Genomic DNA, 114,469 nt, shown 5'->3' with positions numbered 1-114,469 from the left:
TAAATGTTTGCTGAGCGAAATAAGAGACGCTTGCAGCATGAGGCTCAAGCTGGAGCCCCGGAGAGGGCCTGGGGTACCATTCTCTGCCTTGCAAAAGGGCAGCTTCCTTCTTCTTTCCCTTTCTATTCCACCCAGGCTACACGCCTATTGGTTGGTGCCGCCCTCATGGAGGGTGAGTCTTCCTCCTCACTTTGTGGCCTGTATGTCAATGGTCCACACATACCCAGAACTGTGCCCCACTAATCCCCTAGGAGTTTCATAATCCACTCAAGTTTGATATCACAATTAACTGTCACAGACAGGATCACAAAGCTGAGCCCAGCGTGGGCAACTTAGCAACTTAGTGAGAACCTATCTCGAAATGAAAAAATGTATGCAGGGCTGAGGATGTAGCTCAGTTGGAAGGCCCTGGGTTCAATCCCCGTACTGCCAAAAAATTTTTAATACTCGGTATCTCAGGTGATTATTTCTAATTAGTTCTTCCCAGCCCACATTTTCCACAACCTTCTTGTCTCTAAGGATAAGCACTGTGATTAGAGCGCCTGTTCAGACTTCCGCTTTGCTCTGTTCCTCTGACAGAGGTGTCCCTCGGTGGCCTTTCAGCACAATGCTCCTGTTTCTCTGGCATCTGTTTCTCCCTGCAAGCGCATTGCTTATTGTTCTTGGGGCTCCTTGGCCACCTCAGCTAGATACGTCTTCTTGGGGACAGGGTACGAGCCTGTTTTCCAGCCCACGGTGCTCTGGGTGAGCTGGGCGGGCACACCAGTCTCTGCAGCTCCGGGTCCAATCACTCCCTGCCCCCTCACATCCACATGCTTTCCTCCCGCAGTCCTCAAGTCCCAGATGCACTTTTTCCCGGTGAGCCGCGATGTCCTCTTCGGTAGCACATCCCTCCCCAGCTGGAGTTCCAGTGTCACCTCTGGCTTGTTCTGTTTTCAGCCCTTTAACAAGGACGAGGTGAGCAGTGATCCACTCAGGCTGCAGGGGAAAAGAGGACACCCAGGAAGTCTTCTCGAAGCCCATGGCAGCACCAGTGCAGCCTGGGATCCCCACACACTGCGCTCCACCCTCCTTGAGTCTCACCGGGGCTGCACCCGTTTGGCCCTAGCTGTAGGGTGCAGTTGTGAGATCTGTCAACCTTCCTGCCTCTATTGAGTCAGCACTGGGGCAGGCTTGGATTCTGAGGAAAACCGAAGCAGGCCATGACACCACCATCTTGAAGCCCCTCCATGTTACTGATCTTTCCCCATCCCTTGAGCAGCTTATGCAGGGGAGGAGGTGGGTTTATTTGTTTTATTTTTAAATACTGACAGGATGTTATGGGTTTATACCTATATGTCCCTCCAAGAGCCTCGTGCACTTCTAGGCAAGGCTTCTGGAAGGAGAGGGGATTACGGGGGCTTAGGGCTGACTTGCTATTAGAAGGTAGGGTTTGGTTGGAGAAGACAAGTCCCTGGGGGTGTGGTGTGGAAGGGTTTATCGCTCTCCCGAGGGCCTCCCTTCTCTCTCTTTTTCTGTCCATCTTGCCCCTCTGCCATACTCTTCTTTGGACTCCACCAGTCCCGGACTGAAACATGAGCCAAAACAAACCTCTCTGCCTTTAAGCTGTGGGTGTCGGGTATTTTATCCCATCAAGAGGGAAGTAACTAAGACACAAGATTTGATCATGTTTATAAAGCAAGGAGGTGGAGAGGGAAGGTTGAAGATGGAGGAATGTGAAAAACTAATAGAACAAATCTCCAGGGTGGTAGCATTTCAGGACACGGCTCTCTGTTTCCAGGACCAGTGGCTCCTGTCACCATGCAGGGTCATTCACGGCCCATTCATTTTTTTCATTCTTTTGAAAAGATGTCTTTGCTGAGCCTGGTGCCAGCTAGGCTGGAGCACTGGAGGATGAGGTGGTAAAGAAAACACTCCAGAGACTGAGGCAAGAGCAGCTTGAGTTTGAGGTCAGTCTGATCTACATAATGAGACCCTGTCTCAAAAAGAAAAAAGTGAAGAAAACAGTTTGAGGCCCTATTGTCACTTACAAACAAAGGCATACATGCAACTTGTGGTCAAGGAAGGCCTCTCTTTCAGTGTCACCTGAGGCTTTACCTAGACAAGCCAGGAGTTGGGGGAGACATCCCCAGCAGGGGGAGCACAGGTACAAAGGCCCTGAGATGACTCAGAGGGATAGGCAGGAAGCCTCAGTGCTGCAGGGGAAAGGGGGAGAGGGGAGGGGCAGAGAGGGGCCTGGGCTCCCAGGGCCTTGTGGACTAAGTGTCAGAGCTTTCAGTGAATCTTAATTGACCGAAGAGGAGCCTTCAAAAGTCCTACTTTGGGTTCCTTGGGAGAATGATTTGAGTGGAAATGGTTTATTGGAAAAGGGATCCAGGGAAACAACACTCGGAAGGGAAGAGGAAGTGTCATAGTGCCTTTGGGAGTGTTACAACAGAAAGCCATAGACTCGGTAATTTCCAAGTAAGAGAAATGTATTTCGCCGGGGATTTAGCTCAGTGGTTTCGACGCTTGCTGCGCAAGCGCAAGGACCTGAGTTTGATCCCCGGTACCAAAAAAAAAAAAAAAAAGAGTCTGGTTTAAGAGAAATGCATTTCATCTGTAATCCCAGCACTTGGAAGGCTGAGGCAGGAGGATCACCGAGAGTTCAAGGTCAGCTGGGGCTACATAGTGAACTCAAGGCCACCCTGAACTATACCTCAAGGCTTTGTCTCTAAATAAATAGATAAATAAATAAATTAAGAAAAGGCCTGAGGATGTAGCTCCGTGTGAAGGCCCTGGGTGCAATCACCAGTACCAGAAAAAGAAAAAGAAAAAAAAAGAGGAAAGGAGGGAGGGAAGAAAGAAGAAAGATGGAAGGAAGACAAGGAAGGAATTTCCCCTTAGCTTTGGGAGCCAGGAAGGCCAAGGCCAAGGCAGGCGCCTTACTGTGCGGTCACCCGCAGGCCAGGCGCTGGAAGGCAGAAGGAAGCGAGTGCGAGTGAGCGGAGGTGCAGAGTGGTCCTCCTGACACTGGGTCACTCACGAAGCCAGAGCCCTCAGCGCTGGTCGCCTGCTAAACCCCCGCCTCCCAGAACCGTGCCCTTGGAGTTGTCTGTTTCTACCACCTGGAGTCAGGGGGCACGTGGTGCTGGAAGTGGGGAGCAAAGGACGCCACTGACAAGTGAGTCATCAGTCCAGTCACCACTGTCCGCCAGTCTACCTCAGTGCCACCGGGGACCCCAAAGAGCAGCGTGATGTACACAGCTGAAGACCCCCCGCCCCCCCCATGGGTGTTTCTTAAAAAGTAGTCTACTCCGGCCATGGTGACATCTGTAATCCCTGCACCATGGGAGGCTCAGGGCCCTAAAACCCAGGTCCTGACCCGAGTTTCTCTCTCTTCCCTGTGCCTAGAGCACAAAACACACCCAGCATGAAGCTCGGGTGCTGGGGCCAGGCCAGTGCCAGCCTCCTCCTCCCGAAGGCCTTGCCGGCTGCAGGAAAAGCAAATGTTCTTTCCATACAGCAGGGCTGTTCCTGGAGCGAGTAGACCTCTTGTGGCCGGCACACAGTGCTCCTTGGGGCTCCGGGAACAGGCTGGACTGGCCGCACCCTGGGGGACAGCGGGGCCTTCAGAAGGGGCTGGGGCTGGATGTGGGGATGTTCAGCAGCTCAGGGGAGGTGGAGCAAGAGGGTGCTGAGGAGGTGGGGGGGGCTGGAGGAGGAGGGAGGAAAAGACAAGGGGCTGGAGGGGGGCAGATGCGCGGGCTTTCCAGCCGCCTTACTCCCCCCTGGCGTCAGAAGTGACTCAGGTGCTCAGCCAGGCAGGGTCACCCCCCCATTCCCCTTGATGCTTCGTGGTGAGGTGGTGGGGTGGTAACTTTTGCTCCTGTTGCCTTAGTTTACCCTGCAGACCTAAATGTCTACAGTGTCTTAGGTCTTTCCACCAAGCTGGGCCCAAAGGAGGACACTGCTCTTTTTGTTTCTTTTTTTGGTACTGGGGATCGAACTCAGGACCTTGCACTTGGGAGGCAGCCACAATGCCATTGAGCTACATCCCTGGCCTGACCCTGGGCCAGTTGACACTGTCAACTGGGTCCATCCCCCACCAGTCTTGTCCCCATCTGTCGAGACCCCACTGAGAGTGATGTTGGGGGAAGTGGGGCGGACCAGGACAGGGAGCTGGGACAAGGGAAGCTGGGAGGACCCCCCAGGAGAGAAAGCCCTGAAGAACTGGGACACTGAACCAGAGGGCTGGGACAGAAAGCCACCTGAAAGGTACACGACAGGTCAGAGTGGGGTGGCTTTGTCCTGGCAGGGAGCTCCAGGGTTCCTGTGGATAAATCAGGAACCTGCCCTCCAAGCTCACTTTTAGAGGTTCTTTTCTATCACTGGGCACAGCTGGCCAGGGGTGGGTGGCCACAGGTGAAGGTGTCCGGTGCCTGGTGGACACAGCCCCAACAATGTGCCCACTGCCCACATTTCTGCATGGCCATCGTTCACCAGGACTGAGTGACAACTGCCCATTCCCACTCCACCTCGCAGGTACCTGGGTCTCCAGGCCTGGTTACTCCTGTGCCCTCAAAGCAGAGGCGCTGACCACGCACCCGTGTCTCCCTCCTGGGTACCCTAGGCCCTCCTGATATAGGAGTATGGGCGTGGCAAAGCTGGCTGGCAAGAGTGGGACCTGCCAATCACAAGATCCCAGGGCAACACGAGGCCCCGGTAGGTAGCTTCTCTCGAGCTCCCGGGTGATGTGGACGGCATAAAAAGGATCACTATCATGTTAAGCTTGCATGGCGTCTGCACTGCTTTTCTCAGATGCACATTTTTGCTTTACCCTCTTTTTCTCTTCGTTTGGCGCAAGTTTGCTCTGCCGAGCTGGTTTCTCCCATACCCATTTACCCCGCACTTTTCAGATAAACTTTTGGCACCATTTTTGACTTGTCTCAACTAATTCTTTGTTTAAGGCAAGAAGGACCTGGAATACTTTTGATTGGCGACCCATTTCTGAAGAAACCACCCTCTAACACTCCCAGGACAGCAGGAGGGGGGACAGGCTTCCTATGGGCTCAGTTGAGACCAGATGCATGAGCTGTCTGGCCCCGACTGGTCCCAGAGACAGCTTCTGGACTAGGACCCTGCCACTGCCCCTGCCACCACCATGCTGGTGTGCTGTGGCCTCCAGGAACAGCTCTAACCACCAAGGGCAGCAGAGTCAACCTCCCAGCAGAAACGGCCCCCAGAGCCCTGGGGTGGGGCCCAGAGCGGGAACACTGGGGCCTGAGGGAAGAGACTGGGCACCCAGCAAGAGAGCTCAGTTCCCTTCTCGGTCAGGTGTGACACTCGCTGGCATCACTCGAGCTGGTGACAAAGCTCGTGCTCTTCCTGGAGCCCTCAACGTAAAACTGGCTGCCCAGGAGGTGGCCCAGGAGTGGGCCCCGAGCAGCTGCCTCTGAGCCAGCCAGGGTCCTGGCTCTATCGGGGTGTTGGCCTGGGAGGTGGAGGGGTCCCCAGGTTTTCTCTCCCCTTCCCCTGGGGCATCCAAGCATCAGCTCCTGAAGCAGGAAGTGGCACTGGTGGCTTCTTTTGGGAATGCCGGGCTTTGGGAACTCAGGAAACTGAGGCCATGGGGTCACCTCCCAGGACCCCCACATCACCGCAGGACCTGGGGCACAGCCCAGCCCCTCTCTGAGCCTCATGTCTGTGGCTGGTTCCTCAATCCTCTCCTCCTTATACTGACGATTGAACCTCAGACTGAGCTGTGAGCTACATCCCCTGTCTTTTTTATATTTTTATTTTGAGACAAGGTTTCACTAAATCACTAAGTTGCCCAGGGGAGGCTCGAACTTTCAATCTTCTTACCTCACTCTCCCAGAGTCTGCAATGCAGGCCTGCAGCACCACTTCCAGCTCCCCCTGACCTTTTTAAATTTAGGGCAGTTCACACTTCATCCCAGTGAACTCACGCGGGTTCTGCCTGTGAAGCCGCCTGGAGGATTGATGGCGCGAGGGCGCCACCTGGTGGCCAGTTACAGCCAGACACAGCCAACGCACTCGGAAGGTTTGAAGGTTCATTAAAAATCACAGAAAAGCAGAGCGCTGGTCTTGACGGTGGGCCTGAGGGAGGAGGGCAGGGCAGAAAGCGTCCTGAGACAGCAAGCTGCGGCTCCCCAGTGGTGGGAGGGAGCCTCCAGATCTCCCGAGGCCGATGGGAGGACCTGCCATTGCAAAGTCTGAGAAAAGAACTCGGGCTGAGGTCCTTCACCTCACGCCAAGCACTTCCTCGGTGCAGTGGCTGCTCTAGGACCGTCTTGCAGGGCAGCGAGCCTCCCTCTGCAGGATCAGGCAGGAAGGGCAGAGACAGGTGACCAGGATGCTGCGCGTTGTAGACTGAACTTCTCCAGGCCAGCATCACCATCAGTGGGGAGCATGTTGGACAGGTACATTTCAGGGTGATGGCTGAATCTGAAGCTCCAGGGCTGAGGCCAGCACCCTCAGGGGACGATGACCACGCTCACCCGTGGGCACCGTGATCAGGTCCCAGGATTGCTTGGAAAGCAAATCAGGTTCAAATGGTCTGGGATCAGGATCGCTGTGGAGGTTAAAAAACTAAGATCCAGGGTGGGACCAGGCACAGATTAAAATGACAACAATTCCAATCAGGCGTGGAGACACACACCTGTGATTCCAGCAACTATGGGAGCTGAGGCAGGAGGTTGGCAAGTTCAAGCTGAGCCAGAACAACTTAGTGACTTAGCAAGACCTGGCTCAAATTTAAAAATAAAAAAGGGCTGGGGATGTAGCTCAGGGTGAAGGCCCTGAGTTCAATCCCCAGTAGCAAGCCCTGCCCCCCCAAAAATCTGCAGTTGATTCTAAGGAGGCCAAACCTCATCTTCCAGCTGGGCCCTCAGGGTGGAGTGCAGCCACCACCACCCCCTGCCCCAGCCCCATGACCCCCAGATCTGCAAGTGGTCAGGGAATAACAATAGTTACTGACTTTGGTGGATGCTTCAGCCAGCACAGGAAAGGTGTTAGAGGTTTTACCCTCAACACCTCCTAGGGACCCAGTGAGTTGCTATTTCCTGTTTTATAGACAGAGAAACTGAGGCACAGGTTAGGGTTAAGACAGAGAAGTAAACAACTTGGGCTGGGTTACGCAGCTACTAAATAGCAAAGCCAGGATTCTGACCCAGTCTTCCCTGACTCAGAGTTCACTACCTTTGTCTCCTCAATTCACAGTTAGTGTGTAGCTTTGCTTCAAAGCTGACAAGTTCCACAGCACTGGCCTCATAATGAGAGAGAGGGACCCCAGAGACGCATGCCTTCCAGGAAATAATGCCTCCCTTGGACATAAATGCTATAGGAAAAGTGGGGCAGAGGGAGCCCTGAAGCCACTTGTCACCTGGGTTCCTAGGTAGCTCCGAGGGGTCCCCAGAGTCAAGGTGTTCAGGAAGTGGCCCTCACCCACCAGGAGGATATGGGCGCTACTCCCTCCCAGTGCACAGCACATAGCCTGGGTCCTGCGCATGGCTAACCTGGCTTGAAGGGGAGAAGGGAAGACAAAGAGAGGGTCCATTGGAGTAGACAAAATAGAGAACCACTTTTACTAGTAAAAATGCATCTTCCAAAGACTCTTAAGAAAGCTGCTGCCATTGCAGAGGGAGCCTGTGGTCCCGGAGCAGAGTGGGCTGGACGGGCTCAGTCTGACCCTGCCAGGCAAGGCAGCCCCTGGCGGGCTCGGATCCGCTGAGAGAGCCGGTAAAGCTCCATGGTCGCCTTCGCATCTTCCACAGAGCTGTGTCCCAACAGGTTGTTCTGCAGACAGACAGACAGACAGACAGACAGACACAGGGTGGGGCTGGAAGCCGGCTGAATCCAGAGGCTCAGGGTTTGCTCACCCCCCAGTTTCCCAGTCGAAAAGTGGGTTAGTGGGCTGGAGCCTCCCCAGGCCCCTGACTCCATGGGTATGGAAGGGTGTGGCCAGGCACGAAATCCCCCATCCTAAGAATGAGGCTGGGCCCCCAGCAAAGGCCCTGTGGAGGACAGGGGTGCAGCCATGCACACATCCAGGCACAGAGCAGCTGCTCTAAGGTGGAGCTTGGGGCACCAGGATGGAGCAAGGGTCTCCAGCTGGGGGCATGCGAAGGGCCGCTCAGGAAGGAAGGGGCATCAGCAAGTGGAGACCGGACCAGGTGGTACCTGCTGCGGAGGATGGAATGAGACACCCCAAGTACCTGGTACCCTGAGGGGCGCAAGCACTGGAGAGGCACGAAGAGAGCGTGCCACTAAAATCAGAGCTCTGGGTAGACAGTGGGGAGGTGATCTGGGGGCCCTTAGTAAAGGCCTTGAATGCCACTCGGGGGAGTCTGCACTTTATGGGGTGGAGGTGCTGGTGGAAGTCAAAGGCCACTCCAACTGTTGGTGGGAGAAGTGACTGCCATTCGCCACCTCTCTCCGCACCAGCATCAGGCCCATGTAATCTCTTCAGCTTTGGCTGCATCGGAGGGTCTCCCATTTCATGGGTGGTGAAACCGAGGCTCATGCCCAAGGTAAAGGCTGTGGAGCTGGGATTGCTGCTGCACAGAATGGCCTGTGTCCCCTGGGGTCACCCTCACTCTGTCCACACTGCCTGCCTGGTCCTGGCATCCTGGCGAGGACCCAGTGGTGGGGTCTGTGGGGCTGGTGCAGCTGGCTGAGCTCTCCTGGCCTCCCTCAGTAGAGAGTGGCCTCCTTGCCCTGCCCCCACCCCGGGCCACTGCCTCCCTCATGCCTGGCCCTCCTGCCAGCCTGTGTGGCCATCTGCTCCCGGCCTCCTCCCTTCTCCAGGCTGGGCAGGTCCCCAATGCCTGGCATGGAGTCGGTGCTCACCGACCGGAGGCCCTCCCCCTGGGTGACCCTGAGCCACATCTGGCCAGATGTCCAGAGGAATCCAGAGTCCACCAGGGAGAGCAGTGGGGCTGTAATATCCAACTCCCTGGCGCCAGTACTGGGGATTGAACTGCATCCTCAGCCTTATAAAATTTTTTCTTCTGAGACAAGATCTCACTAAGTCACTAAGTTACTCAGGCTGAGCTAGAACTTGCAATCCTCCTGCCTCAGCCTCCCGGGGCCCTAGATTATATGCATGAGCCACTGTGTCCTATGGTTCTGCAGTAGCAACAGCTTCATACCCACAGGGTAACTGGCTTGATTTAATCACCAACAGCAAACATGTACTGGGTGCTGGCCCCCTGCTCTGTACCAGCAGGTCCCGGGGTCACCTTGCAAAGCCCATCCTCCTCTCTGGGAGGCCCAAGCTAAGACACCCCATGGCCCCACAGCCACATGGCCTCTCAGGGGGTGAAAGGAGCAGTCTGCCCCTGAGCCATGGGACAAGTTCAGAGTCCTGGAGGGAGAGGCAGGTCCAGGCAGGACCTAGGAACAGCCCCAGGCAGGCCCACTGACCTGTCCGGGTGGCCTGCATGGTGGGGAGGGAAGGAGCAAAGGGAGAGAGGAAGTGGGGGGGTGGGGGGTGGAGGAGGAAGCAGCCCTCACCTGAATGCGCTTGTGCAGGAGCCGCTCACACAGCACCCGCAGGGACACACGATTACAGTGCTCCAGGTTGGCCTCACGCCATAGCACCCAGTCGGTGGACGTGTCATAGATAGTGTACCCATTCATGTCTTCCTTCAGTGCCTTGAAGTCATGCTTCAGGTCGTGACCCACCACCAGCCTGCCTTTCAGGAGCTGCAGGATCTGCCGGGAAGATGTGCACCATGCACACGTCCACCCAGTGTTCCACAGTGGCCTCCGGGTGGGGCAGGGGCTGGCAGAAGTGCCCCTCCTCAGCTCTCCATGAGACCAGGGTGAACTGTGCCCAGAGCCCCCGGACCTCTCTGTGGCCTACTGACCACTTCCTGTGCCGGCCCGCGAGGGGACACGGAATCCTGCAAGCCTCTCCACAGTGCTGTGGCAGCAGCAGGATGATGACCTCCTGAAGCCACACACACCCTGACTCAGAGCCTGCAGCCCTGCTCCATGACAAAGGGGTGCTTGGATTGCCAACCAGGTGGCCGTACGTAGGGAATGGTCCTGGATTATCTGGGTGGTCTCCAAGGTCAGAGCAGGTCCATGTGAGAAGAACTCATGAGCTGTGTCTGGCTTTGAAGTTGGATGAAGGGGCCAAGGTCGAGGCACCCAGGAAGCTTCTAGAAGCTGAAGGTCAAGGAGATGGCTTCTCCCCTGGACCTCCAGGGGAACCAGCCCTGCTACACCTCGATGTTGGCCCAGCCAGACCATGTTGGACTTTGGAACTACAAAACTCTAAGGTCATAAATGTGTGTCATTTGAGAGCCGCAGATTTAGCTCAGGGTTTTACCACCTGCTGCGCAAGTACAAGGACTGGAGTTCAATCCCCGGTACCAAAAAAACCAAACAAACAAACATAAATGGGTGTCATTTGAAACCATTAAGTGGATGGCTTTGTTTAGCAGCCATAGCAAACTAGTTCAGTGAGGAGGGCCTGCTGCCTTGAACCAAACTTTACAAAAGAAAAATGGATGCACAGTGATTTGCCTAAAGTTCCTCAGATGGTTTTTAAAATAAGTTTCATAGGTAAAAAAGATGAAATCTAATCCCTCCCCAAGCATCTGGGATGGCTTGTGTGACTCCTAACTTCTCTCAAGGGCTGGAATCCTAGGAGCCTTGAACTGATATGGGAGAGGCCCGGTCAGCCCCAAGCCACCAGCTGTAGAGATGATGGGAAGAGGTCACCCAGAGACAGAGACAAACCCAAGGAAGCCAGGACCTGGCACCAGACGGGGGCAGAGGGGACTTTCTTATGACTCTGGCCCAGCTTCCAAGATCCCTCATTTCACGCTCTGTCCTCACCACCCAGCCCTGCAGGCACATGAGTGAATCAATATTGACACTGTGGAACCATGAACTTTGGGTGATTTGCTAAGCACCGTTACAGAGCTAGATAGTCACGCAGCTGGCTGGTGGCAGAGCCAGGTTTCCAGGCACCTGCTTGTTACTGTCACACAGGCCCAGGTGTGGGGGACAGACCCAGAGCACCCCTTATCACCATCCTGCAAGTGTGCCCAAGCTCCCTCTGGCTGCCTTGCCCATGTGGACCACCTCCCGCCCAAGAGCCACAGCCCAATCAGCATTAACTTGGCTGCCACTGGAGAGGATGCCAGGGGGGGACTGGGGGACAGAGCGGGGTGGTGGTGGGCTGCAGGGCCACTCGTGGCTCTTCTACTTTGGACAGCTCTCTCTCTTTTTCTTTCTTCTCCTTCTTCTGTTTCTTGGCACTGGGGATTGAACCCAGGAGCTTGCATGTGCTAGGCAGGCACTCTGTCACTAACCTGTATCCTCAATAGCCTCACCCCCTTTCAGCTTTTATTTTGAGACAGGGTCTTGCCAAATTTCCCAGGCTGGTCTTGAACTTTTGATCCTTCTGCCTCAGCCTCCTAAAATGCTGGGGTTTCAGGCATGGGCTACCATGCCTGGCTCAGGGCTCTGTGTTCCTAATAGGCAACACGATCCTGATGGCCTGGGGGCTCAGAAGGACCTCAGTGTGGAGGTGGAGGCCATGGCCATGTGCCTGCTCTTGCTAATATCCTTTATGTTTCTGAACAATGTGATCTGCTTTTCTTGTCTAGGAGCTTGGCTCGGGCCCAGTTCACACACAGTCCTGAAGAACTCACCCGCCCTTCCAGAGACAGGCATTGCTGGTCCCAGACATAGAGGGCCGAGTCATCGTGCTGTGGATTCCTGGGAAATTCATCACTTCCTGAACCCCAGACTCGGGGTGGGGGTGGGGGGTGGCCCTGCTTTGGGCATCATGGAACTCATCATGAGACAAAACAAGAGGCAGAAGAAGGAAGAGGAAGAAAGGAAAGAAGGGAATATCTGCGGCAGAGAGATGCCAATGACTCTGTAGGTCTGGACAGGAAAGACCACTGGACTTGCTGTGTGGCCTCAGGGTGTCAAGGACCCTCTCTGGGCCTCTGTGTTCACATTTATAAGGTGCAGGCTTGGACTGGTGGGACCTGAAAGGCCCATCAGCAGCCAGGGCTCTGCTACCTTTCAGAGGCAGGGCTGGGGAGGTGCCAGCAGCAGGTGGGGCCTCAGGACCTTCACGCAGCAGGCATGCCAGAATTCACCAACACCGGGAGTGGAGATTCTCAAATTCCTGGAAAGAACCTCGGTGGGCATTCACCACTCCCCCTTATCAGCCGGGCACCGGGCCAGGTGCTGGCCTCACCTGGCCAGGAGGCTTCTGCTCCAGACTATTTTTAGTTTCATTTTAAAGGAGGAGCAAGATCAGAGAGGTTAGGGCCGGGGGTTTGTCCAGGTCACCTGGCTGGCGAGGTGCAAGCTCCACGCCCAGATCCACTGGACCCCATCACTGTGAAGTCAGTGTTAGCAGCACCTCTGAGCACTCAGTGGCAGGGCACCCTTCTGGGGCTATGATGTGCACAAAGACGAGGGGCTCATGATCTGACCAACTGCAGAAGGGCTGCAGAGGACCCAGTCCCTGCTGCCATCTTCAGGAGTGGCACCGGTCACCCTCTGTCCTCGGTCCCCTGCCGTGCACTCTGGCTGCCCCTGCTCCCATTTGTGCCATCTACCCTGGCTTTATCTAGATCGTGAATTCCTCTTCCCTCTGGCCCAGCCCCAGCGGGACCTGCCAGGTGGCGGAGCCCCAGCGGGACACTCTGACCCATGCGAAAGCCACTCCCCAGTCACAAGCTCCTGAGGCCTCTCTGCACGTACTCCTCCGAAACCACAGGCTTTGTGGGGTAGGCTGACATGAGTTTTAACTCACAAATGTGGGTTACAAGCTGTCAAAAATTACCACCAGGGGGGAGCCCTAAATCTGAGCCCTGACTTGTATGACAGCTTCCTGAGGATCCTTAGGGAAGTCACTGTCCCTCTCTGGACATCGTTGGAGGTTCTTGAGCAAGCGCACGGCAGGATAAAAACACCTGTGATACTGTGTCATCCTCATGTCACAGAGGGCTGTACTGAGGGGGCATAGAGAGGGGCAGCAATGGGCCAGAGGACCCAGAGCCCTCTGGGCAGAGTTGGAGGGGGACATGAGTCCAGTCAGTGTGCCCGCTCCATGCCTCAGGGCTCATGCGCCTGGGGCAGCTGGACAAAGGGTGACAGCAAAAGCCAGCAGGACAGCAGAGGTGGTTTTGCTGCACTCAGCTGCCCAAACCCTCCTGTACTTATGAGAATGGCTCAACTCCCCTCCCACGGGCACACTCCCGCCCCTCCGAGTGCCTCACCCAGCACTCAGCCTGGGGGCAGAAAACGGAAGGAGCCGGAGATAGGGAAAGAGACAGATGTGGGCGCGGACAGGCAAGCTACAAAGTGCGTGGGCAGGAGGAAGGGGTGAGAGAGCCAGCGCACTGTGGGGGCCGGGAGGGACAAGGACAGGGACAGGGAGGGGACAGCACCCACCAGGCTCCTTTCACACGGGGCTGGTAGGGGCAGGGCTGGAGGATGCACAGAGCAGCGAGGCTGGAGCCAGGGATGGGTGGTAGGGAGCTCAGCAGAGGCAGGAATAGCGGGCGGGCGGGGGTAGAGCCCTGGGCCAGGGTACCTGAGGCAGCAGGGGACAGTGGGAAGTCCAAGGGGTGATCAAGTATATGGCGAGCATTTAAATTTAAAAATGTCATGTTAAACACACATCGCCATGAGTTCCCTCACTTCAAGCACTCTTAGCCCATCGTTCTTGCCACTTCCTGAAGCAGATCTGGAAGTCCTCTTCCCTGAGTGTCTTTACGAGGTGTGATTAAAATACAGTGAATGCTGCTGCTGAAGGCCATCCAATAGAAAGGCAGCCTCCTAAAAACACGACCGTGTGTCCTCATCCACCTTACTCATTGGACCTGGCACTGTGCGACTTCTCTCTCTTCCCCAAAGTCAAAACGGCCACGAAAGGTAAATATTTCCACTTGGTTCGGGACATCAAGGCAGCCACAAGAGCACAACTAAAGACACTCACGGAAGAGGACTTCCAGCACTGCTTCAAAAAGGGCAAGAATGACAGGATACGTGTGCTCAAAGTGAGGGGCATATTCTGAGGGGGGTTAATGGCAATGTGTCTTTTACTATAACGATTTTTTAAAAAATTTGAATACTCACCATATTTATTGATCATGCCACACACATGTGACTGACAGCAGCCAGGGTCTGAGCTGGCCTGGTGACATTGCTCAGGCAGTAGAGTGGGCAGCTGGCAGCAAGCAGCACAGGGCAGCAGGCAGGAGCCCGAGCAGCCGGGCCGCCCTCTCAAGGGCAGAAGGAGAGGGCTGACTGCCTTTGGTCTGTGTACCTCATCTGCCTGCCTGAGGCCACAAAGGAGGCAGAAGTTCCAGAACTCGCCCCATGTGCCCCAGAGCAGGTGGTGAAGAGCAGGCCCTGCGCAGCCAGGGTGTGATTCTGGAGAGCTGCTGGCGGCCACCCTGGCAGGACTCGGTGTCCCGCGCACCTGCGGCCTGAGGCTCAGCACGGTTCCTAACGGGGAAGGAGACTGAGCAAGGTGTCCCAGGCCAGTGCTCAGCATGTCAGGGATTTGCGGTTTCTGGCCCTCTGGGTCCGGCCCAGGGAATGCAAGAGCCTTTCTCTATACCCCCTAGGCTCTTCTGCCAACCTGCGTCACTTTGATGAGAGGGAAGCTGGGAACGAGGACAGATTGTCCACCTGGGCTGCTCAATGGGAATCTTAGGCTAGGGGATGCCTTGCAGTGTCCTGAACAGAGCCCTCTTCTCTGCGTTGCCCTGCCCTTCCTGGTGCCTCTCCTCTGGTCTCCTTCAACCCTTCCCTCACTCCCATGTATCCCTTCCAACAACTCCTGGTTTTCTTGAAACTGGTTTTTATCCTGCCATGCCCTTGCTCAAGAATCTTCAATGGCTCGCTATGGCTCACTAAATTACATGCACATCCTTTCCCCCACTCATTTCACATGCCACTGGCCACATGTATCTTTCACACTGATTTGCTGTGCTCTTGCCCCGGGCTCCACTGCTATCCTTTTAATCCTATTTCTGGAACAGTGTCATCCAACAAAATATAATGTGCCACAGATGTGATTCTAAATCACTTAATAGCCATATTTAGCAAGGTAAAAAGAAGCTGAACATGGTGCACATATCTTTACCTAGCACTTGGGAGGCTGAGCCAGGACGACATAAGTTCAAGGCCAACCTGGGCTACGTAGCAAAACCTCATCTCAAAACAAAAAACCCTAAATAGATACATTTTTAAAAGTTAAAAGGGACATGTAAAGTTAATTTTAGTGTTTCCTTTAACCAACATATCAAAAATATGATCATTTCAATATATAGTCAATATGAAAAAAGTAGTAAAGTGCTGTGTGGTTCCTTTTTTAATAACAGTATGGGAATCCAGTGTGGCTATTACAGCACATCTCAGCTCCAACCAACCAGCAGGATTGGAGCCAGATTTGGATCCTGACTCACTCTTCTATGCTGTAGCTCCCTGACCTGACCTCTGACCTCAGGGGAGTCCCTCAGTGCCATGGGCGAGTCCCCCTCCCCAACGTGCATATTGAAATCCTAACTCTAGTACCTCCAACCATGGCTGTTTATAATTACTAAGTTACAACATCATTTTTATTTAAAGCTTATTAAATTAACTCCCTAAAAAAAAAGCCCCTAACTGCGGTCTTCCCTACAGGCTGAACCTTCCCAGAGGACTAACCCCGGGGAAACCACTAGGTGGTTTGAGTTTTGCTTTCCCCTTCTGTTTCAGAGAAACAGAAACTTATACTTGGAGCTGGCATCACCAAAGCTAAAAAGCAAAGGGGCGGGGAATTCTGGAGCCCCAAGCTTGGGCTTCAAACTGAGCGGGTGGCTGTCCTGGGCCAGCGGGTGGGACCTCCCTCGGTCCCACAGTCCGGGGAGCTCTGGTCCACCCAGGAGCTGTGTTACCCCGGGCTCCCCAGCGAAGGCCCAGCCTGGGGGAAGAGCCTCTAGACATTGTGTGGGGGAGGGTCAGGCGGGACTCAGTTTCCCCACTAGGCCAGGAACCAGATGTGAATCTTGGTTTCTCTGGTGATGGGAAACCTCAGGTTCTCCCTGCAGCAGGGTGGGGCGCAGACCCCAGAGAAGAAGCTGGGGACGTGGGAGGGGGTCGTCTGCTCCCCCTGGGCTCGCTGCCCTCTGGCCCCTGACTCACCTCTCGTCGGGCCTCTGCGAAGGGTGTGGCCGCCTCCATGTGCAGACGTGTGACCCCGCTGACCCGGGTTCTGTAATCGGTGATCACCCCCTCGGGCCGGATGAACTTGTCGTACAGCACAGAACCGGAGAGGCTCACGAGGCTGCAGCGGGCCAGGCCGCTCTCCCGGAGTGGCCCCAGACCCACCATCTCGCAGTCCATGGCCACCACCTCCAGGCTGCCAGCCATGCTCCGTGGGGACCCTTGATGTGCCCGGGGTGGGACCTCAGATGTGCCGAGGAGGGTCACTCCAGCTTCCCTCGGGGTGTCCTGGGCCACCACCCAGCCGGCCTGCACCCTCCCCGCCCTGCCCTTTGCCTCCAATATCACCTGGTAACAGGGGAAGCTGGCCTCTTGCCACCCCACCCAGCTTCCCTGCTATGGGTCCCAAGGCCGCTGCTCCTGCCTGGCAGCCTGAATCCCAGGAGGTCCCCTCCCTGCCTCCACTCTCACCTGCCTGCCTCTCCGCCTTTGGCTTGCGTCTGCCTCTCTGCTGCCACTTCTCAGCCACTACAGGGTTCTGAGCAGTGACTCATCTCTCACTAGAAGCCGGGCATCCTGACCCGGTTTCGGTTTCCAATTTATTATCAAGGGAAATCAGGGGCGGGAGGCCGGCAGTGGGCTGGGCTACTCCATCTCCCTGCCTGCAGCAGGTAGAGAGCTGGTAGGCTGAGTCAAGGCGGCCACGTCCAGGTGTCCCTCCTCTATCCCCTGCCCTCCCCTTTCTGATGAGCATCAGATGTCGTTGGAGCAGATTTCGATATCTTTATGCTTTCTCACCCTCCACCCAGAAAACAAACATTCCTGGGATTGGAGACTGGGGAATGTCCCCTGCTTCTGGGGTTTCCAGTCTGATATTGTGAGGTCTTTTACAGGGCAGGGCACGCTCTTGGGACACTGAGGCTATTAATTGGGAAGGGGAGTAGGTTGGGGTAGGAGGGGGCAGCCCCCACCCCAATCCAGGGCAGACAAGGAGGCACTGAGGCTGCACCTTCCTCCAGGTCCCCATTGCTCAGGGGCACCTTGAAACAGACCTCTGTCTGACCTCAGTGGGCTCTGACACGAGAGAGACAAGGAGAAGCAGGCCTTGGGGAACCCCCAACAGCCCTGCCAAGGAGGGTCACCCCGTCCCTGGCTGGAACTCAGTTCTTTAGAGGAGCAACTGGCACAGTAAGGGCATGCAGTACTTAGTGGATGAACGAATGAGTGAGTTACACTGGGTCAGAAATGGAATTGCTTTTGGTGGAGAATAACCCGTTGCTCTGTGTGCTGTGATGGGGCGGGACCCAGTAAGCTTCCCCTGCTCCCCGCTCTCTACCTGGGCCTACAGGAAATGGGCACTGATTTGGCTGTGCTGGTTGCTTCTCCTTGTCACCAAGATTTATGACTGGGAAGGGAACTTCCCCTAGATCCGTGGTGTTTTCACCAAGAGAGACCTCTGACTTTAACAGACTCCCAAAGTAGAATCAAATGTTGGACTATGTCTCTGTGATACAGCTTCATTCCTCTTTGCTGTGTGGCTGGTTCACATCTCAGGTATGAAAGAACTTTTGTTCCCCATCCTGAAAGAGTGACTTTTGCCTGCATCAGACTGGGGACTTTCTGTTTTTCAAATGCATGACTGTTTACAATTGAAGGAATCCAACTGCCCCTGCCATCCTGATCAGAGAACCCTCTAAATTGCCCCTCCCAGCACAGCTGCACCTGGAGACTCCTGACATGATTAGCAGCCCTGCTATGGATAGAAGCTGCTACTCCCTGCACTTTCCCAGGCCTCAACCTTGGGCAACAATTACTGCTTGTGCTCTCCCAAGCCTGGTTCTTGGCAGGGAGCCACAGGCCCCTTTTACTGAACTCTCTCCTCCCTGTGACCCTACAAAAGACCCCATAGCCTGAACGGGTCTCTAGTGCCAGCATGGTCCCTCTCAGGTTTGTTCTGCAATAAACCTGTCCTGTTGAGCTCACACCTCTGCTTCTTCTTTTCCTTTTTCCTAACAACAGTGATTTAGGGGGATCACTTCTTGGACTTTTGGCTAAGGTCAAGTGTAGTACAATGATTTAGAGGGAGAAGCAGCAGCATAAACAGGTGATAAAATCATGTTACTTTAAATGCATTTAAAAAGTAACCTCCTAAAGATCTGATTGGAGGTTTGTATCTGCATTTCTCATAGGACCCAAGCACTCAGTGGCAATCCTAGGTCTCCTAGAAACAGCAGAGTTCTTTGCTCCATGGCCTGTGTCTGGCCCTTGTGGTCGACTCCCCAAACTGCACCTTGGAGCCCTCCCTCTATGTCCTGCCTTTGCACCTTCTCGGGCCTATCTTAGTCTGGTCCCTCCTTACCTGCTCTGGCCCATGCACTCACGATTGGGTTTCTCTGCCTCTGTCTTTAAGACTTGATTTAAATTGTCCAAGTTCTACCAGATTTAGCTTCCTGTACTGTTTGTCACAGTTCCTGTACTGTTTGTCACAGCTTAAGAACTCAGTGATTTCCTGGAGGGAGGGAGAGAGAAAGAGAGAGGCTGAAACAGAGAGAAAGAAGAAGGAGAAGAGAAAGAAAGAATTCAAAATTAGTACAGTTAGAAACAGTGGAGCTGAGGAAGTCACCTCCTTCCATCCATCTAAATTTAAAACAGCACTGTCTTACTTTACTCATTGCTAAGACAAGATACCCAGTACCCAATGTTGAAGGAGGAAAGGTTTATTTCAGCTCAGTTTGTAGAGGTTTCAGTCCATAGTTGGTTGGTTCCAAAACATGGTGGCGTGGGAGGAGGGCATAGCAGAGGAGAAACATTCTAAGATGTGGCAGGCAGGAAGGCAACAAGCAGCCAAAGCAGCAAGCAGCTGCAGGCCTGCCTTCTTTCTGTCTCTTTATTTTCCGTCCAGGCTACAAACCTATTGATTGGTGCCACCCACACCCAGGGTGGGGCTTCCATTATCCACCCTCTTAATTCCAGTATCACACCTTTAATCCACATTCACACACCCTAACCCAGCCACCTTCCAAACTCCCCACCTATGAGCATAACGGGCTTTGGGGAGACATCTAGATACAAATGTAACAAGCACTGAAAGGTCATTCTATCTTCTATTGTCCTAAGGGAGGTAGCAAATAAAATAACAAAAGCTCAGATCCCTAATGCTCTAGGCAAAAGCACATGAGCATTAGATCTCCTACCAGTGGTGACGAACCTATGGCCCTCATGTTATTTGTTTGTTTTTTTTTAGACAAAAGATGTTCATGTATGAGTTGTTTTTTCTAAACTAAAACCTCAGTATTCAGGTTTAATTTCAGAGTTGGTGTTGGCTTAAATAAGTGGGTTTGGGGTTGCAGTTGGGGCACTCATCTCTAAAGGGTTCACCATCACTGTCAGGACATAGCCTGACCTTCAGTCACCTTCACCCTACTCCAATCTCATTAAGGGTTCATAAATATGCACTGCATACCATGCAATAATTAAGATCAGAGTGAATTCTGGGATGAGCATGCGTGTTGAGAGCCCTTGAGATAACAGCATCAGTCTATCACTCCCATCAATCACACCCAGAGGTTCAGGGGAGGCACCTAAGCAGAGGTGCCTGTCCTTTTAAATTCTGAAACCCTGGTTTGATCTATGCGCCACTGCCATGTGCTGTGCCTTTTCTGCTGCCCCGACCCCTTGTTCTGTCTGCACTGAATCTTCTGTTGGTGCAGACTTGTGCTGAACACCACTTCCCGTGATCTTCAGTCAATGTAACCTTTTTCACTTGCCCCTTAGATTGTATGCCTGCAATTCTTTGCTCATCCTACAGAAGAGCCTGGAGCTTATCAGCCTGCTCCATGATTACAAAACCTCACCTCTTAACTCCTGGGAAGTTTCTGGCTCAGCTGTATGTCCATGTTTCTATTTATGGCCCCTCTTTTAGGTTTAAAACTGCACATAGGACCTCAGGTTGTGCACTTGGTGATTCCTCCCAAGCCCTCAGCAGGTCCTGCCTGCCTCCTTCGGATCCCAGTCATCACTCCAGCATTGGGCCCAAAGGCCAGAGGGACCAGTGAGGCAGGTCAGCTCCAGGGAAGGTCACCAGTCCTAAGGGGGCACATGCTTGTCTCCGGTCTGGGCATCTGCTCAGCTGGTTCTGGAATGTTCCTCTCTAGATCACCTTGCCTCGCTCTCTCACCCATAGGCCCACCCTGGAGCTCTCTATGTACAAGTGCACCTCTTATCCTCTTCCCGGCCTGTTTCTAGTGCGGTGGGTGTTGTAGGAAATACTGGGCAGCCTACTGGTTCAACCCCTTCCCGCCCCAGGACAGCTGCCTGGGCCAGGCTAGCTTTTGTTCAAATGTACTGTGTGCTCCAACGTTGGCCCCAGGTGCTGGTGACCAGCAGCACCGAAGGAGGAAGCCGGCCCTCAGCCAGGGGGTTTCCTGATATTCTCAGCTTCATGGGGCAGGGAAGTGAGCCCATCCTCAGGCCACGCCCACAAACCTTGGATCAGGTGAGGCTGGAGAGTGAGTTCCTCTGGGTAGGTTATTACACAGTCTGATTTGCATCTCTCTAATGATCAGTGTTGTCAGCATCTTCATATGGTTATTTGTACACCATTCATGTTTAACTCAATTCTTGTGTGATGATGGAGGAGCTGCCTGTCCTGACTGCAGCAGGAAGACGGCCCATGTGGCCCTCTGAAATCCCCACCAGGAGGATCTCCTGGTACCTGCCAAGCAGACAACTGATGCTGCAGTGTGGAGATGGCTTGAGTGTGACCCCAAAGGGTCACATGCTGGCAGCCTGGTCCCCGGTGTGGAGGTAAGGTGGCCTGGTGGGAGGTAATGAGTCGGGGCCACCACCCTCGTGAGCAGGCTAAAGCTGCCTCCTGAGAGCTCTGGGCCTTTTGGGACTCCACAGTATTGTAAGAATGGATTGTCCTAAAGCAAGTTGGACTCTCAGCTCACTCGCCTGTTCCTGTCTTCTTCCACATACTCCCACCATTGTGACCCCCATCTCCCACGAGGCACGAGGCCCCTCACAGAGCAAGCAGAGGCCAATGCCATACTTTTGAATCTCCACAACTGTCAGCTAAATAAGAACCTCTCCTTTCTAAAGGACCCCGCTTTGGGCATTTTGTCACAGTAACACAAAATGGAGCAAGACAGCACATAACAGAGGGTCAGAGGCCCCCCACTTCCTTGGAGGCAATCTGCCCCTCCCAGCTCAGCTGTCCCCAACCATGGCTGGACCTGTCCCCCTGAAATGTGCACCTGTGCCGCTAAACTGCATACAACAGAATGGAAAGCAGGATCTCAAAGGGGGATCTGCCCACCCATGTTCACAGTTGCATTATTCATAACATCCAAGAGGGGAAAGCAACCCCAGTGCTGCCTGGTGACACCAACCTGGGAGGAAAGTGACATGTGCTACAACATGCGTGGGCCTTGGGGACACTATGCTAAATGAAATAAGTCAGTCACGAAAATAGTTTGAGTGTGCCGGGCATGGTGGGGCATACCTGTAGTCTCAGCACTTGGGAGGCTGAAGCAGGAAGACTACAAGTTCTAGCCCAGGCAGGGCAATTTAGATCCTAACAAAAAAAAAAAAAAAAGAAAAAGAAGTATATCTACTCAAATGCATTGAATCACAAAAAGTAAAATGGTGGATGGGGAGATAAGAATTACTGCTTAACAAGTAGTATGCTATAGGGCTGTAATTCATGTCTTGCTGCCAGACAGCTGATTTGAATTTGAATTTGACCATTCCTGTCAGCTTGAAGTAGGACAGAAGAAATAAAATTAGGTAGAAAGGAGACCAAGAAATCAAGAATTTAAAATTGTACTTCAAATTGTCATTATTTGCAGATGACATGATACTCTATATAGAAGACCCCAAGAACTCCACCAAAAGTCTTCTAGACTTAATAACCAAATTCAGTAGAGTAGCTGGATACAAGGTCAACACACAAAAATCAATAGCTTTCCTCTACACGAACAACAGACTCACTGAGAGAGAAATAGGGCAAACAATTTCTTTCACAATAGCATCCAAAAAACTGAAATACCTAGGAATCAACCTAACGAAAGAAATCAAAGACTTCTTTTCTGAAAACTATAGCACTCTGAAAAGAGAGACATGATATCAGAAAATGGAAAGACATCCCCTGCTCCTGGGTAGGAAGGATCAACATAGTGAAAATGGTCGTACTTCCCAAACTGCTATATAGATTCAATGCAATCCCAATTGAAATCCCAGCAGTATACTTCACAGACCTTCAGAAAACAATCCAAAAATTCATTTGGAACAATTCTAGGCAACAGGGACATGGCAGGGGGTATCACAACCCCCAACTTGAAACTATACTACAAAGCTACTATGATAAAAAACAGCATGGTACTGGCAAAGAAACAGACCTGAGGACCAGTGGAACAGATTAGAAGATGCAGAAACAACTCCAGACACACTCAGCCATCTCATCTTGGATAAAGGAGCCAAACACCCTCACTAGAGGAAAGATAGCCTCTTTAATAAATGGTGCTGGAAAAATTGGGTTTCAACTTGTCAAAGATTAAAACTAGACCTACATCTCTCACCATGCACTAAATTAAAATCGGAATAGATTAAAGATCTAAATATTAAAATAGAAATGCTGAACCAGCTGGAACAGAGGTTAGGTAGAACTCTTGAAGACATCGGTGTAGGAAAAGATTTTATGAACAAAATCTCAGTTGCCCATGAACTAGCACAAACAATCAACAAGCGGGATCTCTTCTTATTAAAAAGGTTTTGGACAGAAAGAGAAACCAACAGCAGTGTGAAGAGACAACCCACAATGTGGGAAAAATTTTTCACCAGCTGTCCCTCAGACAAAGGTCTACTATCTCGAGTCTATAAAGAACTTAAAAGGATCAGACCTCCCAAATTTAAAGACCCTATCCAAAAATGGGCATCTGAAATGAACAGACATTTCTCACACAAAGAAGTAGAAATAGCAAATAAACATATGAAAAAATATTCAACATAAATGGTCATTCGAAAGATGCAAATGAAAACTACACTGAGATTCCACTTCACTCCAGAAAGAATGGCTGCTATCATGAAATCAACCAATAACAAATGCTGGCGGGGCTGTGGGGAAAGAGGAACCCTGCTCCACTGCTGGTGGGAGTGTAGACTGGTGCAACCACTGTGGAAATCACTGTGGAGATACCTCAAAGAACTAGGACTGGAAGTCCCATTTGACCCAGCTATTCCCCTGCTGGGTATCTTCCCCAAAGAATCATACCACAGTGATATATGTGCACCCATGTTCATAGCAGCACAATTTGTAATAGCTAAAACTTGGAAGCAGCCCAAATGCCCATCAACTGGAGACTGGATAAAGAAAATACGGTTTTTTATAAAATGAAGTACTACTCTCAGCCATAAAAAATGAGAAATTAGAGACATTTATAGCTAAATGTATGCACATTGAGGCGATACTCTTAAGTGAAATAAATAGGACACACGTGTAAATACCAAATAGTTTCTCTGGTGTCAGAAACTGAAAGTGTAAATAAGGACTAAAAGGTATACTAGATAGTGCGGAATAGGAAGAAAAGGGGCAAAGGGGGAGGGGAAGTGGGAGGGGTAGGGGAAAAGAAAGAAGGGAGTGGAATTAATATGAGAAAATGAAAAAAAGGAAACAAATTCTTTGTAAATAGGGAGGGATGGAGGGGTTGAAGGGAGGGCAGGGGAAGGGGGAAAAATAAGAATCAAGAGATTATGTAAAGGTGCAAATTTCCAATGATGAATGTCATTATACTGTATACCTAAAATGTACCAATAAAATAAAATTTAAAAAAAAAAAAAAGAAAAACTGCAGCTTCAGAACATAAGTCTGGGTTTACTCACTCCCCAAAGAGCAAATGAGAGCAAGTCCCTTTTGGCTGCCAGTCACCTTTTCCTTCAGCTTCCTCCAGCCCAGAAAGGAGTGGCGACGCCTGTTACCGACCTCCACTCATGGACGGCTTGCACTGGGAGCCGGTGGACAGCGAGAGCACACATTTTCTTGAGCTTTCGCATTCTGCTCTCATGTGTCCTATATTTACTTCCAATAAATTTTTCTTGTGCCTTTTCTACTGACGCATCCCGAAAATTCTTTTTCTACGATGGGAGTCAGAGAACTTGTGTTTTTAGTTAAAGGGGTAAGGGCCGGGGATTTAGCTCAGTGGTTCCAGCGCCTGCCTTGCAAGTGCAAGGTCCCAAGTTTGATCCCCAGTACCAAAAAAATAAAAAATAAAAAATAAAGGGGTGGATTAACTCCCTATTTCAGCCTCATGGACCGTCAAACAGTGACAGAACCACCTGTGGTGCAGGCATGACTGTCCCATTGGGCGGCTTGTACCGTTTCTCAGGGGGTCTTTGATTACAATAATGCAAAGACATTGATTTAGCACACTAGATGTCATATTATAGTTCCTTAAAGAAAACATTAAAATGGTATAAAAAACTGTAATATGGCTAATTTGATAGCTGTAAATGCATATTATATACAACACCAATGGGGAGCTTGTAAGATTTCCATGTTAAAATTTAAAGAATTAATTAAATGAAACTATTCATAAATATAAATTTCTTTTAATGAAATAAATTTGATTGTTATAATGATTTTAATTGGTATGAATAGTATTAACTTTTACATTTGGACAGAAATCACTCAAATTCAAGCAACTAACTAGATCTGGTCCATTTAGACTATTAATTTTATTAGTAAAAAAACCAATAGAAGTGATTAGACCCATTTGTACCATGAGTGGTACAAGCCACGCAATGGGACAGTCATGTTGCAGTGAGACGGGCCAATAATAGCCTACTCTTGTGTACGATAAGGAAAGAACTGCCAAGTGTATACCCAGTAGTAAGCAGCAAGCAGCTACATTTATTGAAAATCACAGGAAGCTCTGTTCAGGGAGTCTGTACCACCAGACAGAAAAAGATGCCAAGGTGATAGAAAAGCACTGCACACAGGTCAAAGCACACAAACGCATCAAGAGTAACAAAAAGCTCAGGTTTTCATAATTTAAAGGATGTGCACCTCAGCTTAGGTGCCTCCCCCTGAATTTACAGGTCCTGATCAACAGGGTGCTGAGTCATCTGAGGGGCTCTGAACATGCATGCTGTCCCAGAATTCACTCTGATCTTAATTATACTTAAGGTCTGCCTAGGAGATCCGATATGCTTGTGTTCTTGCCTAGAGCATCAGAGATCTGGAATTTGTTATTTTCTACCCCTCTTAGGACAATGGAAGCAGGATTAATCATAGGGTGCTGTTTACAATTAAATGGAGGCGAGTGACCCCCTCAGCTCTGTTGTCTCTAACTGTACTAGTCATGCAGATACCACAGTGATTCAAGCCGGTCGGACCACGTTTGGGTTTTGCAAAATGAAAGCGTTCTGGAAATCTGTTGTATAAAAAAGTGAATGAACTTAACAGAAAATGAACTCAACACTTAAAAGTGGTTGGGTTGGTAAATTTTATATTATGTATATTTTACCACAATTAAATTTTAAAGTGAGTACAATTTTGGGGAGAAATTAAATTTGTGCTTTATAATAGGGCAAATGTAAAATTAAAAATTATATAATTCTGTATCTGTTACTTTTTTCCCATTTCCCCATCATCTGAAAAGATGCTCTAAGCCCAAAGCACTCAGGAAACCCCAGTGCTCCAACAAGCCAGACAGATGATTCATGCAAAGGTCCACTTTGCCTACTCTCCCAGTTGAGCTTTATTCCAGAACAAATTGTTTTACAACAAAGCGATTTTCAACAGCACTTTCCCACTGATGACAGAAACAGCACCATCTCCCTTAACCCACAAACCAAGCAAGCTACTGCTTGGCTGAGTCTGGCATCAGCCACCCGGAAGTATGGAGCCAGGCAGGCAGTGGGCATGACTCAGCCAAGCCTCCTGCTCTGACAGGGAGGAGCCAGTGACCCCACAGCCCGTGAGGGACGCAGGGTGGGAGCCTCAGCTGACAGCTGTTAGTGTGGGTGTGGTCGTGTCCCTCCCTCCCTGACACTGTGCTGTCATCTTCCGGCACACAGTGGCAGGACACTGATGAGAAGTGGCACCGCAGAGCCAGAGTCCACACCTGCAGGTAACCCTGAACTTCTGTGCTGCATCCCACACTGGCCGGGGGCCCCTCTGTGCTATCCCCCACCACAAGGTCAGCGTGCAGGCGTTATCCCCAAGGGCCAGCAGCCCATTCATAAAGTACAGGCCGGGCACTGTTCAGGCAAATGGCCTTTAGTCTCCTCCCCACCCTATGGTGGGAGGCTGTGCCACTTAACACAGAGGCAAACGGCTGGGGGAAGTCACAGGCTGGCCCCAAGTCTCAGTGCCAAGTGTCAGAAAAGATGGGACTCAGAGGCTTGTGTGATCAGAGCTCTTGGTCATTTTGGCATCCCGAAACTGCTCCTTAGGAAATGATTTCAGAAATTTTCAGAAATGAATCTAAAACCCAGTGGTCACAGTAACCATCAATCAGAGGTAAGGCAGCACCACAAGAGGTGTAGGGACATGAGCTGCACACCTGCTGCGGCAACAGACACTCGGATTCCGGACACCGGTGGCCCTGCTCTTAAGAGGCCGGGTACAGCTCTGCTGGGTCCACAACTTAACTCAGACTACTGTGCGGTTTCCCAGGCTTTGGCACAGGGGAACCAATGCTGCATGGGGATGGGAATCCCTGATTTGGGTCACAATAACTATGTCAGTTCCCATTCAGAGCTTCTCTGCCTGCCCTGCTCTCCGCACTGTACCCAAGGACTTCTGATGGCAAGTTTGGGAAGGCGCCGGCTCCCCTGGGAGGTATGGGCTCTGCTAGTCTGTCCAGCCTAGCAGGGAGGGGACAGGCCTCGCAGGGGACCAGGTTCCTATAGTAGCTGTGGCCAGTTTCAGCATAAAGAAAGGGGACAAACAAGGGCTTCTCTTCCACTTTAGGAAGACCCTGGAGGAAGAGGTAAGTGACAAGACCAGAATTCCACCCTGTGGCCCATCTGACATAAGGGAGCTCCAGGACACTGACCACCCCGGATGCCGTGTGGAGAGCCTACTGTTGCTTCCCTGACTACTGCCACCTGACAGGTCCAGTCTATAAAATGTCATTAGTAAAACCACAGGAGTCAGAAGAACGAACTTCCAACAACCCTCGGAGAGGGCTGCACTAAGGGCACAGAGGACAGATGGTGCCAGGAGCTCTGGCTGTGGGCACCGGGCAACATCCTGCCTGCCCTGTCCCACCCAGATGTACTGTCCAGTGTCCCCCGGCCCGAGCTTCCTCCTCAAGCCTCCTCACTCTCACTTCCTTCCATCCTGCACCTCCCCTGTTCCTGCCCCGGTGCTGGAGGCCAGATCTTCAGGCCAGTACTGGTCCTCCATGTAGTGTTCCACGTCAGTGCTGCTGTCAGGCTCCCTGTTCTCGGGGTGCGACCACAGGCTGCTGGCTGCCTCCTGCTCCCACCTGTCTTCCACCAGCCGATACAGCTCCATGGCAGTGGCAGCATCTTCCACGGACGAGTGCCCATGTTGGCCCACCTGCAGACAAGAGCAAATGTCACTGCCTGGTGGGACACGCCACAGGCCACCTAGCTTCAGATCCTACTTCTCCTAATCTTAAGCCATGGTAAAAGCCTGCTTCAGAGGTTGAAGATCAGACAACAGTGAACACAAAGCAGGGCAGGAGCAGGGTCCCCAGCCCCGACCAAGGGCTTTGTGTCTGCTTCTAGGAGACACCAGAACAAACTCCAGGGGTGCAGAACAGAGTGGTCAGGCTGGGGACACACCCAGGAGATCGGCCTGGAAGGTGACCTGGAAGGGAAGGGACAGCCCACAGCCTTGGGGCCACACGGCTTTGCTCCTGTGCCACTCACCTGGATCCTCTTGTGCAGCAGCTGCAGGGCCAGGTCCTTCAGGGAGACTCGGGCTCGGGTGTGGAGGTCAGGCTGGCCGAGCAGGCTCGGGACGCATGTGGTGTCTCGGGTCTGGCTCCGGGGATGGATGTACTTGAGGGCCTGGAAGTCATTGTGCAGCGCGTGCCCCACCACAACCTTGCCCTTCAGGAGCTTAAGGATCTGTGGGTGGAGAGGAACAGGGAGAAAGAGCCCAGTGAGACCTGCAGCAACACAGACGAGCCCTCTCCCTGGCAGTGCCTGGACCCCCCAGGGGAGCAGCACAGGCAGATCGTGGTCAAGCATGCTACCCTGAGTTTGAATTCAGGCCCTTCTTTTTTGTTGCTTATTTTTTTCCATGCTAGGGATTCAACCTAGGGCCTCATGCATGCTAGGCAAGGGCTCTACCACTGAGCTACATCTGCAGACCATCTTGTAATTTTGAGACAGGGTCTCTCTAAGTTCCCCAGGCTGTGCTTGGACTTGTGATCCTCCTGCTTGTACCTGAGTAGCTGGGATCACAGGTGTGAATCACCCCACCTGGCTGAATCCAGGCCCTTCTCCCGATTGTACCTGAGGACACACTTATACTCTGGACCTGTAGGACACCCTGCCCACCACATTCCACAGGTGGCTGTGAGGGTCAGGGATGGCCAGGCTTCTCTCATTAGGGATGTGCAGCCCTTTGCTGCTGGCACAAGCTCTGCTCCCAGCTCCGCCTGGGCTGTGGGTCTCAGTTCACTGGTTCTCCTCAGGAGACCGTCTCATGAACCTTGGCTGTCCAGGACTCTGTTCTCCCCTTCAGGGGACTCATCCTGTGTTCTAGGGACACATTCAGCTCTTGAGATGGTGCAGTCATGCCTCCGCCACCAGTACCCGAGAGCACAGGGACCCTGTGTGACTTGGCCAGTGATGCTCCAATGTATTGATTACTCGTTATTGATCAGTAAAGACCTACCAGGTAAAGTCAACAGAACCATGCCTGGTGCCAGTAAACACATCAAAGGTACAAGCTCTTATTAGTATTAAGAGACACGGTCCCTGGCTTCAGGATTCTGGCCCCCGCACTCCTGGGTACTGACTCCTCCTCCTTGCTCTCCAACCCGGTCTGTGCGCACAACATGTCCTCCTCCTAGCACCCAGGGAGGCTGCATCCAGGCTCTGGGTCTGCAACCCCACTCCTGCCTGCTTGCCCAGGCCTGTGTCATCACCAGCTGCTGGTCAGGCACAGCCCACCTTTGCGGGCAGAGATGAGATGTATTCAGACTTCACGTTAGGGACGCATCACCAGAGTCTCACGCCTCATCTCCCACTCCACCCCTCACCACAGAAAGGGAAGAGACCAAGCTCACCCCACACTGGTGCAGTCTGGACAGACAGAAAGCAGGGCTACTGTGGGACCACCCCCAGCCAGGCGGAGGGGAGGAACTGAGGAGCTGGGGGCTCACACATGGCTCCTTCCTATTGCTCCTGTTCCTGATCCCCTGCTTGATAAATAATCTTCAGTATTTCCCAATTTGCCTAATCCCAACAGCCCAGAAGTGTTACAAAGTAGTTCTGTTCTACTGGTTGTTTTGAAAATGCAACTTGTTCCAATACAATTACTGGATTAGGATACAATTTAAAAATGTTCATTTCTCCTTCCCTCACACCTACTTTTAACCCTGAGAAACACTAACTGAAGATAGGACATGGGGGCCAGCTGGACTGAGCCAAGTGAGAACACACAACTTACACACACCCTTGTGCACCAGGGCCCGGGCTTACGCAGGTGAACACATTCATCAACACATACATGGGCCACTTTCTTTTTTTTCAGTACCAGGGATTAAACTTAGGTTAAAAGCCCGGGGTGCTCTACCACTGAGCTATATCCTCAGCCCTTTTCATCTTGAGACAGGCAGGGTCTTGCTAAATTGAATTGCCTAGGCTTGTCTTATATTTGCAATCCTCCTGAGTAGCTAGGATTATATGCATGCACCACTGCACCCAGTTTAGCGATACCACTTTCAGAATCAACTCTTCTGCCCACACTTGACTGTAGCCCAAGCAGCAGCCCTCCTGGCACCAGCTTCCACCAGCACGCTTTCAAGGTAAAGTGCCTTGCTCATTGGTATACTGCACATTTCCGAATCATTTCACACATGCAAAACTGCACTATCATTTCTTGTTTCTGTGATGTCACTGACCAAGTCTTTCGACTGTTGCACCTAACACCCATTTCCTTGTGAAAATCCAGTGCTGTTTATGCTTAGCATAATTGTTAGGGCCCTCCCCAAGCTAGGTATCTACAGGACCAGAATCTTCATGGAGGAATGAACCTGTTCCTAGCTTGTTAATCAGGGTTTAGATGTTTGCTATGGTCAAGAGCACCTGAGAATTCCTGCTACATTAGTGGGGTCCCAAACACTGAGCAATTTTTTTCAAAGCACTTAAAAAAGCTCAACACCTGAAGGGTTGAGGGCTATGGGCCCTGCACATTTCATACAGATACCTAACACTATAGCAGAAGGCAAACCCCAAAAGGTAAGCTGTTTAATCTTTTATCAATGGCACAGCCTTCTACAGACATCACCCCGTGCCTCACCCCAGCAACCCTTCACAGAGGTGGGCCAGGAATTTTACTCATCCTATTCTAAGAGGCGTGATCACAAAATACGGTAAACGTTTAAATCTAAAAAACAACTTGTTACAGTGAAAGACACTTTGCTGTTAATCCCCCTCACTTTGAACACATCCATCTCATTACTCTTGCTACTTTCTGAGGCAGTTTTGAAGTCCTCTTTCGGGAGTGTCTTTAGTTGTGCTGTTGTGGCTGTCTCAGTCTCCTGAGTGGATTCAAAATGTTTACCTTTCATGGTCATTTTGACTTTGGGGAAGAGTCAGAAGTCACAGTGTCAGATCCAGTGGATAAGGTGGATGAGAACACACTGTAATGTTTTTATATAACAGAAATGACCGTAAACATTTTGAATTGATTCAGAACATTGAGGGAGCTACAAAAAGACATGACAGAGGACTTCCAGAACTGTTTTGGAAAGTGGGAAGAACAATGGATAAGTGTGTTCCAAGAGAGGAAGAATACTTTGAGAAGAATTAATAAAAATCTTTTTTAATGGACTAAGTTTAAAAGTTAAAAATAACATCCATCATATTCTTAGATCACACACATTGAGTATGGAGAAGGACCCTGTTGTTTGGAAGAGGTAGGTGACTTTCTGAAGTTCTGTCATGCCCAGTGGGATCTGAGTTTTATTCAGACTCAAGGCTCCACTACCCAGCCCATCACACAGACCTGGATGAGGACCCGACCCTGCTCTCACCTCTTTCTGGGCCACCTGGAAGGGGATGGCTTTGTGCATGTGCTGCCGCGTGATGCCACTCCAGCGAGTGCGGTAGTCAACGATGGGCATCTCAGGCCGGATGTACTTGTCATAGAGGATGTCACCATGATAACTCACCACGGAGCAGCGGGCCAGCTCACTCACACACCCTCGGGGTCCTGTGCCCACCATCTCACAGTCAATAGCCACGAACTTGCTGGACAAGGGCCCTGAAGCTTTCCTGGGGGCTGGCCTTCTGCTGCCCTGGCCACCGCCACCAGATCCAGCCCTGGGATGCTGCCTCCCGCCACTGGCAGCTTCAGAGCCTGGCGGTGCCTCTGATGGCAAGGAGCCTGACTCCAGCAGCATGTTCAGCAGCCCCTGCTCCTGTAGCAAGGCCTTTCGGGCCATGAAGCGCTGGTACTGTCGGGTCCTCCTCTTGTGCCTTCTCCGGAGCACATCCTTGGCGTTTGGGCTGGTGTTGGACAGGCACTGAGGAGACCCAGGGCCTCCCCCCAGTACCATGCCAGTTAGTTCACAGCCTGCAGCAAGGGACGCCAGGGAGGTGGTCTTTCCTTGGGGCAGCACCCTACAGGGAGAACACAGGAGCAAAGGGGTTTTGTGAGGAGGCCGACGGCCCACCCCTCAGTAATGGAGCTCACAGCACCAACTGGATTGCAGACCTGCCTTACCAGGACCCGCACTCACACCTCTAAGACCGCCTGCTGAACACTGCTGTAACTACGAGGAGGAAGTGCACCATCACCATCACCCCAGCTCCCCAATTACCCTCATACCCCAGGAAAGAAACTGAGGCATACACATACAGATTAAGGACTTTGCCCAATTAGTAAGAGAAAAAGATTGATAAGAACCCAGAATCTGTTGGGTGTGGTGCTACTCACCTATAATCCCAGCGCTCTGGGAGGCTGAGGTAGGGGGACTGCAAGTTTGAGCTCAGCCTGGGCAATTTAGCAAAGCAATTTAGTGAGACCCTGTCTCAAAATAAAATTTAAAAAGGGCTTGGGGGGGTGGGGGGGTGGATTTAGCTCAGTGGTGCCACCTCTGCTCTAGCAAGCTCAAGGTCCTGAGTTTGATCCCTGGTACCAAAAAAAAAAAGGAGGGGTGGGGGTAGGGATGTAGCTCAGCAGAGCTACTAGGGAGGTCACTAAAATGTTGATTAGTATCAGATCCAGAGTGTTACCTGTCCCCTGATGGCACAATCAGAGAATCCTCACACCCTTCAGAGTCCACAGTTACAGTTTACCTCAGCCTGTGAAGGCAGGGATGGAGTCCCACGTGTCTCTGTCCCTTCCCATCAGTCAGCCTCACCCTGGCCCACGGCAGGCCCTCTGGAAAAGTGTGGAGGGACCAAGCTGGGCCCGCTACTAGCTAGACTGTGAGGACCACAGGGCTGGAGTTCACTGTGGCCTCGGGAACTCTAGACTGAGTGGGGAGAGGGAAGAGGTGGAAAAGGTGCGGGTGTGTGGTCCGGACTACAGCAAGGAACTAAGGGGAGGAGCACAGGACAGACAGAAACACTGGGCAAGGGAGGCCTAGAGGAGAGGGGGACACTTGGCAAGGGTCCGGCTAGGTTGGTCCACCAGGCAGCCCAGGAAGGAAAGTTTTGAGAAAAGAGAAGTCATAGTCCCAAAGCACGGGAGCCAAAGCACAGTTCAAAAGGGACAGAGTTAGGGAGCAAGGAGCATGGCAGAGGCTGTGGAGTGACAACTGCTCCTGGGCTTAATCAGAGATGAATGGGGAGCCAGCAAAGGATTTTAGGGGGAAGGTGAACTGATCACAACTGCCCAGCAAGTACAGGTGTGGACTGGATAAGAATCTGGGCAGTAGCAGTAGGGATGGGAAGGGCCAGGAAGTGACACAGAGTGCAGGTTTGCTGATGCCAGCACCCACATGAGGCCTCCTGGCACCGAGGGCCATGGTGAGGCTGGTGACCCATCCTGACTCATCCACCCTGGGCTTGCTCATCCCTTTAAAGAAGACGCTTCACCGTAGTTGACAACTATCTGTTAGAAGTGACAAATTCAGAACCTGGATTTGCCTTAGCTGGGCAATGGCAGAAAATCCAAGCTAAGAAGCCAAAGACCTCCCTGCTAATAACTGGCCCGAGGTGCAGTCTTTTCTCTGAGAAGGGCTGTGGGTCACAGGGTGGATGGCTTTCCTGCCCAATACAAGGTCCCGAGAAAGCCAAAATTAGATTCCCCCGAGAAAAGGTCTCAGTGGCCTTGTGTTTGAAGAGACAAGTGTCTTCCACCTGCCTGGCCTCACTGATTTGTCAGAACCAACACTGACCAGAGTGCCTCACCCTCCAACCCCAGATGGAGCTGGCTCAAGGCGCACACCCCTTTCAGCAAAGGCAGAGACAGACCTCTTACCAGACCACCAGTGCTCTGGGGATCCGCGCTGAAAAGCTTTAAGTATCCCTGGCCCAAGGAAAGGGCCTTGGTGTCAGTGGCAAAGTCCACGAAGCCATGACCGGGAGGAACCAGAGTCCGAGTCACCAGGATTCTGGTGTGGGATTAGACAAGCGTGGCTTTGATTAGATTTAGGGTATAGGGCAAGTAACTTCCAGAAACACTACATTTGTTAAAAGGCAGATTCGCCACACTGTCTGAACTTCCTTAGGGAGAGGATCTTAGAAGTTTTTCCCCTCGCCACACCGGAGAGTAAACTCAGGGCCTTCACACTGACCTATACACATCCCCAACCCTTTAAAAAAATAAAAAAAATTTGAGTCAGGATCTCTCCAAATCGCTGAGTTGCCCAGGCTGGGTTCGGATTTGCGATACTTCTGCCTCAGCCTCCAAGGGTGCTGGGATTATAGGCACCCCCTCGTTTATGAAAATCATGGTCGCTACGGCGACCTCACCCACAGGCCGATTCTCAAAACTGTCCAGAATTTGAGAAATCGGTTCAATAAAATCTCCTGTGTTACTAAAAAGTTCACAGGAGAAAAAAGCAAAACCAGCGCTGGGAAAGCACGGCCGGCGTCCCCGGAAGGCCTCGGGCGGTGTCACTGTCGCGGCGGCCAGGCCGAGGCCCCCGTCAGGCGCCGAACCCAGGCCCGGACTCCCGAGCCAGGCGGGGATCTGTCCCCCAGTCCGCATCCCCCCCACCCCCCAAGGGCCGGGACATGCAGCGCCCGCCCGTGCGACCTGCCGCCCGGAGCAGGGTCCCCGGCTCACCTGAAGCCCCGCGCGTCTCTTCCGGCCCGCACGTGTTGCAGGCCGCCAGCGGTTCCCACATGCCCCGGCAAGCCCGGCTCCGGCTGCCCGCCTATTGGCTCACTGGATGGCAGCACCCGCCTAAGCCCACTTCTGATTGGTCGAGCCTGCAGCGCAGAGGGTAGGCGTGTCGGAGCAAAGGGGGCGGGATTCTTTGAGTGGGGTGGCCTATGCCTAGTGAGCCGAGCAGGCGGGAAATTCTAAAGAGACCAGACCAGAGACGGCTCTGCTCCAGTCCACTGGGTCGTTTCCACGCGGCTGCCTGTGTCGAGTTGCCGTCTCCTACGAGCTTGGTGCAACCAAAGGTCGGATGACTAGAGTGCACCCACATCTGCGGAAAAGAGCAGTAGCTACTACCTCCTCCAGAGTTCTGGGGATTCGGTGAAATAATACAGTATATAGCGGGGACTATTCTTTAAAGTCACAGGTTTGAGCCAGGCGTGGTGATGCACACCTGTAATCCCAGCACTGAAGCAGGAGGATCCCAAATTCGAGCCCATCCTGGACAATTTAGCGATTTAGTGAGAACTTGGCTTTTTTTAAAGCCTTTTGGGGTGGGGGGGACTGGGGATGTCGCTCAGGGCGAAGGCCCTGGGTTCAATTCCCAGTACAAGAAAACAGCAGTTTCTGCTTTATTTTAAAAAATTCTTTTACTCATGTAGGGAAGCTTGGATTTGCTGTTTTCCCTCTGAAGGCTCAATAATTTTATTTGATCCGTTCTATGCAATAAATAAGAGGAACAAGAACATACACGTTGTATCACCTGTCTAAGGGACAGGAATCCAACCCCAAGAGGGGTAAAATGTCTGAGCTCTACTCGGAGCTCTAAGGGGACTGGCTGCGGCACCACAAGCCAGGATTGCCTTATTATGCAGATGAAGTCTTTCGGGCCACAGCCACCTGTGTAAATGAGTCCTTGCAGGTTTTAGATCCTGCAAGGATCTTCCTGTAGAAAGATTTCCCCTGAGCCGAAAGGGGGGATTTAAAATACAAACGCTTCTGTCTGCTTCCGCTGCTTCTTCATGTAGATAGACGTACATTTCTTTTATAAGTGGCAGCGTTTCGGAGGCATTCCTGTGACAAAGAATTTGAGGTTGTTGCGGAAATCTGAAAGATTCTTATGAATGCTGTGTATTTATTTTAATGAAAATTCTGTGTATTTATTTTAAGTGAGGTACTGATATTGCATAACAAATGAACACTTACAGCTTTATGATCACAGAAAAATTTTCAGAATTAGCGAGTTCAAATTTATCAACATATTCTTGGGACAGGAAAGCACAAGGGTGTTCTATACAATAAGCTTGCATAAAACGCTGTAGCAGGAGCCAAATGTAAAGAATGCTGCATAGAATGTAAAAAAATAGTCCGGATTGAGTAAAGGGAGACTTTATTTAAAAGGGTTATTTTGAGGGTGTGATGCAGGATGCTAAGAGTACACAATAGGAAGAACAATCCATAAAATCTACAATATCTCAAGGGTTACACAAAGAGCTGATTTGAGGGGAGAGAAAATGGGGTTGAACCCATTAAATGCCCAGCAGGGTCTCACTAAGTCACTAAGTTGTCCAGGCTTGTCACTGGGCTGGGTCTGAGAGCCTGAAACTGAAATAAGGAACTTGACCCAATCTTTTGTAGAAGAAGTGCAGGTTCGATGACTCGCATTGTGAAAAAAGAATTTTCAAGACTCTTCTGTAAGAGGCAAGTTAAGAGTTTATTAGGCAGAGATTTTAGGACACACAAAAATGGAGTGCAGGACCAGGGATTTAGCTCAGTGGCACAGTGCCTGCCTGGCAAATGGGAGCCTGGCAAGCACGAGGTCCTAAGTTTGATCCCCGGCACACACACACACACACACACACACACACACAAAGAAAGAAAGAATGAAGTGCAGGTGCTCAGAGAAATGAGGTGTGTTATTTCCTGGAACAGGGAACATTTATGCTTCTCTTGCAGGGATGGAAACCCTGGGAAACGGTGCCCCCCAAAAGTACTAGCCCATTCTATAGGCATGTGCAGGTGTTTTTTTTTAATAGAAAATTTAAACACTTTTGAATTTTCTCCACCGGCTCCTTTATTTTGGGGTCAAGTTTCTGCTCTTTATTTTCTCAATTAATCCAATTTATAGACTTTCAGTATTCCTGAGGAATTTGGGGTGTGCTAGATCTGCCAGGACCAGAGCCTAAATTTAACCAAGGAAATACTGATATGGATCACCCTGGGTAATATGGGCTGGGTCCTAGAAGCTGGAATCTTCTTAAAAGTACAATGTTTAGTTATGATTTCCTCTTTCTCTTTTATTTCTTTTATTCCACCTCAGGCTGACCTCAAACTTGTGTGGTACTCCAGCCTCCTCCTCTCAGAATGCTAGTATTACAGATGTGTACCCCTGCCGGGGCACACATCTGCTTTTTTAGGGGATGAGTCTGGTAAAAAGTGGGTGTGGGAAGTGGAAGGAACAGAAGAGATGGGTAGTAGATGAGAGCGAGCATTTTCTTCTGCTTGATCAGTGGGCCAAGCAGTTTAGTGGGTCCCATGGAGCAAAGATGGAAACGGGAAGTGGCTGTGTCTGGCTTTGACTAGATGTCACACGGGGAGTCCCAGAGGGGAATCCAGGAGTTTTATCTCAGCTGGGTGGGGGAGGGTGCTTCTTGGTAGTAAGTTGTTTCTAGAACACAAAAGCATTGGGAGGGAAGGGTTTCCAAACCCATTGCTGTTTTGTTAGAGCACAGTTTGAGGGTAAAACTCAACACTGTCAATAAGGAGAATTTTTTTTTCCATGTACCTTAAAAATGGATATGACTGGGGCCGTGGATTTAGCTCAGTGGTTCCACTGCCTGCCTCACAAGCGCAAGGTCCCAAGTTTGATCCCGGTACCAAAAAAAAAAAAAAAGATATGATTAATATCAAATCACTCTGCTATTCAGATTTCATTGCAGTTATTTGGCATATTTTATAAAGATATCAATACAACCTTTGTAACTACTTAGATTCTTTTTTTTTTAGTATGGGGGATCGAATTGGGGACCTTGTGCTTGTGAGGCAGGCAAGGCACCATTGAGCTAAATCCCTGCCCCACTACTTAGATTCTTGGTAAGAACATTATTAAGCAAAACAGTTTGAGACCCCAGTGATGATGGCCTCCATACTGCATGTCACTGGGGACAGCAGTACCCCTAATCCTGCTTCTTTAGGAAGCTACTCAGCCTACCTACCAACTCTTTATTTCTGCGGTATTGGGGAATGCATGCAGAGCCTTTGTTCTGAGCAATGTCCCCAACCCATTTCTATTTTTTTACTTTTTATTTTTTTGGTACTGGGATTGAATTTGGGACCTTGCGCTTGCGAGGCGGGTGGTGGCACCACTGAGCTAAATTCTTGGCCCCCCAACCCATTTTTAAAACTTTAAATTTTGAGACAAAGTCTCTCTAACTCACTAAGTTACCCAGAGTGGAATAGAACTTTTGATTTTCCTACCTCAGCCTTCAGATTGCGGCGATTATGATATGTGCCACCATGCCCAGCTACTTACCAGCTCTTAGAGTGAAAATAGCTCCTCTTTCAAAGGCCAGGGCTTCTCTGTAATAGAACCCTTTGGGGTGGAACCTGGTGAGGAAAGCATATGGTCAAACCCTTCCCCCAGGGACCCCACAGTTTCAATCCCGGAGCACATGAGACATCTGGAGACACGATCTGCTTTTCGAGCACGAATCCTTATGGACCATCCAGGCACTATTATGCCTGCTGTGGGCACCACTTTGAGGGCTTCGGGTGGGCTGTGGGGATCCTCATGGATCTGAGCCAGTCGTAGACCTGAAAGGGTGTATTGATCTGACCAATTTTCAGAGCAGTGGTTCTCTCAGTGTGGACCCAGAGCAGCAGCCTAGAGCTTGGCTGGGAATTTGTTGGACCTGGAGTGAGATAGCCAGGTGGGGGCCCAGTGATCTGTATTCTACCGAGCTGACTGGTTAGCAGCTGATCCTGGTGCAGGGCTGAGTTTAAGACCCCTTGAGTTAGAGGGAACGAAGCTGACAAAACTCTGGGGGCTAACTGTAAGTCAAGCAGCTTCCCTTGTGTGTGGGGTGGGGGGCGGGTACTGGGAATTGAACCCAGGTCTTTCAAACTGAGGTATTTAAACAAAATTTTTTTTTAATGTTGAGACAAGGTCTCATTAAATCGCTAAACTGCCCAGGCTGAGCTCAGACTTGCAACCCTTTTGCCTCAGCTTCCCGGAGTGCTGGGATTACAGGCCCATGCCACCACAGCTGGCTCTACTGGCACTCATGACCCCACTGTGGCTGGACTTTGGACCTACCAGGACATGGCCTGTCACCAAGACGATTGTGGCACTTGTATAGTGCCCCTAGCTTCTAAGAATTTCCAGGACTCATAGATCCAGGTTAATTTCGCACAGTATTTTAATGAAAGACCGGAAGGATTTGATCCAGGGAAATTTTACTCTCCACCCTTGCTCGCCTAACGAGCAGTTGCATCGAAGGCCCAGCAGAGGGCGCCGCATCCCCGCACATCCAGGGAAACTTGCAGTTGCGATGTGAGCGCTGGACCAGGACCGCGAAAGTCGGGTGATGGGTGAGGGTGAGGAACCCGAGGCCCTTTTTGGGCTACCTAGAAGATCACCTCACGAAGCACTAAATTGTGAATCTTGCTGAGTGACTTAGAGGCAAGCCACAAATTCTAGTCCTTGATTTCTGTGGTTTTGCGGTGGGGAGGGGGTTGGGGTGCGTTCATTCTTCCGCGAATTGCAGGGCATAGTGACCTGGGGAGGGGAAGGGTCACCCCTTAGGCGTGGCTACAACTCCACCGTGGTTCGAGGTTCCCGGGCGCCCTGACTTCCGGGAAGGGGACAGTGGGGGAGGGGGAGTCTGTGCCTGTGCAGCTCTGCATCCACGACCGACTTGTCCCAACAACCTGCCACGGTGGAGGTGACTAATTCCATCCTGCAGTTCAAGGATCCAAGGCTCAAAGACGTTAAGTGACTGGCTTAAAGTCACACACCTGTGCAGGGGTGCAGCCAAGATGGACACGTGCGTGTTTGACTTCAGAGCCAGGACTCCCTCCTCTGCGCACCAACAGGGGCCCCTGCATCCACCTCTCCAACCAGGAGCGGACCCCACTCCCCAGATGCTTGTTTCCGGAAGTAGGCTTTCTGCCCGTTTACCTGGCTCCAGCCCCAGATGCTGCCAGGAGAGACTGACTCTTGAGTCCGCTGTCCCCCTGCTCTGCTCATCCTGACATCCGGCCGTGAGGAGCAGACACCTGCTGAGCGATGCCAATTTGCAGACTTCTCAAGTGTGAATGAGATTTCTAATAGAACTGGCTGCCCACTGGCTTTGCTATGGTTAGAAGTAAAGGGAGATGTAGATCTGAAATGGGGATGGAGAGAATTTAGAGGAGGGGACGGAAAGGCAGAGGGAGCAACAGCAGGAGCCTCTGGGTAAAATGAAGGGCTTCCTAGGTTCAGAGAGGTTAAGTGCCTTTCTAAAGGTAACACAGCTGGCAAGCAGTAAGGCCAGGTGAGCTCGGCTAATGGTTGCATTTTTAGCATTCCCCAAAAGTGTACAACTCCCAGCCCAATTTAAGCTTGTGAGACGCTGTAGTGTTCTCAGCTGTGTGGGCAGAGGGAAGGTTGGGGATAGACTTGGAGAGGAATATTGAGGGCGTTTGAGTTTGCTGCTTGACAAATTGCCCTCCACCAAGGGTCTCAAGATCCGGACTTGGTGTCTACCTTAGGACAAGGTGCCCCCAGGCAGAAGCATCACCAAGAAAGGCTGGCAAATGGATTTTGGTCACTCCTGCTACCAGAGGGGGTGGCACCCAAGGCTGGTCAGAGGACAGGGCTTGCCCACCCCGCTTTCTCTCTGGGTGAGGCAGATTCCAGGGTCAAGAAGTTCCTCTCCCAGTCGCCCACTCCCTCTGGCTCAGGGGAGCATGGGGAAAGCTGCTGTCCACCTTCCTGCTGGGTCGCGTGTCCTGAGCTCATATCCCCTGGTGCCACCCACACTGTGTCTCTCTGGAGCCACCGTGCACCTGGCTGGGGAGCCCCAAGTTTGGCTGCATGGAGCCTCCCAAGGTGGGGGCCCAGCATGGCATTGGGTGGATGAGTGAGTCCCTCAGGGGGACTCTCTCCTGCCCTGAGTTGGGGTGCAGCAGGAGCCCCAGGCTCCCGGGAACAGGGGCCCCACCTCTTCCTGTCACCCTGGAGTGTGTCCTGGTGCTTGTCCTCGTCCTTGGTTCTGAGAAGTGGGTCTGAGTGCTCCCTAGGGACTACAGAAGGCACAGGGGAGAAGCCCAGAGAGGCCCTGCCCATCCTACACCGCTGAGAGGCGCTAGCACCATGCGGTAGACTGGGACTTGTTGTTGGGCACAGCGAGACAACAACAAAATCACTAGTCTTCCAGATGGGGCTGGCTGCTCGGCCTCGGTCACACCTGCTGCCCGACCGCAAGCCCCCACTTTCTCTCCCATTACCCAGCTGCACCACTGCCACCTCAGAGCTCCCAGCTCTGCTCAAGATGGGGGAGCAATGATTTTCTTACTTTCCTCTTTTTTTTCTGAAGCATTCTATTTTTTTATAATGAAAATAATGGAGAAAGCTCATGTTTGCAGGGCAGTGAATGGGAAGCTCACCTTTCTACCTTTTCTTCATGAATCACAAAGAACTGTACATTGAAGGAGGGTGGGAAACAGGAAGAGCTGGAGGTGGTCGTGTAGGGGTGGTGCCCACCTGTAATGTCGTCACTCTCGAAGGCTAAGCCTGGGCAACTTAGTGACTTAGCAAGACCTTGTTTCAAAATAAAAAGAGGGCTAGGGATGCAGCTGAGTACAAGGGTCACACATTTGATCCTCAGTTCTGCAAAAAAAAAAAAAAAAAAGCTGTAGGTAGTGGTGATCCTCCCTGCCCAGGCCCACAGTGAAAGTCCTCAGAGCCAGTGCACCACAGTTCAGAACGAAGCCCGCTGGTGGGGTCGGACCAGCAGAACAGAAAGGACAGGAAGAGGGGGGAACCCTCGCTTAGGTGTCCCCTCCCAGCAGGCAGGCACAAGGCTGGGCTCCCTGGTTAATATCCCTTACAGGCAGCACTGAGAGGAGGTGAGGCGAGGGCCCCGCTGCCTGGGCCAGCCTCTAATTGCACTGGCAGGGCACATCCGCTCCTTAATTAGCAAAAGCCGCAATATCCTGGCAGCTTGAGAGCATGGCCCTAATTGTATTTCAGCAGCAGCTGAAGGATAATTACCCTTCCCTATAGGTACTTTTAATTCTTTTGCTTTTTAATTCTGAGCTCTTCCTCTTTAGCTGACCCTCCATTCTCCCCATGCAGAGTGACAGAGAGACTCAGGGGCCATGGGGGACGATGTGCAGAAGGTTGGCAATGTCCAGCAGTCAGCCAGAGCCAGGGGACGGTCCTGTGTGGGCCTGAGGAAGCTCAAGTTGCCCTGTGCAGGATGCAAGGGTGAGGGTTCCTCCCTCCCCTGGAGGCTGAGACTCTCTGATCTGCACCTCATAGGGTGGGGGCTGGCTATGAGCTCCAAGCTGCAATGACCTGAGGTCCCCCCCTCCCTTTGGCCTATCAAGCAACACGGAGGAGTTCATTATCCTTGATTTCTTTTAAAACAAAACATAGCCCCTTGTGTCTGTCACTGGTGAGAGTGGGCTAGGGCACTGCCAGCCCTAGCTGTTGCTTCAGGGAGAAAGACCAGAGAACACAGCTCACTAAGTCAGGCGTGAGGGTTTCACAGGACAGGTTAGGACCCCAGTTGTCCTAGAGCAAGCAGGCCTTTCTAGGGTACCTTGCAGATGAATGTCAGATGGGAATGACAAGCTACAGACGTCACAGGCAGAGTTTGGAGAGAATTGCAGCAGCTCTCTGGACACCATGCTGCGGGCCTGTCCACGTGAGCAGCAGCGGCTCTAAAGCCACCAACCAAGTCACTATCCTGCTCTACGCTGTGCTCATTATTTCCTCCCAGTGCCCCACACACCTCCTGGCTTAGATTACACGCAGAGCTGGGCGAAGAGGCAGTGAAAGTGGATTGACCCGTTCACACCACATAACCCTCCTTTCTGAACCCTGCCTCTGTTTGGGGACCAATCCAACAGTGATGGACTTGAGCTGATGATGACCGTGGTTTTCTAAAATTTCTAAAATTCTTTAATTCTGGGCTCTGCCTGGGAAGATACAAATAGAAAAAATAAAGGCTGCTATAGTCCCAGAGAAACGTACCTTGAAAAAGTGACCTGCTCTCGAGCCCACAAAGTCCACTCCCCACTTCTAATTTCTTTCCTCTGAATTTACAGCTGTCCCCTTAGCAACGCTTGTTTCCATGGTTTCCTCCATGACAACGATTCCTTAACCCCTCTTCTCTTACTTCATGACAGTAATGGGTGTAGGGATCCTCAGTGTGGCTACTCCACGTAACCATGGTAACGCTTAATTGAGCCTTCGTTTATCTTTTGTGAGGAGAGCTAGGGAATATGAAGCTTTTGATTTAGAGGGGAGGCCAAGGTAGGGATGGGTCCAGGGCTAGAGCTGCCGTTCTCATGAAGGAGAGGTTAAGGGACTTGTAATGCTAGCTGGTAGCATTTAGTTCAGACCTGTGTTCAGCCTCTACTTTAAACATGACTAAGCTTTAGGGAATCAAAAGTGACAAGATGTAGTCCCTAATATTGAAGGTTTTATCATCTAGCACTGAAGCGGATGGTCCCACTGACACTGGACGTGATCCATGAAGGAAGTGTTCCTGGTAGCAACATCGTAGTCAGGTATATGTCCATCCCCTGCATCCCCTCCAGCAAACACCAAGAAAAGATTGACCAAGGGAGTCTGTACTCACGTGAAGGCATCCTGCAGGCTGCCAGGCTTATAGGAGAGTTTGTCCTAGAACAAGGGAGAATCTTTGACTCCTCTCTTAGAAATGTGGAAACCAATGCCACCATTCCTAAATTGTACTATTGATTGCAGGCAGAGAGGAAAAAAAATCCCGGACCTGCCCAACACCAACGCCATGAGGGGCTGAGATAACTTTCAACTCCAGGGGCCGCATCATCAACCTGCCACAAGCCTTCTTTGGTAGCAATAGGTCTGCCCTCACTCTGACTTAGAGGGTCACCATCTCCATCCATTCAGCTTTTCTACTTCTCACTGAAAATTCAGGCCAGAAGGAAAGCTAGGAAGAATGAAGTTGGAAAACAAACAAATCAAATAATCATAGGATAGCAAAGCTAACAGAGTGAATCCAAAATCAGCAATAACTATTCATCTCTTCTAGCTTTCCATCCTTACCCTGTAAAGTTTTCACCATATCCCTAATGGTGAGAACCAATTCTGTACTTCTAGGGGAAATCATAAAAAAACCCTGGGTCCTCAATGTGCTGATACCAATAGCCTACACTGACTTGGGGTGATCATGACATAACATAAAATGAAAAAAAATCCATAGAACAATGTATTATGCAAATTTGTTCAAGTAAACTACAAGTAGCAAGGTAGAAAAGTTCATCCTTGCCAGTCAAATGCATTCTGGATTAGCCAAAGTAAGTCTCAGATCCTGGGCCCCAGAACTCTGAGTTCTACCTTTTGCTACTGGGTAGCACTGAGGGAGATTTAATCATCCTGGCTACCCGGCTCACTCAGCTAGTCAAAAAAGGATAAATGGCATCCTCTTACTGGGTTACAAGGCATTATACACCAACCAATGAGAGAATGGTTCTTTCCTGGCCAGTAAGATCTTGCTTATATTCTCAAAAGGAAAGTAAATCCTTTGTCCATAAAGAAATGAGCAGAAAGATAATTTTTTTGTAACAAAATAACTACTATTGCTATAGGACATTATTGATGTGATCAGTGATCACTGCTCAGGAGAATTAATAAAATAAAGCATTTCTTTGAGGAAAAAAGTACAAAAACCAGAACAGCTGTCTGGTCTGGTCTGTCAGAAATTTCTATAGAAACACTTGAGAGGCATTTTAGCATAAATGCTCACCAACTATATCTAGCTGGTCCACCAAGGTCATTTTTGGCCATAAGCATACATTGAAATTATAGTGATTTAAAAAAAATATTTTATCAACAAAGGAAGGAAAAATAATATAAGGAAAGATGTTTGTGTTTGTTGGTGCAGGCACTGCAGGTGAGATATGATGGTTACTGCCTAAAATACAGACATTTTCTCCCTGTGCTCCCAAGTGATACCTCAGTTTTAAAAAAAGGGTTTTCTTTGGAAATAGAAAATTCTTGGCTCTTAATGAGAAGTATTCTGGATAAACTAATCTACAGGACATAGGTTGTTCTAGTAACTCGCTGGTGGTTTCCCCTTAAATCACTCTGAGAACGGTTCAGTTGCCTTTAAAAAACTGCGGGTAAAGTGCTTCTCTAGCCAGACGATACGAATGAACGCACGGGAGCAGGGCTGACGGGTGGAAAGTGGAGTCAATATTTGTCAATCAGGGCAAAGAGAAAACAGAGGACCAGAAGCTGGCTGCACTGTGCTTGCTGGTTGTGAAGGGGATGCTGGGAGGAAGGAGAGAGAAGAGAATCTTGAGCCAGCGGCCACTTCTTGAGGGAGATGTGTTTCTCCCTTCCTTGAGGTCTGTGGGGTGATTCAACCCAGAATTCACCTCCTCCCCCTGCGAGGGGTCCTTGGGGCCTGTGATTGCTAAGACTCTCTTCAGAGTAGATAGATACCCTTGGATGAGAGTCCTGCCTCCCTCTCGTTCTCCCACGAGGAGCAAACATATTTTTCTCATTTAAAAGAGGGGGAAAGGGAAGAGAGAAAATGGGGAGAGATCAGCGCCTCCAGTATAAAGGAATAAGTGTGTGCGCGTTGAGGGGGGCAAAAACTGTAAATCTTGAAGAAATGGCAGGGTAGGTTACTATTACTTCTAAAGCAAGTGTTGGGGGGTGGGGGGTGGGAAGGATTGAGGGGAAATTGCCCCGTGCCTTGATTTAAAAGGAAAAATTCCTCTTCCAGGATTTCCCCAGGTAGTGGGGGAGGATTCCTTGGGAGGGTGGTGATTTCCACCCAGCCTGGGGAAGGCAAGGGCTCCCAAGGCACATTTTAAAGAGTCATGGTGCTCATGGGTAATCAGTAGCCAAAGCCCCTCCATTCACTGTAACCAAGGCAACAGGAGGCTGGGGCTGCGGCTGGTTGCCCAGCAACCACGCATTGCTGAGTTTTGTCCGCTCCTCTCCTCTTCCCCTCCTCTGTTAGCCCTTTTGTGGTAGATTCTCCCCCTTCGGGGCTTTTTGCCCCCCTTCCTGGCAAAACAATCTCCTCCGCTGCTCGTACAAAGGGCACTTTGGGTGTCTGGATAAAAAAACGTGTAACTTGATGTTCATTGGACAGATTTTTTTTCTTACCCCTAAGGGTGAGGACCTAGAAAAAATGTGCTTCTCCCCTCGGCTTCACTATCTTCTCTCTCCACCCCAACGCTTTTTCCTTCATTCACTTTTAGTAGGGCTACGGAGATTGTGGAGCGGGAAGGGGCGGGCGAGAGAGAGGCTGTGGCGATTTTCCAAAGATCTCCAAGGCCAGGGACACAATAGACGCTGCGCGTTCCTGGCCCCTACGAGCCCCGCTGAGCGTGCGCGTCTTGTCCGGGCGCCGGCCGGCACTGAGCACTAAGTTTTCCCGCTGGACGTACTAAGAGGAGACAGAACGCCCGCCAAGAAACCGACACCCAGACCCCTGGAGAAGGTGGGTCCCTCCTTCTGCAAACCCGTCTCACCTCAGGCACTCCTCTGCGCGGCGTCCCAGGGATCGTCCCGCGCTCAGCGGGCAGGGCGCTGTCCAGCTTCTGGTGCTGAAGCTAGAAGCTCGGATTTGCCGGGGAGGGGCTCCAGAGACCTGACCGCGGGATTCTGACCGCTAGGCAAGGACCCGGCGGATGGAAAGGCGAGACTAGCACGCACCTGCGCTAGATGTTCGTTTTCAGTAGACAGGGCTTCCGCCTCTCCATTGCCCTCCCGGGTTAGTGAGTTATTTGCCGCTATCTCAGTGGGTAGGAAGAGGGGCCCTGAACACTGAGATGATTACTCAATTGCGTCTGGGAGCTTCCCACATTTCCCCGTCGGTGCTGGGCTCTCGGGATATTGGCAAGCAGAGTCTCGGGGCTCTTGGCGCGCCGATCGGTTTGGGGCTCTTCTCTGGGTGCAACAGGTCTGTTGAACCTGGAACCGAGAGGGGAGCAGCCGAGGTGACGTGGAGGGGCGGAGGGGCTGGGGGAGGCTGGTTTCCAAGAGCCGCACTCCCGAGGTTGGGGAGCGCGTGCCCGTCTCCCCGCAGAGCGAGACGCCCGCGGCTGGATGCAAACCAGAGGTCCCTACAACTCCGGCTGGCGAACCGCAGGTGGGAGCTCTCGGCTGCCAGGCTCCGGACAGGCCCCCCAGCTCACCCCACTTCAGCTTCGTGGCCGCAAGAGGTAACCTTTCGCAAAGCCAAGCCCGGGGGCCCCTTGACTAACCTGGAAAGGGCCCGGGCAGGGACTTGGTCACCATGGCCGGAGAGGAAAATTGATTGCTTGCTGTCCACTTCTTTCTGGAAAAAAGTCCCCTCCTACCCTGCCGCTCAAGCTGCAGAGCAAGGGCGCGGGGAGGAGGATGAGGAGGGAGGAAGCCTTTTGGGGAATACTTGCCTCTCCCTGGCTGTCTGTCCGGTCCGCAGCCGCCAGAGTGGGAGACAGGTCTGTAGTTCCGACAAGGTCCGCTCCAGTGTCGACGCGGTGGACACGGCTGCGGGGGCCAGGGGACAACAGCTGCTTTAAAGCCGGGAGCAACCCACAGGTGGCCTGTCAGGGAAACGGACGTCCGTGACGTCATCCTGAAGGCAAGCAAGGGGGGGGGGGTCGCCGCGCTTCACATCAAAAGTCCCCTGTGACCATGGCAACAGGTTCTGGGGGTCCAAGCTTCAGCAGACTGCAGCCTACTTCTCCCTCCCCTTGTGATTCTGCGCTCCGCTGGGCTGGGGTCAGGCCGTCAGGCTGAATCGAGCTGCGTCCGCTCCAGAGGAAGTACCATAGCTACCCCTAGGGCCACCTTTAGGTCCCCGTGCGTGTTCCACCACCCAGGCTGGTTGGTGAGAGCCAGAGAGGGGCTGCCAGGTCCAAAGGAAGCGGCTGGAAGAGACTTTAGACTCCCACAGGGCGATGGTGCAGAATCTTTGACTTCCACAGGGACCTTTCCTGTTCTTCCACCAGCCACCTTCACAGGCCAGACGTGGCTCACTTCCGGAGAGCGTACCCCACTCCTGCACCACTGCGGTGCCACAACTTGCACTCCAAGAGCCACCTGGCCCGATCCTCACCTGTCAGGGTGGACAGACCGAGTCTCTAAAGCTCCCCCATAGCTTCAGAAAACTCACAACCTGGCCAGAAAATAACAAACCCGCCGCCACTGACCGAGCACACATTTCGGGGATTGCCAACGGCTAGCCAGCAAAACAAATGAGACACAAGGGTGTTTTCTTGACCTCCCAGTGTTTTAAATTTTGAAATGCTTGTTGACAAGATGGAGATTTTAAAAGGAAATCTGAGTTTTGCGTGTCCCTTGAGCAGGGGGCAGGTGTGCTGCATGCCTTAGAGAAGCCCTGAAACCTACAGAAAGGGCTGGGGTCCAGGCCTGCTTTTCTTTTTTTACCCATGTCACCAGCTATTTGTTATTATCCTTTTTCTTTTTTCCTTTTATTCTTTCGATGAAAAAGAATGAAAGTGAAAAAATAGTTTTTTGTCTTTATCTCACCTGTAAGCGTCCCAGTTTTTGCCCCCCTGATTTCCCACATTGGTCAGCAAAAGCTGCCATGGTTTTTCTTAGAAGCGGTTCTTAACACACTGCTGGCTGTTGTCACACAGGTCCAACTGGCCTGACAGACTTCCATGTTGCCCACATCCTGACAACAGAGGCAGCAGGACACTTCCTCCTACGAGGCAGGATTTTGATTTGTTTTGTTTCTATTTGGGGGTTTTAAAGTATGCAGGTATTTGGAAACACTTAAAAACCAAGTTTTTCATTTATTACGTAGATATTTGGTCACACAGAACTTTTTTTGTTTTTAATTCTGGAGATGGAATCCAAGACCTCTTTAAATTTAAGGAATAATATCTCATTTATAAGTATATGGAAAAGTAGGGCTGTAGCTCAGTGGTAGCATGCATGAGGCCCTGGTTTCAAATCCAACACACACATACACACACACACTAAAATAAATGGAGAAATGGGAAGAAGAAAGAAAATTTGAAGCACTCTCAGACTCACCTTTTGTCATGCAAACCTAGCAGTGTTTTATAAATTCTGATTAGTAGAGTAAATACAGCCATGAAAAATTTGAACACAATGAAACAATATTCAAATAAAAACCACCTTCAAAACCAGGGACACATAGTTGCATCTCACACATTCTCTCTCACTCTGTCACAATTATAAGGACAGTCATTAAATGGGTATTTGGATATGTGCAACATATATGCTTCCCTTAGCAGAAGAGCTCCCAACACCCTGCAAGCAGAAACAGGCTTTTATTTTCATTTACATACTTGCTGTCCTAGCCCAGTGTCTGGGAATTTTGATTGCAAGCAAAGGCAACTTTGTAGCTCAGTAGTAAGTAGTTCAGTCAATTTGGATCTATTCTAAATCTTGTCCAATGTGGACTGTTTCTGGCCTATTCAGGAAAATTAGAGCAGGGAGAAAAATTCTACCACATCACACTTTTTGTGAGAAACTGTTAGGCAGTGCTGGCGAACCTACGGCATGCACGCTGCACCTGGCACACAGAGTCCTCTTTGTCAGCATGCAATCCAAGTCGCCCCAGCAGCAGAGCATCAGATAACACTTGTCTTTTCTAAACTGAAAACCTCAGTATTCGGGTTTAACTGCAGTGTTGGTACTTTGTGATAAAGAAGCAGGTTTGGGGATGTAGTTTGGGGACATGGTCTCTGCCATCTCTGCTGTTAGGTTTCTGGGTGGAGTTCTCCAATTCTTCGTCTTGCTGATTTGATCCTTAACACAGTGTACCTCTGCTGGAGCCATTTCGTTTGTAAGTTTAAGAGCTCTAGGCTGTAGATGAAATGAGAGAACAATAGTAATCATCTATCCATTATCTTAAAAAGACACTTGATACTTCACCAAGCATTTCACATGGTATAGCTGCCTTGATAGCAGAGCTGCCTGTTCAATAGAAGAAGAAGCAGAACTCTCACTGTTTAATTCACTTGAGTTACCAGGGCTTTTTATGCTAAAAAGACCCATTGTCTCTCTTGCATGAATTATCAAAATTACATAGTCAATAGTTAAGAAAGTTAAACCGACAATTTACAAAAATGGGAAAACAACTGGTATATATTTGGAAATGTTTTGTCCTTTATTTAAAATAGAAATGTGAATTATTCAGAATAGGGTACCAATTTCTCCATACTGAATTTAAAAATAAATCCATTTCCCAATTCTGGAGAGGGTGTGGTGAAATACCTTGTGGCAGTTAAAAATTTGTTGAATCTATTGGAATGCAATTTTGTAAGGTATATAAAGAATCATAAACATGTTCATGCCGTTTGAGCCAATTCTTCTTTCTGAATATTCTAATAAAATAATCCTAAATACAGGAAATACTACAAATGTGAAGGTGTACATTGTAGTATTGCTTAAAAAATTTTAAAGGGAAAACAATGTAAATATTCATGTATGAGGGGCTGGAACATCAACCACTGAATGGATGGAATGTTCTATCAACTTTAATGCCTATATATATGCTGAAACATGAGCAGAGAAAATACTCGTGATATACTATCAAGGAAGGAAATAAGCAGAATGTAAATTTGCCTCTACAGTTATGGTTAAAGTAATGGCTTAAAAAGCATGCATAGCTCTAGGGATACAGCTCAGTGGTAGAACATGTGCTTAACATAAGCAAGGCCCTGGGTTCCATACTAGCACGGTAAAAGGGGGGGGCATGCATATAAAAAGTAGAACAGAGGTATATCAAAGTGTGATGAAGTTTTTATAGGTGAATTTCAATTTTTTTATCATGTACCTCAAATTTTCTGAAATATAATATAGTTTTTGTAATTAAAATGGAGTATGATAGAAATATAAGAGTGGGTGGTATTTATTAGGCATCTATTATTTATCTAGCACTGTTCAGATGGGCAAAATTAGGACAAGTGTGGAGACTGGCCCTCAGACCCACACAGGCTGTTTCAGATCTTGCCTAGGGTATTTGGTGACCGTGAGATGGTTTGGCTGTATCAATAAAGAGCTGATGAGAAACATTTGGTTGTTGGTCAACTCAGATATATCATCAGCGCAGCTGGCCTCGTACTTCTCTCCAATGAGCTTGTTCTGTTCCTGGCATCTACTTCCTGACCATATTTCCTTCCAAACCTGAAATAATATGATGATAATCTTAATAATAATATTTCCCTTATATTTTTAATAGTAATACTTCACATTTTTGATGCTCCCCAGTTTGTTCCAATTTCTATTTTTTATTGGTACATTTGTAGTAGATAATGATTACATTCCTTGAGGAACTTGTTACATGTACATGACACACCTGGATTCTTTTTCACCCCTTCAACCTTCTCTCCCTCCCCATCCCTCCATGTCTTGGTCCCTTTCCTATTTGCAAAAGATCTATTTCCCTACAATGCTTTATATACCTTTACATCAATTTTAAAAAGTCCAACTTAACTGTTGCATCATTTAATTATCACAAAAACCTTGGGAGGGCAGCTATTACTTGCTCCAGTTGTATTTAACCTCTGGTTAAGTAACTCCTAGAAACCTACAGCTGATAAGTTTTAGATCCATCTGTGATTTGACTTCTAGACATTCTCTCTTCACCGGAAAGTGGCAGTTTAACTATGGGTAATCATTCTTCTTTGGATTAGAATTTAAATTGGAGGCTGTTAGTTGGCTTTGTGTTACTATAACAAATACCTGAGCTAATTGACTTAAAAGAGAAAAAGTTTATTTTGCCTCACAGTTCCAGAGAATCCAGTCCACCATTGGTTGGTCCCTTGCTTTTGGGTTGTGGTGAGGCAGCACATCATGGCAGGAGTGTATGAGGGAGCAATGCTGTTCAAAGCTGTGGTTGGGAAACAAAGCCAGAGGAAGAGTGGCTGGGATATCAACATCTCCTTCAAGGTGTACCCCCAATAACCCAAGACCTCCCACTTGGCCCCACCTCTTAAAGCTTCTCACCACCTCCCAATGGTGCCAAGCTGGGGACCAAGCCTTTTACAAATGAGCCTTTAGGGGACATTCCAGTTCCAAACTATAGCAGAGACCAGATTGGCAGCTCAGCTGACTTTACTGCTATCACCATTGGCCACATGATGATAATTCTGGGCACAGCCAGTTTCTCCAGTATTTTCATCATTAATTCCTTGTAATGTACAAACCTGGACCAGATGTCAAGATTCTGTGAGGGGGGATAGGGATGCAGCTCAGTAGAGCACTTGTGTAACATGCATAATACCCTGGGTTCCATCCTCAACATTGAAAAAAATTTTTTTTTAAAGATTCGGTGAGGATCAGATATTCTGCCTGTGTTCCTGAGCTTCTAGATGGGTTAACATTTCCAAATGTATATTTTCTGAAAAGGAAATTGGTCCACAGCTGTTGAGAGACTTCATTGCTACAGATGGCTAAAGAGTCACTGGTCTCATGCCAACATCTCATATCCCAAGTGTGGAACCAGAACAATATGAGGAACACAGTCGGCATACACATTTACCACGTATGCTGGGAATCCCGGGAGATGGGGAATCTCTCTTCCTTCATCTCACTTCAGTAGCAAATATTTCTCAATCCTTGCCTGTTTCCAAAGAGAGTTTTAATTTTTTATTTCAAGAGCTAAACTAGCCTGTGGTGGAAGTCATTAGAGCAGAAGATCAGATAAAATGTTCTTTAAAAAGAAAATGTAATATTGGCAATAGTGACACCAGTTCAGAAAGGAGCTATTTTAGAATTTAGACTAAACTTGTCTTTGGAAGATTTAAAATGCAATAATGGAGAATTACATACATACATATATATATATATGGTTAGGGTATTTTTGATAGTCTAGATACCTAGGCAATTCTAAAAGTGATGCAGGTTGTTCTTCAATAATATAATCATCTTAAGAAATGGGAAATTTATCATTTGCTCCAAGTATGAAAAATCATTTATCTTGTACAATAAAAAGTTAAAAATTTATCATCACTTTCATTTAGCTTTTTATGTCTGTACACTTAAGCCATTGTATGTCTGTACACTCATGCTCATAGCACCGCTGCTTACAGTAACCAAAATATGGATGCAAGCACTTTCAGCCATCTGATCTTTGACAAAGGGGCCAAAAACATGCTGGGGGAAGGACAGCCTCATTAACAAATGGTGCTGGGAAAACTGTTTATCCACATGCATAAGAACGAATCTAGACCCATATCTCTTTCCCTGTACTAAAATAAAATAAAAATGGATCAAAGACCTAGATATAAAAACAGAAACACTGGGTCTGCAGGAAGATAACCTAGGTAAAATTCTTGAAGATATAAATATAGGCAGGACTTTTAAACAGAATCTCAACTGCATAAGAAATAATATCAAGAATTAATAATGGGATTATACCAAATTTAACAATTTCTGCACAGCAAATGAAACAACCAACAGAGTGAAGAGATAAATTACTGAATGGGAAAACATTTTTGCCATCTATTCCTTGGACAGAGAACTAATATCTAGAATATATAAAGAGCTCCAAAAAATTTACCCTCTCAAATAAAAGACTCAGTAAAAAAATGGGCAATTGAAATAAATCACCATTTCTTAAAAGAAGAAGTACAAATGCCCAGTAAGTACATAAAAAATGTTCAGCATCTCTGGCCATTGGAGAAATGCAAATCAAAGCGACACTGAGATTCCATCTTATTCCAAGAAGAACTCAAGGACTCAGAAAACAACTAATACTAGCGAGATTGTGGAGGAAAAAGTACTCTTCTACACTGTTGATGGGAATGTAAACTAGTGCAATTGCTATGGAAATCAGTAGGAAGATTCCTCAAAAAACTAAAAATAGAAATTCCATTTGACTAGATGTACCCTTTCTAGGTATCTTCACAAAAAAGTTAAAGACATTATATTTTAGTGATGTATGCATACCCACATTTATAGCAGCACAACTCATAATAGCTATATCATGGAAACAGCCTATATGTCCATCAACAGATGAATAGATAAGAAAATATGCTATATATACACAATCAAGTATTACTCTGCCATAAAGAAGGATAAATCTGAGTGATTAATAGGCAAATAGACTGATCTTGAGACCATAATGCTAAGTAAATAAATCAGACACAGAAGATTAAATATCACATGGTTTTTCTTGCATGAAAAAACCCAAAATATGGATAATTTAAAGAGCTAAATAAAAGAGATGATAAGAAACAGGGAGATAGAGTTTTGGAGATGGGAAGGGGATGTGGGGAAGGAAGGAGAGGGGAAGAAGGGGAAAGGAAGAAGAAATAAAAATGATTCAAATGTGATATGTATATGTACCAACTCCCCAAGAGAAAAGTAATTATTAAATATTGCAAGCAAATACCAACAAAAATAAATAGCCAAAATATGGACACAATCCAAGTATCCATTAATGGATACATAGATAAACAGACTGTGGCCTATACATATGATGGAATATTATTTAACCTTACAATGGAAGAAAATTCAGACATATGCTGCAACAGTGACAAACCCAGAGGACGTTGTGCTGAGTGAAACACGCTGGTCACAAAAAGACAAATACTGTATGATTCCACTCACGTGAGGTACTTAAGAGTCAGCAAATGCACAGTGACACAAAGTGGAATGTGGTGCTAGAGGCTTAGGGGCTGCAGAGCTTCAGTTTTGCAGGATGAAAAGAGTTCTGGGTCTGGATGGTGCATGATAGTAACAAAGACACGAATGCACTCCATGCCACTTAAAACGGTCAGTTTTACGCTACATGTATTTTGCCACAATAAGAAAATAAAAAAGAGGTGATTACAATGAGAATGTAATGAGTTGTCCTATTCAGAAACGAATATACTAAAAACTCAGGTCAAAAGCTAATGGTTGCTTCATTTTAAACAGCACTTCTTTCCACAAGAATTTGTTGAGTGGATGATATACGCCAGACACCCTACTAGACCCTTAAACACAAAGATGAATGAGACACACTGGGGACTGACTTCAGGCATCGTGGTAGAGTGAGCTGGTCCAGACCTCTTTTTCCTGCAGTAAACACAAATAGTAAATAGTGGACGAAATGTAACAACAAACAAAAATATTTATTCAAGCTCACAGCAATATGAGAAATCCTTTGGTGCAACAGATTAGGACAGAATGGACCCTTGGTGGAAATGGTGAGCACAGAGCTGATGTCCTGGGCGTTCAGTGGGATAGTGGACCTGAGATAAGGCCCTGCAAGCCCTGGCTTAGATTTTAGCTTAGGGACAGGGTAGGTGGTCAAAAGCTAAGAAGTCAAGAAGCAGGAACAAAGGTGCCAACATTGAGCTGAGAAATGGCTGGGAAAGGCTGCTTCCTCAAGGAAAAGTAAGCACAATTCCATCCATGGACTCAGAAACAGCAAGGAGGACTTCTAATAACTCAGGCCCTGGATGTGAACTATGTTAGAGTTTCCCTGGAGGAAGTTAAACTTTGAGATATAACATAGCCTTAATGCATATGTTAAGATGGGTATGGGGTGCATGCCTGTAATCCCAGCAGACTGGGGGGCTGGGGAAGAGGATGGCAAGTTCAAGCCCAGCCTGGGCAATTTAAGTAGCCTAGTGAGATCCTATCTCAAAATAAGAAAGGACTAGAGACGTAGCTCAGTGTAAAGGGCTTCGGTACAATCCCCAGTATTGTCAAAAAAATTACAAAGAGAAAGAAAGAAAGGAAGAAAAATAAAAAACAAAGCACCTCATACAAAATACGGGAAATAAATATACAGGCCAATCTATTTAGAAACATAGATGTAAAAAAAAAAAACAGAAACATAGATGTAAATAATACTAAACAAAATTTTATTGAGCCAAACTCACGAAATATAAGCAGATAAGGCTTCTCCTAGGAAAGTAAGAATTTTTAACATTTGGTAATCTTAATTTATGTAAATTAATTCAAATTTAATACTTAAAAGGGAAAGCAATCTTATGAATGCTGGGCAAATGTAGACAGCATTTGATAAGATTCAATATTGATTTAAGATAAAACCTTTCTCTAAGTTGGAATGAAAGGAAATTGCCTTTCCTTAATAAAGGGTATTTGTTCACAGCTAGCATTACACTTAACACTAAAATATGAGAAGCATTCTTTCTGAGGTCAGAAGTGTGAATGCTTGTAGCAAAATAATATATTAGACCTTGAAGACATCAAATTGTCCTTACTTCAGATAATAGAATTATGTTATAGAACATGTAAGAGAATATACAAATATTATGAGCCTTTTTGGTATAGTATCAGTGTATTAATAGCACAATTGAAAAAAAATCAGTGAAATTCCAAAGTTGGCTCTTTGGAAAGATCATCTAATTATAATCCTCTAGATAGATTAAGAAAAAAAAAGAGAAGATTCACTTGTTATAATCAAGTGTAAAAGAGGAGAAAAAAAGAGTAAAAGAGGAAAGGTTACTACCAACCTGACAAAATTAAAAATTATAAAAGTACTACGATCAATCATACACAAACAAATTTGATAAACTAGGTGAAACTAGCAAATTCTTGAGAATACACATATTGCTAAAACTAATTCAGGAAGAAATACAAAAACTAAACATCATAACAAGTAAAGAGGTTGAATCAGTAGTCAAAAAACTTCCCACAAAGAAAAGCATAAGGCCAGGAGTCTTCATTGTTGAATTCTACCTAATATTTAAAGAATTAAAACCAATTCTTTATAAACTCTTTCTAAAAATAAAGGAGGAGAAAGCACTTCCAAACTCATTCTCTGAGTATCAAAACCCCCATATCAAAACCCTATCACATGAATCAAAACCCTATCACAAGAAAAAAAACCCCATGTATCAAAACCCTATCACAAGAGAAAAAAAAAACCTACAAGCCAATCAGTAACACTTATGAATATACAACCTCAACAAAATACTGGAAAAGCAAATCCAGAAGTATATTAAAAGTATGATCAAAAGGGCTTTGCTTCAGGAATGTAGGATTGATTTAAAATATAGAAATCCATAATCCATCAATAAAACAGCCCATATTTAATAGAAGAAAGGACAAAATCCAGTTAATTCTACAGAAAGAAAAACTTTTTGAAAAAATCTAATACATTTTTGTGATTTAAAAATAAAGCCCTTAAGTTAAGATAAGAAAATTTCTTCAAATTAGTAAAAGGCTTCTACTCAAAATCACAACTAAGCTAGTTGTGGCGAACACCTGTAATCCCAGGTACTCTGGGGGCTGAGGCAGAAGGACTGCAAGTTTGAGGCTAACCTGGACAACTTAGTGAGACCTTGTCTTGAAATTAAAAAGAAAAACTTTTTCTAAAATAGGGCTAGTTTTATAGCTTGATGGTAGAGCAGTTCTCAGTTCAATCTGCACTACCACAAAAGAAACACAGACACACACCAAAAATGTTTTTAAACTTCCCCCAAGCAAAAAACAATACAAAACCCACAAAAAACATCATACTTAATGGAAAGACAAAGTTTTCCTTCTTAGATCAGGAACAAAAAGAGAATATTTATTGTCATACTTCTAGTCAACATTATACTGCAAGTTTTACCCAGGGCTATCAGTCAAGAAAAATAAATAAAAAGGATTGGAAAGGAAGAAGTGACTGCTTAGGAGTATAGCGTTTCTTTCTGGGGTGATGAAAATTACTGGAATTAGTAGCATTGTTTGTATAACCTTGTGACTATAATAAAACCCACTGAGCTGCATACTTTCTAAATGGTGAATTTTACGGTGTATGAATTATTTCTCAGTTGCAAAAATTAATAGCACTCCTGAGCAACACCTAATTTAAAAAGACAGCTTGTTAAATGAACTTGAAATAACAAGGAAAACTCTTAGGTACCCAGGAATAACTTTAATAATACTATTCATTGTGACCTTAATAAATGGAGAAAAGTTGCATTTTTGTGGATTGTGGCAATGGTATTACAAATGGTGATTTTCCTAAATTAATTTATACAAACTGGGGTATTTTTTGTGTGTTAACTTGACAAGTTGACTTAAAATTTAATATGAGGTTAAGGACCCAAGAATAGCCAAGAGAATTAAGAAAAGTAAGGAGGGAGATATCTCTTTACTAAAAATCAAAGCTTATCATAAAGCTGGAGTAATCATGCAAACATATACTTTTTAAAAAAAAGGGAACATTTTTTAAATGTTAAAATCTCTACATTGAAGATTTAGGGGAAAGAGAAGCAGACAGAATATGAGATAAATTCCTAGTTGCTATCATATGAAGTCTGTAGAAACTGGCTAAAATTAGTGATTCAAAGAGAGTAATACTTACAGATGCTATAAAACATAGACATGTATAAATCCTAGAGAAACAGCTTAAAAAAGGATTTAAAAAAGGATTGCATCTGGGAAGGGGTTAGTGTGAAGGTGTAGGGTGAAGAATTGCTGTACTTGACTTTAAACTTTTAATATAATCTGATGTGCTGAAACTACACATACATATTTACATAAAAAAATATTTTTAAAGCACCTTAAAATTTCTGGCAAATAGTATGTGATTAATAGTAGGAATAGCAAATGATCATGTTACTTTTATGTCTTGTTTTTTCTCTGCCTGAGGAAAACATAAAGTGAAATCACCCAGTGTGTCTGCAATAGCATCAACCCAACATTGTTCCATTTCTGTTTTTCGAGCCCAATCTATGGAATAGAGAGAGGCCATTTATAGTTATCAATATGTTCAGTTTAACTTACTGTACTAAATAGGCAGTATATTCATGGGATGTAAATTCAAAGCAATATAAAACCGCATCCAGTAAAGACTAGTTTTCACTTCACCCCACCCACCTCATTCTACTCCTTTACCTACCTATCTTACTAGTTAACCAATCCCTCCTGTTAGTTTCTTGTATTATTCTTCCATTGTTTCTTTATAAAAATACAAACAAATAAAAGTATATACTCCAATAGATGAGGGCTCTTACCTCATATTTTCCAGAGATCTTTTCTTACAAGGACCTATAAAGCATTCTTGCTTTTTCAATCACATGCGTCTTTTTATGGTAGATTTGTCACAATTTATTTAATTATCCTCAACTTACAGGTTCGTTTCCAACCTTTTACGAATGTAAACAATAGTATGATAAATAACTTATACATACTTTATAATTTATTTTTGTGAAAAGAATTTTTTTGTTAGGAACATTTGTTTTCTGCCTGAAGAGTAAAATTTAAAATAATAAAACTATTTTATTTCCTGCCATTTCTAGTCATCATTTCACTATTAAATCCATTTTTCGTCATTGTTTCAGTACTAAATCATTGGTCTTTCTAAATATTTTCTCACTGCTGTCAATTTAAAATGATTCAGTGTTGAAACATCCAAAAACAAGTTACAAAAAGACTCATAAACAATAAGGAGAACATAAGAAGTAAAACATAGATAATACTACTAATACATATTGTTATGGCCAGGGATTTAGTTCAGTGGCACCAAGCCTGCCTTGAAAGCACAAGTTCCCGAGTTCAATCCCCGGTACCGAACAAACAAAGAATACATATTGTTATGGGTGAATGCAGATGTGGTAAGTGTTTAATAAATGGGGACAGGAGAATAGTTGTGGACTTTGGATAGTAATCACCTCTAACAAGACAGGGAGGAGATAGGGTGGCTATAACTGCATTGCATTATTTCATTTCTTCTTAAAAGATATCTGGGGTGTGTAATAACAGCTGTTAAAACTAGGAGTAGACAAATGGCTACCTTTTATACTTTCTGTACTTTAAACATTCTTGCAATATTTAATAATTTATTTTACAAAGTAGACACAGTCTCTGTCCAAATTTGCTTGATGGTAGAAAGTGGTATATGACCTTGGGGAGCCCTTTGACCTTGGTTTCACAGGTCGTCAAAAGGGGACGGTCATCCTTAGTTTTCTGTTTGATAGGGTTTAGGTGACGATCAAATATGCCCGTGCACAAGAGAGCACCTTCAAAACTATAAATTTGGCTCAGTGCATAATACTATTGTTGTCACACAAAATGAAATGGCAAAAACATAATGAGCTAAGAACAACTCAGGCTGCGATTTATAACTACAGCTCGTACTAATTTTAAATTAGGTTATGGATAAAGAGAAGGCACTCCAGTGTCCCTGTGTGTTCCCCCAGGGTGTTCCAGCAGTGCAGATAAAGGCCACTTGCCCAGGGAGAAGTGAGCATAAATCACTCCTGTGCAGTCCACCCTACTACCTATCAGAGTAGCTTTTAGTGGAAAATACCAGAGGCAGCAACAAAAAGCAGCTTGGAGGAGTCATCAATGAAATCATCACTGAGGTAAATCATTCCAGAAAGGATAGGGTGAGTTCTTGACATTCTTGGGACAGGAAGACCTGAAACCTCTGAGCAGCCCAGCTCCTCCTGCCCTTAAGAAGGTCATTGATGAGTTAATTAATAATATGCACAGGGGATGTGGCTGTCCCTTGACTACTTCTCAACCTCACTACTATCATAAGATGATCTCAGACTGTCAACTTGATTGGGAGAAACCTGTTTCCTGGGGAAATCTCAATAAAACCATTGTTTTCCCATTATCAGGTGGATATCTTGTTATGTGCTTGCTCCAAGAACCCTTTCATTTTATGGGTTTGTGTTCCACCACCCCCGGCAGCCTTGGCTAGGTTTCATCCTAAAATAGCATTTTCTCTCTGTAAAAAATGTCTTATTGCTCCAGGCTCTAGGGCTCAGTGACCTTTGAGAGTTTTTAACTGCAGGAGAAACAGGGGTGAACTGGAGGTTTGCAGTCTGTGTCAAATACACACGCAGAGGCACACAATTGGATCTGTCCCCTTTGCTTCCTCTTTTTTCCTTCATTATATATAATCTCAAAGCAGATACGGTGTTGGCTCCCGCTCTGACAATCAGGACAGTGTCCCCATTCAACAATTCAGAATTAGGACTAGTCATAAATCTTTCCTCCCTTTTAAATAGACTTTATTCTTTTAGAGCAGTTTTAGGTTCACAGCAAATTTGAGCAGCAAGTGCAGAGTTCACATATATTTCCTGCCCTTCTCATTCATAGGCTCCTCGCTCTCAACAACCCACACCACAGTAGGGCATTTATTATATTAATGAATCTACATTGACACACTTATCACCCCAAATCCATAGTTTAGAGTTCACTCTTGATGTACCAGTTTGGACAATTGAATAAGGACATACTCACCATTATATCACAGAATAGTTTCACTACCCTAAACTAATATACTCTTATCTATTGGTGGATATGTGTGCTTATTTTTTTACTTTGTGTAGTTACTCATTCCTCCCCACTAAGACCCTGGCAAGTACTTGTCTGCTAACCCTCTCCATAATTCTGCCTATTCCACAATGTTTTCAGTTAGAATCATATGCTCCACAGCCTTTTCAAATTGGTTTCTTTCACTTAGTAGTAATCACTTAAATTTATTGTGTGTCTTTTCATAGCTTGATAGCTCATTTTTCCATTCCTTTTTGTTTGTTTGTTTCAGTACTGAGCACTGAACCCTCACTTCTCCAAGCCTCATGTGTTAGATCAGTAAAACAGTAACTCATAGTGTGATTGTGAGAATTAAGGGAGATTTGTTTAATGATTTATTGAACACCTACTAGGAGAATACAAGCATAGAAAGTGGACAATAAGTTTTAGTTCCTTTTCAGGATCAAAAGGCTTCCTGAACCTTTTCGGTTACTCCCCTGGGCCCTGTAGTCAGAATTGACTTCATGAACATGTGGCTTGTACATTACTTCAAGCTTATGAAGGCCTGACATTTGGTTTAATGTTCTGTTATCACCATCTTGAAATTATTTATAATTTTTAAAAAAAGAACCCTAGCTTAATTTTTCTATGCACCCTAAAATTAGGCGGCCATTTCTTTCCGTAGCCTCTCTAATCATGGAGTCATTAGTTATTGGAAAGGGTTATTACTATTAACAACCTAGAGGCTGTTGAAAATGTGCTGATTAGGAATCCCCCAAAGAGACTGGACATGGAGATCTTTTCCGTGGATGGGTCTGTATGGTTGGTGGGCAGCTTTGAGTGTGACCTGGGGCCTCGCTTAAGTCAATGTTAAGCAGACTGTGCATTTATGTCTGTAATAGGATGAAAGTCCTAGGAGCCTGAGTCATTTCCTGGAGTTAGGACATTGTTCACCAGACACAGGTACCTCAGGCACTGTCAAATTTTGCTTTTCTGAAAATTTTTTTTTAATGTTTCACTGACCCACTTTCTTTTGGCCCCATTTTTCTTCTTTCATTTGCTCTTTGTATTTTTAAATAATTTTATTTACATCTTTTTTTTTTTTTTTTAGTACTGGGGATCGAACTTGGGTCCTGGCACTTGCACAGCAGGTGGTGAAACCACTGAGCTAAACCCCAGCCCCTTTAAATAATTTTAGACTTAAAGAAAAGTTGTAAAGAACAATAGAGAGGATCCGTGTATATCCATTAGTTTCTTCATATGTCAAATACTCACAAACCATTGGTTAATTAACAAGGACAGAAAATGAGCATCTTGACAGTAGGATTAATGAAACTAAAAGCTGACCTGAGTTTCACTATTTTTCCTCCAAATATGCCCCCGTTTTTGCTCTAGGGTCTTGCATTATATTTGGTTGTCAGATCTTCTTAGTCTCAAATCTATGGCAACTCTTCATTCTATCCTTCTCTTCATGACCTCGGAACTTTTAAAGAATTCAAAGTGAGGATAAGTTATGTTGTAGAACATCTCTCAGTTTGAGTTTGTGTGGTGTTTCCTTGTTGATTAGATTAACACCATGCATGCTTGGGAAGAATACTACAGAAGAGAAATTGTGCCCTTTTCAATACATAGTATCAGACAGTAGATGATGGTGACATTTCATTACCAGGGGTGCTATTAACCTAGATCATTTTGTTAAAGTGGCATGTGCCAGATTTATGCACTATAACGTCATTTTTACCTTTGTAATTGATAAATATCTTATAGAGATACCTGAAGATGTTGCTAATATCCTGTGCCTCCCCCAGCTTTTGTCCCCTGATTTTAAGCATTATCTTGTCCGGAACAAGTATTTCCACACACATACGCCTTCTTCAAAAATGCCTTAGCTATGCAGACCACACATGAATATAGTTTCATGTTCAGTTTAGAGTTTTAAGTTTCTCTCACTCTTGCCTCTCAGCATCACTTCCAGCCCAGATGTAAATCTTGAGAATGGTGTTTTTCCAGTCCTATTTCTATGTATAACAAGGAAAATCTCCACCCTGTTTTTGTCCCTCAGACTTTACTCATTCCACCAGGAGGAAACAAATGTTATTAGCTTTTTGACTATCCATCCAGGGAGATGTACATAACTACTATTTATATTTACATCTTTCTCCCTCTTTTTTTGATGGTATGCCTCATGTATAGTTCTATACCTTAATCTTTATTTCTATTTAAAATAAAGCTTGGGGCGATGTGATGTGGCACATGCTTGTAATCCTAGCACTCAAGAGGCTGAGGCAGGAGGATCATGAGTTCAAGGCCAGCCTGGGCTACACGGCAATTTCAAGGATTATGTAGTGAGATCTTGTTTTGAAAAACCAAACCAAACCAAACCAAACCAAATTTTTTGAGATCATTCCATATGAATAGATAAAGGGTCTCTTCATTAGTTCTAATGATGGCAGAACATTTTATGGTAAAGATTCTTCTGTAAGGACCCTTAGTACTTTGCTAATGGATGTACGGTTAGCTTTCAATCTTTTGGTTTCACAATGACATGAAAATGTGTTATACAGATGCTCCTTGGTTTATGATGACGATGCATTCCAATAAAGTCCATCATACATTGAAAATATTATATGTTGAAAATTATTTAATATGCCTAACCTACCAAGCATCATTGCTTAGCAACACTGCACACTGTGTACCCTCATCATCACATGGCTCACTGGGGCAGTGGCACTGCCCAGCAGCATAAGAGAAGCTCATCCTATCTATTGCTAGTCTGGGAAAAGAACTATCTGTCTATCTGTCTATCTATCTATCTATCTATATTTTTTCAGTACTCAGGATTGAACCTAGGGTCTTTGCTCTGAGCTACATCCCCAGTCTGTTTTTGATTTTTTATTTTGAGACAGGATCTTGCTAAGTCACTAAAGTTGCCCAGGCTGGGCTCAAACTTGTGATCCTCCTGCCTCAGCTTCCACACTGCTGGGATTACAGAGGTGCACCACACCCTCTGCTCAAAATTTAAAGTTTTCAAGTATGGTTCCTACCAAATGTATATCACTTTTGCACCATCATAAAGTCAAAACATTGTAAATCAAACCATCATACCTCAAGGGTTGTCTGTGTCTTTGTATAGATGCAGGTACTATTTTTAGGATAAGTTCCTGGACATGGGAATGCTGGGTCCCAGGCATACTCATTTGCAATTTCCACAGATACTGACGAGTTGTCTCCCTATTGAGGCTTTATCAATTTGCACTCTTTTCAGCAATATATGAGGGAAGAGTTCCCCCCATTCCCTTATGAACCTAAATGGATCAACAAATGATTAGCCCCTCGCCAACACAACAGGTGAAAATGATTATCTCAACATTGCATTTTAAGTAAATTTTATGGACATATAGCACACGTACAGAAATATGTGTCAGTAGGTATACAGCTGGAGACAGTGTCCAGGTGCAAGAGTAGTAGAGGCTAACAGACCTCTCTCTCCTTCCCTGACCATAGGAAATCCCTCCTATCCAGCATCACCCTGATTGCCCTTCCAAGACTCTTCATAGAATCCCTTGTTCTGAGCCTCACTTTGCTCACACTGTTTTTACTCTCTGGCCTGCTCTGGGGTAAAGGATGGCAAGTATTACCCAGCTACTAGAAGACAGGAGCAGGAAGGAAGCCTAGAAGTGAACAGATAAAGTGTAATATTTCAATATGTCATCCTGCCACCATAGTGAATGATATGATTACTCTACATTACTAACACTGCTTTACTCCTTCCCAGCTCCCTTTGAATATGCGCCCCTCACCACACACACACACACACACACACACACACACACACACACAACATTTAAAAAGATAGTAAACCCAGTTTATGGCTGTAACTCCAGCATTCTGGGAGGCTGGGACAGGAGGACTGCAAGTTTGAGTTCAGCCTAGGCAACCTGTCAACTTATTTACTTAGTGAGACCCTATCTCCAAATTTTAAAAGTGTTGGGGATGTAGTTCAGTGTGAAGGCCCTAGGTTCAATCCCCATACTGGAGGGATAGTAGAGCCATTGAAGCCAATGCCAGCTAGAACTTTCTCACACCTCTCAGTGGAGCAGGCTTATGGTCAATAGCTGCTAACTAGGCTCTCTTGCCCTGTCACACTCTGGAGTTTGTCTTTCTTGTAGGATCATCAAGGTTGCCTGGCAACCACCAGCAGGCTGGCCTCTCACATGTTTTTCTTAAAGGAAATGACAAAGCTCTCCTTCCTGTTAAGGTCCAAACAGGGACTAATTAGTGTGAAGCAGGAATCAATCCTGAAGGGGAGTTGGGGTGGTACAGGATAGGGAAAAGGTGTGAAGAGCACAGAGAAGAGCCTGAGATGGGCACTTGGAGCCGACATGACAATGGCCACGACTTCTTAAGGGTCTTGTCTAAAAGTCGTCAACAGACAAAATCTGGTGGTTTTTTGTTGTTGTTGTTGTTGTTTGGTAGTACTGGAGATGGAACCCAGGGGCCTTATATGCTTGGTAAGTGCTCTACCACTGAGCTACATCTGCAGCTCAAATTCTTTTTTCCTTTGCAGGGCTGGGGTTGAACCCAGGGTCTCCTGTATGCTAGGCAAGCACTCCAGCAAGGCTCACATCTATTTGGATCTATCCAAGCTCAGATGAAATTTCAATTCCAGCTCTTACTATCTCAGAGCTTGAGGCACAGCCCAGCAAGGGGGCCTAGCACAGCAGAAGGATTTGAGTGGCTCTGGTTGGCATGAGAGGCCAGCAGGCAAGGGAGTGGTTTAGGGTGTGCATGGTTCCTAGGGAAAGGGTCTGTTGGGGGCAGGGTGGGGGGAGGGATGCATGCTAGGAAGGGTGCCCATGCAGGCAGGGAGTGGTGGGTGCTGGTGAGGGTGATGGTGTGGATGTGTCTGTCCCCTGGGAACAGCTCTGGGGCACCTCACACTCGGGCAGGTCTCTGCTCCTGAATGGGCCCAGATAGCTCAGTGTGTAGGCAGGGGGTCCACTCCACCATCTTCAGCTGTTTTAAAATACCATAAACTAGCTAGCTTATAATAGAAATTTATTTCTTATATTCTGGAGCCTGGAAGATCTATGGTCAAGGTGTTTGGTGAAGATCCACTTCCTGGTTCTTAGGTGGCTCCCTGTGTCACACACGGCAGGACCCTCAAGAGCTCCTCAGGCTTGGTGGAAGGACACTAAGTCCCTTCAAGATGGCTTCACCCCTGTGGACCTGTTACCTTCCCAAGGGCCTCACCTCAGAGCTATCTCATTGGTGTTTAGATTGTAACATAGACACTGTGTGGGGACACAAACATTCAGACCACAGCACCCATCCCTGCTGGGCCCTTGGGGAGGCCACCCTCTGGTCTCTTTAGGCAGGGCTGGACAGCCTTGGTGTCCTCTTCATGCTCTGTGGGAATCCCGGCCCACAGGTGGGGTTTGGGCCATGACTGGCCTGGCTGGGATAGCTGCTGAGGACACCGACCTCAGAGAAAGGGGTGGAGGGGTGGACAGTAGAAAGGACTGACCTGCTTCTGCTGGAGCATGTGCCAAGCCAGTGGACACATGCAGGACTCCTGCAGTCAGAACGGAGACCAGAAAATCACGGAGTAGGAGAGGGGAAGAGCAGGGAGCTGGGTGCCGAGTGCTGCTGGAGTTCACTGCAGACGTTGGGTGTCCAGACAGGTGATGCAGAAGAAGGCCCAGCTGTTACACAGGAACAAGCACTGCACTAGCAAGTGTCTGTGATGGGCCAGGTGCTTCCATTTAATCGTCACCACCACCAGTGACACGGACAGCACCATCCCCCTTTTGCAGGGCAAGAAACTGAGGCACAGGGCAGTCATGCAGAGTGACCTAGTTTAGGAAGTGGCAGCATCAAGATTCAAACGCAGAGATGCCCCCTTGTCCAAATTTCACTCTTTCCCCCTCACTGCTGCCAGATCCAGCCACTGAGGCCACGATGTGCCTGCCCACTGCCTGGGGCTGGGTTATGGGACATGGCCATCAAACCTGAGAGTTTAACATCACTCAGCTATGTATTTCTTTTGTTCTTTGCAGATTTATTTTTCCAATTTATAAACAGGAATAATAGAGAGAGTAGTGCATAGAGGGTCCTAAGCAAGCCAGTCAATGACACTTTCCAAATGCAGACACCTTTGGAACCATCATCCAGGCCAGGATACAGGACATTTCCAGCAGTCCCAGTTGCATTTTCCTTAACACAAATCAGAATGCTATTGGAACAGCAGAATGTATACATAAATGGATGTTGTGCTGCTAGATAGAGCCTAACACGATTTGCTAACACAGGTGCCGTGTTTTCTCCCCAAGTGCTATGGTTTCCAGGGCCCAGAGAGGAGGGGACAAGGTGATTGTACAGCAGATAAGCTTCTGAAGGCCAGCATTTGGGATGATTAATGAGCCCTGGGCTGCTGCTCCGATCCAGTCTGATATGGAGAGAGGAGAACCTTGTTCAAACTCCCCGCTCCAGCCCCACCACTACACAGCTCTCTTATCTCCACAAGGTCAGAATCAACTGTGTTTAACTACCAGGAGCCCTAGGGAGGCCCCCACCCCCATAGCTTCACTGCTCCTAACAAGACAGAATAGTCCCCAAGTGCTACCTGGGCACCCAGAATGCTGCCAGAAGCCCTTGGTGCTGGGGGGAGAGGGTTGCTTTCCCCAGCAGGTGTCTAGGACTCCTACAGCCCACTGTCCCTGAGGAGGTGGGCAAGGAGGCCCTGTGGCCCAGTCTGGAGGATAAAAGTGCCAGATGGCCGGGCAGGTGTTCCGGGTGACTTAACAACCTTATCAGATGCACAGTGGGGCCCAGCCACCAGCAGACAGTCATGACTTTTTTTCCTGTTTTTATTTTGGCAGTACATACTGGGGATTGAACCCCGGACCTTCACACTGGCCTACATTCCCAGCCCTTTTTAATTTGAGGGAGGGTCTAGCTAAGTCACTAAGTTGTTCTAGCTGTGCTTACACTTGCCATCTTCTGGCATCAGACTCCCAGAGTGCTGGGTTAAGGTGTGCACTACCATGCTCTGTAGGGAACAGGGGAAGGGGACGTTACCAGAACCTCTGCAGTAAGTCCTAGTCTCCTGTGAGCCACGGCAGCACACGGCGAATTACAGGAAAGGTAGACAAATGAGACTGAGAAGAAGCTGAGCTTTGGGTCTGATCAGTGCTGCTCTGGGTGGCAAAGAAAAAAGCCCCCTAGCTTGCAGCACCTTTTATTTAGTACATCCAAAGAAACAAATGTAACAAATGAATAATGTAGATTTCAGTATCATATTGGGATGAACAAGGTGTAACAAAAGACTGGGTGGGGGCGGCGGAAATCTAAGAACAATGAGGAACTATGCAGATGAAGATTTAGTTCCTCCCAGGAACTACACAGATGAAGATTTGGTTCCTCCCAGGGCGGCTCTTACAGGTGTGGTCTTGTTCTGGAGGATTACAGCATCATGGGATCATTGAGATCTCCCTTGTGACCTGAGGCCAAAATGGAAGTATGTCTTGGAGTGTTATTGCTGGCCTGTAGGCAGGAGAACTAGGCCTACTCAAATGATTTTTCCCTAGAATTATGTAGCATTGCTCCCAACAATGCTCAGCTGGGCTCAGTATTTTTAGAGCTCCCCAGTTGAGTCTGTTGGGCAGCTAAGCTGGAAACCGCCAGCCTATTGTACAGTCTTCTTTCAGACACTGGAGGGCGGGGTGAACCAGTCTGCTCCTTGCCTGTGACCCTAAGAGACGCCTGCTGCTCATGAGGAGGGGCCTGCTACACTCCCTGCTCTTCCTCCTTGACTAGGCCCCGTTCACTTTCAAGCAGGCCCAGCCTCTGGTCCCCTCATCTCTCTGTCTTCACCCTCCTTGCCTACCCTCCCACTCTCCCACTGCTTCTGGAAGGATCTTTCTGAGAGCAACCCTAACCCCCCCCATGTCTCTGTCACACACACACACACACACACACCCCACAAACACACACCTTTCCCTTCTGCTGATCAAGTCCTAGCAATGGGGACTTTCCCAAAGATTCTCACACTTTTCTTTGTAAACTAATTTCCTCCTCCACTCCATACCAGTCAAACTGAAGATGGGATCCTCTTGGTTTTTCTCCCACACCCCACACCCTTCAACTCCAGGACCCAGTCAGGCTACTTAGGTGTAGAAGATGCTCATGAATTGAATTTAGCACAACACTGTGTCACTGGAAAATTTGTCTTTGCTGAGATGCTGTTAAATGGCATCATCCTGGGAGCAAAGGGGAATCACAAGCAGCTTGATAACCAAGTGTCCCCCTAAACTGGCCATGTTTTGCTGTTATTTCAAATTTTTAAGCATATCTGTACTGATTTTCTCTGAGTATTGAGATAAAACATGCTCATTATGAATCTTTTCACACTGGAGATGTATATAAGGAGAAAGTGAATCCCTCTCTCATTCTCCTCCTGGAATAACCACTGTTGATGAATCTATGTAGGAATGTGCTGTCTTTTTATTACCCAGGTGCTGTGGACAGAATGTCTTTGTCCCTTCCCCAGCCTCCTGTTGAAACCCTAATCTCTAGTGTAGAGGTATCCAAGATGGGGCTCTGGGTTGGTGGTCAGGTTGTGAGGGCTGAGGCCTTAGGATGGGATCAGTGGCTCTGCAAGAGATTGAAGAACCTGCTCCACCTCCGCCAGCCCCGGCCACAGGAGGTCATAACCAGGAAGAGGGCCTTCACTAGGAGCTGAATCTTGGGGTGGTCTTCCTGGCCTCCAGAACTAGGAGAAATAGACTTCTGTTGTCTAAGCCACTTACACTATGGTACTGTACCTTGTTATATCAGCTTGCACTGAGACAGAATGTAAACTTTCCCCCTTCACACTCTATATCCTCCTCACTTAGCATAACCTTCCAGCCAACACACAGACTCATTTCACGTCTTTGAAATCCTGCCTGATAGTCTACCCAGTTCTAACACTTGTAGTTTTGTGAAAATAAAGTAGAAATTGTAAATCAAAAAACAATTCATGGGGAAAAATAGGGACAAAAGAAATATTAGCTCTGATCTCTTGCCCAGGCAGAACCATTTTGTAGTATTTCCTTCTAGGAGTGCTCTTTCCATACGTTTTACTCTTGTTCAATCCTGGGGATTGAACCCAGGACCTTCTCACTAACCTATAACCCCAGCCCTCGTTTTATTATTTTTTTATTTTTGAGACATGATCTTTCTAAATTGTTAAATTGTCCTGGCTGGGCATGAACTTGTGATCTTCTTACCTTGGCCTCCAGGGTGGTGGGATTATAGGCGTGTACCACTATGCTTGGCTGTATATGGTTTTGTTAAAACAAAATACAAAATGAGGAATACACGCCTGTTTGGTGTCTATGCATGTTAAATTCTACTTTGGCACTTATGTTATCAAAATCTGGGCCGGGGATTTAGCTCAGTGGTTTCATCACCTGCTATGCAAGTGCAAAGACCTGAGTTCGATCCCCAGTACCAAAAAAAAAAAAAACAAATAAAGTAAAAATAAATAAATAAATAAAGATCTTACAAAATATTAAAGCTTGATTTCCACTATCATAGGCTTTGACACCTGCTTACTCTTCCTTCCTGGCCTGTATGGAGTTTCTTAGCTATTCTCCGTTGTAGGATATTTTGGTTGGAATGTTAACGCTTTCATGCTGATAGTTCCAGGCCCTTAAGAATTGAACCCGGAATTCCTAGTCAGAGTGAAGGCACCCTGCACCCCCACATCCCAAGTTGCTTTTCTGCCTCTTCATCAATCTCTTTCAAAGCCCACCTCTCAGAGTGCAGTACCTTTTCTAGAGAACTGTGGACTTGTAGTTTCCCAGTTGCTGGTCCCTCTCCTGTCTCCCCACAGAGATCAGCATCAGGGACCTTCCTTCTTGAAGACTTTCCACAACTATAGAACACTTCAACCAACTTGTCACCCACTGTGTTCAGCCTCCAGGACCTGAGCTTCCTAACCAGTACTTTGTGCATTTCAGTGTCTGCTATGGTGTGAATTACTTACTACTGCATCCTCGGAGGGGGTGGGGGCAGATAAAAGGGGGGCAGGGAAAGAGGGGATGCCCTATGCTCCTGCCTCCTCCTGTGGTCTTTAGGCAGATGGGAAGTCAGTCCTCGCACAGCTGCACCCCCACCCTGCCCATTAGCCTCCTGTTCCCAGAGCAGGTCCAGGCTCTGGGGGAGCCCAGGAGAGGGGTAGGGGTTGGAGGAGGCTCATGCCTTGTGGATGACCAGGCCACCCTCACTGCTTGTCTGTCCCAGCTGCCCCCATTACAGGCAGCACAGGTTTGGGTCCAGGAGGGTTGTTTGTTTAACCCTCACAACTGAGGGGCCATTACTAGCACCAGAGGGAGGAACAGCTGTTCCCCTCCTGAGACGGCCCTGCTGGCTGCACCTAACAGCTTCCCGACATGCTATCGAATCTCTGTGCCTCACAATTACCTCTAATTTCATTGCCTTCGTAGGGAAGAAGAGAGCTTCTCCCTGCGGCTAGGATTTCTCGTGTTCCCTGGACTTTGCCTCCTTCACCCCCAACTCTGCCTTTCACTCTCAGCAAGAGATATCAGCAATCATTCCCAGGACTGGAGCTCTGCGTGCACCCCCACACTGGCCACTCGCACCTCCACCATTGTCCCTTGTCCTGTGCCTGAGAGAGGAGGGAGGATGACTCCTAGAGGCACCTTGGGGATGCTGGTTTAAGGGAAAGGTTACCTGAGCTCTGCTGCATGGTGGAAGCAGCTATTCCTGCTGGGAAGAAGAGGCCCAGGTTCTCCCTGGCTCACTTTCCTCTCCAAAGCCCTTCCTCCATCCAGCCCCACATCTCAGGCCAACCTAGGAGGTGTGCCCCATGCTCTGCGTCTGACCTCATCCATGCAACAAATATTTGCAAGGCCTCTAATATATGGCAATCAAAACCACGTATTTAACAGACTTTTCTCAGCACAGTGCTCAGGTAGGGTAAAGCCAGAGACATGATTTTAAAGCAGGTCACCCACTTTGGAGAAGTTCCAAATCTACCAGAGCATGGAAGCAATGTTGTGTTGGAGGGAAAGTGCCTCTTCAAACAGTTGATAAGAAGTTGGATTTGATTTGCTGGGTGTGGTAGTGCATGACTATAATCTCAGCACTCCAGAGGCAGAGGGAGGATGGCCATGAGTTTGAGATTAGCCTGGGCTACATAGTGAGACCCTGTCTCTAAAAAAACGAAAGAATTTAGAATTGAAATTGGAAGCCTGGGTGTTTCTGCAAATAGCAATAAAGGGCTTAGCGTGAAAGGGTCCTGGAGTGGCTGGAGTAATGCTGTTATCCCTGCTTAGAGATGAGGAGAGTGAGTCTCAGAGCCTTCACCCCTCTCCTCACTGCTCACTTCTCCCTCTGTGATTCAGGGGTGCCAATCCATTCCTTGTCACCTGGAGACAGTACCATTGTTACCCTTCAGAACCTTTGAACCTCCAATCCCTTCTGCCTGGATCCCCAGCCCCAGATCCTTTTAGCATCTTCTGTAGCATCGGTTGTGAAGCATGAGGTTAAGCATCTGTTCCACTGGCTTTGTGCAGATCCCTGCCTGAGTGCTTACTGCCTCCTGTGGACAGGGCTGCTGGCCAGTGCCCTTCCAGCTGGACCACAGGCTGCTCTGAGGCAGAATCACGACTTCCTCTGGGTCCTGCCGCACCAGCACAGTGGCTGGCACAGAGCCTGAATTCTAAAAGTCATGGTGGAACAGCACAGAGAAGTGATGTCGCTTGTTTACAGTTGGACTGCCAGCAGGGGCGAAGCTTTGAACCATGGTTGCCACTAACATGAAGGCACCTTTGGCTGAGTTAGAAACAGGCTCCTCTCTGAGTGGTTAAAAAGACAAATCCTCCAGTTGGACCAGTTGGCAAAGCACTCCTTCCCCAGCTCATGCAGCCCTCGGCCAGGTTCCAGGGCTGGGTTGAGCCAGCAAGGACTCGATTTCAGCCTAGACTCTTGCTGTCTGGGCCGGGGCTCCCAGCTCAGGCACCACACAGATGATACTAAAACCCACACTTGTCTTCTCTGCCATGTGAACAAAAGCAATGTGTCCAAGAGGAAGCTCTGCCTATGGATGAGTGATCTGGGGCAAGAAACGGGTTAAACAGTAAATGTCCCAAACAGCTGCTGCCATATTCCTCTTGACCTTAATCCCGAAGTCATTCTCTCCCCAAAGCAAGAACAGCATGAGTGAGCCACAACAGGGTCAAGTGAAGCTGAGCCTCAGTTTCTGCATCTGCAAAGTGGGGATAATGTTACCTGCCTCAGAGCCATGAAAGAGGTTCAGTGAGATACAGCAGGTGAGATAACTGGCAGAGAATATGGCATATAATAAATGTTTATTAAATGGTGATTGCAATTATTTTGAATTGATGAATTTGTGATGGTCATTCCTTACTTAGGGTAAAGAACGTCTGCCACTGAATGTAGAGGCAAGAAGTGCTCTGCCAGCCTCTTCTAGGAGGACAGAAAGGGCAAGGGCTTCTCATCCTGCTGCTGCCGTGCCCATCTGCTCCTGGCAGGCTAATGCAGGGAGCGAGCAAAGTTGCTACAAGCCCTGGCTGAAGAGCCACCCAAGGCTGGCAGTGGGTGGAGGAAGCCTGCAGGTCCTTTAGGTCCCCTTGTCTATCCCTCCACCGTCTTCCTTATGAGCGTCAGGCATGGTGGAGGCAAGAGTGCGAGGGTGGAGTTCGGCTCCAGACTTAGTGCTCCTGAGCCCAGGGGAGAGCACCTCTGCGAGGCGGGAGCTGGAGAGCCGTGGGAACTGAGTGCACCATCCAGTGACTGAGGTGGTGCTGTTTGAGCAAAAGTCTCTGACCCAGCACTCAGCAAATATTTACCGAGTGCCTACGTGCCTGGGACTGTGTTAGGCTGTGGGGATCTAGTCTCTAAACAGAAATGGGTCCTGTTTTTGTAGAGCTGACTTCAAATTTAGCCCCGTGCAAATATTTTATTCTTCTTTTTTCTTTCTTTCTTTTCTTTCTTTCCTTATTTGGTTTGGTTTTTTGAGATATGGTCTTGCTTTGTAGTTCAGGCTGGCCGTGAATTCATACTGTAGGCCGGGGTGCCCTCAAACTCACAGCGATCTCCCCAGCAATCCTTGCAGCAACCCTCAATCTCCCAGGCGCGGGGATTACAGGTGTGTGTCACCACTCCTGGCCAATTTTATTTTTTTCTCAGCAGAAGCGCCCACAGTTACTTAGGCCAAAAACTCTAGGACATTCTTAGCTCGTTTTGTTAAGGTTTAGACCTGAAACGTCCTTCATGTATTTAGAAGGTGATGGGATCTATGTTCTATTTATCCGTTGATGAGTTCATAGCTAAATATATTATTAGGAGGTGGGGCCTGGTTGGAAGTGTGTCACTGGGGGTGTGACCTGGAGAGATGTATTCTTGTTCTCTCTCTCTTTCTTGCTCTCTCCCTCCCTCTCCCTCTCCATCTCCCTCTCCTTCCTGGCTGCCCTGGGTAGAAGAGCTGGAACAGGCTTTTCCTCCATGCTGTTTCTGCTTTACAGTCAGCTGTCCATGGACTGAAACCATGAGCCCAAATAAACCTCTGATTCTCAGTACCTGCATTTCTACTACCCCAAGCCAGGCCTGTGCTATTGCAGCAGTCTCCTGGTTGGTCTCCTGCCTCCAACCTTGTCTCTCAACAGTCCCCTCTCTTTATGGCAGCCAGAGCAAACCTGTTAAAACATGTCTCATTATGCTACTCCTACGCTTAAAGCCCTCCATGGTTTCTTTTCTCTCTCAGAATTGAAAGCATGGTCCTCGAAGAGGCCCACAAGTTGTCATGGCCAGCCTTTGCTGCTTCTTTAGGTACATCATACTCTGAGAGCAATAAAAGCTGTAAGAATGACATGAAATCCACTTCCTGGGAAAGGCAGGGAGGAAAAGAACCTTAGGCTTCATTTACTGCTAGCAGATCGTCCGGGAAGTAGAGAATAATGGCATCCCCACTCCAGACTCCACTGTAAATTGCCAAATAGCAAGAACAGTCATGGGAGGTCAGACCATTCTAAAGACATCATTACAAACAGAGCTTAAAAGCAAAGACAAGACTCACATACAAAAAAAGTGTTTGCAATGCTAACCAAGGATCAATATCCAGAATATATAAATAGCTCCTATGAACCAAAACGAAAAATATATCCCAGCAGAAAAATAATGCAAAGGCAACTCATAGTAGAAATGTAATTGGCCAATAAATATCTGGGGTGGGGGGAAGAGTCAACCTCATTAGGAATCAGAAAAATACAAATTAAAACAATACAATATCATCTTTTGCTAATGCAACTGGAAGAAATGAGAAAGATTTTTGTTATAAAGTGTGGGTGCTCTCTTCAACAACACATATATCACATAAAATGTGGGCAAGGACGTAGGGAAATGAGAGTATAAATTGTTACAATCATTTTGTAATTATATTTTCTATTAAAGTAATCAGCATTCTCTATTAAAACTTTTTATATGCATAACTTTTGACCTAGAGATTTTATTGTTAGTATATGTCATATGTTTGTGCCCGAAGTTGTGTATAGAAGATTATTTATTGAAGCATCTTTTTTTTTTTTTGGTACTGGGGATCGAACTTGGGACCTTTCGCTTGCGAGGCAGGCACCAGAACCACTGAGCTAAATCCCCGGCCCCTACTGAAGCATCTTTTAAGAGTGAAAAATTGGAAGGAACTTAAATGCTTACAAATAGAAGTATGATTAAATCATGAGCATTCATTCTGTAGAACTGTGTCATGAGTTAGATCTCTATGTACTGACCTAAGACAATCTCCAAACATCCCTAAATGAAAAAAGTGAATTGCAAGACCGTATCTAAGGCCATATCCACTCATGTTTAAAGACCAGGGTGAAACAAGACTATTTATAGATCTCTTTGTTTACAGACTTATGTTGATAATGCAGAAAGGCTTGGAGGGTAGCTTTACAATTTCTGCAGTGGAGGGTTGGGGCTGGTAATGTGAAGGAGGAGTTAGACTTTTTACCCTATTTCTATGCTACTTGCAGTTTTACATGAGCAATGTGTTCACATATTACTTGTTTATTTTTAATTTTTTTTTTTTTTTGGTACCGGGGATCGAACTCTGGTCCTTGTGCTTGCGAGACAGGCGGTGGAACCACTGAGCTAAATCCCCGGCCCTTTAATTTTTATTAGTACTTGTTTGCAGTACATAATGATTACATTCATTGTGAGGAATTGGTACATGGACATAACACATCTTTATTCTTTTTGTTCCCTTTCCCCTCCACCCCCTTTTTTGGCCAGGATCAGATTCTTCTTCTTTTTTTTAATCTTGTAAGTCATTTATGAAGTTAATTATACATACAGATTAAAATCCAGACTAACAGGCTAAAAAAACATATAAAACACATGAGACAATTATGCTACATCAAAGTATACTTTCTGATACATTGTCTGTGCTGGATAACAATAATTTTTCCTTTCTCTTTTTTTCCTATTGTCTTGTCTTTTATTTTGCATTTTGTTTATATACTGAGTTTCTCATATATGACAAACCATGTGATACTTAAACTCGTGTGTCTTATTTACTTCACTTAACATTGTGTCTCATGGTGCATTCATTTTCCTACAAATGACTCAACTTTATCCTTCTTTTTTTAAAATTTTATTTTATTGGTACATTTTAGGTATACAATATAATGACATTCATCATTGGAAATTTGCACCTTTACATAATCTCTCTTGGTTCTTATCTTTTCCCCCTTCTCCTGCCCTCCCTTCAACCCCTCCATCCCTCCCTATTTACAAAGATTTTGTTTCCATTTTTTCATTTTCTCATATTAATTCTATTCCTTCTTTCCTTTCCTCTACCCCTCCCACTTGCCCTTCCCCTTTGCCCCTTTTCTTCCTATTTCACATTATCTATTATACCTTTTAGTCCTTATTTACACTTTCAGTTTCTCATACTAGAGAAACTATTTGGTATTTACACATGTGTGTCCTATTTATTTCACTTAAGAGTATCACCTCAATGTGCATCCATTTAGCTATAAATATCTCTCTAATTTCTCGGTTTTTTATGGCTAATACTCCATTTTATAAAAAAAGCCCACATTTTCTTTATCAAGTCTCCAGTTGATGGGCATTTGGGCTGTTTCCAAGTTTTAGCTATTACAAATTGTGCTGCTATGAACATGGGTGCACATATATCACTGTAGTATGATTCTTTTAATTCTTTGGGGAAGATACCCAGCAGGGGACTAGCTGGGTCAAATGGGACTTCCAGTCCTGGCAAAGCAGTACTCCATTGTGTATAAACATCACATTTTCTTTAACCGTTCATCTGTTGATGGACATATAGGCTGCTTCCAAGATTTAGCTATTACGGATTGTGCTCCTATAAACACAGGTATGCATACATTACTGTGTATGGTGTCTTTACCTCTCTTGGAAAGATACCTAGAAGGAGAATAGCTGGGTCAAATGGAATTTCTAGTTTTTTATTTTGGGAGGAATCTCTAGTATTATTTGTATAATTTAAAATTATGCATAATTATGCCATGTATAATTTAATTTGCAAACTTATATACAAATTAGGTCTTTTACAAAGGCAATGGCTTCCATATAGCTTACTCCCTATCCCCTGCTATATCTATGCCACAGGTGGGAAAGCAGGTTGAGAAAAATGACTTTCCAAGGCCACATGAGCCAGGAATTTGGGGATGGAAAAGGTATTAGCAGAAAAGTTAGAACTGCCAGCCTAGGTTGGGAAGATGGGAGGATTAAACAATCTTCATTTTCAAGACACCTACAACCTCATCCACAAGGCAGAGAGAGCCCCAGGATTTCAGGACAAAGTGGACTGGTCTGGCAAGAACTGAATTAACAAGTTAACACTTCTTGAGGTTTGAACATGTGCAGAGCAGTGTGCTAAAAGCTTTCCATGCAATAACTCATTTTATTCCCCTGGAACCTGTGGTGTAGGTACTACAATTATTACCCCCACTGTACAAGAGGTAGGCCAAGGTACAGATGGGTTAAAGAATGTGGAGTTAGGAAGTATTGGAGGCTAAATGGAAGCAGTCTCAGTTCAATGCCCTCCCCCTTTTTAAAGGAGGGGTTTGCAAGCCAGGGATCATTAGGGGAGAGAAGGCACCAGTGTCCCCTCTCCTGTGGTCCCCAAGCAGTGGCACGCCAAGAACAGTGTGCATTGGCTCTCCATTCCGGGGGGGCGGGGTCCTCCCAATGCTCTCTCTTCTTGCAGGTCAAACAGGAGAATAAGCTTATCTGTGAAGAGATACACAAGCGGCAGACTGGAAGGGAGATTCCACCGTATTTGTAGTAGTTACAGAAAATTTCAAACATAAGCAAAGGTAAAGAGGAAAGTACAATGAACACGATCTTTCAGAATGATTCCGGTTTAGACCACTATGCTCCACAGGAAAGATTCTCCTAGGAGACACTGGAGCTTGAGGAAGTCCAGCCTCCCTTGTGGTGGGGAGGGCTGGGCTTTAGGGGCAGGAGGGTGATGTGCTGATCCCAGAGGAAGGGCTCGTCGGAAGGCCAAGAGGCCCTCAGCCTACTCAGCACTGCCCACACAGGTTATCCCAGTCACAGACCAAGGGATAAACTGGAACTGAGAGCTGCTTCTTTTATTTTTTAATTGAGATACCTACATGTCATAAACTGTACAATTGAGGTCTTGGTACTCACAGAGATGCGCAACTATCACCACTATCTAATTCTAGTACATTTTTATCACCTCGAGGGAGCCCCACATGCATTAGCAGTCACTCTCTATTCCTTTCTTCTCTTACCCCTGGCAACCACTTGTGTACTTTCTGCTCCTATGGATTTGCCTATTCTTGTTATTTCTTATAAATGGAGTCATGCAGTGTGTGGATTTTTATGTCTGGCTTCTCTCACTTTAGCATCATGTTTTTCAAGTTCATCCGTGTTGCAGCATATACCAGTATTTCATTCTTTGTGATGGCTGAATAATATGTACACTGCTTTTTGTTTATCCATTCATCCATTGATGGACATTTAGATTGGGCCACTCTGAATAATACTTGTGTGTGAATGCAAGTTTCTCTGTGGACATGCTTTCATTTACCTCAGTTATATACCTAGAACTGACATTTCTGGGTAATATTTTAAGTTTTTTTCCCCCCCTCTCTGATGCTGGGGATCAAACACAGAGCCTTGTGTACACTAACTACAAGCTGTACTACTGAGCTACATCCTCAGCCCATGCCTAACTTTTTGAGGAACTGCTAAACTGTTTTCCACAATGACCTTTCCATTCTCATTAGTGATTAATGAGGATTCCAATTTTCCCACATCCTCACCACTTTATATTTTCCAATTTATTATTATTATTATTGGTTTGTTGAGGCAGGGTCTCCCTATGTAGTTTAGGCTGGGCTTGAACTCACTGTGTAGCCCAGGCTGGCGTCAAACTCATGGTACTTCTCCTGCCTCAGTCTCCTGTGGTGTACACCACCACATCTGGCTAATATTTTCCTTTTTAAAAGAAAAGGTAGTCATACTAGCAGATGTGAAGTGATAACTCATTGTACTTTTGATTTGCATTTCCCTGATAACTAATGATGGTGGGTATCTTTTCCTGTGTTTATTGGTCATTTGAAGAAAATACTTATTCAGATCCTCTGTCCATTTTTCAGTTGGGTTGTATTTTCCCTGTTGAGTTGTAGGGGTTCTTTATATTTTTGATCCTTATCCAATATATGACTTGAAAATATTATCTCCTATTCTGTGGGTGGTCTTTTCACTTTCTTGTAAATGCTCTTTGAAGTACAATAGTTGTTTTATTTTAATAAAGTGGAATTTATCTATTTTTTCTTTGATTTCTTGTGCTTTTGTTGTTATATCTAAGCAACTCAAGGTTACAAAGAATCATGCTATGCTTTCTTCTAAGAGTTTTATAGTTTTAGATCTTACATTTATGTCTGAATTGAACTGATTTGTATGTGGTGTGAGATAGGGTAGAGTTTCTTTTGGGCATCTGTTTCTCTCTCACCTCTCCAGTGCCACAGCTACACAAGAATGACATCATGCTGTTACTCTCCAACAACTGGCATTGGTGGGACTCCCATTTTCAATCTCTGGCCCAGAACTGAGATAGCAGGCTTGAAACACTTCCATGTGGGTAACATTTGATAGCTCAAACTTCATTCCCTATCTGATTGTCTTAGCTACTTTCTCATCTCTGAGGCACAATACCTGACACCCACAACTTCAAGGAGGAGAGGTTTATATTGGCTCACAGTTTGTAGCAGTTTAAGTCCTTAGTTCAATTTATGGCAGGGTGCATGGCAGAGAAGAAGAGCTTATGGCTTGCCAGCAGGAAGTAGAGAGAGATCAATGAAGGAAAGAAGGAGGGAGATATGCCCTTCCAGGCCAGTGGATACTGATCCACTGATGAGTATCATACCCCCATGGTCCAATCACTTCCCCAAAGCCTCACCTATAAGCACATGAGGCTTTGGGAAGACATTTAGATATAAACCATAACACCAATCTTTTGTCCAACTTTAGATGTGAATAAACTCACTTGGAAAAGGAAAGTGAGTGTTTGAAATTCTTCAGAACTCACATGATGGAGTCAAAATTTGAGCCTGGAAGAGATAACCCTGGAAAAAGAGAGGGAAGTCCTAGGTGGTAGTCACAGCTCTGCCTCCTTATAATTGTGTGAATTTACAAGCTACATTTCTCTTGGGGTCTCAATCTCATCTTCTGCAGGTAAAGGAGTTGTCCTTGGAAACTTTCAATAGTACTAACTTATTGATGCTCAGTGCTCTGTACTTTACCACCTCTAAATCTTTCAATGACCTTCAAGGCAGGTGCAATCTTCATACCTCAGGACAGGAAATGAAGACCGCAGCTGATAACTCAGCTTGGAAATGTGAAGTGTGGGCCAGAAACCTGTGTTTTTCCTCTCAGCCATTCTACCTCTCCAAGTCAAACATTCTTTCCTCATGGCATTGCTGTAGGTGAAACTATTTCTTCATTGTCAATAGCTTTATTGAGCACCTACAACATGCCAAACCCTATTCTAGGAGAGAATATTAAAACAGAAAACAAGACAAGACAAACCCTGCTCTCACAGGTTGTATTCTGCACAGAGCGGGGGGTCAGAGCAAAGAAACGACAAAAGCAACAAACTAAGTGATGTATGACTAGCACGACGGGGGTGGTCGTGGGAGCCTTCTTAAGAGATGATATTTTGGGTTTGTTCACAGCCAATGCACTAAAAGCAGTCAAAAAACAATAAACACAAAAAAGAGATGATATTTGCGTGGAGACCCGAATAATCTGAAGGAGGCTTATGCAAGAAAATGTGGTGGGAGTCTGTGCGGAAAAGATGAGGCAAAGGCTGGAGGGATCCAAGAGCGTGTAAGAGACTGAATGAGGTAACATAGCCCAAAGGCAAGTAAAGGCCATGGGATTAAGTTAGTGAGAGGAGCTTTCACTGTACGGCCAATATGTGCCAGCAACTGGACTGGGCACCTAGCATTAAGTAATATGTTAAATACAACGTACATGCACAAGGCACTCACTATCTAGAAGGCGACAGAGAGAAGATGGTTTTTCAGCTGATGAAAACGGAGCGTCCAATCACAAGTTGAAAAATTAATTCTTATTCATGTTTTTGCAAATGTGTCCTGTAGGTGCAGAGATATTGCCATAGGAGATCACAGAGATATCCAGATTAGGGCGCCGGGTTAATTTTTCCTTTGCAGCCTCTATGGTTTCGCGCCTCCTCCGGGCGCTAGGGTGCGCTGCAATGTTTCTCAACTGGTTGGTGCTGCGCTCTCCCCTACTTCCCTTCTCCCTGTCAGCACTTTCGGTGTCTGACACAAGCAGGGATCGGGGGCCGCGGGCGCCGGGGGCCGCGGGCGCCAGTGTCCCAAGGCATGGCGGGGCCGGGCCCGGGGGAGGTGCGCATGGAAAAGGCTGGGGCGTCCCTCGCCCCGGCCCCTCGAGCCAGGACCTGACAGGTGAGGACCTATCCTTTTTGGCCTAGCCTCCAAGCCGGCCAGATGTTCCCCGGGAGGCTCCTCCCCGCATGACATCGAGGCCCCTCGACCCCCGCCATCCCTCACTGTTCTCTTCCCATTGAGGCCCCGCCCCAGGCTTTGCTTTCCGGGGGCGCCCCCTTGGGCGTGTGTGTCCGCCCCTTGGCATCTTTTTCTCTTTCTAGAAGCCATCGCAAGGAATTGAGGGATAGGTGCACTTTCTCTCAATGGGGAAATTGATACCTAGCACGAGGAAAGAACTTAGTACCACACAGTGAGTTAGTGGCCCGATTCAGCCAGGCTTTCTTAACTTCTTCCATTCCATAGGTGACCGAAATGGCTACCATGTGCCAGTCCCAGTGCTGGGCTTTGGAGTATATCGATGTGAACAAAGTACCCATAGTTATTTCCTGTGTGGAGGGTACAGTTTAGCAGGAGAATCAAACATTAAACACAACCACGCCAAGTGAAAGTATAAACACAAGTTGGCACATTTACTGTGGAGGAGACAAACAACGACCTCTTGATTTAGATAGGGTGGGCATGGAAGACTTCCTGAAAGAAATGATACTTGAGCTGCAATTTGAAAAGTTATGACATGGGCCAGGGGGAATACATTTGAGAATGCCTGAGTCAGTCAGGCCCAGTGTTTAAGAAGGGGACTTGCTCTGTGTCAAAACACTGGTGAGCACATGGAATATAATGTTTGTGTACTGGACCCCTAATGAGCATAAGTAAAATACAGAGGCAGAGTTGCACATGTAACAGTAGGTGAAGGAGAGGTATGGCTACTATATTGGGATTTTATTTAATGGAAAAGTGAAGGAACCCCCCCTGAGAAAGTGATGATTAAGCTGATAGGTGAAATAGAGGTTAGCAAAGCCAGGAAGGGCCAGATGGGAAATATTGTAGGCCATGGGCCTTGTGGCCTTGCTCTCAACTATGCATTCTCCACAGGGGAAAAGGAGGTGTAGGCAGTATGTAAATGAATGGGTATGGCTGTGTTCGTATGAAATTTTATTTACAAAAACAGGGAGCAGAGCTGGACTTGGTGGCATACACATAAAATCAGAAGTTTGAGGCCAGCCTGGCTAACAGTGAGACCCCATCTCGAACAAACAAACAGGGAGGTGGTCTAGATTTGGCCTGAAGGTAGTAGCTTACAGGGGCTTGACCACTGAGCTACATCCTCTTCCCCCATTGTGGTTTTGATTTACATTTCTCTTATGATTAATGATATGCATCCTGTCATTTGTGGTTTTGGCCTTTTGTGTGTCTTTGGAGAAATGTGTATTCAAGTGCTTTGCCCATTTTTAAATTGGGTTTTATGAATTTTTGTTAAATTCCAGGAGTTCTTTATGTATTCTAAATATTAACTCTTTTATTATTTTGTTTTGGTTTTTGAGACAGGGCCTTGTTATGTAGTTCAGGTTGGCCTTGAACTATGCAGCCCAGGCTGGCCTTGAACTTGCAGTAATCCTCCTGCCTCAGACTCCTGAATGCTGGCATTACAGGTGTGCATCATCATACCCAGAGTCTAGATATTAACTCTTTATTAGATATATAATTGGCTAATACTTCCTGTCATTCTATAGATTGCTTTTTCACTCTGTTGAGTCCACTGAATGTCTTTTGATGCACAGAAGTTTTGAAGTTTGATATATTTCTGTTTGTCTATTTTTTGTAGTCTGTACTTTTTGGTATACTATCCAAAAAAAAATCATTGCTAAATCCAATGTCATGAAGCTTTCTGCTGTGTTTTCTTTTAGGAGTTTTATAGTTACAGGTCTGATGGTTAGTTCTTTAATCCATCTTGAGTTAATTTTTGCAGATGGTTATAAGGGTCCAACTTTATTATTTTGCAAATAGCCATTTGATCACATATGTGAAGGTTTTTTCCTGAGCTCTCTATCTGTTCCACTGGCCTATGGCTTTTTATTCCAGTACCAGGCTTTTTAGATTACTGCGGCTTTGTAATATGTTTTGAAATGAGGTAGTAGAGCACTCCAATTTTGCTATTTTTCAACATTATTTAGAGTCTCTTTAAGATTCCATACAAATTTTAGAATGAATTTTTCTATTTTGCAAAAAATGACATTGGGATTTTGATGAGGATTGCATTAGATCTGCAGATTACTTTAGGTCATCTGACCATCTAAGCAGCCTGGTAATTATTTTTGTTTGTATGAATGCACATGGAATGTGATTGTTATACTGTTCAAATGTGAGGCACTTCTGTGTTTATTCTGTTGACCACTCCTGTTACCCATGCATGCTTAGAAAGCATTCCTTGTGAATGACATCATTTCCTCACACCTATTTCTAGCCTTAGAAATGTCAGTACCACTTTCTGGTAATTTGGGAAGGAGAGATGCTGGTTACTGTCAAGTTGGGAATAAAAAGAGAAGTCTCTTTGACTTGTGTATATTTATGTAATTTTTTTCTTTTTTTTTTCTTTCTTAACTTGTACTATATTTTCCATGCAGAGATGTGATAATGGATCACGTTTCCACCATCAAACCTCGAAGAATCCAAAACCAGAATGTCATTCACCGTTTGGAACGTCGGCGGATCAGTTCAGGCAAGGCAGGTACCCACTGGCACCAGGTCCGAGTGTTTCACCAGAATGTCTTCCCCAACTTCACAGTTGTCAACGTTGAAAAGCCTCCTTGTTTCTTGCGTAAATTCTCACCTGATGGACGCTACTTTATTGCTTTTTCTTCTGATCAGACTTCCCTTGAAATCTATGAGTACCAGGGCTGCCAAGCAGCAGAGGACTTACTACAGGGCTATGAGGGGGAGATCCTGTCTAATGGCAATGACCAGCGGTCAGTCAACATCCGGGGCCGGCTCTTTGAACGCTTTTTTGTCTTGCTGCACATTACCAATGTTGCGGCCAATGGTGAGCACCTGAACCGGGAGTGCAGCCTTTTCACCGATGACTGCCGGTGTGTCATCGTGGGCTCTGCGGCCTATCTCCCGGATGAGCCTCACCCTCCGTTCTATGAGGTGTATCGGAACAGTGAGTCAGTCACCCCAAACCCACGGTCCCCACTAGAGGACTATTCCCTGCACATCATTGACCTTCACACTGGCCGCTTGTGTGATACACGCACATTTAAGTGTGATAAAGTGGTTCTGTCACACAACCAAGGGCTATACTTGTATAAAAACATCCTGGCCATCTTGTCTGTGCAGCAGCAGACCATCCATGTCTTCCAGGTGACCCCTGAAGGCACTTTCATTGACGTGCGGACCATTGGCCGCTTCTGCTATGAAGATGACCTGCTCACGGTGTCAGCTGTCTTCCCTGAGGTACAGCGGGACAGTCAGACAGGCATGGCCAACCCCTTCAGGGATCCATTCATCAACTCCCTGAAACACCGGCTGCTGGTTTATCTGTGGCGCCGGGCAGAACAGGATGGCAGCGCAATGGCCAAGAGGCGCTTCTTCCAGTACTTTGACCAGCTGCGGCAACTGCGCATGTGGAAAATGCAGCTTCTGGACGAAAACCATCTGTTTATCAAGTATACCAGTGAAGACGTGGTGACACTGCGGGTCACAGATCCATCTCAGGTATGGGGTGAATTCTCCTGCCCTCTATGCCGTCTATCTCCTTGGAGATGGGAAGGTTTCTCTGGTGCCGCTAGCTTACCTGTCGGGAGTACACATTTTATGTAGTCTAAATAGTTGGTGTCCTGGGGCCCAAACTTAAAATCAGCTTCATTTTTCTCTGCCCACTTGCTTTGATCTGGACACATGGAAGCCAGATCTCGAGCCATTGGTGTGTAGTCAGTCACCTGTGTGATTATTGTTCTCATTCTTCTGGGGAGCATTCTCAGTGCCCTTGAGATGGAAGCCCAGATCTTGTTAAGGTCAAAGCTTGACTACTTTTGAATAATTCTGGCTTGATTTTGTAAGACTCTGCTTACTGGGCTGGCTCCTTGGGTGCTGGCAATGAGAATGAGCACTGTAATGCAAAAAAGAAAATCCTTTAAAAATCTAAAAACTTCTGTCCCTTTTCATCCTTAATTTCCCAGTCTGCCTTGGATGGAAGGCTGGTAAATGTTTGTGTAAGTTCATATTCACATAATTATGAGAGATCTTAGTAAAACCATGATATAATTAAACCCTGTCCAGGACTACAGAGAAGGCGTGAGTCAATTTTTTATTTAGGCTTGAGCTACAGTTACCCGTAAGCAAGTTGTCTGTGATCACTGCACTTGAGATTATCCTTTTTTCCTTTGCTAACAGGTGACCATTTTTTTTTTCTGGTAGCTACAATAAGTTGTAGCTAGAAATACTATTAAGACTCTGTCCTTTAGTCGGTGAGTTTGTAACTCTAAACCCAAGCTCCCTGCCCCCGTTGGCCTCCACACCCCTCCCCTGGTTTAATTTGATAGGTTCCAATAAGGTCAATGTGTAAAAAGTGAATCTAAACACAAAGCCTTGATAACATTATGGGTATTATTCTCAGGTTGCCCTCTAGCCTTTTTAATTTAAAGCCAAATTTAATTTCCAGGTGACTGCAAAAGTGATGAAATAGGACCTCTGGGAAGGACTGATTACCAGTACAACAGGTGGGCCAAATGGCTCCAGAAATTGGTAATGGAGATTTAAATTCAATCAGAGAAGGCGAAGTACTAATCCCAGTGTTCTGAAAACTTCTAGAGTCCTGTTGAGAGCTTGCAGAATAATTCACACTGCTGCATTCACTGTAATAAAGATTAGGGGTTCCTGGGACTTCCTGTTAGGCAGAGCAGAGCATTGGAGTTTTAAAGGAAGAGGGCTGGTCACCCAGGGGCCCATTCAGAAAAACTGGTAGCTCTGCCACCTATGGCATCTGAATGCTTTTCAGGTTCCCCCTCTGATCTTAATTGCTCCAAATCTCAAATGTATTTTACAAATGTGCTTGGCAGAAAGAACATTTATGAAGGAAGAAATGGAAAATGCCTCTCTGATTTTTCATTTGTTCAGCAGCAGTACCCTGTGTGGGTACAACTTGCCTGAGCAGTTTTAGCACAGTGTACTTAAGGTGTCTCTCTGCATGTTAGAAATATTAAGAGGGAAAAATAAATACCCCTGAATTGAACTTTCAACTGTACACATAGAAGAGAAAATCATTTGCCAACAGGCAGCCCTAGGCTGCAAATCTCTTTCTCAGTGGGAAAGAAAATTAAATCTGGCATTTTAAAAGAAGTATTTCTTTTTTTATGTCAGGGCAGATTGGGGAGCAAGTAAGGAATAAATACTTGGAAGGAAAAATATTGAATTTGCACAGTTTGAATTGAAGGATTGAAAATCTTTTTATACACATGTGCTGTCCAACTTGGTAATTCTAGCAGGACAGAAGCAGTGGGAAGTCTGTCAACATTGAGGCTCTGGATTGATAAAACCTTTGATGCTTCCTGTCCCAGAGTCACTGGGAAACAAGCTTCCACCCTGGTGCTAAAGTTGAGGTACTCATTTGTTTTATTTGGGTGGCATGGATTGTAAGCCAAGTGATGTTTCCTAGGCATTTCTTTACACTTAGCTGTTTCTTAGCACTCACTTTTATTCTTCAGGCGTCTTTCTTTGTGGTGTACAACATGGTGACAACTGAAGTGATTGCTGTGTTTGAAAATACGTCGGATGAGCTTTTGGAGCTCTTTGAGAACTTCTGTGATCTATTCCGCAATGCTACTCTGCACAGTGAAGTCCAGTTTCCCTGTTCAGCCTCTAGCAACAATTTTGCAAGGCAGATCCAGCGCCGGTAAGTTCTTCCACCAGGCTTAGCAGACCTAACTTTTTTTTTTTAAGAAAATTTGTTGGGGTTAGGCCCATAAAATTACCTCCAGGACCCTTTCTCTTCTTCCTGCCCACCTGGCCTTGGTTGGATCCGCCTGTTACTGTAACCAGCCCTTTGTGTTGTCCTGAACTTTTGCCTATCTCGTAACACTTGTGAAATTATTTGTGTATCGGATCCTTGCTAGATCATATGCGAGCTGCAGAAAGATACTATGTCTGTTTATTGCTTAGTCCTTAGTGGAGCATGGTCAATTTGTTGAATGAATAATTAAGGAAATAATTTTAGAACTTTTTGTTCAATATGCACATGCATTTATCTCTGTTCTTTTGCAAACTCCCCTAACATGACAATAAAAAAATAAAAAATTCAAACCTATAAGAATAGAGAGAATGAGAGAGGAGACAAATGGAGATAGGAGATATTAATAAAGTTTTAGAAGCTAAAAAGCCAATGGGTGAGTCATAACTAACCTAGCAAACTGAGAGCTGTAGAATTTAGTCATCAAGAAACAAGCTTGCCTTATGTAAACTGGAGAACTCTGGAAAGGATCAGGAAGTTGGAGGCCAGGGTACCTCTGAAGGTACCTGTGAGGTAGGCTGAAATCAGAAAGACTGGTAAATTCTTAAAGAGTAGCAACCAGATCCTTTAGAGCCCTCTCCTAGACTTAAAATAGCCAAGCCACTGTCCTTTCCCCTCCTGAACAAAGGGTTGCAAGTTAATTCTTTCAACAAATTGAACCAGGTTCATGAGGCAGAGCTGAGAGTGGAATCAGACACATCATGCTAAAAACAGGAATTAAATGAAAGTGACATTTCACAGGGCAAGACTCCCATTCTGCTTCCCAGATACAGCATCCAGGCTTATAGCCCCATGCAGGAGATCAGAGATTTTTCTCTAGGAAAGTGGACCAACCCAAATAAGAGACTTTCAAATACTGACACTTGGAGTTCTTTCACAAAATACCCAGGCCACTCTAAATTGATGATACCAGTCAGCAAAGTCCTCTTCTGAATCAGCTTTTAACAATTATCTTAGTTCATTACTATGAAAGGAATGGTTCCTTTGGGATAAGAGCCCAAGCTAAATTCTGCTCTTGTCAGACATGGCCTCTTTGGGTTTTACACACCTAAATTGTTCTAGCCTTAACCAGGAATGGAAGATTTTTGCTTTAGGTCCCAAGATAGGCCAGACCACAGTGAGTGGGTGAATCAGAATAAGCATTACTGCTGTTGGAAAAAGTGAGCAAAGCAATAGCTTAATGTACTGGTATCATATTTATACAAAAAGACTACTTAATTGGAAATAGAAGAATATTGATACTCAGATGGATGGCTTGCTATTTCCTTTTTCTCTGGTATGCATAAATCTTCTGCCTTACTAGCAATTCTGTTCAGTATAGAGTTTTTGGCAGTAGAACATGGCTCAGATTTTGCTTTATTCATTATGGAATGAATTCTATTCCTCCTCTTCCTCTTCCTCCTCTCCTTCCTCCTTCCTCTTCTTTTCTCCTCCCTCCTCTTGTTCTTCTTCTTTTTCTTTTTTTCTGGTGGTGGTGGTGAGGATCAAGGCCAGGAATGAAGGTAAGCTCATGAAGGCAGGAACTTTCGTCTGTTGTATTCACTGCCGTGTCTGCAGCACCAAGGCCAGTGCCTGCAGTGTGGAAAGATCTCCTCGGTGTCTGTTGAATGGTTGAAGGACATGGACAAAACGGTTTTCTGAAAGGTATTTCAGAATACCTCTGGAATTAAGGAAAACTGCAAGAAGCCCCTGGAGGAGAAAATAAAGGTTGAAAAGAAAGGATGTATATTCGTGTGCACTGATCTTCAAAGAAAATTTTGCTTCAAACTACCAAAGGATTCTGAAAAGCTATAGATTCCCTCAGACATTTTTAAACTGAATTCTCAAGATTTTAAACTATTATTCCTGAATTTTAAGAGGTTTTAGAAGATGGTATTTTTAGTGTATATTAAACATTGACATTTAAAAATAAAAGTAATGCTCAATCCCCAGAGCCACAAAAAAACCTTATTACAATCCATTTTAAGTATAGCCAAAGCAGTCTAAAGACCATGGTATTTTGGTGTTCAAGTTATTTGATATAAAAAATACAGAGCAAATTATTCCTAGTTTATTGGAAAATTTACATTGTTTCTTCATATCTTCAAATTCACGTATCACTCTGCCTCACCTACAGAAATGTATCCTAACATATTTTGTTGACTACACTATCATACTTTGCTTTGTTGAAAGTAGTGTATATATATGTCAAATTATTTTTTATATATTGTGAACACATGGTTCAAAATGCTGAATTTTATGTAATTTTTTGATTAAAATAAAGGAAGATGAGTCCCTCATGGGTCCAAAAGTTTAAAAAAAGACACTAAGGATGAGAAAGAAAGTCTTTATCTTAAAAGAGACCAAAACTAAACAGAGTAAGGAACAAAGAGAACAGAAATAATGCTGCATTTACTGAAACAATTCAACGTGTAAGAACAGGAACATCCCTAGAAGTGAGAAACTCTTGGTAACTTAAAATGTATTAGATATATTTGAGGAACTCTATATGAAAATAGAATAAAAAGATATGAGAAATAAAAAGTAAAAAGAAACATTAGAGGATCTGCCCATGAAAGCCAGTATGTGGCTAATTCCAGAAGAAGTAATAGGGAAAACAAAGGTGAAGAAATATAGTGAGCAATTTTCTAATACCTAAGGACCTAACTTCCCTGATTGGCTGGGCCATCCGGTGCTTACTGGAAGTGGCTCACGCTGGTTCATGGGAGCCAACTATTAACTCTCAGGTATTTTTGCAAGCTGGTCACTAAACACGTCATAATCCTCGCAAGCACATGATCCTGAGTTTGATCCCTGGTACCAAAAACAAACAAAAAAACACATCATAATTAAAAATTCATTATTTGCTAAGAAACTATGGGGAATAACTCAAATCTCTTTTATACAAACACAACTATTAACATCTTAACATATTTCTGGCAGTCTTTTTTTTTTTAAGCTTTTGTTTTCTTTGTGTTTTTATATTACATTATAGGCAGAATTACATAGCCCACTTCTTTTGCTTACCATTAAGATGAAGATTTTTCCTGTTACCATGTAATCTTTAAAAATTGTAGTTTTCCATTAGGTTTTAAAAGTTTTCATTGTCTTAGCCAAGACAATACTGACTGTGCGCAGAGATTTGTCGGCCTGTCCGAGTGCTTTCTTCTGATAAAGAGTAGCAGGTAGGTGAGATATGCGACTGTGTGTCTGTCACTATTCTCCCGGATACTGGTGTTTCTACAGTACTGTGTAGGTAGCTGGTTCCCAAACTTTATTTAAACACAGTATGAGTAGTTTGTCCAAGCGTCTGGGGGGAGTGGCCTCTTAACTGATCCTGGGAAGAGTCAGACAGGCAGCTTCTGCTCCAGATTCCCTGTGCTCCTTCACTCCTTCCTAATTCAGTCTATTATTTGAGGAAAGTAAGTTCTTGACTTTCTTTTCCTAGTTGAGCTGTTATTGAAAAAGAGTACAAATAGTTGTTGTAGAACAGTTACATTGTCTTAAACATCTTTGTAGAGTCTGTGTGAACATCTGTACAGTAATTTAATGTCGCATTTCTATTTCCTGCATTTTAGGAGTCTGTAGCTAGCTAGACTCCGATGTGTAAAGGAGTTCTGTCTTTATTCAATACCTAGGGTTAATTTTATTTACAGAACAAATAGTGGTGTTTAGATACATGTTTGTCAATTTAAAACCCGAGGGAGCTGCAGAGAATGCCTTCCTCACAGGTGCTTTGATTTAGGTTCAAAGACACAATTATAAACGCCAAGTATGGAGGGCACACGGAAGCAGTGCGCCGGCTGCTGGGTCAGCTCCCCATCAGTGCCCAGTCCTACAGCGGCAGCCCCTACCTGGACTTGTCCCTCTTCAGCTACGATGACAAGTGGGTGTCAGTCATGGAGCGACCCAAGACCTGTGGAGACCACCCTATCAGGTACTGTGTCACTGCCTCAGCTGCAGGACTGCACACGGGCTTGGGATGGCCTGCTTTCTCGCCCTCTCTCCTCAGACTTCATTCATGGGGCTGTCTCCTGTGCTCTTGGATAGACTGAAAGGGTAGGTTGTCTCTGGAACGTGGTGAGTACTTTGGTCACTGAGATACTAGTCTCAGAAATTAATTGTTCCTACTCTTTACTTCCCATCAGAACATCTAATTCAGACAGGTGTTTTCCCCTTTCAGAGGTACCAAGGGAAAGAAATACTACTTTCCCATTAATAATCTAATACCATTCCATAATAGTTTTTTTTTTTTGGTACCGGGGATTGAACTCGGGACCTTGTGCTTTTGAGGCAGGTGCTGGAACCACTGAGCTAAACCCCTGGCCTAAAGTTTTTTTTTTTTTTTGCAGTACCAGGGATCGAACTCAGGACCTTGCACTTGCAAGGCAGGTGCGGTGCCACTGAGCTAAATCCCCGGGCCTTCATAATAGTTTTATAGTTGAGACTTCATTATTATATGGGACTCAATTATTTTATGCCTCATGTTACCTGGTAGAAAAGATAGTAGAGATAGTTTGAAAAGTGCGCAGACTTAGGGGAGAACTGTGGTTCCTCTCAGAGGGATGGTGGAATGTAGACTGCTAAGTGGCTTGCTGGGACCTTGAAGCCAACCCCTTAGTTCCCTTAGTTGGGTTTGCAGACCCACCTGTCTCCATAGCCCGTGGTGTACCAGCTGCAAGGAAGGGGAACTGGCACCACTGTTGCTAATAGGGTTGTCTAGCGGGAGGGGTTTGTGTTTCTGGAACCCTAAGCATATAGAAACTGGTGGCTTGATCTTGAGAGTAGACGTCTTTCATTGTTCAACTTTACTGTGCACTAAATAGGCCTGGGTAAGCCAGGCTTGGTGGTGCATGCCTGTCAGCCCAGCACTTGGGAGGCTGAGGCAGGAGGATCACCGCAAGTTTGAGACCAGGCTTGGCTAGATACCGAATTCAAGGCTAACCTGAACTACATAGCAAGATCCTGTCTCAAAAAACCAAAACTAAATAGGTCTGTGTAACATACTGTATACCATTAATCACCGTTCCTTTGGGAGTTTGCAGTCACATTCCAAACACCAATTAAAAGAAATTCTTACCACAGAAAGTTTTAAACCTACAGGAAAAACAGAAGAGTGTGACCACCCTCTGTGTGAGTGGTTGTCACCTGGTGACCAGGCTTGCTCCATCTCCCCACCACCACCACTTCCTTCCCCACTGCTGCCCTGGATTATTTTGTAGCAAATCCCAGTTACCCAAGCATTTTACCTGTAAATATTTCAGTATGAACTTCTAAAAGACAAGAGTTTTAAAATGCAATAACAAACAGGGTGTGATGGCACACACCTCTAATCCCAGCACTGGCAGGCTGAGGCAGGAGGATCCCAAGTTCAACTCAAGCCAGGGTGACTTGACCCTGTCTCAAAAAACAAAAGAAAACAACGAAAAAAAGCTAGGGATTTAGCTCAGTGTGAATGCCCTGGGTTTGATCTCCAGTACCTAAAAAAAAAAGCAACAACAGAATTCCTTAGAATATTATCCCATTTTGAGAAAATTCATCAAAACTTACTAATACCACCAAATAGCCAGTTTTCACCTTTGCCTGTTGTCTCGTAAATATTCTTTCACAGTTCATTTGTTCCTGTCAGGATCTAAATGGCGTTCCTGCATTGGTGTTTGGTCATTGTTCCCTTAAGTCTTGTTCTGTGGGTTCTCCTTCCTTTTTATTTCCCATGCAGTGGGATTGTTGAAGAGGCCAGCTTATTCATCCTGTGGTGTCCCCACATTCCGGACTCTGCCCATTGCCTCCAGTATTTCTCATTCCTGCGTATCTCCTGTAAACTGAGGCTTAGAAGCCTAAGCAACTCACATTAACTGACCAGCCCTTTGTGTGTCGGGGGACGGTGTGGGTAGGGTGAATGTGCTTTTCACACATACAAACACATAATAGGCCTCATTTGATATACTCAAGTGGCAGGAGATAACATTTCTGTCCTCTCCGACTTCCCTGCCTGCTCATTTGAAAAGATGAGCCTAAGTAACACATCTGGCAATGCCATTGCCTATGACTAAAGGAGTTTTTCCGGTAAGGATATTAAAGGCATCGGAAGAGGTAGTGCCATTACTCTAGCCCTTTTATGATTGGTCTTTGTCAGTATGCCTGTTTATATTTATATAGTTGTAATTATGGTTAGTGTCATAGTTTGTACCCTGCTTTTATTCCATAAATGTTTTTCCATTTTGTTATATCATCTTCACAATTACAGACCTAATGACGGCATGTTATCCCATTAAGTAGATGTGTCATAATTTTTTTAAGCATTCCCCTATTACTGACCATTTATTCTTTTTATGCATTTTTACATTAGAGTGAATGTTATAGTAGCCATCTTTTTTTTTTTTTTTCCTTCGAAATGGATCTCACTGTGTTGGCTAGGCTGGTCTCAAAACTATAGGTTCAAGTGATCTTCCTGCCTCAGCCTTCCAAGTAGCAGGGACTGCAGGTGTGTGACACTGTCCCCAGCTTATAGTAATCATTTTTAATCATGTCACTACTTCATTTAACTTAAATTCTGAGGATAGAATTTGGGGAATAAGATTATTTCACTGTCTGCTTATATATTTGCTTTCCAAAAGGGAAATTATAGAGCTATGTAATTCAGGGCTGTTCATGTCCAAGAACTTTTCCCTGATTCAGCCCCGCCTGCTAGTCATCTCTAGTTCCTTTAACCACAGGTCATTTACTTTGCATATGAGAAAAGCTGTTTAAGTAGCAGGATGCATGGAAGTATCTTTAGTCTCACTGTATTAGATGAAAAATTAAAAATGACTTAGTATTTTGTTTCTTTGAATGAAAAAGAACTTCCAAAAAAATTTCTTCTTAAAAGTGAAAACTCATAAAGATGGGCCTAGAGCCACACTGCCCTATGTGGTGGCCACTCACTTAAAATGAGGTAAATCAGGGACAGGGATTTAGCTCACTGGTGCCGCCGCCTGCCTCATAGCACAAGGTCCTGAGTTTGATTCCTGGTACCAAAAAAAAAAAAAGAAAAAGAGGCAAATCAGAGTTTAGATGTATTTAAGTGTCATGTCAGGTTTCAGACATTTAGTAAAAAGAAAAAAATAGGTGAAATAGCTCGTTAATATTTTTATGCTGATTATAGGTTGAAATCATAATATTTTGGATATATCAGATTAAATAAAATATATTATTAGAATTAATTCCATCTTTCTTTTTTACTTTTAAAAATGTGGCTATCTGGAAATTTAAAATTGTACCTGTGTCTTAGATTTGTGGGTTGTATTTCATTTCTAGCCCTGACCTGCACAGTTATTAGGCAGGAACCCATGGAAGTGTGGAGGCTGTAATTTAGGGTGTAATTGAGGTTCGTCTTGGGAAAGAGAAATGACTCAGAGTGACACAGGACAGCATAGTAAAAATTCATAATCATTGTCCTAAAGTACCAAGGTGATTATAGTTCTGTTAACTCTGGGCTGATTTATAGTGAATGAATCACCACATCCCCTGCTGTTCAGATTTCAAGGCAGCTATGAGTATCAATCCCATCCTCTCTTTCTCTCTCCTTTTTCTGTTTAGGTTCTATGCCCGGGACTCTGGCCTGCTCAAGTTTGAGATCCAGGCTGGCTTACTGGGCCGCCCCATCAACCACACAGTGCGACGCCTCGTTGCCTTCACCTTTCACCCTTTTGAGCCTTTTGCCATTTCCGTGCAGAGGACTAATGCGGAGTATGTTGTCAACTTCCACATGCGACACTGCTGCACGTAGGTGCCTCACCACAGCCAGGCTATTGGCCTTGCAGGACTTTGCCTGCTTCTTTACTCAGTGGACTCTGGGGCAGGAGAGCCTTCTGCTCAGCCCACCCTGTGGGCTCTAGGCTGGTGTGCCAGAGAGAGGAGTGGGGGTGGGAGGGAGCTCGGCCTAATGGGACTTCTGTTGTAAACAGTACTACTGCTGATCAATTTAAGGTCCTCTTGCCTTTTCCCTGTGGGAATGCCCAGCATTAATGAAATCTATTCAGTTTCTGTTTATTTAGTATTGTATTGCTGTGAAGATAAAAGCATTATCATCTTTCATCCCACTTCCTTGGCATTATGGTTTGTAGTCAGAAGCAGATAAATCTCGTTTACTCACGAGAGCTGTGTATGTCCTCTCTACTTACCCAATAAGCAGGCCTATCTTTATAAGAAAAAATTAAAGCCATGGTATTTTCTTACTTAAATGTATCCTGTTAGATGACTGTCTTATGTTCCTATTGCACCGATGGTTTTTGAGTATTGGGTTCCAGGTGGGACTGGAAGCGACGGCAGCTGCTCCTGAGAGCACTAAATGGTGAGGGCCAGCATGGAAGACAGTTATCTGCCAGGATGGTTCCCGAGGGTTTTCTCCTGGTAATTGTCACAGCTGGGGAGCGCGGCATAATTGCATGGTCTCATGTGGAAGCATGCTCGAGTCTGTACCATCTGTGTCGGCCAGGTGGGAGAGTGAGCAGCCCTCGCCGGCCATAGCGGAGACAAGCAATGTGTAGCACGTACTGTCCTTTGGGTCGGGGGAGCTGGCAAGCTCCAGGTGTCTCTAAAGAGATCACGTTGGTTGTCCCAGGGTGGCTGAGCTGTCACAGCTGTCCTACAGATACCTGATGGCCCTTAGCCCTCATCCTTTTGTCACAACCTCAACCAGTCTCTTCAGGGGGCTTGTCAGACTGTTTATGTTTCATCAGCATAGTGAATCCCCCAGTAATGCAGTCAGCTTGTTTAGCAACATCTGCCTTTGAAGGCAGATTTGAGATGTTGGGTTCCAGAGCAGGCTGTGAAAGGAGCTATGGATGCAGACAGCTGGTGCCTTATTCCCTGCACTGTCCCAACTTCCTTTGGGAGCAGAAGATGATACAAGTTGCTGAGCCCCACAAAAATAGTTTGGGTAATTTTATTCTCTTCAGTATTGAACAGCTGAATCCATTCTCTCTTAGCCTGCAATGCAAGATTTGAGCACCTACTATGAGTCAGGTAGACACTGCCAGGATGCTGAAGGATCATCATAATACAACTTGGCAAAAGCTTTAATAGTAACTCTCTAGGGGCTGGGGATTTAGCTCTGTGGTGCTGACGCCTGCCTCGAAAGCCCAGGGTCCTAAGTTCAGTCCCTGGTCCAAAAAAAAAAATAATAATAATGACTCTCTGAGGACAGTGGAGGGAGATGAAGGTAAAGGAAAGAAGAAGAGGTATCCTAGGGAAGGGATACTGGAAATCGGTAAATGGGAGTGTGTTGTGGTTGAGGCTATTTCAAGGAGAGACTGGCACACACAAAGGCACAGAAGAATGAACAGGGCTGTTGAGGTCGATAATGGTGGATAATCTAGTAGAGCCACAGCATAAACTGGGGTTGGGGGCAGGGAGATGTGCCTGACAGGAAGGCTGAGGAGACATCATGAAGAGAGGGGTTGTGCACAGTGCTAGGGCTTTATGTAGTGGAAGCGTAATGGGAAGTTCACTAGGTCACTCTCAGCAGTATAGAGAATGGTTCCCAGGGAAGAGACTGGGGAGAGAGAGGGCAGATGAGTCAGGCGGTCATGCAGAGAACGAGAGGGCCTGGACAATGTCACCAGGCCTCGGGAAGATGAAATACTCCGAAGGTCATGACGAATGCAGGGTCCCAAAGCTTGGGGACCTAATCGTTTATTAGTATCACTGTACCTTTTATATATTTTATATATTTTTTATATATCGTATATTAGTATCACTGTACCTTTCATTGGCGTGGGAGTTTTGTCACATGAACCAGACTTTTGCTACAGAAGTACTTTGCTTCAGCAAGTACCTGAGGACTTGGCAGAGTTGGTCAGGTCACTTGGGCCTCCATGTGAATTCTGGCCCTTCTGCTTATGGGCTGTGTGTCGACCAGCTGATTGCCTGTCCTCTCTGAGACTTAATTTGGACTTCCTTCCATCTCAGTCGTATATTCCCCTGGTCATGTCTTCCATCTCCCATCACCTCTGGTGCCCAGCTCTGACACATCTGTTCACCATGCCCCTCTCTGACCACACCCAGCAGCCTCTCACATGCCCACTGCACCCCACTGCAGACAGCTGCAGACTTTACTGGCCCTGCATCCTCAGCCCTACCTGGAGAAGGCTAAACTGTTGGAACCAAAAGTCCCAATGCTCTGATTCAAATAAAAAGAGTTTGTTTTGGTTTCGGTTAATTTTTGGTTTTGTTTTGATCTCATGTCACTCCAAGAAGATGCTCAGGATCACTGAGTAGTTCTGCCACACAAGAGCCATTCCAGGACCCAAGTGTCTGCCATCTTGTTTCTCTGCTGTCCCCTGTGGAATTGTCCCTTGGATTGAGCTGGCTAGAGGGTAGAAGAGTACAAGGTGGCTCTGCATGGTTAGATCCCCTGTAAAGGGTGCCATGCACAGCCACGTGGGCACACATACCCAGCAGGAGAGCCTAGGAAGTGCCATGTGCCTGGCCAGCCAAGTGCCCGGGCTCTCATGTTTAGAAGGAGGGGGAGAGAGTTTTAGTGGACTGCTAGCTCCTGCTGGGACAGTACCTTCTGCATTAGCTGTCACTTGCCCTCAGGGCCTCTCCTCTTTTAGCCTAGGGTGCACGGCCTACTCTATAGCCCTCCCTTACAATTATCCTTCACTTCCTTGCTGCTCTGCCCGCTTCATACTCATTTAGAAAAACCTCAACTCTGTACATGTCTGTGTTTGAACACCTGGAAATTGATGCAGAAAAAAAATAGGTCCGTTCTTAAACCCGTGACTGTAGACCTAAAATGGGCACTTGACACTGGTGACCCATCCTTATATATGTGCCCGGCCTGTTTACCCTCCCACTCCCTGAAACTACTATTTTCCACCTTCACCTTCCTCTCTTTGAAATTCCTGTTTCTCAGCCGGTCACCTTGCCACTTCCTTTTTGGCAGAAATAGAAATAATCAGAGCATTCCTTTCCCTTTGCTTTCCTGTGTGTGCCTGTTGATCTTGACTGGATTAAGAGACTCCTGGAGAGGAAGTTGGATTGTTAGGTGCTAACTCAATCCATATGAGGAGTTATCCCATGGATTAGTTCACAGGTGAATGGGCTGGTAGGAGGTGGGGCCTCATTGGAGGAAGTGGGTCAGGGGGCCTTGGCCTTGGGGACTGTATCTGGTCCCTGACCCCTTTCTCGTCAGCTCTTCCTCTGCTCCCTGCTTCCCCGGTGCCATGAGTTTAGCAAATTTTCTTCACCACACCCTTCCACTGTGTTTCTGCCTTGAAGCCCCTGACCAGGGACTGAAACTGTGAGCCAAAGGTAAGCCTCTTCTTTAATATGCAGTATATTGTCCTGGCAGTGTAAAGCTGACTGTCTGACTTGCATCTGCATTTGTTTCCTGCCTTTCCTCTGGTTCCAGGGAATAAAATATCCCTACTTCCCCAAAACACCATACCTTCTACCTGGCCACTGAGTCCTGTCTCCTTTTGACTTCTCAGAAAACTCTAGACTTTGTTCCTACAATTATTTTTCTTTCTTGCATGGCCTCTCTTGTGATAGGTCATCCACATTACCAAACTGAGATGAGTGATGGCGAACCTTTAAGAGCTTTCAGTGACACAGCCTGCTGTGGCATGCGTGCCATAGGTTTGCCACTGTGGACCCTGCTTCACCTTTAGTGACTATCCATTTCTCTATTTTTCACAGTAAAACTTCTCAAAAGAGTTCCCTAAATGTTTTCACCTCCCTGTATCCCAGTTTTCTATAATCCACATCAGAGAAGTTTCTGTCCTCAACATGCCACTGAAACTAGTCTATACAGCAGTCCACTCTTATCCCTCTCTTACTCAGCTTCCCAGTGTTGGACAGACTTGATTTCTGTCTGTATTCAGAAACATTTGGTTTTCTGGTTTCTAGGACAGCACTTGTTTCTGAATTCCCTCCTCCTTCCTAATTGTTACTTCTTGGTTCCCTCTGCTGGCTCCTTGTCAGCTGCTTACCTTTAGCTTTTGAAATGTCCCAGCCTTTGACCTTAAATTCTCACCTCTTTTTCTCTATATTCTTTCTTTAGTTGATAGCATCCATTCCCATAGTTTTAAATTCTAGCTATCTACTGATGACTCTGAAAGCTGTAACTCCCGGCCTGACCCCTTCCTTGAGCTCCAGACTCATATGTTCCATGACTTATATGACATCTTCATTTGGATAGAAGAGGTATTTCAAAGCTAGCATAACACTGACCTCCACCCGTCTTTCCTTCAAGGTATCCCATTTGGTTTCAATATCTATACCCATTTACTTGGGCTAAGAATGTAGGAATTCCTCTCAGTTTTTATCTCACTCCACTCTTGGGATGTGCCATGAGCAGTCCAAATCTATCATTACAGTTTCATAGTCCTTGTTAGTGACTAAAATAGAATCCTGGACCAAAGCTAGGCAGTGGGAAGGGTTAGATAGGGACATCGTGTGTCTGGATTCAGGTCAGTCATACAATGAAGAGAATTTTTTTTTTGAGAATGTCAATGAGGAAACATGTACCCCACATTTCCATTACCCAAGACCTGATGATCATACTCAAAAAAGAAAAAAAAGAAAAAGCCTTAGGATAAGATAAAACTAACCTGGATGCAGAATGAAGAGTAGGGATTTGGAGTACATAACTCTGATAGCCACCCTACATCAGAATGTCCAGTTCCATGAGACAATAAATGTCCTCATTTTCAAGTTTCTTTGAGTTGGATTGTCTCTTAGAGTTGAAAACAAATTAATATATGCAAAGAGAAAGGTCCCTGTGGAAAGATTCATGCAGTTTTTGCTGGCTGGGTACCTTTTTAGGTTCAGTCTCAGTTTGCATGAAGCCAAGTGATGCTAGGACTCCTGTTGAGTTTTCATAAGGTTCCTGGCTGTCCCATAGCCACCTGCAGCCATGCTTGAGCTGTCCTGGGTGGGTTTTATTGGGGGCATCGAGATAGGGGCTCACTATGCAGTTCAGGCCGGCCTTGAACTCACTCTGTAGTCAAGGCTGGCCTCGAACTTGTGTACATCCTCCTGCGTCAGCCTCCCAAGCACTGAGATTATAGGTGTGGACCACCACACCTGGCTTGGCCTGAGTATTTCTTATAATTTCGAGGATTTACTAAAGTGGGGGATAAAGCACTCAGCTCACTGTATCCTTGATCTGTATTAAGTTCTCAATCCCTATGTGTGTTTATGTATATTTTATTCCTAAAGGATCTAAGGTATCTTGGAAATTCTAGTATCTTCCTCCACAAGTGTCTAATGAATTTCAAGAATCCTTGGAAAAGCAAGGTCTTTGGAACCAAAAAGTTTTAAGAAAAATGGGCAGATTTCAGGACTGTGACTTTGGGATCTGAATTCTCTGCACCCTCCTCATTCCTCCTTTGCAGAGAGCTTCCGTGTCAGTGTCAGAGCGTGGCTGCCCTGGACCTTTGAGAGAAAGGCTCCATTTAAATATAGCAAATCTCTTTCATTCAGAGCCCTCACACAGCATAGTATAAATGAGTGAAAAGCCTAAATTAGATAATTTTAAAAAGAATGATAGCTTCATTATTTTTGAGTACACGGAGTAACTTAAATTCAGCAATGAAGTGTTCCATTGTAGAAGCCCTTAGGGACATTCTTTAATGAGTAGATTATAATTATTGGTAATCAGCATAACGGCCCTCTGCGAAGCATGCTTGGAAAGCAATTGAACATATTAAGTGATTTTGATGTTCCAGGGGGCAATTTTGTTTACAACATTAATTTGCTCAATATATCCCCTTTATGACTGTAACCCTCTGTGGTTTAAAAAGGAAAATTCTAAAGCTCTCTCCATCAGACAACATTTGATTACCCTTGTAGGAGGCAGAGAGATACACAGTAGGGCTGGGCTTTACCCCTGGTGGCCTCACAGAATTATGGGAACAGCTCTGGCTTGGCTGAGAGGGCTGGTGCAAGCCCTGGCCCTGTCATCTACAGGCTGCAACTATGGGCTTGATAATAACTGAGTCTCAGTTTCTCCCACTTCACAGGGTTGGTGTGAGCACAGAATGAGTATTAAAGCTCTTAATATAGTAAGTACTCAATAACTGCTAGTGGCTTTCTTCCTTATTTCCAGACCTTTCTCCCTGTATGGGAGCTTCTCTCTCTTTATTGCCACAGAGACAGTTTAAAGACCTACTCGTACTTCATCTCCTGGTGACCTTGACCCGTCTTCAGGCCCAACTCCTAACCACCCACCAGAGACTGGCTCTGCCTCGGCCTCTGTCCCCACCATACTCTTAAGAAGACCAGAAGACCCCGACCCTCTTTGTGGCCTAACCCACTGGGTGACGGGAGCTTCATGTGCAAGGGGTTTGGCGTCGTGGCATTGATGAATGCCACTGTTAGCTTGAAGCCTCTCTAGACACTTTACACAGCAGGGTATTGGCCGCCTGTTGTCTGTTCTGAGATGCACTTTCAAAAACTTGGAACCTGTCTTCAAATTGGTGTCTTATCACTGCCAGCCAGTCAGGAGTTGTTACATAACTGTTGTCATCACCTGGGCATGTGCAGACTGGGCCTACTCTTGCCAGCATTTCTGTTAGTAATATGACTGTAGGTGCTTCAGGTGGTCAACATAGGTGCTTTTAAAGATATCTTCCAAAAGGCTATACTATGATGTGGTGTCACAGCGAAAGGTTATTTCGCACTCAGAAAGGCACAGACAGATCAGTGGGTTGATGTTGATGTTAGTAAAGCATACAAATGCTAATGTTAAATAATCTTTCAAAACCCAGTGGACCATATATGTGTGGTTCTATTTCTAGATTCTCTCTTTTATTCCATTGATCTATATGTCTTTCCTTACGCCAGCATTGCCTTGATTACTATAGCTTTAGAGGAAGTCTTAAAAATTAGGTAATAAATGTCTTGCAACACTGTTAATAAAAAAAAAAGAATAAATGAGAAGGCACAAAGGATCATAACCAAGCAATATAGTTGGTTGAAATTTTTTTAAATCAATGTAATACATTTGCTGTTGGAGAAATGAACATGAGGCCATGGGAGTACAGAGTAGCAAGTGCTTTTTGGGATGACAAAAGCAGACACCCACTAGTAAATGGTGTCTTACTGACATGCTGAGATGGGTGCAAAGGGATTGTGGATTATACCTCAGTGAGACAAGATGAAGGAGAAACAGTCCCACCCACCCCTCAGATAAAATGGAAGAAGTTTGGATGCAATGAGAGGCCTAGTGTGACCAGATCCTGCAGAGCACAGGACTAATCATTGAGGTGTGAATCGATTTGTCAGAAACTTGTTGCTGACTTTGAGCAGGAGCTGATTAACTCCCAGGGACATATGATCCAATATAGGAAAAAATGAAATGTGTTTAAACAGGAAATGCTGATGAAACTGGGTGTACTTCAATAGGCCTCAAAATCTAAAAAGGCCTAATGTACTATTTGAATAAGTATGTTTTAAGGGTACTGGGATTTGTCCTCATCAGGTCTGGTAAGACATACCGATGATTGGCATGAAAGAAGAAGCTTGTGATACTGACAGATACTTAGGCCACACAGGGCTCCACCGGAAGCATCTGGCCTATCAGGAAGGAGCAAGGGGAAACACAGGCAGGAGCCTTTACTGTGGTGTGTGCAGGAAAGAATGGGCAAGCAGCAGAGTAAGCTTGAATAATTTTGGTGGGCTGCAGGGTATAGAAGCTGCCCCCAGCAGTCTGGTACCTGGCCCTGAGGCAATTGGGGCCAGAGTGAGGAGCCCTAAAGCAAGTGGTCCAGAGTGTGGGCTCTGATTCATTCCCATAATTCTATGAAAGTCTTGTTGGGGGGAGTTGTTTTTTAATCCCTAGGAATTAACAAACCCTGATACTGCCTGTGGGGAGCCAATCTCTCCAGAATCAGCAAGGCTCCAAGATGTCAAAGCATCAGGAAATAAAGGCAAGGTAAATACCACATAAAAATAATTGCAAGGAACAAGAAAGCATTACCCTGATTTAGTTGTCTGGGTTCCTTTCTCTTGGTGGCACACTGTAGCTGCTAGCCTTCAACATGGCCCACATGATCCCAATTCCTGCATTCCTGCTCTTATGTAGTCCTCTCCCACAGTGCTTCAGGGTTGGTCTTTGTGACCAATAAACACATGGGAAGCCATGGTGTATCGTTTTCAAAGCTGGGCTTTTCCACCCACCCTGCCCCACTTAAATTACTCACTGCCAAGTCACAGGGACACTCAGGCAAACTTCTGGAGAGACTCTTGTCCAGGAACTGAGGCTTCCTGCCAGCAGACATGAGGGAGACATCTGGGAATCCATCCTCCAGCACCAGCCGAGCCTCCAGATGCCTGACCTATACAGAAGCCCTGAGCCACAGCCACTCCTGGACTGGGGGCTCTGAGAACTTGTGTGAGGTGATAAATGTGTTTTGGAGGTAATTTGTGATTTACATAATATAAGACCTACATAAATAGTGGTATGTGTTTTATAATATGGCATCTTATATTTGAAAAGTGCACACTTATCTTTGTTTTATAGATAAGAAAACTGACGGCACGGAAATTAAGCAATTTGTTCAAAGTGACATTATTAGTTATTGGTAAGTAGACATTAGTACAGCCTGTGTCAAAATCCATTTACATTTTGAATTTATGTAGGCCTAAACTGGTATATTATTGATTACCAAAAACAGTAGTTGATAGGGAGTTCAGATATTTTTGTGCTTGTGTATCTATCTGTCCTTTTCCTATAGGGAATGACCCAAAAAAGATATCTTTTATTAAACAGTGATAATATACCCTACATGGTTTCTTATTCTCTTTAACACTAATATGTTGGCTTATTTGTTCATTTGTGTATTAAACATTTATTGAGGATCTGCTAAGTGCCAGGGACTAGGAATACAAGAATGTATAGATATCCAGGTGCAGTTGCAAACACCTGTAATCCTGGGAGGCTGAGCCAGGAGGATCAAAAGTTCAAGCCCAGCCTGGAGAACTTAATGACTTAGCAATACTCTGTCTCAAAAATAAAAAGTACAAAATAAAAAGTGCTGGAGATACAGCCCCATGCCAAGCTCTTAGGTTCAATTCTTACTAAATAAATAACAACATGAATGAATGAATGCATGAATATATCCCTTTGAGTTTCTAATCTGATAATGTCTCCAAATATCATCTCCCTCTTTTTGAAAGGAAGAGGACGTTGCCCTCTCTGTGGCTCACCTGTTTCACCACCAGTAAAAGAACTAGGTAACCAAGCTTTCGTGGGGAGTTGCCAATAAGCAGCTGAGTCTTAGAGTGCTTTTGTGTACAAGTTCACTGCTGGTCTACCTGCTGTTTCATCAAGAATTTGATGCTGGGGTTCCATCTCTTGCATTTGCAGCGCCCCCTGCAGGACAGGTATCTGAACCTGCACCCCGGCAGCAGTGTATATCAACTCTGGAGAGCAGAAGTGCGTTCCAGGCCTCATGCAGCTGGTCCCCTTCTGTCCTGGTACTTCTGTTTCCTGAGGCCAGAGATCTGGTCTCCAAATCCTGTTTCTCTTCTAAGCTTATTAATTAATTTCCCAGGATTACAAGAAGAGACTGCCTCTCAGTTTTAATTAATTTTTGAAAGAATGGAGAGGAGCCTATATTTCTAATAAAAGAAAGAAAAAGTTAAAGAATGGGAATATTCCAAATAGGCACAAGAAGCAAATGAAAGGTAATTTTCAAATTTGCATTCTTACCCCTACTCTTTAAAAGCTTTGTTGGGGTTACAAGGTTTGAAATCTACCCTCAAGGAGGAATATATTGCTCAAGATAAACTGCCTCTAGATTGTTTTCTTTTGAGGTCAATCCTTTTTTTATTTTAAATTATCATTTAGGTTGTTTTTTTTTAAATAAAGTTTATCTAAAAATTATTTTGAACTCAGGGTAGGTAGGGGTGTAAGTCTGACATAGTGGGCATGTGAGAACTTTGAGAGAGTTCTTTGAAAAATAAATTAGTGGGGCAGTTTGGGGAAAATGAAATGTATAAGTTTTCATGTTACAAACTTCAGAATTTGAGAAAAATCTCCGATGAGGTTCTAGAGAAGACCTGGTAATTTATACTTGACTCATCTGCTCAAAATCTTGGAGGGACATGAGATTTCTTGGTTGTTGAGGTGGGGATAGATTTTAGAAGGCAGAGAAATGTTGTGTTAAAATAATGTAGAGTTTCCTAAAAAAGGCAGAATGGGAATAGCTGGAGTGGAATCCAGGAAGATTTCCGTGGGTCTCACAGTGAGGACTCAGGGAGGGCAGCGGCGGGGCCAAGGTCAGAAAGACGTGCGACACAAAACGGACCTATGATAGCTGCTGCAGTGCTGTTGTCTTTGAGATCTCTGAGTTTTGCAGTGAGGAAGCCCCCTCTAAGAAAGGCGGGAGGAAAAATCCTATAAAAAGGAATACCTACAAATGAAAACATGTATGGCAAAACATGCAAAAACAAAGTCAAATGTCAGATGACAACACCTTTATCAAAGGATTGATATCCTTAATAAAAATGGTTTATAAAGATATAATAAGATATATGAAATCTAGAAGAAAAAATGAGTAGAGAATGATGAGGAAGGTATTTCAAGAAAAATAAAATTCACGTGGTCAACAATCATATGAAAGATTCTTATAATATTTATTTCCTACCCTTCAGAATAACAAAGATTAAAAATGTTTGTTAACCTGACAGTGATGAGAGGTAGGACACTCTTACCCACTGCTGGTATGAGAATATGTTGATTGAGACTTCTTTAAAGACAAAAAAGTAGTATGATGATAAATGTACATAATGTTTAATGGAATTAAAATCTAACTCTAAACATGTATCAAGGCCAAACATTTGTGAATGTGAACAAGATGTACACTCATTGCAACATTTTCATTATGAGAAAGCAGAGACTATTAAATGTGCATCAGTAGACGACAGGCTAAATAAATCATGAAACATCCATAAAGTGGGGTGTGATAGAGCTATTAAAGATGATGAGGCCAATCTGTACATATTTGGAAAGCTCTCTGAGACATATTAACTGAAGAATTGTTTAGTGTGGTGATATTTTTTGTGAGAAGTAAAAACCAACTAAACTCTGTACTGAACCTGTAGTCAGCATAGACACAGGTAGATCTGTGCTCACTGAGTCACAGAAAGATTATAGGAGGCTATTTGATGTGGTTAGCTCTGGAAAGGGCCTGGAAATAAGAAGATATAGACATTTACCATTTAGCTTAAATTTTTTTTTTTAATTGTGAATGTGTAGTTTTAAAAAAACTTTTTTTTTTTTTGGTATCGGGGATCAAACTCGGGTCCTTGTGCTTGTGCAGCAGGCAGCGAAATCACTGAGCTAAATCCTCGGCCCCTAGAAAATCTTTTGAAGTAAAACTTTCTTAAATCATAGGGCCGAGGATTTAGTTCACGGTAGAGGGCTTACCTAGCGTGCATGAGACCCTGGGTTCCCTCAAAGGAAGAAAATATAAATATAATATATATAAAATTTATCAAATTTAGCATGTTAACTATTTCTAAGTGTAGTCTATAGTTCAGTGGTGTTAAGTATATTCACATTACTGTATCACCAATCTCTAGAACTTTGTTTTCTTGGTTTTGGAGGCTGGATTCAGGGCCTCCATTTTGCTAAGCAAGTGCTCTGCCACAAGAGCTGTGTGATCCACACCCCTTGCCCTTGGAACTTTTTCATCTTGCAAAACTGAAACTCAGTTTTCTATTACATCATAACTCCTCACTGCCCACCACCCCTGCACAGTTCCTTGTAAGCACCATTCTATTTTCTGTCTCTGAATTTGACTCCTTTAGATATCTTAAGTAGAATCCTACAATATTTGTCCTTTTGTGATTGACGTATTCATTTAGTGTAACATCTTTAGGGTTCATGTATTGTTGTAGAATGTGTCAGAATTTCCTTCCTTTTTAAGGTTGAATAACATTTCATCATGTGTATATATCACATTTATTTATCTATCCATTCACTGATGGACAGTGGGTTGTTGCTACCTCTTAGCTGTTGTGAATAGTGCTGCTGCTATGAACCATAGGTGTGCAAATATCTCTTGGAAATCCTGCTTCAGTTATGTTGGATATATACCCAGATGTGGAATTTAATGTGGTTTTTAAAAAAAGCATTTAAGCAATGAATTCACCTGCATTAGCAAAGGTGGTTTTAAGTAGACACTCTGGGCTAGTTAAATTAGTTGAGTATTCTGAAGCCTGGATTTTCTCTCCTGTACAGCCTCCCGGGGGCTTAGCAACTTTATTCCTGCCCCCTAAGCCTTTTCTTTGCACAGACAGGAGGAGGCTTAGCTGGCTTGTGAACCTAGCTGCTCCCAGCTGCATTAATTCAGCACATTTCTACAGCTCCCTGAAGGATGAGACATGGCAGCAGCATTTAATTAGTGGCCAGGAACATGCTTTCCCAAGGACACGACTTATTTCTCAGCCAGCTGTTGCCGGTTGCTCCCTAGCAACATGTAGCCTTCACATCTGATTGCTCTAAGGCCCCTTCTCTCTGGCCATCCACCTGCTGTCACAGCTTGGGGTGGGGGCAGGGGGGCCTTGGGTCTGGGGCTAATTTTCCAGAGAATGTAAGTGATCTGAACCTGTTGTTCCTGCCAACTATGGTGCTGAGCCTCTTGACCTTTGAATGACCTACCAGTGGTTCAGGTGTTCCACTACCTTTCTCCTTCAAGTTCATGAGTAGAGCAGAAAGAATGTCGCCAGCTATAATGCAGACAGAAAAACAGGGCCTAGGAAAGTCCACTGGGATTCTAAAGTGCAGCTTTAGAGCTAAGAGGCTTGGAGAAAAGAGAATGAATGGTCTTGCCCTGGTTGGTGAGGCTGCCTTCCCGGATGGATGGGGGGCCATCAAGAATACCACCTGAGCCAGAGCAAGAAGGGAGCTCATTCTGGGGTCCACTCATTGCTCTTGGCTTCAAGGGCTTTGGAAAGGGAATGAGGAGCCAGATGCCAGGAGTAGCCACCACTCTGAGTCTGAACTTGCCATTACTCAGTAGGGTCAGGGATGGCAGCTCCAAGACTTCTAGGTGGTTCTGGCCCAGGCTGTGCCCTGAGGCTCTGATTGGAGTGGCTGCTCACTGGCGTGCTTCCTTTGGCATACCCAGTGTTTTTGCAACTTTGAGGTTTTATAGAATATCCTGCTTTTTCATGTTGCCATCAAGAGGCCCCTGTCTCACATGGCACCTGGGTCCCCTCCATCCCATTCATCAGCCCTCTTTGTGGTACCCTCTTGCTCCTCTGTGGCCACAGTGGTGAGCAAGGCTGCCTCTGCAAGGGTCAATACAGATTTACTCCTGTGCTCACCCCACAAATATTCACCAAGCTGCTACTGAGTATCTGATCCTGAGCTAGGCACTGGTTTAAAAAGACCAATAAGGTATGGTCCTTATGTTCCCAAGTTTATGGACCAGATGGGGAGATGGACAAGTAAGCAGACTGGGGGAAAGCCCTGAGATCATGTGAAAGAGAGGTGACCCAGTGGGGCATAGAGACTTTGGGGAAGCTTCTGGAAAAATGACATCTGAGTTAGAAATTCTGCAGGATGGGAGGAGTTATCCTGGTGACAAAAGGGAAGATGAGGAGACTGGATAAGTTCCAGCCAGAGGTGGTGGGGTACAGAGGGATGGAGTGGGAGAGAGCTGGGATGTGTGGGGACCAGCAACAAATCACCTACAGTGCTCACGCGGGGTGGCCGGGAGGCAGCAGGGAGTGACTGTGGAGAGCCTTGTCCTTGTGGAGGTTTGTGCTTAGAGAGCCCTTGAAGAGTTTAATCTGCAAGGCCGTTAGTGAGATTTGTGTTCTCACATTACTCCTGCTACAGAGTGGATTTGCTGGGGGCTGGCAGTCCAGACGCAGGGTGGTCCAGAAATAAGGCCCTGGCAGCAGTGCAGGAGGGAAATGATCCTGGTATGGGGGGCTCCTGAACCCTTCCAGCCCCTAGGCAGTGGGACCCCTGAAAAGGAGTAATGGAACCTGTCAAGCTTATGACATCTCCCTGCCCACTGTGTCCTGCTTCTCCCACCCACCAGCTCCTCAGAACTTGGGGCTGGACTCTGATATCCACAAAGCTGGCACAGAGTCAGTGTCCATTAATCTGTGACAGCTACTGTCAGATGACTGGGCTGGCCAAGAGCCTGGCTGGCTGAGAGCCCACGGTTTCCCTCCAACTGCTGCTTCCCAGGGTGGGCTCTGTACTGGGCACTTGCATATGGTTTGGTTGGGCCCAGAGCCTTGTCCTCCCCATTACCCTAGTCAGGCTGCAGTGCCCTATGGCCTGGGGAGGTGGAGAAGTATGTGGGTGAGCTGGCAATGGCAGGGTGGGGAGGATGGGGGATGGAGAGCCATAGAGGAGTGAGCAGTTGCACATGGGAATGGGGAAAGGATGCAGTCAGGATGGCTAGGCAAGTGGGGATCATGAGGCCTGACCAAGACTGGGAAGCCCCAGAATGGGAAGAGACCCGCTGGGAGGGGAGGTGGTGGGTACCATGGCTGGCCACACTCATTAGGCACCCAGAAGGAACGTCCACAGGAGAGGGGGTAAGCCTAGCAAAGCCAGAGCTCTAGACTGAAGGTAAGGATTGAGATGGCAAGGCCTGGGGATGTGGCTCAGCAGCAAAATATGCTTGCTTACCTTATGTGAGGCCCCAGGTTCCATTCCTGCTACTACTAAAAAAGACAGAGAGAGAGAAAGAGAGGGAGGGAGGGAGAAAGAGAGAGAGGAGAAGGAGGAGGAGGAGGAGGGGGAGGAGGAGGAGGGGGAGGAGGAGGAGGAGGAAAGCTATGCAGCTAACCTCTAGCTGACAGTGGCCGAGATCAACCAGGTAAGGATTTTTTTTTTTTTTTGAGACAGGGTCTCGCTATGTAGTTCAGACTGGCCTTGAACTCACTATGTAACCTAGGCTGGCCTTGAACTCCCAGCCATCCTCCTGCCTCAGCCTCCCAAGTGCTGGGATTACAGGTGTGAGCCACCATGCCTGGCCAAGGTAAGTGGTTTGACTAAGAAAAAAAAAATTAAGATATATTATGTGCAGGTACAAATTCCCTATGATGAATGATGAATGTGATCATTATGTAGATCAAAAGTATACCAATAAAATTAATTTAAAAACATAAGAAAATATCACTGGGTGTCATGGCACATACCTGTAACCCCAGCACTTGGGAGATTAAAGTAGGAGGATTCCCTTGAATTCGAAGCTAACATGGCTACATAGCAAGACCCTATCTCAAATATCAAAAAAAGGAGGAGAAGGAGAAGAAGAAAATAGCAACAATAGTCATTTCATTAGCAGTTACTGGTGCTGGCCCTTTACATTTTTAAACTTAAACCCTCACAACCTCATGAAGCACTGGGTTTCTATTTCAAAGGTGGGGGAGGTGATTAGGAGCCATTTCTAGGCCCCAAAGTGCCAATGAGAGGGTCATGTCTCGCTGCATCCCTGGATACCTGTCCTGAGGGTTGTCAGACATTCGCAGCAGTCTCAGGGATGACTGGGAGGAGGGAACAGTATTTCTGCTTCACAGGAGAATCTTGCCCAGATCACACACTGAACAGAAAGCTGGGGTGTAAATCCAGTCCTACCTGGTCCCCATGCTGAGCTGTTTTCTGGAGCGCGTGCTGCCATAGGGCTGGGCTGGGCAGTGAAGGAGGCAAAGGCCCCAAGCAACCCCGAGGTAGCAGGGCTGGGTGACCAGACTGCCCGGGGAAGCAGAAGCGAGGGAGGGCAGGGGCTGGAGGGGACAGAGTTCATCAACTCTCTAGTGAGTGGGTAAGAGGTTGGTCTCTAGAATTCTGACTCCTTGTTTTCTCAGCTATCTGGCCCTATTGTGTCACCTCTCTCAGCCTCAGTTTCCCTATCTATAACTAGGCCTAATAACACTGACATTCCAGAGTTGTGCTGAGGATGAAATAAGAGATTGCATGTCTCGCCTGGGCCTGACCTGCAGCCAGTGCTTAGTATGCATGGCAGAAGCATCTGTCCAGCCAGTCTTGGTGGCCTCTCTCCAGAGGGCCTACAGCCTCTCAGTTGGGGTGGGCACAAGGGGGTGTTGGAATGGTTAACCTGGCACATTCAAGTCATCCTACTGGCAGTGAGAAAAGACAAGCTTTTTCCACTTCTGTAGAGACCATGCAGACGCCGACCCTTGCTGCTGGCTCCCTTTCCAGCTGCTTCTCATTGATGAAGTGAAAATAGGAAGCCACCACCTCTGCGTTCCCCCACTGTGCCAGTGAGGCCGGCTTGCCTTGGCCTGCAGGCACTTCTAGGTGTGTGCATTTGATATTGTGTGAGCTGCAGGGCAGCAAGAGGTCTGCTTGGGGTGGGTGGGTGCAATGGGTGCAGAGGAAGGCTGGGGGAGGCTGGGTCCTTCCGCCTTGACCATAAACACAAAGGAGGACTGGGCCTGGCACAGTGTTGCAGGCATCATGGAGCTGAAGGCAGTGCTTCAGGGAGCCTCACGGGGAACAGGACTACAAAGAGGGCAGAGGCTGCCGAGTTAGAGGCTCCCAATGGTCTCAAGTTTAATGCCTCCATTTGCCTTGCAATGACTTTATAGTGAGCTCGCCTCCACAGTTCTACTTTTCATACTGAGTGACTGTCAGCATTTGAATCTTCCTGGCTCTGTGGGATTCTGCACTGTATGGGTTCTACCAGGGGGCAAAGACCAGCCTCACCCACAGGGCATTGCTGCTGAGGCTCTGCCCAGCAGCCCACCTGACCAGCTGCACAAGAGGATGGCTCCCTCACCAGGGCAGCAGCCCCAGATAGCAATACTGTATTTTAGTATCAAAGGAGCATTTTCCAGTTCATATCTGGAAACAGCATAAAATTACTGAGATGCAAGTGGTGGAGGGATGATGGTTAGACAAAATGCTTATTTTTATAGAGTGGGAAACCAGCAAAGAGAATAAGACTGAGGGGGTCACTGAAGGTCCAAAGCTGGGGTCCAGGCCTTTCATTTGCAGTACTTCCCGGGGATCGTGCGGTCTACTTGTGGGGTTCAGAACACTTTCTGAGGAGACTTAATAAAGCTGTTCCTTTGGCAGTCCTTGTCAGAGCGCACAAAGAGCTGACAGCCTTGGTGGAGGTCAGGCTCCAGGCTCCAGGCTGTTTGGGGCTCCAAGCCCCCAAGGGACAACAGACAGCTAAGAACAGCAACCATTTCTTGGGTGCTTGAGTCAGACACTTGTGCTAACAGCTCTCCAAAGTGCCTACTGCTATGGTTTTCATCTTCTAAGTGAGGAACTAAGGCACAGAGAGACTAAATGACTTCTGGAATTCACAAGCTGGAGCCAGAATTCTAACTCAGATCTCAGAGTCTGTAGCTCAACCATCCCTCACGCTGGCATGTGGTGAGGGACCCTGGGGAAGGGTGTGGGGTGGAGGAGCACAGATGGCACAACTCGGCCCCAATTGCATGCAGGTGGTCAGCCATGTGGAGAGGCTGGAAAATCCCCCTTATGAGCCCCAAATCCTAGCCAGTGGAGTAGGGCGAGATGCTCTGAGGATAACAGCCACCTGGAGACACCTGCACATCTCTTGCAAGGGAGGGCAGGTGGCAGATGGTGGCCATGGAGTGCAGCCCTGATCAGGTGCTGTTGCAGAAGGGAGCTGCCCATGTGGCCGTGTGGCGAGTGCATGGTGACAGTGGATTAGGTGTACCTGGGAACCTCAGTGACCATTGGGCAGAGACACACAGTGGGCCCTTCTGCTGGCCCATGGGGCAACTCTGAGCCCTGGGTGCTTACTACTTGCTAATCTCCATCCCCATGGCAGCAGGAGGTGACAGAGCCACCACTAAGGTGTTGGAATCTCCCACTTCTGGAAAGCCAGGCTGTTCCTCCACAAATGTCTCCTAATCTGAAGGGCTGGGAGAGCAAGAGCTTTTCCAAATTATCAAGGTATCACCTTGTAGTCTCCCTTCTAGACATGAGAGGTGAAGCTAGAACAGTGGTCCTACAGCCTGTCACTGGAGTGAGTGGCCTCTTTGCTGGCCTTCTCTCAGTTCCACTTTCTCTATAGCCCCTTTGATCTGGGTCTACTGATTCCATCTGTCTGTCTGCCCTTCTGTTTCCTGCCTCATTTCGTAAATGATTTGGAGCAGCTCTCAAAAATACATTCAAAATCATAAGAAAACAAAGAAAATATTTGTGTGATTTGGAGCCATAGAAACACACAGCTAAGCCAGCAAAGGAGGCTGGAATGCTAGGGGTCCTTAGTGACCCTTTTGCAGAATACTGGTTCTAGAACCTTCTAATCTGTCATGTTTTACAGTGTAGAGTATCACTTCAGGTATATTTTCTTCTTCGGATTATACACATGGTCAATTTATTCAATAAATATTTATTAAGTACCTACTTTAAAAAGAAGATATCCCTATTTCATTTCTAAATTCCTTTGTCACATTTGCAGACATTGTTGTGGCACTGTTTCA

General features: G+C 46.4%; 3 protein-coding genes and 1 long non-coding RNA gene across 20 annotated transcripts; 1 reads left to right on the top strand and 3 right to left on the bottom strand.

The window, feature by feature from the left end:
• Positions 1 to 6,038: 6,038 nt before the first annotated feature.
• Isg20 (interferon stimulated exonuclease gene 20) lies at positions 6,039 to 16,822 on the bottom strand. Of its 2 annotated transcripts, none has more exons than XM_021264803.2 (4): positions 16,671 to 16,822; positions 16,179 to 16,442; positions 9,516 to 9,716; positions 6,039 to 7,796 (listed from the first exon to the last, which is right to left on the bottom strand). In XM_021264803.2, exons 2-4 carry the CDS (start codon positions 16,404 to 16,406, stop codon positions 7,680 to 7,682), a joined length of 546 nt encoding a protein of 181 aa, XP_021120462.2. In that variant the 5' UTR covers positions 16,407 to 16,442; positions 16,671 to 16,822; the 3' UTR covers positions 6,039 to 7,679. The 2 variants fall into 2 exon arrangements, with proteins under 2 accessions (XP_021120462.2, XP_004852803.2); XM_004852746.4 differs by having other exon boundaries at positions 16,179 to 16,420; positions 16,671 to 16,821.
• An 8,265-nt stretch (positions 16,823 to 25,087) lies between these two features.
• Aen (apoptosis enhancing nuclease) lies at positions 25,088 to 34,771 on the bottom strand. Of its 2 annotated transcripts, XM_087188370.1 has the most exons (5): positions 34,651 to 34,732; positions 33,841 to 33,973; positions 31,445 to 32,033; positions 28,104 to 28,304; positions 25,088 to 27,768 (listed from the first exon to the last, which is right to left on the bottom strand). In XM_087188370.1, the coding sequence occupies exons 3-5, from the start codon at positions 31,967 to 31,969 to the stop codon at positions 27,532 to 27,534; spliced, it is 963 nt and encodes a 320-aa protein (XP_087044496.1). In that variant the 5' UTR covers positions 31,970 to 32,033; positions 33,841 to 33,973; positions 34,651 to 34,732; the 3' UTR covers positions 25,088 to 27,531. The 2 variants fall into 2 exon arrangements, with proteins under 2 accessions (XP_087044496.1, XP_004852800.1); XM_004852743.3 differs by lacking the exon at positions 33,841 to 33,973 and having other exon boundaries at positions 34,651 to 34,771.
• A 1,291-nt stretch (positions 34,772 to 36,062) lies between these two features.
• LOC110350745 (uncharacterized) lies at positions 36,063 to 47,501 on the bottom strand. Of its 12 annotated transcripts, none has more exons than XR_015441751.1 (6): positions 47,170 to 47,501; positions 46,435 to 46,876; positions 43,542 to 43,874; positions 41,435 to 41,560; positions 37,475 to 40,073; positions 36,063 to 37,357 (listed from the first exon to the last, which is right to left on the bottom strand). It is a non-coding gene; the product is annotated as an uncharacterized LOC110350745 (long non-coding RNA). The 12 variants fall into 12 exon arrangements; XR_015441754.1 differs by having other exon boundaries at positions 36,063 to 36,381; XR_015441755.1 differs by having other exon boundaries at positions 38,222 to 40,073.
• Positions 47,025 to 96,238, top strand: Det1 (DET1 partner of COP1 E3 ubiquitin ligase). 4 transcript variants are annotated; one of them, XM_021264798.2, is made up of 6 exons: positions 47,025 to 47,127; positions 84,654 to 85,743; positions 87,732 to 87,919; positions 91,090 to 91,197; positions 91,758 to 91,949; positions 95,591 to 96,238. In XM_021264798.2, exons 2-6 carry the CDS (start codon positions 84,664 to 84,666, stop codon positions 95,778 to 95,780), a joined length of 1,758 nt encoding a protein of 585 aa, XP_021120457.2. In that variant the 5' UTR covers positions 47,025 to 47,127; positions 84,654 to 84,663; the 3' UTR covers positions 95,781 to 96,238. The 4 variants fall into 4 exon arrangements, with proteins under 4 accessions (XP_021120457.2, XP_021120458.2, XP_021120459.1 ...); XM_021264799.2 differs by having other exon boundaries at positions 47,026 to 47,127; positions 91,126 to 91,197; XM_021264800.2 differs by lacking the exon at positions 91,090 to 91,197 and having other exon boundaries at positions 47,106 to 47,127.
• Positions 96,239 to 114,469: the final 18,231 nt, after the last annotated feature.

The sequence above is a fragment of the Heterocephalus glaber genome, unplaced genomic scaffold (assembly GCF_053883595.1).
Source record: "Heterocephalus glaber isolate CG9 unplaced genomic scaffold, H.glaber_assembly_v1.0 deba00001531, whole genome shotgun sequence".
Taxonomy (NCBI): Eukaryota; Metazoa; Chordata; class Mammalia; order Rodentia; family Bathyergidae; genus Heterocephalus; species Heterocephalus glaber.
Note: the sequence above shows the minus strand (reverse complement) of the source record. Positions and strands in the feature narration are given on the sequence as shown.

Coding starts and splice junctions, on each gene's coding strand:
- Isg20 (XM_021264803.2), bottom strand. CDS start 16,406: ATGGCTGGCAGCCTGGAGGTGGTGGCCATGGACTGCGAGATGGTGGGT. Junction 9,717..16,178: donor TCGCAGAGGCCCGACGAGAG/GTGAGTCAGGGG, acceptor TCTTCCCGGCAG/ATCCTGCAGCTCCTGAAAGG. Junction 7,797..9,515: donor TCCTGCACAAGCGCATTCAG/GTGAGGGCTGCT, acceptor GTCTGTCTGCAG/AACAACCTGTTGGGACACAG.
- Det1 (XM_021264798.2), top strand. CDS start 84,664: ATGGATCACGTTTCCACCATCAAACCTCGAAGAATCCAAAACCAGAAT. Junction 85,744..87,731: donor GGGTCACAGATCCATCTCAG/GTATGGGGTGAA, acceptor TTTATTCTTCAG/GCGTCTTTCTTTGTGGTGTA. Junction 91,198..91,757: donor CTTCTGATAAAGAGTAGCAG/GTAGGTGAGATA, acceptor GCTTTGATTTAG/GTTCAAAGACACAATTATAA.
- Aen (XM_004852743.3), bottom strand. CDS start 31,969: ATGGTACTGGGGGGAGGCCCTGGGTCTCCTCAGTGCCTGTCCAACACC. Junction 28,305..31,444: donor TCCAGGTGGCCCAGAAAGAG/GTGAGAGCAGGG, acceptor CTCCACCCACAG/ATCCTTAAGCTCCTGAAGGG. Junction 27,769..28,103: donor TGCTGCACAAGAGGATCCAG/GTGAGTGGCACA, acceptor TCTTGTCTGCAG/GTGGGCCAACATGGGCACTC.